Raw genomic sequence first — 126,974 nt, 5'->3', positions numbered from 1 at the left:
CTCGTAAACACAATCTTGGCAGTTGAGAGGCAGATTGGCGGCCTGATCTTGACTTGAGCTTGGTGGGAGAGGGATTAGTTGGGCTCTCAAGGAGTATGTTTTGAGTGGATAATAGGTCAAAGTTGACTATAGGCACAAAGTACAAAAATTTCTTCATAGTCTCCTCCTTTGGGCAGGGTTCTCCACCATCTCCATCTCTGCTGCGGTCTTCCTGATGTTTTTTTGTGTGCTTCACCCCCTCCCACAGCATCTCTTCAAGACCTTTCTTCACTCCTTCCTTACCTTCAACAAATGCTCTTTTATGCAGATTTTTTCATTGATTCAACTTCAGACCATTATTCTTAGTACGTATCTAAAATTTCATTCCCTTCGGCTGTATAGATCCTAAGAAAACGGCTTTAAAAGTTCGAACCCAAGTCTGACATTTGTGCCCGTATGAATTATGATATTATATTTCCACAAATGCTATTTTTTACCAATTTTTTCATTGATTCATCTTCAAATTGGTGCACAGCGATTCTGAAAACATTTTTCTTCTTGGTCTGTATGTTTTACAACAATATTTTCCTTGCAACGCGAATTGTATCTCTTCTACATCCATAAGCAAACACACTTCTGCACATCTGCCCTGAATATGGACCCTGCAACACTGTCCGAAACCTTGACTAAAGAAGGAGGGAGCACAACAAGGCATAATGACTTAAAAATTAATCACGATAAATAGAAATGTGTTCATAGAATACCCATTAGTACATACTCAATTTTTTTTTATTTTTTTTTTTTTTATTAATATCAATAGCAAAATTTGTACATTATGTAGGTTTAAAGTATAATATAAGTATATTTTTTGTATTTTTTTCACAGTCCTCCTCACTAGGGTTTCCTGTTCTGAGGCGGCCTGTAGTTTTTCTTAAATTTTTGTATTTAGTTTTGAATTGTCTTTACATTGTCTTCATAATGTTTGTAAGTTGATTGTTACTTTGATCTCTAAGCCATGTTTTGACTTTTGTTTTAAATATACTCATTTCGTTTATTTTTTTGGTTTCATTTGGTAGAGCATTGAACAATTTTATAGCATGGAATTTATTATTTCTCTGTCCAAAGGATGTGTTTAAACTGGGAGTAATCAGGATATTTTCGCTTTTTGCCCTGGTTGTGTATTTATGTTGGGCAGTGGAGTATTCGGATATGTTTTTTTTCAGTTTAAATAAAATATTTTTTGAATATAGTTTCTGTACATTGTAAACATTGAAGTTTTTGAATATTTCTTCTGTCGGAGTTCTAAGCGGAACTTTCAGTATAGTCTTTAATACTCCTTTTTGTGCTATATTGAGCCGCTCTGTGTGAGTGCTCAAGGCAGACCCCCATCCAGTTATTCCGTACTCTATTTGTGATTGACACAAAGCATAGTATACTTTTTTAATATCGTTTATATTGAGGATATTGCGAATGTTTCTAAAGAAGTATATGTACCTGGTTAGTTTTTTTGTAATTACATCTATATGTGAGTTCCAACGGAGATTATCATCAATTTCAATTCCAAGATATTTGATGCTTTTGGAGTGTGCTATAGTGGGACAGAGGCATGATAAGCCTTGATTTTTTTGATAAATTCCTTGGCATGAATGTAATTTGAGATTAAGGTCCTCTGACGGCTGCCCTCTGGCTGTTTTAGAAAATGTCAGATATTTTGTTTTATTGACATTAAGCGTCAGGGAGTTTCTTTTAAGCCAGTTTTGCATTGTTGTTTGTTTGTTTGTTTTGCATTGCATTGTTCGTTTCATAATTTTTCATAAAACTACGTTTGCACTGTTTAAAGATTGAAAAAGCTTTCTTTAACAATTGATTTGATTCACCTAACTCTAGAAGGTAGAGACCAAAGATATTATAATCCAAGTATATAATACACTTGTGTTCTATTATCTTTGGTAGACACGTAGTTTCGTGAACACCGAACTAAAAGCAAACCAACTTTTTTAATCCAATATTCGATGCTGCAAATTACTCAAGTAATCCCGTATAAGGAAACATTATACAGTATCAGAAAAGTAAACACGAAACATTTATGTAGCATCCTGTATCCAATTAAATATTTTCGTCAATTATTAATGATATGAATAAGGTACGTATAATAATGATGATAAGTTAACACATCTTTATAATTAAAAACACATTCATTATTTTATACAGGTACCTAGTTAAGCAAACAAATGATTTTTTTTTAAATATTTTTCTTCTTCTTTTTATAGGGTAAAAACAGTTTGACAGCCTCAAATAATGGTAAACCATTTTGTCCGTAAATAACTTGATTTTTCAGCGAATGTGTTTTAGTCGCATTTTGTCATAGAATCGTAGTCATACCATCGTTCTTAGTACTGATCTAAAATAAACAATTCATTCGTACCAATATAACCAGCGAAAACAAATTTTAAAATTTAACCAAAGTTCGCTTTTCCAAATGATAATTTTTGGCAAACGTTTTTTTTTTCAGATTTTTTCATCGATTCGTGTTCATAGTTCGGGGGCTTAGTATCACAGGAACCTATCTCGTACATACAGCCGTTTAAGAGATTCAGTTGGGCAAATGAGCATTCTAATCTTTATTAGCGTTTATCTTAAAACTATGTTTTTGTAGATAGGCCCCTGTGATCTTAAACCCCCGAGTTTACACCGTCATTCTCGGAAGTGATACAAATTTTCAATGCATTCATACCAATAGCTCCTGAGAAGACGCCATTTAAATTACAAATTGTTAAAATCCAACCATTTTTGACTGAGCGTAGCCTATTTTAAGTCCTATTTAACTCGACCATTTAGAGTTTCATCAATCTGTCAAATGTTACGTTCCGGTTCCGATTCAAGATGGTGGTATTGTTGAACACTACCTTTAATCCCGCCAGAGTTTGCATGATAGTGGTACCTACTCGAGCTGTCAAATCGGATTTATCAATATTATGCTACCTACCGGCCTGAAGAACGAGAAAAACGGATTGTCATTGAGATGGTGACATTATTTTTTTTACTATTTATATAATTCGTTATTTGAAAATAAAAAAAATACGTAAAATATATTTACGCTTTATAATTGAGTGGGTAAGTTTTAAGTACTTATTTACAAATATTATGATTTCAGAGGAAATTTTGCTTTTGATTTATTAGCAGAATTGAAACAGATAATACAAACTTAGGTAAAGTACATTTACTGTGTTATTGTAACCATGTTTGTTTATTATCTGGAACTTTGAGTGTTTGTTCAATAACTACCACCAAACGTAGTTATTGGCTTATGGCAGTATGTAGGTATATTTATTTTTCCATGGTATATGAGTCCCAACTGCTCCCAACCGACTTGGGGCAGTGAGACTCCCCTATTAGGGTATTTTGTGAGGCTGAAGGTAATGGGGAGGGAAGGGTGATGAAGAAGAGGAAGTTTAGGAAGTACCTGGCTATTCACATCTGGTCACCAAACACTGCTAAAGCCATTTCAAGCGAAGTTTCATTTCTGAATGGTGGTCATTCACCAGGGTGATACTGAGAGTAACTTCCACTCTTGGACGGGACGCAAATGTATTGTATATTATTTTTAATTATTTAATTGTGAAACACAAATTAATAGAATAAAATCATTTTGCAAACACGTCCACACCCATAGACATAAGGAACGCCAGATCCATAGATATTCAAATTAATAGACGAGCCAATCAGGGAAAGGGGAACAAACCAAATTGCGAGGAGTGCGGGAGGCGGCGTGACCGTCTCCCTTTCTGTGATTTGGCAACAAGTGAATCTGACAGTATACAGGCAACATATCACCAGTCGGTCCTCGAAAATAAAATCTGCTTACGAATTAATAGTCTTTTTTACAATAACGCGCAACTTGCTGTCAGCTTAAAACTTAACTACACATCCCAAATAGGGTAAATAAAAGTTCGGGATGTTTTCATAATATTATATTTTGTTACACTATTTTTATTTTTTTTATTTAATTAACTAAGAACATCAGTTAGTGCACAGCAGACAGAAGGTTAGTATTAAGAAAATTGTAAAGTATATATATATATATATATATATATATATATATATATATACACCAACTGCCCAACGACGGTGTTTAACAGTATGTTATTTCAAATGATCTGCATAAGGGTAAGTATGTAGTATATTTATTGTTTCTTTACATTGTATCTTTTTTTACCTTATAATTTTTAACCTCACTAGGACAAGCCTGTGTTGAGGTTAATAATTTTACAAAAGAAAAAATGGCACAAAGATTATGTATTGAGATAACAATATGTTTCAAGCTGTTAATAATTACCTCCCTAATTGAGAATAGACACTTTTACAAATGTGTTATAATTTACCGAACTCACATTATTTTAGCGTCGCTACGTCAGGCGATTCGTTCAAGAACGAACATTCAGATCCTGCACAGAAAAGTCTCACAAACCTATGCCTCACTACAGCGACTACTACTACTTTTTTGCGCATGATCTGGTTATTTTAATGTGCACTCTTCTGTGGTCAATGCGAGACTGATATCATACTTTATTTAAAGCATTCTGGAACCCTCCTGGTGCCAAAAAAAGGTCACGTGGTTTGCCTCCAGCTCGTCGAAAACATACCCAGACTCCATATTAGGGCATTAGTCTATTAATTTGGTTGTCTATGTTCAGACTCTTATGTTTTTCTTTTTTCCATTTCGATATGGTTGCCTTTTACCTAAGAAATATATCTTAAATTCGTTTCATTAAAAAATATGAACTTGCATTACTTTATCATGAAAAAATCCCAAGTTGCGACACACCACTAGTTCGTTAGTTGGATTGTATCTATGTGGTATTAATTTCAAGACACAGTAGGTGTTATTTAAATTTCTCAAATAATAAGATTGATGACTTTAGCAGTTGCAAGTTGCAATCTTGACAAGGATGGGTGATTTTGTGCAACCGAATTAAACCGTTTTTACTGCATAGTCTATCTCCATTCGAATCCGCTCGTTTATTCACTTGCATTATTTAAGATTTTTATCTTCTTAGACAGAGCGTAGCAATAATTGTGCGGACACTTAAAATTACCGAAATTTAAAATAAACAAAAAGTATTCTAGTGTTAATGACGTTTTAATAACAATCACTTTTTTGCAACAAAATAACACGTGCTAAAGTTTCACATAACTTTGTCTATGTTAAAATTTATTTATTTATTATTCTTTATTTTGGCATTCACCCATTAGGGGTGATCTTGGCCATATACAATTAACTATTTATTATTCATGTCATGACATGACATGACATGACATGACATGACATGACATGACATGACATGACGTAACGTAACATAACATAACATGACATGACATGACATGACATGACATAACATAACATAACATAACATAACATAACATAACATAACATAACATAACATAACATAACATAACATAACATAACATAACATAACATAACATAACATAACATAACATAACATAAACATAAACATAAACATAAACATAAACATAAACATAAACATAAACATAAACATAACATAAACATAACATAAACATAATTTAACATAAACATAACATAGGGTATAACATAAACATAACTTAACAAAAACAATACAGAGCTAATCATAAAAAAGTGGGTGTGTCAAGCCTACGCAAGACAGAAGTGAAACTTCTAGTATTCCTCTCTCTCTATTTTCATTTCATCATCTCTATTTTCTCTCTTAGGTTAGTTTGAAAATTAGAGGTTAAATAATTCAACGACGAAGCATGGATTTGCTTTTTCTAATATTTTCTTATAGATGAATGACGTTCGATTAATGTATAGTTCCAAAAATTTTCAATTTATTCACAAGTATACAATATTACATAAATAACAATATTACAATTAAAAATTACAAAGAAATTACAATGACAATTTACCAATCATGTGCCATTTTCATTGTCAATTTCATGAATATCATTTCCTAATGTCGTGATAATTGGGTTATGGTAACTAAAGTGCGAGATATATACATGAGCACTTAAATCCTTAATGAATCGTGCAAAAACTGCATCGATTGTTGTCCCGTGTCTAGTCGTGCTAGTGTTCCTATCATTAACAATATCCAAATTGAGGGTGTTTTTGAAAAAGTTCAATAACTCTACAGATTCTTCCCTCGCAAAATTAACATTAAAATCTCCCGAAATTGCTTTGATTGTAACGACATTCCTACATCATATTTCACTGTTAATATAATCTCGCCAATATATTAAACAATCCTATTCCAACAATACTACTATATTGTGAAATATTTATCAACTCTTATAGGTTATATTTACCTTATGTTAATGTCATCACTGTGTGAATCAGACTCTCCTCTTCTTTGGTGATTCTCAGGGGATATTTCCTCTTGTGCCACTGATGTGTTCATCACCTCTATCTCGTCACTACTCATTTTTAACACTGAAATTCTGTACCAAACCGTATGAACCACAATCAATTACGTATTTCACTCGTATTACACTCACGACGCAGTATACTAACCAAGCAGCTGATGCTTGGCGTGGCGCAGTTCGCTGGTGTCTGAGAGAGAGGAAAGAAGAGAAGAGAGAGAACGTTCGTGAGCGGCTCCCCCACCTCAACAAGCGCATATGGTGAGAGAGGGACAGTGAACGGTGAGCGGTGGTGGGGGTACCCGCATTTTCGTGTCGATCCTGACTCGGTTTTACTCCGTCCCCGAAAATCCATTACGCGCCTAAAGAAGTTTCACTTCAAAATAGCATACGCTTACGTCGAAATTAAAAAAACATGTCTACGGTATTCAAGAATTCTTTGAACGGCACCTTCAAATTGAAATGCACAGTAAAATTATTCGTACAACATTCCTAATAATAATGGCTAGTGGGTTTTTTGGCAAATTTTGTAACAAAACAATGACTCGCCAATTAAAACGAATGAATAAATGGCACATATCTTTACTGTTGTCATGCAGAGGGTTTGGTGACCGGGTATCTCGTCAAAATGACAATTCAACACACCTACAAAAAGTGATATAAAGTCATGAAAAGGGATGAAACATAAACTAGGTTACATAGGTAACTATTAAACCTAGTTTTGTTTACATTTTTTGTTACATAGGTAACTATTAAACCTAGTTTTTTTCCATCACTTTTAATGACTCTATATCACTTTTTAAAGGTGTGTTGAATTATCATTTTGATTGTAAAACTCTGAAAAACCACTATCAAACATTCGCATTTTTCAGCAATTATATTATTAGTCATATGACGTATTTGAAGATGTATTTGTTGGAAATTAGTTATTATGTAAATTGGATGACACAACTGACTTCTTAAGGTTAAACGCAACGCTCGTTGTATTCTACGTGTTCACAGATGGCGTTAATTAATTAATTTTGTTTAAATACGCTTTTGCAAGGTATTGCTTTACAATATTAAGACAAATCATTTGTTTGCGCCCTCATATACGTAATATTTATATGGACAAAACTATTTATTCATATTCATATTGCGTATATGAGGGCGCAAACAAATAATTTGTCTTAATACTGTAAAGCAATACCTTGCAAAAGCGTATTTAAACAAAATTAATTAATTAACGCCATCTGTGAACACGTAGAATACAACGAGCGTTGCGTTTAATCACCGGTGATTGGATAACTCATCAAAATGGCAATTCAACACACATTTAAAAAGTGATTTAAAGTCATGAAAAGTGATTAAACAAAAACTAGATTAAATAGGATACTTAGGACGGGTTGTTTCGGAGAATTTTCAGGTTCATTTTCATGTTATTGTATTAAAGTTCTGTTATTATATAAGTATAGGCTAGTTACTTAACAGAATTGAAATAAAAATAGAACTTTAATTTTTTTAACAGAACTTGAAAATTAACTTTTAAAGTTGAAGAATTGTTCAAATCTCTGAAACAACCCTTCCTTTGTATCACTTACTTAAAGTGTGTTGAATTGTCATTATTACAAACATCTAATTCATCTAATCTAATATATAAATTAAGACCCCGCATTCCGAATTTCTACCGACACGTAATACTGCGTATAAACAGGAGAAAACCCCAAAAAAGCCGAACCACGAATTACATGTATGTTGTTTCGATAATCTCTATTCCAGTGCCATGTTTAAAAGTATTAATTTAAAAATTAAAATTCGCAAAGTATGCTCCGAAAACACATCTGGTTCTGTTATCATGCTAATAAGTAAGGTAATCACAGAGTTTTTTGTAAATGCTAAATATATTTCGAGAGATTTTTCCTGTAATTAAATAAAACATGATATTCATTATTACTTTTTTATTTTTTTTACAAGAGACGATTTTTTTTATTTTTTTATTTATTTAATATTTTTATGTTTTTTACAATAAATATACAATTATACATATTATACAGTGTTATCAAGGTAAATAATAATAGCTTTTCCTCACCATAAAGAGACGAGGCTCTTGTGTTTGGTGAGTGAATCCTAGCTCAAATTATATGGAATCATGTAAGTAAGTAAATAATATATTTGCAAAACCAAAGGGATAAGTAAGAAATAGGCAAGATTTATCAATAATACAGTTTCAAGATTTGAAGGAAATAATAATAAGAGTAAGATATGGACTTTTATAGTATTTTAGGTAATTTTTTAATTTTATTTTAAATTCCTGAATATCTTCAATATTTTTTAGATATAATGGAAGGATGTTAAAATATGTTATACCTAGATAGAGATAGGTATTTTGTGTGTGCTTTGTATTAAGTTTTGGGATTTTGATAGTTTTTTGATATCTTGCTGATGAATTGAATTGTAAGTTATTTAACTGTATTTCTTTATAAATTTGTAGAATTGAATATTTTTTATATATATTGTCTATTGTGGGTACATTGAATATTGAAAAGAGAATCTCAGTAGAAAATTTGGATGGTTTTTTCAATATTACTTTAATTATCAATCTTTGAACTATTTTAAGTGGATTTAATATATTGTTATAAGTTCCTCCCGAAATATTAGTTTACAGGCAAAATGTCAAATCTTTTAATATGGAATATTTTCTCAAACTATGAATACCGTTAAAATGTGCGGAAGATTAAAGGTTTATTTTTCTGGTTATGATTATTGTATTGAAATCAATTAATTTTAATATTTTCATTCATAATAATCGATTAAAAAAAAATCTAAAACCTCACATTCCGAAACTAAGTAAAATATGATTTTGTAAGGCCATCTTTCATTGGTATGGTTCGATATTCAAAACCTAAAATAAGCTGGTTAGAAGGTTTCTATTCGCACTTCCGTGGTGGAATTAATCTGATTCGCAAATACCAATCGCTCTAAATCTTCATCAACCCAAAAAGTAAGCGTCCAAAAGTGTGTTACTTCACCGTTTATCTTGAGTGCATCCTGCTAAATATCCGGAAATGACTACACACATAAGTATTTTATTTTACCGTGATGTTGCAGCAAGAATAATCTAACGAGTAAGAATTTTTGAATGTCTTCACGGCTCGTGAACAGCAATTCTGCAGTCTCCTTACTGCTTTACTGGCGTTACATTTGATCAATATTATTAGTATAAATATTCCTATCAAGTGGTTTAGGGTATCAGTTGTTCCACACCATCCAGAGCTACATCAACTACCCGTTAAATATGGTGTCATTTAAGGTAAAGCGATATATATAACGTACAACATTTATCAACGCCTGCCAACTTCGGTTAAAACAAAGAGTTTGAAAATTCCGTAAGCGGTGATTAAAATCTCCTCTCTGGTTCATAAACATAAATATTGATTTGTGAATGAAAAAGCGAAGAAGTATATTTAATAATTTAAAACATTTATTTACAGGTTTGCTGGGCTTTGACAAGTCTCCTCGCATTATCGGCGGGGGCGAAAGTTAATAGCAAAGTTGAAAAGCGTGGACTTTCACATCTCGGTGATGGCGGATTTGGCGGTCAGAGCTATGGAGGGCACAGCTTTGGAGGGTCTGGAAGTGGTGGTTACGGAGGATCTGGCAGTGGTGGATTTGTAGGATCTGGCAGTGGTGGATTTGGAGGATCTGGCGGTGGTGGATTTGGAGGATCAGGCGCTGGAGGATTTGGAGGAGCAGGAGGTAACCAAGTAATCACTAATACCGTCCCCGTTCCCCAACCCTACCCAGTCACTGTAGAGAGACAAGTACCCGTAGCCGTCCGAGTTCCAGTTGACAGGCCCTACCCAGTTCATGTGTCAAAGCCCTACCCAGTGCGTGTGGAAAAACCCGTGCCATACAACGTAGATAGGCCAGTACCATACGCAGTCAAGGTCCCATACAGGGTGGAAGTCATCCAGAGGGTGGAGGTCCCAGTTGATAGGCCCTACCCCGTACCCGTGGACAGGCCCGTCCCAGTACAAGTACCCCAGCCCTACGTAGTAGAGAGACAAGTGCCAATTTACATTAACCAAGGCGGCAACTCAAACGGAATCGGTCAGGGTGGATTCTCCGGAGGAGTTGGAGGTTCTGATTCCGGATTTTCTGGACAGTCTGGACTCTCTGGATACGATTCCGGACTCTCTGGATACGGTTCTAACGGATTCTCTGGACAGTCAGAGCTCTCAGGCTACTCTTCTCACGGACAGTCTGGACTCTCTGGATACGATTCTCACGGACTCTCTGGATCTTCAGGACTCTCCGACTTCGCTTCTCACGGACTCTCTGGACAGTCAGGACTCTCTGGATATTCATCTCACGGACAGTCTGGAATCTCTGGATATTCTTCTCACGGACAGTCTGGAATCTCTGGATATTCTTCTCATGGAAGCTCTGGTCACTCCGGAAAAGCCGTGTCCTCTCAGAAGATCACCATTCATCATTAATAAAAAATCTGAATAACGGTCCGCTAAATAGGTACTCTCGAAATAACTTCCCATTGTTGTTTCTAGAAGTTTTCTAATTAAATATTTTTGTTATGGACGGGTGATCATTGTATAAAACAATACTATAATTCCTGTTAAAATATCTTGTTATATGCTCATTAAAAAATGCAAAACAAAAAATTCCATTGTTTCTGATTTTTTTAATAAGTATTAATTGGTACATAAATTTTAAAAATATTATCACCCTTACTGATTATTTTTGTAATTAGTCGTTTAATCGTGTTAATTCAATCAAGCAAATAAATTTAAATTCCGCTTGATGTAAATAGTGCGTGTATGGATCTCTTTACAATTTTACCGGCGTGTTTATTTATTTAAATATGCCGGTAAAATCTACTTAAAAATCGCGAAATAAATTGTACAAGCATTTTTTACAGAACCATTTTTCGCCATGAGTGACCACATCGGAAATATATTACTTTTGCGGACTTTTAAATTCAGAACAATGCCTTACATTTTTCGGTCAAATCCATGTCCAATCATAACCAATCCCAGTTGAGTCTGTCGAACAACAAACTTTTATTGTCTATGAACAGGATGCTTTTATGTCTATGCGCAATTTCGCTCTCACTCTAGGACTCTTGCCTCTGGTCACTCTGGTTCTCTTTGATTGTGGATGGAAGTTGCAGTCGTCATAACATAGTTCACTATTTAATGCTTTGGTTTCCATACAACGCGCTTTTCTGTACACCCGAGCTGCTATAAAATACTGTAAGCTTATTTATATATTATTTAATTTATTCTAAATCCGTTCGGTTAATTTCATTTAAAAATCTGAAAAATTGACACTGGTCAGCCCTTTTAAGTTTGCGGATGTGTCATTTTCTTGAATTAAAGCATTGCCCAGTGCCACATTCTAGTTCTTCCTCCACTAATGATTGTATTTAGTTGGGCACTGCTTATAGCCGTCGTTATTGCGCAATAGGATTGCCGGCGAAGCGCCGGGATTTGTGTGCAAACTTTTACCAGTAACCTTTGACATGTGTCACTGCCTACGTGTCATAAAATAAATGGTAAATACGTAAAAAAACGCTTTCGTTTTCTATCTGGCTCAAAATTAAGAGTTAAATTAAGTTTAACGGACAAAGGCTTTGCTAAAAATGGCAGCTGATCAACAACAAATCAAAAAAATAAACGTCAATAAAAAAATTGTGATGCATCCTAAACCTACGCTCTTGATATCGTTAAAAAATGAAGTTCCGTTGCTTGGTTTAAATTAAAAACCATTTTATCAGTTACGGATATGGTTTTAATACAAGCCTTCGTACAAATTTGAGAACTTTTCATTTATACAAACGTCTCAAATGTAAAGCTTATGAAAGGTCATTGATATTATGTCAACACTTTTTGCCAACAGACAATTTTCAAATTTGTTACGGAAAACAACAGGATTATTAAAATACAGGTTTATTAAGTTATTTTGAATCTGTAAGTATTTTTTATCATTGAAATGCTTTAATCTTGGCTGTGTTCAAATAAGCCCATACAGCTGTTATGATTTTTTATGTTGATCTTCTATTTATAACTTTTTAGCATACTGCACTGAGTATTTGCCAACCGCTAAAAAGTTTCCTTGTTGGATAATTCTGTGATAAACACAGTGGTTTATTTTTATTCTGTGATTGCGTTTTATGATTATTAACAATTCCTAATAGAGATTAACCTATTTGACACTAACCGCATTATATGATCGGCGAATTATCCATGATTGGACCTCTTGTTTGTCGTTATACTGTTAAAAAATCATTTCTCTGAGCATAACTAGCTTTTCTGAGGAAACTACTTAAGGTAGATTATTTGCTATTTTTATGAATATATAAACACATTATCTGGTAAGACAGTATAATTAACAGAAAACCGTTTTGCAAAAAACAAGGGTAAATATCCAGAAAATCAAGACACGGTTAATACACACTTTTAAAGGAAAAAAAACTATATTAGTTAGTTAACAATGAGAAGTAAGTATATCAGTTTCCGGAAATGGAAAATATTCCATTTTAATAGATATTTTGTTAAAAAAAAAACCATAATTTGACGTCTTTTCTTTATGCCATGTTTTGACCTAATGATAAATTGATTTTTAAGCTAGTTTTTTTAAATCTTTTTTAATTAGGTTAGCTTAGATTAAATACGAGAAGAAAAGCTGAGCTAAGCTTAAAACTTTCACATCAATACATCAATGGCCGCCAAGTAAAAAAATTTAACAAAATAACTTTTAAAATGTATTATTTTCCATTCCCGGTGACTGAAATAGTTGTTTATCATTGTTTTTATCTGTTTTTTTTTTACATTAGCTCCACACAGAAGGCCCTGAGAAAATAAAATCTCTCAGGGCCTATGTCATATTTGAGGATGTTGAAAAAGAGAAGGAAAAAAGATATGAGGTGTAGGAATGGGGGTCAATGTGTAAATCCATCCCACCCACTGCAGTGCAAGGCAATGGGTCGAGAGAGAGTCAGGCTGGAGAAGTCAAAAGGTCTCCCTCAACTAGTCTCCCGATACGACCCACCACACAGTGGGTAGGCAAATGCATCTGCCACCAAAACCTAGACAAAACTCACCCCATGAACTCGGGCACCCCTGCTAAGTCACCAAACGTAGTGAACCACTTGGGGTGACCAATGGCAAGAGTGTTGGTTATCCAATAAATGGTTCCCCGGGTGATACCCATACCCACCCGCCTCACAAATTGAAAAAGTTCATAAAAATGCTTACAGTAATTCTGGATATTTACCAAAGCATTTCTGACAAAATGGCATGAAAGGAAAGATAAATCTAACATCTTCATGTTTCTTAATAGCGAATTCGGGATCTTTTGCATTTAATATCAAATGTCTCTTAAAACATTGATTAAATATATATTTTTTTTTCAATTTTAAAAGAAAGACAAACATTCCCGGGTTACAAATAACCTGACAATATTTGAAAATCTCCTACTACCACCACAGTAAGCGGAAAGTGTTGCTTGTGTTGTGATGGAGGACTTAGCCAGCCGAGGAATTGAACACACTACGCCTGGGTGGGACCCAATGTTTTGTTATTATGTTTTATTATTTCTCAAATTATAAAATTTATCTATTACCCCTCTCTGTGAGTACTCCCGTGAGCCGAAATTTAGATCTGACACTTTTTAAATGAAATCATTATTATGCTACATATTAAAATTTGTTGTCATGTTGTGAATCGTTAAATGCGAGTATATCAAGAGATAAACAAAATAACAGTTTCCCGTTCCTATTTTTACTGGAAAGGGCAAAGGGAATACGAGAACAAGCCACGCGGTGCTGTTGTGAAAAATGCATTTTACTGGAAAGCGCTACCATTAAACATATTTAAGATAAACTCGATTTTGTACTATTTATCTCTATTACCGTTTAGCATTACTTAATGATTGACTGCTGGGCGAAGATGGATGATGGGCGATGTTACTATTAAAGGCAAAAGGAATATTAAGAGACGCGGTCTCTAGTGACCCTCCTCGGGTTGTATGTAATTTTTACCTTATGGTATGTAAAGGTTATTATATTTTTAACAATGGTAACCCTCAATTTAACACAATTTGAAATCTTTTCTTAGGCGATGGATCTGGGAACCTCCCTGCTCTGCCTTGGGCTGGTGATGGGCTCCGCGCTGCTGCTGTTCATCATCAGCACGCTGGGCACGCGTGGCCAGTCCTACGAGGAGGTGGTAGCTGAAAGCCGTCGTCTGGCCGCCCAGAGGGGCCTGCTGGACGAGGCGGCCCGTACCAAGAAGGCGCAGCAACAACTCACCAAGAAGAACAAGAAGGCCGGGAAGAAGGTGACAGACGTAGTAACCACATTTTGATTTGATTTATTCACCTCGGACAAAAAACTTTAACTCATATTTCATACCGCAACCCAACCCAACTTTTTGATACACTTTTAACATTCCGTCTTACCTTAATAAGAATTCATCATTTCATACCGCATCTATAACCTTTCGATACTCTTTCACTTATATCTCTCCCTCTTAAACCTTATCTGACAAAACCTTTATGAGAACTTCTCATTTTATACAAATCAGGAACTCGTCCACTTATAACTCTCCCCTTTATACTTCTGACAAAACCTTATTGAGAACTAATTTTTTTTTTCATTCATACATCTATCAGGAACTTATCCACTTATAATTCTCACGTTTATAATTTACCTGACAAAACCTCATTGATATCTTCTCATTTTATACAACATCTATCACAAACTTGTCCACCTATAATTCTGCGATTTATACTTTGTCTGACCTTATTCAGAACTTCTCATTTTATGCAGCATCTATCGGGAACTCTTCCACTTATAACTGTCCCGTTTATACTTTATCTGACAAAACATTAATACGAACTCAGCATTTCATACTGCATCTATCAGGAACTCAACTTTTCAAAACTCATCCACTTATAACTCTCCTTTTTACACATTATCCGATCAAAAGGAATAAGAACTCATCTTTTCAATACTCATGCACTTATAACTCTACAGTTTAGACCTTATCCGATTAAAACTTAATGAGAATGCAGAATTTCATAATACATCTTCCAGTAATTCTACTACACTAAATCTTTAAGCTGATTTTCTTATAAACTCACCCGTTTACACCTTTTCCGATCAAATCTTTGCTTTCTTCTTCTAGTACCCTCTCCTATCGGAAATCGCATTGGGTTGTGCAAAAACACTCAACTCCTCTTTTATCCATATATTCTTATGCTCTCAAGACTTCACCCATTTACATATCACGCCATAAACTACACACATATTTAGGGAGCCGTCCCATGGGTACGTATGTCCTCGTGTGATTCCTTAATCGACATAAACCTACGTAATCGATATAAAATTACAGTTCGCTAAAGTAAGGAAACGGTCTTCAGCGCAATCCAACGTGGAAATTTTCTATGCAGAGTCCTACAGCACAGTTTATTCCTTACTGCCCCGTGGGAAGGCGGGCATAAACTATCCAATCAACTTGCTCAAAAAAGTGTTGTAATATATTTTTTTATATGTTTTATTGCCCACTGTTTGTCCACGTAAATATAATTCTGACTCATACAAAATAAGTACATATTATAAGTTTAAAATAATATCCAGTGTTTGCTTGCTACAGTCATATTCTTGGAAGTTTGCATTTTTATGAATACAACTTATCTTGATTGTTTAGCTTTAGTAATAAAATAAGTTGTTAAATTTAAGTAATCATTTTTATCACACTTAATTCCCCTTTGTTTCTCATTCTGAACTCCCTCAAGTCCACTGTGACTGATGTAAAAAGATTTTTGTTTTGTCTAGACTTGTTTTTTAGAGACCTGCAAATTTTAATTCAATTGACTTTGATCGCATAATTGATTCCTTATGCTTACAAATTACATTAGATTTATTCAAAACTCTTTCTAGTTTTTTTTTTTACATCAAATTTTAAGAATTGTGGGTTTACGTCAAGAAAGTCATCAAAAAGTTGACTTTTTCTGATTTAATTGGAGACATGTTTGAATTCTCTTATCACTCCGCACAATGAAATTCTAAGAATAACGCTATGAAGACATTCGGCAATCAAAAATATGTAATGATAATATTATCAAATAGGTGTTAATATTTTATCAGACTCTTGAAATTTGTTTTTGTTTTTATAAATATTTTATATCAATGAACAGACAAACCTGATCACACAATGCATTAATTTATGTACATAGTATTTTTGCCACGAATTCTTGATAAGAAGATTGATTTGTTTCCAAGAAACACTTACTGAAACAGGCTTAATTAAGTCTGAGTTTTCTTTATCATTTGTTAAATAAACAATATGACGTCATACAATAGGCCAGGGATAATGAAAAAAGATAATTAAAAGCTTTGGAATGTAATTTTTTAGCAGAATCTAATAATCAGATTCTGATCAATCAGAAAGATGACTTCAGTAGTTGCTCTTGATTTAAGTAGATCTGGAGGTTGTAGGTTTGATTTTCATCGTCTCTAAATAGTAAAAAACAAAGTCACTATTCGCATCTGTCTGTGCGCTTACTTTTTCTAAACTACGCAACGGATTTTGATAGGGTTTTCACTATGATTCAGAGAGTTTTTTCCGGAAGGTTTATATTTATAATAAATGCATATTATATTTATAAAAAGTAGAGAAAAGTCGATGTTTATTAACCTGTGGTGTCCCAGGAAATTCCAAGCTCAACTTCCAAAGGCTCAAATTCCAAAATCAAATGTCAAGTGTCCACTTAAATTTTTTGTGTGTCGCATTTTATAAGTATATATATGATAACAATTCTTCCAGATTTCGGTAGTTTATACAACTGTTGTTACTAATAATATTATTTTGTACAAGAAACCTGTAAATAAATAATGCTAAAAATATAATTATTCATTATGACGTAAAAATTTTGGCATTTCTTACGAAGTTAATTTTCATCACTTTTCTTGGGTGAAATATTATAAAAATTACATCAAAATAATGTAGATAAATCTATCTTTCTGATGATACCTCAAATCTATTATTTCCACAATCAATTTATATCAAAAATAATGAAAGAAGACGCTTTGACACTAAAAACGCGGCAAATATTTCGTTGGCATTCCACAGAAAAATTCTTTGTAAAAAATCTGAAAAGCTAGAAGTCATTCCAGTATTTGCTGCGTAAAGAACGAGAATAGCCCAAGTGATTGTGACCTTGTTCTTCATACAAATTCCTTATACATAAGGGTCAAAATCGCACATAAATTTTTTTTTTTTTTAAATTCGTAGATAATGTGCCGCACTCACATATGCGGTCCCGGGATATGACGGGCTAATTAGGTTCTAAAAAAAATATTTTCAGGTCCTTACTTTGTTAACTAAACCTTATTATGAGATTCATCAAAATAATGTAGGTACTACGGAGTTATATATTTTAAAAAAGCCTCACAACCTCAAACTCAAATCATTTATAAGTCCCAGAGCAACGCCGAGTACATGTCAGCTAGTTGTATAATATAGTGCAACAGTTCGGGTTATATACATAATCCCAAAACTTGCAATCTGTTTTCAAGTTCTCCATCCATTTGTGAAGAATGAAATCTGGCATGCCAGCTTGAAAACCCAAAATGATTTGCTTAATTTAAGTGTAAATTGATCTTGTTTTCAATAGTGAACAATCTTGCACCTTTATGTTTGACCTAACCATTTTTAAGTTAACTACCCAACTAAATATTATTGTCAAATACATTTTATGTACATCCGTATGGTAATTCAAAAATATATTGAAGGTCGTTTGGCATTACGTTTTTAAAATATTGAGTAAAAATTGATCCTATATCAAACATGTTAACATTTTATTGTTTGCTGAGTTTTTCTGGTATTTTACTGAGATTGTCTGGTATTTTACTAATATTGTCAGGTATTGTTACAGAGTTTTTATAGTATTGTTACTGAGTTTGTCTGTATTGTTAATGAGTTTGTCTGGTATTTTACTAATATTGTCAGGTATTGTTACAGAGTTTGTATAGTATTGTTACTGAGTTTGTCTGGTATTGTTAATGAGTTTGTCTGGTATTTTACAAATATTGTCAGGTATTGTTACAGAGTTTGTATAGTATTGTTACTGAGTTTGTCTGGTATTGTTAATGAGTTTGTCTGGTATTTTACTAATATTGTCAGGTATTGTTACAGAGTTTGTATAGTATTGTTACTGAGTTTGTCTGGTATTGCTAATGAGTTTGTCTGGTATTTTACTAATATTGTCAGGTATTGTTACAGAGTTTGTATAGTATTGTTACTGAGTTTGTCTGGTATTGTCAATGAGTTTGTCTGGTATTGGTCAGTTTGTCTGGTATCGATTCTGACATTGCTAGGCAAAGTTACAGGGTTTGTCCATTACTGAGTTTATCGTTTACCGATGCTGAGTGTGTCTGGTATCATTCCAGGTGAAGGAAAAGCAGGCGAAGGAACAGCAGGCGGCCACCAGCAACAGTGAGCTGGACAGTGATGCTCCGGCGGAGAGCGGACCCGAAGAGGACACCCCGGCTCACAAGCATCACGGCCACGTGGAGTTTGTCGAGACAGCCGTGGTGGTGGAACCTGAGGCCCCCCCTCCAAAGCAGACCAAGGTAGGTCTTCAGCATGTTTTGGTATTTGTATCGCTGATTGTTGCATTTTGGTGATGGTTCCGTGATAAAACAGAACAGTGAAGAAAAGTGTGGAAAAAAAAAGTTCAACATATATATTTTGGGGTGGAGTGATTTATTTTTATTTCTAGAATTTACTATTCCCTAATGTTGTTTAATTATTGAACCTTTTCCATATGAGAAAAAACACCAAATTTTATTGATGATTACATCTTCGTGTGTTTTTTTTTCATGTTACTAAAGCTCCGCACGTAGTTCAATTTAAGTGACTTTTATTATTATTATGGTGGCACGTGTTTGATTATAGTTTCTCGCTCTTGCAAATCTTTTCTATAACACATCACCACTGGGTAGCTGGGTAAAACTTAACGAGTCACATGATATGCATTCTGTCTCATTCCAGCAGCATGTTTACAGAAGAGACCGACCGCGTATCACGAGATTCGTCATACGTCAATGGCGACGTGACGTAGAAAAATATATTTTTTTGTTTTTAGTTGAAAATATTATCATCAGACAGCAAAATGACATCAAAATTTTTGTTTTAAATATGCTCAGGAATCGCTCAGGTTAAAATCCTTTGGGTATATGCTGTTACACCCTGTATAACTAACCTAACCCATTATTTTATCATGTTCTGTTTTATCCGGTTACTCTCAATGATATCGTTAACATGATTGTTTTGTTCATAGATAATAGAAACAAGGGAGATGAACCATTATTAGTATGAAATCACAAACTCAGAAGTGTTGCCAACATCGTTCGCCTGTAATACTGCAAATCTTACAGCCATGCCCCGCCCTTGTTTCTACCTTTACACCAAACACAAGTTTCATTGTGCAGTTAGGTTGTAGCTCTGCGACACTCGGCACGCTTCCATGCCACATTTCTCTTTGTTTCTATTATCTTCGGTTTTGTTGCTGTCTGGGTTGTTATGCTATGTTAAGAGTGGTTGTCATTTTCATCAAACCACGCTGGGAATACGGCATATAAACAAAATGCATTTTTATATCATTCATTCATTTTTCCATTTTATTTTATGTAATACTGCACAAAAGTGAAACTGCGGCGTCTCTTTGGGGAAAGCTATCCAGTGAAGGTTGGAAAGATTCTGACTATTCAGATCTGGTCAATAATCATAGATAAATGCAATTCAAGCAATATTTAGATTCTGATTGTATTCCGTGGTCTCTCACCAGGGCCATGCAGCGAGTATCTTTCACTTTGATTTGAGTCGTGCCTTATTTATTGCAAGTTAAATGGATATTGCAAAGCTCCTTAGCCCATGATGGATATTACGTCACCGGCAGCTAATCTTGATGTAAATGTTTCTGACAGAAAAAGCTGTGCAAATTTCATGAGTTGCTGCTTTATTTTGAGATTGAAAGTTGATTACTGACTTGACTCATTGCTTTAAAGTACTCTCCTAATAAATGTGATTCATCAACGTTGACATTGCTGGAAAGTAAATTAATGATGAAAACATATGTAGCATAACAACCCATTGTGCCGACCCTAAATTCATACGTGTCTCATGTAACATCCTATATTACAACATCTAACAAAACTAGGCAAAAAGATATTTATTACATCTCTTATATAATCAATGGACTTTTAATCTAACAATCCCGCAAAGAGGTATTTTATGTCGTCCATCTTATCACTTTTTTACTACATGACCCACGGGAATATGTAATCTGAATCCATTAGTTAGCATTACATCTGGTCTGACCTCCGGAGATTACGTCACAATGTCTGTCTGCCGTCTAAAACTAGACCGGGTTAGAATTCCCAATATGTTTATGCATGCACATATATTTAGGGGAAACTAGTCTATTTACGTTCATACATTTGTATGCATTTAACCAAATTGGATTCCAGAACAGACATTCAAGGTTAGATCAGAAACAGAATGCCTTTGAGATTTTTCTTTGTCAAGTCGTTTTAAATATCATACCTTTTTTAATCAAATTACAAACTACGTTTAAAGAGAGCGTTTTTAAATGATGTTTCATAAAAACCACACTAAATTATCATGTTTTCACAAATAATTATTGACCTAATGTAAATTCGGTCATTTAATTCGTATTTTGGATGTATTGGAACTAACTAAGTGGTGGATTCAGTAAATTTTGGCACTTAGCACTTTGATGTGCTCTTTTAACCTTTGAATAAAACTGTCGCTTCATGGGATAGTTGACTCGTTCAAGTGTAGCATTGAAAAGGTTAACGCAAACCTTGGGTTGAAGTTGCACTTAATTTGAAAAGGTTAACGCAAACCTTGGGTTAAAGTTGCACTTAATATATGTATCTTGCAATAATTAGAAAGTGACCTTTAACATATATTATTATCTCATTTTATTGATATATATTAATCCCTACATTATTATCATAATCCTCTTAATGGATATCATTCAGCATGGTGCTTATTGGATTAACATTATTATTACATTATTCCATAAGCTACTTGGTATTATTCTGCTTGTACACATATGTTATTATTTGGATATAAATGTATTTACCTAATTAATATCCATTGCCTGTTTGCAAATTAGCATTGTGCAAGTTCCACACAAGTCTGCTAATTAAATGCATTCTTTCATTGTACAAAGTCCTCATATTGTTTGATGAAGTTATTGCTGGAAACAGATTACGCAACACTATTATTCCGCTTGTGTAATTTTTAAAATTCAGCAATAAATTATTAAAGCATATATTCATCAATTAAAAAATAAGCATGTCCATCACAGACCGATTGGAGTGATGATAGGCAGGATCATTCAATCGGGGCATGCAACCAACTGATGATGATCAAACTGTTGGTAATATAATCGTGACAGATTTGAGGCCGTTACGAGGTATATATTAGTGAGGCTCCACTAAATGAATAGTTGTACATAGTGTAGACAGGAAATAGACACCACAACAAAAGGAATATTTCCAGGCAAAGAAGCGGGGGAAAGAGGCCAAGATCAAGCCGATCCTTATGAACAGGGACGACCCCAGCTGCATCAGCGACGTGTCCACCCCACCATCGCCAACGCTGAAGGAGGCGGCCAACCATTTTGAGCAGATTCACCCTAAAGACGAGTTTGAGCTCTTTCACTTCAACGATAAAGTGAGTGGCATTAGGGCAACATACATTCTGTGAACTCATTCTTCATTTACCCCAACAATTGAACACAATTTGCATTGGATCAGGTGATAATGATGCCAATCCTGAAACTTTTTGCCCTAGAACATTGTGAATAGCAAAAGTTACCGTCACCATAGATGGTGCCTTAGGTGTTTCAATAGTCTTAGGTTTTTTTTATGTTTGCCTTTTTAATTTTAATATTCGAGTAGCGCATGAGGTTATTATTTTTCAACTTTAATTATGACGTTTATGTGCAAGCATATTGTCGGCCAGGGTCCAATCCTTGTACTATTAAAAATATTATATAAATACAGTATTTACCTATTAGAATTCAAATGTGTTTATTTAATTTTTTTTATGCGGCATGCTCAAGTATTACTCATCAGAAATTGTTGTAGTTTGCAAATTATGCATGTTAAGATTTACATTTTTTTGTTATAAAACATTTTCAAAAACAAACAATAATATATTATGTAATTCTTATGCACGCATATAGCAACCAATATTTTGATATTAGTCTGTATTTGTTTTATTTCATCACTAACATCCTGCTGATATTGAATGTACATATTTTATGTACATAATATAAGAATGCTGTACATTAATGAATTGCATGCACCATTGAATAGGGTGGATCGTAAAAAGAATGATATTATGTACTAAACAATCGCAAATAATTTTTTTAATGATAAACTAAGATTAATGTTTAAGAGACAAGTTTTTTTATGCATAGCACAAAGAATAACGTATTATTTTTAAGCAATAATTATTATGGTTCAATTCCTTTGAATTTTTAAATTTATATACGAAATATTTAATAATTATTGCTTAAAAATAATATGCAAATAAAATTGTTTGTACGTCATATTGCATTAGTTTCTTGTATAAAATTTGTTTGGTTGCTTTAAAATATGATTCCATAGATACAACTACAATCGTTTGATCATTTATCAATTAATTGAATTCCATTTGAAAGGGAAATTATGTACGGCGACGGAATAAAAAACAAACAAAACAATACTATTTAGTGGCCTTTATCCGGATTGTATTCTAATTTAGATCTTTGTTCTATCTATTTTAATTAACGCTAATATATTCATTTTCCTCACTATCAACAAAGGGTTATACATGCAATATTGTAGCATCGCTGGGAATGGATGCTAATGTGTACTTTTCTACTAATTGTTCTTTGGCTATAATTAAGTTATCTCGGACACATAGTATGATAATGTTTAGTCAAATATTTAATAAAGCATTAGCCTTTTCACCGCATATCCAATGAATGTACATACATTATATGTATACTAAATGTAGATAACAGGCGCGGCACTACTTTGAGAGATTTGTTTGAATATTTTCTTTTAAAAGTGACATGATAGCATATCTATCCATATAAATAATTATCTAAACGTTTGTTTGTTCAATATCTCAAATCTCCGAAATTTCTTCACTGATTGCTTTGAAATTTTAACACAATTCAAATCTGCGTGTATTTTTATTTACTTATATTATACAGGGGTGTATCGGTAAGTACCCGACAAACTTTAACCAGCTATTCCTCAGCACATTTGGAGTAAAAAATGTTATGGGCGCTTTGTTGTCCGGTAACATTTTTTTTCCATTAAAAACAAAAAAATAAATAAAAAATCCACACTCCGTCACTGTCATTTGCATTGTTTCTCGTGTTCAACAGCTGTTATTAGCAAGTGTGTCAAAAAGTGTCCTCGCTCTTTCGTACACACTAAATAATAATAGCTAAAAATGAGACGAATGGTGCCGTGCCATTTCGTTGTGATTGTAAAAGCGCGCCAACGTAGGTACGTACGTACATTATTCAACGAAACTCAAACAAAATATTGCCAGACGGGTTTTCAAACTTTGACAAAGGATAAAACATTGGTGACATGTGGCGAAAATATGAATAGTAAAATTTTTATTAAAAAAAAATGTTACCGGACAGCAAAGTGCCCATAACATTTTTTACTCCAAATGTGCTAAGGAATAGCTGGTTAAAGTTTGTCGGGTACGTGCCGATACACCCTGTATAGATGTCCCCTGTGACAGGTAAAAACATGCTTTGTTTTTAAAACAGCGCCATCTGTTGGACTTAAAAGCGACACTCGCTATTGTTTCTCTATCTGCATAGACAGACTGTGCCACATTAACGCATGTAAATAATAATTATTAATTTTGAAAGTTACTTTTAATCTTCTAAGACAGTGATGAGCAACCTGCTGCCAGTGAACCCTTTTCATGCAGCACACTCGGCTAAATAAAATCATATACATGCATGTTATCCTACTATCACGAGATTTAAACACATAATTAGAATTTATTTTTATACATTGCAAATTAATAACAACTGGTATTGCTCCACCTGTGTTAAAATATATAAAGGTTTCCTTAGGATGCCGCAATAGGGAATTCTCTTCATACCAAAAAATCACTTATTATTAATTATTCACATGTAGAAACACTTCAGACACAAGAATACATAGTTTTTATAATTTTCAAAAATCATTTATTAAAGTTATAATGACTTTAAAAACAGGCGCGAACGAAATATTTCAATGCAGCTAAAAACGCCCGGTGATTGATCAAGCGTTCAAGGGCGAACGATGACGTCACTGTTCACCGGCCCGAGTAGATCCTGCAAACCGATGGCGGCGGCGGCGGCAAAGGTGTGACGTAGCACTTGTGACGTAGCGGTCAAAATGGCGCATGACCGTTTTCAGAGCCGAAATAGCACGCAATTTTTAAAACAACTACAAAAAATTGAAAATGCATTTAAAAAAAAAGAAAAAAAAAGAGGCACATAATAAAATAATTATCTTAATTGAAATAAATTATTTACAAAATGCACGAGAATTCCCTATTGTAACGTTTAATAACTTAATGATGTATTTATACATTTAAAAAAAAGTACTATCCTTTGTAGTTTCCCTGGCATAGCTACTTATATACATAGAAATGTTTTCTCTCTCTTTAATGTTGTAAAAAAATATAAGTAATTGAAAAAAATATTTTTTCAGATTTATTATATTTTCCAGCTAAATAAGTGTTATTTTCAATATAAGTTAGTAAATAAATATTGATTGTGATTTTGAAAATGAATAATTATGATATTTGATGTGGAATTTTGCGACGCACTTTTTCACAGATAAAATAAACATTTTTGCAATTGATGAAACGACACTCTAGAATAATTTTAAGATACGTTATTTCCTTGCCAGGCAAATTAGTATGCTACAAGCATTTTTTATGTTTCAAAATATCATAAATTCAAGGCAAGTGCGGTGAGCTACTTGGAAATCCGCGGTGAGTGTCTTGGCACACTAAGGGTTAAATATTTTATGAGGTCTAAGTTTAACGTTTCAATAATGTAAAATGGCTATTCAATTTACAAATAGTGAATACTTGGTAATCTCTGTTGGCATAACGTAAAAACTTCCAGTTGTACTTATTGTTTTAGCATTTTAACAAGCCCAGATCACACTGTAAAATACAATATATTTTTTACAAGAGCAGATTAATTACATAATGTTTAAAAAAACCATAAAAATATATTGACTGCAATGTAAATCATTCTATCAAAGAAGATATGCAGCAAAAAATTTAATTGAACACACTAATTTTGGTTGTCGGTGCCTGCATGCGTGATAAGAAATATTCCTGGGTAATGTGTAAAATTGTTCACGTTCAACAAAATTTTCATTTTTATAATTATAACTGATGAGTATTTAATTATATCAGACTAGCAATCAAGTAGGTACCGAAATTATTTTATATTAATAATAATTCTGAATTTGAAATGTTTTTTTTTTCTTTTGTTTACATTTCTGGCAAATCTAAATCTTTGACAGATCTAAATCTTTGACATATCTCAATCTCAATAATGATTTTTAAAGTATACTAACGCTGTTGATTCAGATGGTAGTTTCCTGATTGTTTTTAATTATTTTTTTTAAAGGCAATGATCCTCGGGAAAATATTTTACAATACTTTCAGCTTCCCAAATCCTGTTATTTTCACAGGTTTGCGCTAGTATATTTTCTAATAACTTTTTGTGTATTTTTTTAGATTGTTATCAATATTATTTTACGTAATTATTCGGGATCGCTATCCACGCTTAATACAACATTTAAAAAAAAACATTTTGATTCACCATAATTACTATAAAACACAACTACATATCTGCATTTGGTAAATTTTTGATTTTAACATTCTAATTTTTAATTAAGTAAAATGAAAATTTGCTTTCGTTGTATGGGATGACAGCCATTTATAGTTTGTACTTAACCCCTCCGACTTTTCGCGAACTTGAAGCTAAGATGTCTTTACCGAAATGTCAATTTCACGAAAACGTTGTGTTATTACCGCCTCACAATCAAAGCTCTATAAATGAAACATTACTGAACGGAGCCGAATAGTAAAAACTGTTTTAGAAAGGTTACAAAATAGGCTTTCAAATTGTTGTATCATAAATAAATATTAACATTTGTAAATATTTAAATTTAGAATGGAAACATGAAAAAATTGTAAAAATGACTCACCTGTAATGTTTTATGTAAAAACGATACTAAAATCACGGATAATGTAAAAAAAAACACTTATTTCATCGTACAAATGTACAATAAACAATTCTGTCACTTCACTTTTTGACCATTTCATACAAAATATATTTTTAAAAAAATAATTAAACTCGGCACGTCAAACGGCTTTCTTGGCGTCGTTTTACGATTTGGCGGGTAAAATTTGCTTCCACTGAGTAGGTCTTTTTACGGGTTTCTATGGATAACTTTGAATAGAGATGTGAAGCTTCATTCAATACGAATATTCTACTTTTTGTTTTAGGGATGTCACTAGAAGAATAACGGAGTTATGACGATTTTTGTGGAAACACACGCGTTGACGTGTAAACACGCTTATTGTACTTGACTGCTATCGTTATTTTATCGTGTATATCTGCTTACGTTGCTGACCGGTTAAGCGTGGCCAGCGATCCCGAATATTTACCTTATTTTATTGTGTTAGTATTTTTATTAAAAATTATTTATCTTAATTACATATTATTACTAAGTATTATTTGGTGTTGGGATGCTTTGCTTGTAATGCTGTTGTCAAGTTGATTTGATAAAACTGGTTTAATTCAACAAAAGTGTAAACAGGTTTTCAATGAATAATTTTTTTGTTTGCTATTTATTGCAAAGTAACACATAATATATTATATAATAGTGTGAATTTCTAGACTTTATTAATTACCATTCGGTGTGTACTCAGCGTTGCTCTAAGACTTCTTTTTTCTATAAATATAATATGTATGTATTATATATATAAACCTTCCGGAAGAAATTCTCTTAATGATAGTGAAAATCCTATCAATATCCGTTGCATAGTTTAAAAGAACTAAGCGCACAAACACGCCAATAGCGACTTTGTTTCATACTATTTAGAGATTGATGTAAATGTTTGTATTGTGCCTACTTCTGGCTTAAACGACGGTTACACTATTGTTTATATCAATTCAATCATTTAATGTTAACTGGAGTTTGTCTATAATTTGTATTTAGTCACCCAGTATTTCTAGAAAAATACGTATTCAAAAATAGTATGTTACAATGTATTTGTTTAAAATTTGCCCTAAAATCATCATCAAAGTTACGTTTGAATTATAGTGATTTTAACATTGCCTTTAATGATTATAATTATGTATCAAAATTTACGTAGTCATTATTTTATTTACGTATTAATTTGATAAAATATAATTGTTTGCATAATAACTCAAAATAAATGCGTGTATCTTTTGAATGATTGCAGCAATCTACGTAAAATACAGATAGGGTTTATAGTTCACCCAAGATAATGGTTTACTAAAATTATTATTATTTTTTAACATATTAACCGGCCAAAATAGGAATACTGGACAACTTATTCTTAACAAAGCAATAAACTAATTTTAAAAATGGTTTTCCGAACAACTTTGTCTTAATAATTACGCATAATAAGGTTGGGATGTTTCAAACTCCATAAAGTTTAGTGACGATTAAATCAACGACTAGCCACGTTTAGAATTTTTTTGTTTTTACCCGCCCGCTGTTATACCTATTCTCGGCCCGTTTCAGCTTTTGATCAAATTGTGATCAGCCGTCAAGTGTAAATTATGCTTGTCAGTTAATCACAATTTTATCAAAAGCTGAAATGACTGAGAATCGTCGTTTAACGGGGGCGGTTCAAATAAAAACATTCTTAATTTTTCGATTTGATGGTCACCAAATGTGATAGAGTTTGAAACACCCCAACCTCCAACTTTGTAGGCTTTCTTAGTTTCCTGCAATTTTTTCTTGCTAATAATAAGTCATATTATGTACATAATAAGCTTTTAATATTGTTCTGGTGTCTGGCATGTAACTTGATTATAAAACAGATTTTGATTATTAAACAGATTTTGATTATTAGTATTAAAATTCTTAAGTAACAATGTGTGTAAAAGGAATGCTTTCTTTGCTGGAGTATTATTTTCCAATGCTAATGGTTTGTCTGGTGCTAATACAGGAGGGTGCCCACAAGGAGAAGAAGGAGTCCAAGTCCAAGCACGGAAAGGCCAAGTCTGCCGCCGTGAAGCAAGCACCAGAACCCGTTGAGGCCGCAAAGGTTGCGGAACCTGTGCCCGAACCAGAGCTTCCCAAAGATCAACGTAAAGGTACGGTTAAATGCAATTTTTTTTAATACAGTGAAAGGGCGCTTTTATAATTTCTACAGCAATGGCACAAAATTAAAATGTACACAATACTGCTGCAGTTATCGTATATCATACATCTCCCTCACACATACTAAATACATACAATAAAGTTGCCATTGGAATTATAAAAGAGCCCCTTCTTTCTTATAAAATTTTTCAAGGAACTGTAAAAAAAATTTATAAATCCTTTACATTTAAAAATATATTAACTCCGTACATAGGGCCCGGAGGGAAATAATTTTCCTGTGCTGAAGATGCTGTGTTGGGGTCTTTTTGAGGTGAGGATGGATTGAACCTGTTGTAGAATAGAGTCAACACAGAAATCAGCAAATCATTTCACAACCGAGCTGTTGAACACAAGTCGTAGAAGTGACTCATTCTAATGTCAACCGTGTTCTAATGCTGGGTGCATGTTTGGCATGTTTACCGACCTTGCACAGGTGCCGAAGAGATCCCACCGAGAACTAGTTCCTCGGAGCATCTTACATTGAAATACCTAGTGTATTTAATACATCTTTCATGGGTACCTGTATCCCATCACGTCATAAGTCATTTGACAGTGATTACAGTTCTTCATTGGTAGCATTGAAATCATATATCAATCAATAGGTACAAAATTTCGAATATGTGTGAAAACTCAATTTTTTGTCTCTAGAAGAAAGTGGCCAAAATTAACATTAAATCTCTTTGTAAAGGTCCCAACTATATGTACATAATTATCGAATCGTAATGCAAGTCTTCTTTTTATATTTATCTTCTTGCCTTTCGTTTGCATCGGTATTTCAACAAAAGGATAATATTTTATTTAGATGACATATTTTGTTATTTTAATAATTCCATTCCTAGAATGAGGGTTTTTATGGCTGTGAAACCAGTTTTGAATCTCTATCTCTGTTCCGCCCCACTCAACTCCTATATGCAAGCGAGCGAGAGATGTCGGGCGTATTTATAGAAAGCAGGTATGGGCAAATACAGATAGGCGGACCGTAATAAACATATTACAAGGTTAATTGAGCTGCATTTCAAATAATATTCGATTTTCATTTAGTACTTTTATAGCTTGGGTGTATGCTGAGTTACTACTTAGAATTTTTTATTAAAATATCTTAATTATTTTTGAATGATGTAAAACAAATTAAAGAAATTCGCGCGGGACCTTTATTTTCGCCCGGAGACAGCGTAGGGCCAGTGCAAAAATTACCCGCCAAAAATGTCTTGACTTGCTTGGTGATGAATGAATTCACATTGATGATGTCAGATTAAACTTTTGGACCATAATCCCATGGGAAAACAATGATAAAACTGCATTTCTGGAAACTCATGTACGTGATTAAATATTATAATATTCATTAGTTTCTTGTTTGTTAGATAAGTGTGCATTGTGCATCATATTGTTTGCCTTTGACTAAAATATTATATCTTGCTCCTTAGATAAATAAATTCAAGGTCAAGTAAAAATATCCAGGTTCATGTAAATGCGACAAATTATAAGGTGATATCAAATATTCATTTCTAAGATAAATATGTATTTTCTTAATAGATTTTAATCCATACTGCATTCGTTTTACTGAATTTTAATGTAAAAAAAAGTTATAAAAATATGTATAATTTATAAATAGACTAGCTGATGTGTCCTGGCGTTGCTGGGGGTTGTCCTTATAGGAGACATTTATACCATCATGGAATTTTATGTAGGCCTTTTTAAGATATACAGGGTTTTCCAATAAGAGGTGTTATTTTGAATAGCCCGCTATTTCGGTAGATGTTACTTTTGAAGTGTCATTTTTTGACATTTGACAAGTAGAAACTACGCCATTAATAAAAATGGAACGATACACGCCTAAACAACGCATTGAAATTATTAAAATTATTAAAATTCACTTGAGTGAATCAAATGCAAATCATCTTGAGTGATGAGGCCCATTTCCACCTCGGTGGCTTCGTCAACAAGCAAAATTGTCGCATCTGGGGCTCGGAAAACCCAAGAGTTATTGTTGAAAAGCCTCTCTATCCTCAATGTGTGACTGTTTGGTGCAGTTTATGGTCTTTCGAAAATGAGGCTGGAGCAACAGTTATCGTGAAAGGATTGCGCTATCGAGAGATGATTAATGATTTTTTATGGCCGGAATTGGATGGTATTGATCTGGACAGCGTTTACTTTCAACAAGACGGCGCTACGTGCCACACAAGCAACGAAACCATTGATCTTTTACGATTGAATATCAAAATAACACCTCTTATTGGAAAACCCTGTACAATTCCATGGTACATTATTTTGATGTCTCATTAGGTTTAGACAGCATTAGCACTGTAGCGGCCGTAAATATATTTTTACGACTTTATTATAAGACATGACTATTCTCTACTTTCTATAAATGTAATATGCATGTATTATATATATGTAAACCTTCCGAAAGAAATTCTCTAAATTATAGTGAATCCTGTGCGTAGTTTAGAAGAACTAAGCGCACAAACAGACAGATACGGATAGCGACATTATTTTTTACTATTTAGAGATTTATCAAAACAATTTAACATTGATTGAATTGAACTATGCTGACTCGCCTTTTGGCTAAAATGACTTAATTATGCAGTTTTGCAGAAACACAAATATTCTGTACCTATGTAGTAGAATTTTATTCATTATATACATAGTACACATGTATATGCAAACCGTTTTGACTTCTTATTTGCCACCACATCTTTGAGGATACTATTCAAAAATCATTTCTCTGAATATAACTATCTATTCTGGGGAAACTACTTATGGTAGATTACGTACTATTTTTATAAATATATGTGTAAACACATTATCTGGTAAGACCATTGACATAGATACAAAGACGCGTTATGTTCATACGAACGGAACGCATTAGAAAAGGATAGCCGTTCAAAGAATATGTGTTTACGGGTGAAACAGCTATATTATTATGAACCCCCGCCGTTTCTGTATATATCTCAACATCGGTGGGCGACGAGTATTTTTGTACCGATGTCCGCCAGATAAATTGCATGACATGCTCGCTCGTCAGTGGACGACTGTGAACAGAGCGAGCAGAGTAGTAGAATGCGACGTACTGTAACTAGGTTGTCCTTCATGCACTTATGCGTTTCTGCGTTTGCTGTCTCACTTTATTTAATTCGACATTACCATTTTCGGGCAGCAAAAGCCTTGAAATAATAAGTTATTTTTTAATACATACGAATGGAAAGAAACTCCATCAGATTTGGGTTTTGCTCGAGAATGAGTTGTGTACCTCTCAAAAGCACAAGAAGGCATTTTTTTCACAAAAAAGAGACTACATCGAGGAGTTTGTGGCAGCTGGTGTCCAGCTTTTCTGAACGAACGAACCAGATTTTACAGTACTGAAACATAATATTTTAAATATGTATCTAATGCCTATTTCATCTTTCCAGGAAAAGGCAAGCAGCAATCCCAGCAGGAGAAGACTCCAGAGAAGCTGGCGGAAGCCACCGTGACCCCCTCGGCAGCGCCCAGCCAGCCCTCCAACCTGACCACGGACAAGATCCTCAAGAAGACCTACCCCCTTGAGAGCGCTACGTCCTCCATCCCCCCACAGCCCTCAGCCCAGGAGCCCCTAACCAACGGTCCCTCCAAGGGCAAGAAGAAGAAGGGAGACCCCCTGTACCAGCTCAGTGAGTTCAAACTTTTGTACGACGTAAATAAAGCTGTGTAAATATGTACAAACAAAATGTTTCTTCCGACCACTCTACACTCTACGGAGACCAGGGTATCTATTCCCCAGTCTCGATCGCTCGCAATTTCCGCCGAAAGTACATACACTGGTAGAGTTTGTTATTCTTGAGTCTCACCGAAAGTACATACTACACGCCATACGTCAAAATTCATTTGACTCAAACAACGAGTGGGTCGAAGCAGTAGAGATCGGCAAAACTGTCAAAATCTCATTGCATCCTGCCTTATACAAAAAAAAAAGATCGTTTCCCGCGCGCTTTTCGAAGTTGGTATCGGATTCGTTTAGTTCTGCAAAGTTGTTTTAACCATTTTTCTGGCATTTCGATATGTATCCACCACCGCCATTCATTTCAGAAAAAGTGCGGTAGCAAATAAAAACGTTGACAGAACGACGCGGTAACGGTTTGTTTTTGACATTTCAAATTAACTCCATAGAAACCTCAAACACATCAAAAACATAGACAATATTCACAGGGTTGCCAACACAGTCATCTCTTCAACCGTGCGACACTCAAGAATGTATAAATATAAAACTTATGACAAAAGTCGTAGAGATTTTAGTTCGTAGATGGCGCATAGCGAGTAATTCATGGTAGAGACTCTGGAATAGATACCCAGATCGTCTACCAATTGAGAATTATTTCTATTATGGTTTATTCACCATTCAAATATCTTGACTTGAATATTGCCGGCCATTATTAGTAGATCTATGAAGCAAGTGGTATGTGATGTGTGCCTAGACAGAGTTGTGTTTCAGTCTATAATCCTCTCTGCCTTCCCTTGCAGTGAAACGGCATGATGGTTAGCTAGTTTTATTATACTATGTAGAGATAGCATTCGTCCATCATAACACATGGTCCATCATACTCTTTTTAAATACGTCTATTTGAATTTCACTTTTGTTTTCGGTAATGAATGAATGCAAATCTAGGATGCGGAATTTAACCCACTTCCCGACATCCAATTGAGCTGAAACTCGGCAGATAAACTCGTTGTCGACGACGATGTATTCTATCAACTTTTAGTGGTAATCACATATTCACACGAGTACATATATGCATTTCTCTGAAATCGGATGACACTACAGCAGTTAATATACGAAATAAATATCGGTCCTACCCGATGCTTCTGGCAAGGTTGGTAACGCGGTTGATTCCAGTCCGTGGGAAGGAAGGTTCAATCGTCAGTCAACCATTTTATTTTCTAAGTTTTAAGACATTTTAAAATAGAATGTGCTACATATAGTAAAAAACTTTTTATAGGTTAATTTTTTTTTTAGATTATCTCATCATTTTGATAGTACATTTTGATACTGTCTAATTTATTCAACAGAAAGGACTTCCCTAGTGTTGTATGGAATAGAGAGGTGTGGGCGACGAGTGCGGTGTGGCAAGCCGCCAACGAGCACTAGTGAACTACTAATAAACCACACCTTTCTGCACACGGCAAGAAAAATGCATCAATGAACCTCTTCGCTTGTAATCTGGCTGTAACATAATATGTTTATATTTTTATGGATTTTGTTTGTTTCCAGCCATGGGAGGTGACGGCCTGAATGTGAACATGCTGGTTCATGTGCTGACCACCTCTCCGCTGTCCCGCAGCGAGATTCAGATCCTCACCGACTGTCTGCTCAACAAGCAGAACGGTCCCCTGCCAGAACACTCCGAGTGGTCCGAGGTAACCAGCCATTATATAACCCACAGCCTGAATGTGATCTATGACTGTCTCTTTAATCAACATCCCAACTGCCTAGAATGGTCTAAAAGTGATCTTACATTGTCCTGTATTAAATCCCGATGGTCTTAAAGTGATCTAAATTTGTCTGTTTTCAAATTCTGATGGTCTAAAAGTGATCTTACATTGTCTTATCATATCCTGAAGGTCGTCACTGGTCATACATTACCCATTTTATTACCAAATCCTGAGGTTCTGATGGTGTCTCTTTTATCAATGTTTACAATCAAAACATTCTGATCTTTAATTCAATCCCGACAGTCTAAATGTGTCCTTATTACGAATCTGGAGGGTTCAAACACAATCATGCATCATTTTTCTGCTACAAATATATTAATTACATATTATTTTAAATGCGTAAATTGTGAAATTTATTTTGTGTACAACGGGATTCAAACATGCAACCTCTTGAATTCAAACCCCATGACGGTTTGAACGAGATCTTCAATTATTGTATCTTTTATCAAATACCTAAGATCTAAAGATTGTCACAGATATTAATTAAGGATGTGGAATAATGTAAGTTGCGTAATGTCACACATATTAATATGTCGTATATTATTATCACCTACCTTAACGAGAGCGATGAGGCAATTTATATCAGGATTCGTGATGAGGATAGCGTGGCTCTCAGCATATTTTTCAGGGCTTCTTTCGAGTCCGTTCGGGCACTAAACAAAGTTGACACTCACACCAACAATTTCAGCCATTTTCATCAATGTGATAGTCTCACGTCAACGGGGGGAATGACAAACTCGTTTGAAAAAACTCCTCTATTTACATTTTTTTTTTTTTTTTTTTTTTTTTTTCTTCTTTATTCATAAAAATATATTTGGATACAGGTTTTTTTACATGCTTTTCGACTAACACACTAGACACATGTCCGTATTACGTAGGAATAACACACTCCTTTAAAACTTCGAAATTCCTGGCAAAACCTGGCTTCACAAAAACTAAATTCACGTCCTCCGCCATCTTTGCTACCCCTCCCAACTCCACTCACCCCACTTCGCCGATCCAGTTGCAATTCCACAAAAAAAAACAAGTTGTATCCACTTTTTTTTTTAAAGTAACTACTTTTCAAGCTCTTTCATTTTCTCTTTTATCAATTCCAGGAATTCAATTGATGGATTGGAACTCTTTTACAAAATTCCAGAGAATATTGGCTCCTTACCTATTGAATGAATCCCCAATGCAATGCTGCTTGTTATATTTGAATTGAACATGTGTAGGGACCCAAGGACCCCATCGCCAAGCTGAAGAAGCAGCTGGCTGAGAAGGAAAAGGCCCTGACCGATGAGCAGGAGGCATCTCAGGCTATTCAAGGCAAACTGAAAGAACTCAGGTAACCTAACAAACTTAACTATTTATTTACTAACATTGGTTTGTGTAAAATCATGAAAACTTTTATTCCCTGTTCTTTGTTTCGTCACTTACCCTTGTAAAACGGAACCCATTCAAAATTTTAATCATAGCGTATATGAAGAAAGCGTCGCAGGCGAAAATTTTACTATTTACCCCAATGACAAACCAATAAATCGCTCATGTATTTCAAAAGAAAAAATTCGCAGTTAAAAATGCAGAAATATACACGACTTCATCAACTTTGTTGTGTAAAAAGACCACGTCTGCTATTTATCTAATTTCACTGTTATTGTTAGAATTTCACTGTTATTGCAATTATTAAATATATTTCTGGTGTTAAAAAAATAATTATAAAAATATACTGATTACAGTAAAAAACATCTGTATCATTCCAATTGTTTGATTTTTGACAAAATATTTGAAAATTCATAAAATAATCTTCGGAGATTGTTTTTCTCAAAACATGAGAAATGCAGATATGTATCTTTTGCACTTGTGCGAAATGCTGTTAATTCTTAAAGTTAAACACCAAAAAAATTTATAACATAAAAATATGGCTGAGGAAATCATAACAATGATGATTTAACGCTAACACAACCTACAGTTATCAAATGTGAAAATCTGGAAATCAACAAATATAGTCACCAAACATGAAGATGAGGAAATTAACAAATGTAGGAATGGGGGAAATCATGATGTAACACCAACACTATTTCCTTCAGTCCGCCTTGAAACAGTGAGCAGTACTGTGAATAAACTACTTGATTTGTATTTTTAAATAATCGTTAATAAAAATTACCATCAAACGTTGATCTCCAAAAAAAAAGTTGAATTATCCACATTATTTATAATAAAGTAGTGCAGTAAAGTAGTGCCTGTTGCCCAAAATCATATTAGACACCCTCCAAAGCGCTTTCAACTCTTGTTCACCCCACAAGTTACTTAAATGGCCTACTGGTAGGCCTATTTCCCTCAACTCATTTACCATTCATCTGCTATTACATTTTTTATGGCCCCACCTCTATTCTCTTTCCCCTTTTCAAAATAAAACTATTGACCACCTCTTTATTTTGTATAAAATTTCTACTCTTTAATCTCTAGCCTATAGCGGGTGTTTTTAGCGATTAGCGCAAAAATATATAGCGCTTCAGCTAAATCTTCACCAGAATGGGCAGACAAATTATTTAGACATTTTTGAAGGGTAAAGAAAATATCAATTAAATAAATTCCACTAAAAAAACATGTCTGTTTTGTAACTCTGTATATCATAACTAAAGCACGTGTATATTAGCGCCACTCTATCTTCACAAGTAACGAGTGCCGGGAATACATCCAATTGCTAAACAATTTTTGTGTTATCTCTCATTCAGGAAATGATTATTGTAATAACATCCTCGGGATTATCTCATAAGAGTAAAGGTCCAATGAATTTATAACACGTCATAAAAATATAATAGGTACTCATATTCCCAGTACAACTAACAAACAATCTTTGAAATTTAACACGATAAAATTGCCTAATTATTGCAAGAGTGTGTACATAAAAGAAACAACGGCTTATCTTTTTTTTGTTATATGTGTGTGTAGTTTGTAATGTCTTCAAGCGTTTAGATTAAATAGTCACGGGAAATAATAATAATTTTCTTTCCTCGCCTGTGAAGTGGAGCCGGCGTAAAGGGTATTTTTACCCGTCCCGCCGATAAGCACCAGTCGGCCGCGCGGGTAAAAATACCATTCCCGCTCATAGTGTGTTAAGTCAAACGTTAAAAATCAGTTCTAGTTTGCAATGTGTAATCACCACTCTGTTACATGTCTGTCATTATTTTTCTCAGGGCCTCACTGAATGCGGAACTTTCTCGCTCAAGCCGTATCGCGGCCGGAGCCGAGGAGACAGCGGCCAGCCAGCGTATCGAGTTGGCCGCCCTCCAGTCGCGCCTGCAGAGGTCCACCGAGGAGACCACTATCCTTAGGCAGCAACTCCTACAGGTAAGGACATCCATATGTGGCAATTTCTCATGAAACAGAGCAGTGACAAAACAAAACATGATAAAAAATAATAGATAATTTGATAATAATTGAAATTGTTTTTGTTCCTTGCACTTTTCTTAATCATTCTGTTTTGTCTCATTATGTAGCACTTTCGGTTAAATATTTGCAGCATGTAACTACATATCAAAACACACAACATAATATGTAATTTTGGGAGCTGAATATATTTGCATTCGACCTAGAATTTCCAGTTGGAAAATGTGGCCAGACTGGTAAAAGACCACCAATCAGAATCGAAACATTGCTGAGTGTGGCTTTAGTCGTGTTTACTGATCAGATCTGAATAGCCAGGTACATCCCAACCTCCCTCTTCCAGTCTCCTTCGTGAACCCACTCCCTAAAACCTCACAACATACTCTGATTGGTGATGCCATAGTCTTCAACTTATCTTTAAAAAATTATCTATTTTTTGTTAATGTCTGTTAATGGCTTTATGCATAAATAATGTATTTAAATTTAAAACGTCTTTATGGTGGTTTTTCAATAAGCAATATTTTATTAATTAATAATTTTTTAATTTTATTTTGTCTCCAGGTCCAAAACAAGCTCTCTGCGGAGGCCGAATTTACTGTTCAACGCTCTAAAATGGAAATGCAAATCATGGCACTATCAGAGGTAAATATAAATCTTATCAATATGTATAACATCATAATACAGTAGAACCTCGTTAATTCGAAATCCACCGGACATCAAAAATTAAATTTCGAATTAACGAATTCCCACGTAATTCGAAATTTTATGAAGAAAAAAAAAAAAAAAAAACGCCGAAAATCGATTTTCTCGGCCGCCTCTTCAAATCCAGGTGGAATTTTAGTTGTAAATTCGTCTTAATACCAATTATTTCTTTATTTTCGCGGCCGATTACCGTAGCGGCGGGCCCTTTAAATTCAGATATTCGCAATAAATTCGTAGAAATGCTATATATTTACGCGAAAATCGAGATTTCGCTGCCGATTTCGGTCGCGGCCTACCCTTTAAATTGAGATATTCGTAAAAATACGATATATTTCCGCGTAAATCTAGATTTCGCGGTAATTTTCCGTCGCGGCCGGCCCTTTATTTCAAATATCCGCATTTAAATTGGTAAAAATACGACATATTTCCGCGTAAAACGAGAATTCGCGGCCATATTCCATCGCGGCCGGCTCTTTAAATTCAGATATTCGAAATAAATTCGCAATAATACGATATATTTCCGTGTAAATCGAAAATGCGCGGCCGATTTCTGTCGCGGCCGACCCTTTAAATTCAGATATTTGATGTCAATTCGTAAAAATATGATATATTTCCGCGTAAATCCAATTTTATTGGCAGTTTTTCGTCGCGGCCGGCCTTTCAAGTTCAGATATTTGAAGTAAATTCGTAAAAATATGTCATATTTCGGCGTGAATCGAATTTTTTCGGCCGATTTCCGTCGTGCCGTATTTTTTAACTCGGATATTCGAAGTAAAGTTAGTAAAAATACGATATAATTCCGCGTAAATTGAAATTTCGCGTCCGATTTCCGTCGCGGCGGGTCCTTTAAAATTCAGATATTCGAAATAAATTCGTAAAAATACGATATATTTACGCGTAAATCGAGATTTCGCGGCCGATTTCCGTCGCAGCGGGCTATTTAAATTCAAATATTCGAAATAAATTCGTAAATATACGATACATTTACGCGTAAATCGAAATTTCGCGGCCGAGTTTCGTCGCAGCCGACCCTTTGAATTCAGATATTTGGTGTAAACTCGTAAAACTACGACATGTTTCCTCGTAAAACGTATTTTCTCGGCCCTTCAAACTCGGATATTCGAAATAAATTTGAAAAAGTATGACATTCCAGTGTAAATCGATTCAGATTTACAAGATAATAATACTAATTAGGAAGATGTATAACCACGTAAAAATACATTTTTCGGCGTTTTACCGCCACGGCTGACTTTTAGATTCAGATTTACGAAATATTATGATTTATTTTCGCAAAAATCAAATTTTTTCGAATTACACGAACAAATTTTCGTGCACGGATAAAAATAAATTTCGAATTACGAATTAACGAATTTCGAATTAAAAAAATTTTTGTATGAAAAAATTTTTCTGCGGAAATTTTTTTGGCGAAAATTTCGAATTACGCGTTTTTTCGAATTATCGGGGTTCGAATTAACGGGGTTCTGCTGTATAAAAACAAATTGATATTGTTCATGGTACAAATTCTTGATAATACGCCAAATTTTCTCTCGTCAACAGTTACTATTTTATTTTTTTTATTTTATTTTATTTTATTTTTTTTTATTTATATCTTGTTTTTTAATTTCATGGTGACTATTGTCTATTTCAGAATAAGGACGCTCTCCAAGGAGAGTTGGAAGAACTTCGTGCGGCTCATGCGGCCGTTGCCAATGATCTCCACGCCTCGCGAGATAAGTTCTTGGCTGCCCAGCATCACGCCTCTGAACTTGGCAGACAGCTCGAGGTTCGCATTTTACTTAAATATTTTTCTATTATGTTTCTACTTACATACCTACTTTATAAATATAGTATTAAAAGGGCACTATTTTAAAAAAAGGTAATGTAACTGTGGTAGGTAGGTACTTTAGATAGCTAATAATTTTCCTCAACATTTAAATGTGTTCCATTTTTAAAGCATGGCAAACCAACGGAGACTTTTTGACAAATGTATTATTTGGGGGGAAAACAAGCTTGAGTTAGTTTGAAGATTAGAAATTACAAGATTTGGAAATTTCGGGATAATAAACTAATGTTTCTGTTCACAGGACGCAAACAGACAGATGGCAGAGTTGGAAAACCAAAAGCTGAATGCCATCAACTCAGAACAGTTCGTCAAACAAGAGTTGATGCAAGCGAATGACAGATTGAAAGGTGAAACATTCAAATGCTACAAGAAATTATTAAATATTCATTAGGAGGATATGTGTAATTATGGTTCTAACTCGATTTTTTGTTTATAGGTCTAAATGATGTCCAAGCAGAATTGCAACATCTTTCATCTTTCAAAAGTCAATCCCAGCAACTCTCAATGCAACACGAACAGAAACAAGAAGAATTGGACAGACAAAACCAATACGTATGTAATTTTTTACGCTTGACAAAATAAAAATCACTTTGATATACCGAACAAAAAATAGCAATCTCACATTTTTCCTCTTCTAGTAATGCATTTATAATAAACTACTACATGGCAATACTCTCTGTTCATGATTATTTTGTTTCTTAGTTATCTGATGAACTCAAGAAAGTGAAATCTGAGCGAGACCATCTCAATGCCTGCGTCACGCAGCTCAAGGAGGAGCTGGTTGCAAAACCTACCCCCAATGGCATCGCTACTCCCGAAAAGGTATGGACTAATTCTCTCAGTGAACTAAAGGTTAATACTGACTTCATAAAGGTTAATCCAGTGATATCATAAACTGTTAACAGTAAAAATTAGGCCATAGGCCCATTGTGCGATCTCCCATGTTTTACTGTTTTCCTTTTACAATAGCTCAACCCCTTTAATGAAGTTCAATATCAATCCCCAAGATTTTCATTGGGGATTGACAATTTCTCCTGTTTCCACAACATATCTCTCCATGCATCTGAAACATCATCTAATTTTGGTAATTATTTACCTAACTGCCATACTTTTAGGCACAGATTGTGGAAATTACACTTCCTGTACCCGACTAAATATCGTGTGCACACAGACTGTAAAATAGGGGTTAGTTACACGCCGCAAACGACTTTGTAAAATGCAAATTAATTGACTTTTGTCCTGAAAAGGACGTTTCTGGTACATACACGACTTTTGTGCAAAATGCAAATAAGTGAAAGATCGCCTTTAAAGGCGGTTAAGTATGTTAGGGTCTTTGCAAGCCTCGTGGTTCCCACCGGTCAGTTAATTCAATCGATGAGGGAGAAGGGCCAATAAAATTATCAGAACTCAGCGGATATGTCAGAGGCGATGGCGACCCAATGGAGAAGGAGACTTAAAATTAAAAATAGCTGCTTTTTGTTAAAATTGCGACTCTACAACGGCACATAAAAAAAAGGTCGGCGGCCCGTTAATGGCTTCTCATTGGTCGGATTTCTATAGCCGTCGGAGCGTACGAGCCAGCTTCGGACTACCCACACTTTCTACCCACTGCCCGGGAGCCAATTGTTTATTTTTTACAAGTTATTATGAGGAATGTGTCAATCTTATAGCTAGGTACATAATGCAGGGTTCCGTGAATATGGACAATTTCAAATAGTTGATTAATGTCACATCCGCCGATTAACATTATACACAAAAACAATATTTATTCATTTCTTCAAATATAACACAGTAGCGTCAGATATAAACAAAAACAATATAAAATTTATTCTTAAACTATAACGCACAAGCGTCCGATATACTTCCTTTCAACAATTCCTACAAGAAACAACTTGTTATTTATGCATATTTAGATAGAAACAAAACTTTTGCAAATTTCACTCAATACTAAAAAGTCCAAAATGGCGGAGGTATCGTTTTGTAAGTAAAATTTTGAACTTCGATTGAATAAAAATATGCATGTTTTATGGCATAACGGATCATTATACCATCTCTCCCGACGTAAATAGATGTTTCTTGTAGTAATTAAGTTGAAATGAAGTAGAATTTCCATAATCTGTGCCTATTAAAAGTGCGGTAGTTAGGTAAATATCTACTCGCATTTAATCCACCAAAATTTTATGTGAAATTCACGCTACAGCCATTTCAAACTAGTGATTATTTATACCCATCGTTTATAGTATTTTAATGTGAGTTTGTTTGGCAGGACGATACTGAGATAGTCGCTAAGGCCGTCGCCGCAGCCTGCAGTGAACTGGAGGTCAAGCACTCCCAGCAGCTGGACAGTCTGCAGCGTCAGCTCGACCAGTACACAGACAAGAACAACGTAAGAGCTTCATATACAACACTCATTATGAGCTATATTTTACAGTTCCATGACAAAACAGAACATTGAAGAAAAGTTAAAAAAACCTAACCTAATTTAATTTCCTTACCTAATCTATTTTTAATCATGTTCTGTGCTGTTCGGTTACCATATACTAACCCATTTTGAATTTGTTTATTTAACGTACTACTCTATTTACCGTGAAACAATCATTTTCAAAACAAGGAACAACAAGCGAAAGAAGGTGCTCAGACGCACATGGATAGAAAACGTGTGATTTATTAGTAGTTCGGTAGCGTTTACCATACCGCACTCGTTTCCCACAGTGAACTTCATTCCGGATAATGCTAGGGAACGTTCATTTTGTTTTTGGTCAAACTTTAACAAAATTTGATGCGCATATTTTTTTGCTTTTATTTAAACAATTAGTTATTAATTTGATGCATCCTTCAATAGCTTCGTCCAGACAGCGCGACACTAGCGTATGAGGCAATTTGCAACAACATAACAAACAAATGATAGTGCAGTCAAAAATTGTGGCTGCATAATAATATATTCAGACCTTTTGATTAATGTTCAACTATTGCTTGATAATTGTTCGCACATCCAGATGCTTCTCACCGTCTGGATGAAGCTATTGGTGCTAATTTCAGTAATATATTTTATTCTGTTGATTTATTATTCAGCAAATTTGGCTGTGGGGTAAACATTGCAAGACACCTTTTTTGAAAATGATTTGTTCTCGGTGAACGGAATTAAAATATATTGTGAGTTTGGTAGATTTATTAGTTGTCACGTATTAGTTTTGCAGCTTTTGTTACAAGCTCTACCAAAGTTTTTGTCACAAATCATCATTAGTCATGCAAAAGTTATAAGATGAATATTTGCGAGATGAAACAGATATATATATAATTTTAAATTTATGCTTGTCAAAATTGCCCACATAACACTTAGTTGACATGATACATTATGTAAACTTTTTTTCATCACATTTTTCAGTCAATGTTTTAAATTTTTAGTAAAATTTTGTAATGCTGGATTTTCAGTTTTGATTTAGTACATATTTAAAAAATCCTGTTTTCTTATTCAAATACAATCTAGGGCAACCTTTAACATGAATTAATAATCTGCATATTATCTTCGAATGCACGAACCTTCAATTCTCCTTCGTTGAACCTTTAATAAAACACGTCAAATGCGCGACTAACATTTTACACGTCGCTTCCTCCTTCCTTTCATCAAAAATACCCTCCAAACAGCATCCCCAAAGATGATATAGGCCTGAGGAAAATTATTTCCCTCAAGGCTTGCTTTCTTGTGGAGTAAATCAATAAAAAAATACTTGTTTCGGTTTGTGCTGAATGATGAAGACCTTTTGAGTTGCCTTTAACTGACATGTTTTGTTTGTTTTGCACCCCTTTTTGTGTGCGTGTGTCACTGCGATTGACTTGAAACGCTACGCAGGAGCTCAGAACAAAGAACTGGAAAGTGATGGAAGCGTTCCAAGCCGCCGAAAAGAAATTGCAGAGCGTTGACAGTGCTCCCAAACCCGCGGATGTCAGTGCGGTTAGAGTAAGTGTTCCCATCGCACCACGCAAGTCGTCCCTCTGCTTATGCACCCCTGTCATCCTGTAATCCTCGCTTGAATGCAATGTGACCTTTCTATGAAATATACTTGCATTCATCATCATACAATATTTGTACAAAGATCGCAAACTTAGAACAGGGTTTACGGTGTGCCATGTTTTTGTTGGGGCTGCCTAAAACAGGTGCCCCGAGTTCCCACGGCGTCTGGGTGAGAATCCGAGGCATTTGTTCATTCGGTTACAACCGGTCATAATAATTATTAAAGCTAAGTTGTTTCACCGAACAATTCATCACATTTCGAAGTTAATATTAAAATTCTGTTATTATTCAAGTACTGTGAAACAACTGGCCCGTTATGGATAGTAATAACGGAACTTTCGTAGAACTTGAAAATCGACTTTTAAATTTGATTAATTATTCTGTGAAACAACTGAGCTTTAACAATTATTATGAACGGATAGTAGCTGGATGAACAAATGCCTAGGGTTCCCACTCAGGCACTGTGGGTTTAATTCTTCTGCTAGCCAAGTTCTCTAACATTGCACAAGCAATTTCTTCCCACTATAATGATTATAGGAGAAATTCAAATATCGTCAGGTTATTCGCAACTTGTCTTTCATGTCTTATTTACTTATTCATGTCTTTCTTTTTGTATATTTTAAATGTTGATTTCAGATAACTTTTTATTTTTAGTTTGAATCTATGTTTGGAATATTTATAGATACAGAATCCTATCGCACTAGTTGTTTGCATGATGATGTTCTTAGGAAGGGTTGTTGCACAGAATTTTAACAAATCACATTTCAAAGTTAAAATTCAATATCTGTAAAAGTTCTTTTATTATTTCAAAATGTAGTAGAATACTAACATAATTTTAATATTAACTGAGAAATTTGATGAATTGTTAAAATTCTGTGCAACAACCCGTCCTTAGTTGATTTTTTACATCAATTTTAATACATTCCTTGCTTCCTTATAATGTTCATTGCTCCTAAAGCACAAGGGCCATTTCTCCAATTTTGCGTTGTGTTTGCAGTTTTGTCATTTTTTATTCCAAGAGACAGGCAAAAATGCATGAAAATTCATTTTATGCTACAAGTGAAAACCAATTTATGCCCATTATTATTTTTCGGAATAACTTATTGAGTAAAAACCTCAAATTATAATATTTAAATATTGAAGACAATATTAGTGATTTTTAAACGCAAATCTGAAACAGAAAAATCAGAAAAGGAAACGGTCACATCTGGGAGTCCCAGATGTGACCGTTTCCTTTTCTGATTTTTCTGTTTCAGATTTGCGTTTAAAAATCACTAATATTGTCTTCAATATTTCAATTTATGCCCTTTTGCTTTCAAAATGTAATATTTCATTTAATTTTATATACCTGTTATTAATATTATGTGTGTATTAATAAAATAAAATGTTTGTTGTTTGTATTATCGCTTTGTGTTAGAAAGGACCCAGCTAGTTCCTATCTATAAATAGTCTAAAATAGGTCTACAATAAAAGATATAAATTTGTTTTAGAACACTTTAATTTTAATTGTACTCATTAACATTTTTAATATTCTCCTGACGAAGGAAGGGTGCTTCCGAAACCGGTAGAGTACAATTAAAATTAAAGTAGTCTAAAAAACATTTATATCTTTTATTGTAAATTATGACGAGCCACAAAGTAAATGCTTATTACAAATATGTAAAATAAGGTCTGTCTGTTTGTGCACTTATTTCTTCTAAACTACGCCATGGATTTGATAGGGTTTTGACTATCATTTAGAGAATTTCTTCCAGAAGGCATATAGGCATTATTATATTTATAGAAAGTAGAGAAAAGTCAATGTTTTGTATCAAGTAGTAAAAAAAATATTCTCGGCATTGGATTATACGCATTTTCGTATTTAAGCTATAGACTATGATGCCTGTGACCGTTAGTTATATGTATTGCCAATTCAATTATTGGATAAATCAATATTAAATTTAAAATTAATTAGCCAATACCTAGTTAAATTCGGAATATAACGGCCGTGGAAGCTGTAGTGTAGTCTCGTCAGATCACATAAGGTGAAGGGAACAAATGTCGTATCAACTATATCACCTGGGTTTTGGAAATGTTCTAACCTATACATATTATATAATATTTAAATTATGTTTGCAACCTACATAATTGCTAAAAAATCAATTATATTTTGTTAAATATTTTGGTAAATAATGGATCGGCAAGGCAAGCACCCTTCTGCATCTCTGGGTAAAGAGGCTTCATTTGAAAGTATTTTAGTGTTATTTTACCCAGCTATTTTTTATGCCAATGTATGCCCACTTCATCGGTCGTTTTAAAAGAACATTTAATTTTAGAGATAAATAGATGTATTGGATTTTTTTCATCACCATTTAAAATCAATGTTCTCTTCCAGGAGGCCGTGGAAGCCGCCACCCTCTCGGAGCAGCGTGCCAGCAAAGAAGTGCTCCAGAGGCTCTTCCCCTCTGTGACTGTGAAAGGCCCCTCGCACCCCGAGTGGCTGCAGCAGTTCAGTGAGCAGGCCTCGCGCTTGCTGAGCCAGGCACAGACTCCCGCCCCCGTGGTCACCATCGTTCAGGAGGACCCCGCCAAGAAGGAGCTCGAGGGGCAGGTCTCACAGCTGCAGGCGCTGGTCAGCAAATACAAGAGGGTTATTGACGATACGGTGCGTATGAACTTGATTAAACGATACCTGCGAGAAATAAAAAAAAGAATTTAGTATGTTAAACTTTAGAAAGCTGGCCTATTGTACGTAATCTATCTCATCACACGTCACCGATCACATATGCGAGATCTGTGTATGGGACCGATGGATCACATATGCAACATCTGTCTATGGGGATAGCCACCGATGGATCACATATGCAACATCCGTTTACGGGAACAGTCACTGCTGGATCACATATGCAACATCCATATTCAGAGGTAGCCACGGCACATGGATATTGCATATGCGATATCCGTATACAGAAATAGCCACCGATGGATAACATATACGACATCTGTCTATGGGGATAGCCACCGAAGGATCACGTATGCGACATCCGTGTACAGAGGTAGCCACTGAAGGATCACACGCCCTTGAGGTGATTTTTCACAAAAACAGCACTATATAAATCAGCCTAGTATTATTATTATATGCAACATTTCGATAGCTTATTAGATATATTCTGTTTTAAAATGCATGTAAAAGCCCGGCTGGGCAAAAAACCAAATAAAATAAAACATCAGGTTAAACTTTGCATTTATGAATAGACAACTACTTTCCCAAGACTTTAAATTGCAAAGTAAACATTTTCGTAATCACGTAAAGTATGCCTCTGTGATTAGAGTTTCCTTCAGACATTTCACCGTGCCCTCGTACACTGCACTTGACTAAACTTCTGCTTTGTTTCTACAGGAAGGAGTACTAAGTAGACTGCAAAACAATGTCACCCAAGAAGAGCAGAGGTGGGCCAAGCAATTATTGGAAAAGCAGCAAGAATTAGACAACCTTAAGAAAAATACCATCTCCAAAGTAAGTCCTCCCTCCTCCTTTCCCTAGATTTAAATTGTAGAGTATAAACCGTTTGGCGTGACATATAACAATCTTCTGGTATTTAATTATTTCAGTTGGAAGATAAAATAACCTATCTAGAAGCTGATTTAGAATATGAACGTGAGCTGAATATCAACTTGGAGCATTCTGGACCAGAAATCATTGTGTCAGATGAAACTGACGATTTAGAACGATTAAGAGAGGTAGTTTATGATGGCCTATGATCATTCGCTGTCATTCATGGCTTTTGCTATTTTTTCACCAACATTTTTACTGCACAATTAATTGACTAATTACCAATTGTGCTTCATTTATACACTTTATGGGAGTTGTGGGATTGCACAAACCTCCCCAAATTCTAGAATAAAGCGTTATTATTAATGTTTTATTGTTGTTGTTGAGATACAAGTCGCTCGACTTGTATCCTAACATGTGCCTGAGGTTTGGAAACATTCACTCGTGCACCGAACTGCCAACAAAATTAAACAACATTTTACTCACTGTAATCAATCCTACATAATATTTTTATTTACAACATTAGTCACAATCTTTGAAAACATGGCAACCACTATAATCCGCTGTTATTTTTACTAGTTGAAACCTCAAAATCAAGCTCTAAAATTTGCCAGTATTCTTATGTCAAATTCTTTAGTCCGCCGTGTGCCTAGACTCGAGCGCCAAGCTTTGTTCACCGCCGGGTTGGGTTATCTTACTTTTACACATTCACTTACACCGGTGTATAGCTTGCTAGAGCTGACCATTTTACCATATTATCAGTACATAAATATACTATACATAATATATTATATCTATATTGTGGTGGAAATTTTTTTATTCGTATATATGTATTTTAAGATTGAAATGTGTTAAATTTTGACTTGCAGATTATTTTGCAAGCTTTGAATTAATAAAATTGCATTAATGGCTCCTGTCAGCCTAGACCGTTTGCAGTGTTGTCCTATGCTTATTATTAATATTTCACTAATGTCGCTTTGGTTTTGTTTAAATCTAGTCGCAGATGAGAGATATAATATGTGGGCGTGGTCTATCTCACGATATCACGCCATACTCATACCATATTTGCCATACAACGGTTGTGACAGAGGGTTATTTTAATATTATATCTGTGACGACTGTATTAAATTGTATGGCGAGCGTAGCCTGCCGCTTCACTTATACACAGTGTCCGGAAACTCATAGTACAAGCGGGATCTTATGAAAAGACATTAAACAGCTGATATTAACCCCTCAGCGACCAATTTTTTTCAAATTTGAACTAAAAAATTCCAGCTTCGTACTCAAATCAAAAAACAGGTTGTACCACAAAATTGTCTCCAAGTGTGATGTAAATTCACCATTGTCCCGCTACTACGAGTTTATGGACGCACCGCGCATATTAATATTATATTTGTTGTTGTGTAACTGCCTTAACTCTGTTTTTAAAGCTTAAGCTGAATTGTTGTATTTTATTCATCATACGCTTGTGCATTTTTGCTGTATTATTTGATACATTTTTGTAAAGAGTTGTTATGATTTGTTTTCAGGATAATGCCTGCCTTACAGAATTGGACGGAAGATTACACGGCTCCAATTTGTCACTTAATGGTCCATCACAGGTACAATATTGTGTCTAGTTCTCGCACTAAATGATAATATTCGCCTTCGTTACATTTCTTGTTGTCGTCAGAATGCCAACTTTTTCTCCTAACTCAACTCTTCTTACACTAAATTTATTTAAATAAAAACCGTTTGAGCCACCTCAGATCCATTAGTCGTATTTCCCGGTATAGACTTTGAAACACCTACATTTTTATAGCTATTTTGATGAGCATACCTTGTCCCTTAGCCCAAGCATACCAATAAACGTTTTCTCGTCAATATCGGTTATTTGACAACACTCCCGAGCACGAGCGCAGATCGTCCACGAACAAACACCATTTCTTGTTGATTAAATCTGTTTAATTTAGTCGACATGAACTTTTTCGCTTGTTGGCGATCTGCAGTTGTGCCCTGGAACTTTTATAAATAAACGATATTTATCGATATGCTTGTTCTAGGGGAGTTATTTAAATTGTTTAGATATTACGATCATATTCACTTTTCTTTAATGTTTTTGAATCTACAATATCCGTTTTGTGCCAATTTAACTGTTCAATTAAGTTAACTTGCACATCATTTTTTATTGTCAAAGAACTTTGGTTTTATTGTTATGTCAGAAAAAATTACAGAAAGATGGGGTGAATTTATCCCCTATTTATTACTCCTGAAATGTTGTTTTTTTGGCACGGATCATTCGGCGCTCAGGGATAATTAAAAAAAATCATTACTGCTTTTGTATTTCCGACAGCTTTTTCTATATACCCAAGAACACTTTATAAAATAATTAATTTGTAACAGGGTGGCCAGACCATGATCGAGAATTATCAGGAAATAATATCAAGAAATGTTTAAATCCTTATCAGGAGATACAATTTCTTAAGACCAGAATGGTTTTTTCTCTAAAAACTTTTTCTTGTATACCTCATAATATTTTATTCCTGAAGTAATTTTTAACTTGCAACTTTAACTCTTTTTCGATTGCTCGAAAAAAAAATTTGGCCACCCTGAATAATAATTTTATGACAATATTTCACACAGAACATCTTAGGACGGGTTGTTCACAGAATTTAAACAATTCATCAATTTTAAAAGTTGCTTTTTAAGTTCTGTTATTGTGAACCAAATGGTTATTAATCATATAATAATAGAACCTTCACAGAACTTTAAAATCGACGTTGAAATTTGATGAATTGTTCAAATTTATCAACAACCCATCCTCTTACAAATTAATATCAATAACTATATTAATTAACTATCCAATTAATCTTTTAATTTTCCAAAATGTGTCTGTTCTAATTAATTTTTAAATCTGCTAATACATTTGTCATGTCCATTGCAACTGTCTTGTTATTAATCGTGGCGATTGTTTGACAGTTACCTTCTATACCACTTGAGCATAAACCAACCAAAAAGCGACGTTCGCTCGCAGGTAAAGACACTGACCTTCGCTTATTATCAATCAACGATTCAATCAATCTGGTGGTACATATTTGGGTCATCATCTAAAAGGAGTCATCTCGTTTAACAATTTCCCGTTTGAGAGCGCTTTCTGCCAGTGTCCTAACAACCATAGGCTTCATCATCTATTCGTTGTGTACATATTATTATTACTTGTCTTTGCCCATTCATTATTATTACTGTTTGTATCGTAAAATGTTGAAACTTAACAACTACTTGTACATTTTTACGCAGACGTATTGGTAAGATTTGCAGGTATTGCTGTGATCAAAACAATTAACGTTTTAGTGGGAAGTCATGTGAAGTTGAATATTTTTTAATGTGAATATTATTTTTGTCACTCTTATACAAAATGTTCTGTACAAACACATCTGTGAGTTGTTAAAATTATTGTGTATATTATTTTGAGTTATTCTGGAATTGGGTTGAGGGCGATGTATATTGCAATTGAAATTTTATATTTATTAAAAGCTAAGTTGTTTAATATGTTCGGTAATGTTTATGACATTTAAATATGGCTGGACGCATGGATTAATCAAGCACCATAATATGCGCATCGGTGGTATATAGGTATCAAGGGTGTTTAGTTTTCACTATCGAACCAAGCAATCGTAAAAATTATATTAATCACATCCTTGCTAGTAAGTCTGTTTCAGATAATCAAAAATATTTTGTAATAACTTATTTAAAAATATTAAATTACATAATAAATATTTCCTATCAATTTTTTTTTTACTTCTTATCTGAAACGTACTTTATAAAGTCTATGTATGTAATGTGGACGTTTTATTTAATAACTAGCTGTACTCCGTACGCATACGCGTTGCTGTAGCACAGTCTGTCTGTGTAGATAGAGAAACAATAGCGCATTTTTCATTTACATCCAACAAAAAAAAGCATGTTTTTATATGTCGCACATCTTATAATATAGGTATATAAACATACACGCGTATGCGAATGCAACGTTGTGTCAAAATTTAAAAGCAATCCGTGAAGAACTTTGGGAGATTTAAGATTTTGAACAAACATTTTTATTTATAGACGTTTCCCGGTTTGTTAATGCCTGTAAAATTTATCTTGCCAATTAGAGAAAACTCAGTCTTATGGACTCCCTTGGTAATTTATCTAATGAACATTTTGAGAATTACTGTTTTAATGCCTTTCAAATAATGTATGTATGTACTTATTCTAAGGGTAAACTGTCCTTTTTTACAACTTCATAATTTTTTTAATGCGGTCAATAATTTCATACTTTTTTCACAACATCACGCTTCGGACTGATAATTTAGTTAAAATGAATATGCAGGGCACTTTACATTTCGATTTATTGGACTACGAATTGAGATTTATAAACTGAACCATATGTAATGCCCTAATGCTTGTTGCAGGATGGTTTCGCAGAAAAATAACATTTAGACGGAGGAACTACACGGAAAAGCGAGCCGAGAACCAGGAAGAAAGACAGGCCCGAAAAAAGGAGAAAGGCCTCGGAAGAAAGACGTCCTTCTCTTCATTCTTACGTGCCGGTAGCAAAACATTATAGCAACGCCTTCAGTGATACACTCCCGCCGTGACGGGACGTTTCCATGAAATGCGCAGGCGTCACGGCGCACGGCACTCGTAACACGTGAGATAATTCTACTGTGACAAATCTGTAAAATGTATAATATAAGTTAAGGTCTCGCCTTTCAAGTTATTCTTGTGAAGGGAAGGAATTCAACCTCTATGGGCAACGGTAACCTTCGCTGCAATTAGTTTTGCTTTTCCTCACTCGTTAATGACCTCTCCGCATTCAGTACTTGAATCGTGCAATTTTATTAAATTATGATTATTGTCTTTTGCAGTTAACAATATTATTAAACTTTGTTTGGACCAATAAGTTTGTGTTTATATATATATGTTTGATATATCGATTGCCGTACATTAACACGCTTTAATCATCGGGAGCATTTCTGTTTCTTCTAATCTAATCATTTATCGTATAGTTAAACTTTTTTTTTTATTAAAATGTTTTCTGTTGTTTATAAATTTATATTTAAAAGTTTATATTTGGATTGCTACTGTAAGACTGAAAGTAAATGATTATCATGGACTCCTCTGTTCAGGAAAGTGAACAAGGAGTATAATTTTATAATGTAAAACGAAAGAAAGGAATGAGAAGAAAATTGACATTTTCGGCTCTACTTCTGTGGTATACACTTTTTGTCATCTGTTTTTATATTGCACTCTTTAGTTAAATGGCACACTGTATACTAGATGAACACAAAATTGACCGCCCATCGTAAAACAGATTTGATATTAATATTTGAGAACTTTCTCTGGAGAGCAGTCTACATAATAACATACTGACTTGCTGCTAAAAGTCACCAACTAACATTTTTTAAATTCCTTTGAAAAAGCTACATGTGTCTCCCGAGTTGGCATTGTACTAGCTCTCTCGGTGAGTTTGTGGCTTGGACTGTCTCCCGAGTTGGCATTGTACTAGCTCCCTCGGTGAGTTTGTGGCTTGGACTGTCTCCCGAGTTGGCATTGTACTAGCTCCCTCGGTGAGTTTGTGGCTTGGACTGTCTCCCGAGTTGGCATTGTACTAGCTCCCTCGGTGAGTTTGTGGCTTGGACTGTCTATGAACACTTTGGACTGTCTCCCGAGTTGGCATTGTACTAGCCCCCTCGGCAAGTTTGGGGCTTGGACCGTCTCCCAGGTGCTTTTTCACAGCCACCAATTATTTTAAATACAATAATGAATCGTAAATCACTGTGTAGTCGTCAGTATTGACTTTTGGCAGCAAGTCAGCGATTGATTTTGCATAATATAGTGTAGGAATTCTGGATAGAGTGCAATTTGTATGAATTGCATAATATTATTATTGTGTTTGACGCTTTCTTTTCCTGAGTTGTTGAAATACTTGTGGTGCTTAACAGCTAGAATATTATTGTTTTTAAGTTGAAAGTAAAGGTTTTCTCTGCATTGAAATGATTCATTTACATAAGTGATAGGCCGTAGCAATATATTTTAGCTTATAGGTTTTAATACTTTAGTTTAAATATATTTTTTTAATCCTAAATCATCCCATCTAATGAATGATGTAGTTAGATAGTAAAACAGAGGAACTAATAACCCCTGAGCAATGTAAACAAAAGCATTTCAATATTAGTTTTTAATTCATGATTATACTTATTGTCATTTAATTATAGTTACTTTTGCATCGTTTGTTTTCCTATGTTCGCTTATAATATTTACTCATAAATTAGGAAATATTTCCGCTTTGTAATTGAATATATTGTATTGTGTTAACAATCTCCTGATTTGACATGTTGTAACCATTCACGAGAAATATATTTTTTTAAGCAATTACATCACAATTTATTTTGAGAATTAGAACATACGGTGCGATGGCCTGTATACATTATATGAACACGAGGAACTTGTATCAATGTGGATTGTGGCGGATTACATGAGTTCGTATTATTTGTGAATTTAATTGAATTACTATAGAAACGTTTACAATAAATATATAATAAAAAGAAAATAAACCATTTTAATATAATAATTGAATTTTATTTGCACTTTTACAATAATTAAAAACATTTTTTATAGGGTAGGAAGCAATATCTTCATGTAACATGTAACATGGTATGAGAGTAAATATATTTTTTTAAGTCATACCTTGTGTTAGTTTGACACGGAAGAAGTGTCCTTAAGGTGAATGTATCGGTAAATAAACAACTATATTGAAAGTTGACCATTATTTAAGATAAAGGCTTTTCAAATTCGTATATGTACATATATCAATAGGTTCATACTTTTAACATCCTGGACAGAATTGGTGACTGATGTAGAAGTTCTTCAAATGGTCAATGGTGATATACAAAAAATAAATACCCAATTTCTTGGTCACAACATCAGGGGTGACAAATACCATGACTTGGTTGCTCAACTGATAATCTGGGGGAAGACGTGGTAGAGAAGGATAACACACCTCATGGCTTGGGAACTTGGGTGACTGATAAGAGAGAGGTTATTCTGGGCTGCGCTCTGCACTGTCTGCAGGGTGAAGTCAACCGAATTAACTCAGAACACCCGTAGTAGGGCACATCTCCCCTCACTTGTGCCGCATGTCACTTGATGTCTATTGGTTTTTGTTCCTTGGGTTTTGTCCCGATAAATTGGTGTACCGATTAAGAAGAATCGACCTTATGTACTTTGTCCTTATATTAAATACATCATCTTTATTTATCAAGAATCTAAAATGGCCGGATTCATCAATGTTATACTTTCTTTGTCAGGGAATTTGTCTCTGAGAATTAGCATCTTCTTATTCTCCGTTGTGTTCTCTATGACATCAAGATAGCCGAACCAATAGATGACCAGCCCCGGACCGAACCTATTCCAATAGCACAAGAGCTGGTCCTTGAGGTAACCCGAGTGAGTGGTGTCATCTCCAAACAGGGCTTTGCTCTCGATCCAGTTGATAACAAACCCATCCACAGCAATGGGTAAAATCAGCTTGAAGTCTGGTGTTTTGTCATAGCCCTTGTTGCGAAGGACGTTTTCGTCTATGAAATGAATGCCCATCGCTCTCAATTCAAGTTCCAGTTTTTGTTCATACTCAACGCCAATGCACCTGGAAAACATATTTAGCATAAAAAATGTGCTTCATCCTCACAACTCCACTCAGGAAGCTTTAAATTAATTTCTTCAGGTCTTGAAAGAGGAATTGGTTTAATCATAACTTGCTGAAGATATAGCCTAAATTTAATCAGTTAAAGCAGTAAAAACTCACAAATTATAAGTTCTGGCCTCAAGGAAATTAGCAAAGCTTTAACTCTTGGTGCGCTGCTGCAAAATTTTCGTAGTGCGCCATTTGATTCGATTTTCATCATAATGTTTTATAAAATGATGTTTTTGTAAATTATACCGTCTTACTCATAATAGATAATAAGTAGGGATAAGAACAGGCTAGTAGAAAAAGCTAACCATAATCACGCGCAAGCGTACTGCGTATATCAGCCGTAATACTGCAGTATTAGTTGCTGGCAGATTTTTAAACCGCCCGACCCCCAGGATTAGGGACGTATTACTATGGTATTAAGACGGAGATCGTGGACTTTGTTAACAATCTGGTTGATTTGACAAATATCGATCGGTCGCTCAAGGAAAATGTAAAAAAGCAGTAATCCCCATTCATTAACATATTCCAGAGAAATATTTTAAATCGATTTACCAAAGCAAACACGGAACGCTAATCGAATAGGCCAAATTACGAAGCAATTCAAAGCAGACCAGGTTAATGATATCGCAAATGTCATCTGAAGAATTGTGAAGATAGCAACTAAATGTAAAATGCAAAAATGTCCGTGTTTTAGAGGATTCGAACAAAGTGGTGACAGCCTAAAAAAATCTTGCGTGAATATTATTACATATGATTAAATATTTTAACCCGAGCAGTATACGGCCCTCTTCACCGTATAGCTATACCAGCGCTACAGCGGCGTATTAGGGATTCTTTATAAATAAGACTGAGCGTGCTTTTAAAAATTGTAAAAAAAAAAAAAAACTACCATTTGTAGTTTCCCCAGAGTAGCTAGTTATATTCAGAGAAATGATTTTTTTAAGCGATAAGGATATGCTGCCATTTAAGAGGTTAATATATAAAAGGCAAAGCACAGAATTCACAACCATACAGTTTACACGCAATAGCTTACTGGAGAGAAAATAATTTATTCTTTTATCTATATAAATATATTATTCAGTTGAGGGACTCACTGTTTAATTGTATTTCCAAAATGACCATATTCATTATCGTACAGGGAACACTGAAACAAAGACATTCATTATTGTACAGGGAACACTGAAACAAAGATGTATTCATTATCGTACAGGGAACACTGAAACAAAGACATTCATTATCGTACAGGGAACACTGAAACAAAGACATTCATTATCGTACAGGGAACACTGAAACAAAGACAAATTCGAATTGAGATAGAAACTAGAATCCTGAAAGACTACATATTATTTGATAAGAGCTGTAGTTTTAGAGAACTAATAAGCATTATTTATTGAGGAGATACCCGAGCATATTTGAAGTAAGAAATGTATATCGTATGTCATCCTACGATCTGATATTTTTTTTTCAAGTAAAAACAAATATATTTTTAGTTGGATTAAGTGACACGGTTTCGCTTTCATGACGGAGTGCAAATCATGTGACTGTATCTAACTACCCAATGGCGAGGGGTGATGGAAATTTTTGTTTATTTTTAATTGAATGAAAATATCACCGGACACCAAAATGACATGTATTTTTTCAACTCCAAATATACTCAGGAATCGCTGATTAAAATCCTTCCTGTACGTGCTGATACATCCTGATATATGTTCAGAAAATAGATTTTCAACCCTTTAGCGGCTGAGTGGAGGAAGGAGTCAGATCACCGCCCAGGCTTCCCGGGTTCAATCCCTTTGGTAGCTAAGTCTTCCATCCGTGATGGTCTTGCCACAAGTGTAAGTGGTGTCAAGATGATACATAATAACTTAAGCATCTATCATACCAAGTAATATGTAATAACTTTATGACAAGCATCAATCATATATTTATTTATTATTCATTAACGCTCTATCGGGCTTTTACAGAGGAAATTTACAATTTATGTATGTAAGTGTAACATAATACATGGATAATAGCATAAATATATACTGGATCTTCCAGAATGCGACTTTTACATATTGCTCAATAAAATTTAGCCTTCAGGCCCGTTCCCACAGTTCGTATTTTCAAAGTTAGCGTAGTTTCCCACATTTGCACATTCGACCCTACAATAAAACAATTCATTGGCCTGGTATTTTTATGAAAATATTATCTTGTTTGTGTATCATTTATGATTTAAGAATTCGTGACATTTTACTTCAAGCGGCGACGGCTTTCAAATAGAGCTGTTCGCTCTCCATTTTATGATCACCCTAGTTAAACCATTATGCCTAAAAATATTTGCCAATATCTTTCCCACCCCTGTCCCATATTAATAAAAACCCCAAATAAAGTTTTATCTCCCTTAAAATAATCCTTTTAAAATATTTGTATTGTTTAAGTCACGTCTGTATTATTTAGGATAGTTAAGTGCATTATCTTTTATGTTTAAGAATGTTGTTTGCCGACAAACGGGTAGAACAACTTTATTTTTGTAATATGTCCTTCAGAATTTAGTTTAAATACAGATACCTCCCAGAAAAAAGGCAGTAATGAAATAACCGGTAGGTACAGGCGTACCTAGGCAGGAGGCAGTATTGAAATAACTGGTAGGTACAGGCGTACCTAGGCAAGAGGCAGTATTGAAATAACTGGTAGGTACATGCGTACCTACGCAGTCAGTCGTGAGATAATTACTAGGTTTATGTAAACCTAGAGAAAACTGAAGAATAAAGGAAACTAGACCTTTATTTCTTTCAGTTTAAGTTTGAGCAGAGGAAAATAAGATACTCTGCAATTATATTGTGAATTAATAAATTTATATGTCAAGCAGAAGAAGTGTTTTCCTGCATTCCATCTGACGGCGTGTTCTCGTACCACGATAGCAGAAACATATACAAAAAAATAAAAATCAAAAGCTAATACTAAGATTAACATCAAATCCAAATAATAACACCTGATATTGTAAATAAAGCAGTTTCAAATATAAAGTAAGTATGTACATTGTACATTCGTATATGCATACAATTATTCATGTTTGTTGCAAACCAGTAAGAGGGAAAACGGAAAAATAATTTACTCGTAAGGTATATAAAAATTAAATATATATAATATACCGATATGTATTATAAATGAGTTGTTTGAAAAAAAGAACAAAAATAATGTCTGTTGTATCTGTAGGAAAAAAACTAATAAGTAATGGCAAAATACAAATCATACCAAGTAATACATAATAACTTTATGACACAAACATCTAACATACCAAGTTATACATAATAACTTTATGACAAGAGTATCTAGCATACCAAGTAAGTAAATAACGTACCAAGTAAACTTCATAGGCCAGCAGTGGATCCTGAATGAGTGTGGTGTCTTTGAACAATTGATTGACTGTTTTCTGCGAGTCATTTGTGCACAACTTCAGGACGGATCTGGCCAACATGGCGGGGTTCAAGTTGTATTGTGTGGATAGCCTGAAATAAAACCAACCAAGCTATGGTTAATGTTACAAGGGTTTTGGACATTAAAATTTTTCGTAAAGGCTCAGAAACCATTATTTCTTTGTGAATAATTTTTTTAGGTTGCAATTATTACTTTCATGGGATGACAGCCAAAATAATTTCTGTTGATGAGTTTTTCTTATTTTGGTATTTCAGACACCATACGAGTGGCTAGAAGAGACGTTATCACCATTTACTCTATGCAAATTAGGTAGGTACTATTTTGGCCGAACACACTGAAAATAAAATGAAGGTATTTAAGCATGTTTTATTACGAATATTTTTTAAATGGTTAGGCTATTATAGGTTAGGTTAGGATAGGATAGGTTGGGTTAGGTTAATATAGGTTTGGTTAGGTTAGGTTAGATTGGTTTTGGTTAATATATATGTTAGGTTAGGTTAGGTTTTTTGTAGAAAATTTTTTAAAAACACTGTTAAAAAATTTGCCCTAATACCCAATTTTATTTCCAGTGTTCCGCCAAAATAGTGCCTATCTAATATGCATATATATATATCTAAGTCAAAAGAAAATGTACTGCATCATCGTGTAAATATTTATTAAATAATTTTTTTTTTAAATTAAAATTAAATGGTACTAAAGTTTCTTCTAACCCGGCGTATCAGGAGGTTCCATGATATTTCATCAAAATGACAATTAAGCACACCTTTAAAAAGTGATACAGAGTCATTAACTTTATATCACTTTTTGTGTGTGTTGAACTGTCATTTTGATGAGATACCCGGTCACCGTATCGGGAATACCTACATATGAAATTATCGTCGACACTTTAGGACGACAGAAATTATTGGAAATGGTTGTCATCCTATACAATTTTCATTATACGTAATTAAAATTAGAACCTTAAAATTAGAAATTTCCCGAATGCAGATAGTCACCTTTTATAGTAACCTCAGTTAACTCAAAAGTATTCAAAAGGTTTTAATTTTTTTTCAAATCGTCTTAAGCTTTGCCAGCGATACCGAATATTTATTAAATGTTTAAATAGTATTAAACTCGCTGAGGGAACTGGTAGGACTACTAACGGGACACTGTCATCTCAAGAGACACATGCAGATATTGGGAGAGGAAAACACCAATAGATGCAGGAAATGTGAAGAGGATGAAGAGACTCCAATTCACATATGGTGCCAATGTCCTGCCCTGGTGGGAACTAGGCTCAGATACCTGGGGAGACATACAGTAGAACCAGAAGACATAGCCACATACCCAATGACAACCCTGGTGAACTTTATTAATGGGGATCTGGGGAGTTGTTAAAGGATTGAGGTAAAATGGGAGATGGCACAATGGGCCTACGGCCTAAGTGCTCACAGGAACTACTTGTAAACCGTCTCCACCCTTAAAAAAAAAAAATGAATAGTATTAAGCGTGTCCAGTGATCCCGAATATTTACCAAATGTTTAAATCTTATTAAGCGTGGCCAGCGATACAGAATATTTATCAAATGTTTAAATCGTATTAAGCGTGGCCAGAGATACAGAATATTTATCAAATGTTTAAATCGTATTAAGCGTGGCCAGAGATACAGAATATTTATCAAATGTTTAAATCGTATTAAGCGTGGCCAGAGATACAGAATATTTATCAAATGTTTAAATCGTATTAAGCGTGGCCAGCGATACAGAATATTTATCAAATGTTTAAATCGTATTAAGCGTGGCCAGCGATACAGAATATTTATCAAATGTTTAAATCGTATTAAGCGTGGCCAGTGATCCCAAATATTTACCAAATATTCAAATCGTATTAAGCGTGGCCAGCGATCCCAAATATTTACCAAATGTTTAAATCGTATTAAGCAAAATAAATAAATAATCGTAAATGAGGAGGTTCTACAATACTGAAACGCACAAATGGAATGATTTTTTTACCAGAACTAAATATTGCATGGAAAAGAAAAAGAAAATGTTGTTGGTAAATTTAAATTTATAAATTCATATCCAGATCTATTGTAGGTGTATCTATCATACATTGCAGCATGGTCTTATAACTAAACTTTACCTCAATAAAACGCCCGGGGCTTCTCCATTTTCTTGACTCCTTTTGTATTCACGATAATATTTGTCACTGCCGGATCTGGACTTCATATAAGTTTTCATTCGCCATACTAGTTGGGTTGAAAGAATACTGCCTATTGTAAACGGCGAAATACTGAAATAAACATAATAAATTAATTCTTATGAAAATAGGTTATAATAATTAGATCGACTACTTCAAACTTACTGTGAATACTTTTCTTCTAGAAAAGTTTTACAAAATCTGGTGAGCCCATTGTACTCCCGTATATCTGCAACTATGGCATTGTAAACAGATGAAGATAGAACAACCATTTCTAATACACAATTAATAAAACTAAACGAATATAATCTTTATAGTGCTCTTCAGAAACTTCCAAAAGTCACAATTTTAAGTTTGACAAGTTTACAAGCAAATTTGACGTGTGCGACCATAGAAAAAATTAAATGGAGATGAGGACGATTAAAAAAAGATGATTGTGGCTATTGTGGCTTTTAGTATCCAGCCACGCGTAAGATATAAATTTTTGTCACAAAAAATCATTATAATGGTAACCCAGAAGTACCTACCCGAAGTCAAATAGGCCAGAGGCCAACTGTGACGTACTGCAAAGGAAGTCTGACGGAAGCGAGCGGCGCGCGGCGGAGCGGTGATCGGAATCGGAATTACATTCTGAGATCATTGACCGGAGAGCGGAATATTTTCAGTTCCTTTCGTTTCCGTTCCAAAATTATGTACTTCATATAAATAATAATATTCTACTACGCAGTGTTGGAATTATAGTGAATATTCATTTCCATTGTTTAGTTTCTCGAATCGAATCTCCTTGAACGGAAATTCAATGTCGCAAAAACGTTCCGTGGGGTTCAGTGAATTCCGTTGTGGAAACACGGAAATATTTTTATGGAATAATTAATTTTTGCCATCATTAAGTTTATTCAATTTGACTTTGTAATAGTGCTGTAAAGATGAAATATGGAAGACGAACATTTAGTTTTTCTTGTAAAGCAATACAAGGAATTGTATGATACGAATAATAAGAACTACCACAATCACTTGAAGCGAGATAATATTTGGGAAGAGATTGGGGACAAACTTGGTGCAAAAGGTAATATTAGGGTGTAATATATCATATAAATAAATCGATTAATTTGTGGTTCATATTGTGTGAAGTAAAAAGTGAATAGTTCGAATGGGCTGTTTGAATTTTGCCACCAATACAAAGTAAACGTCATTTGAAATAAGTTTCAATAGATGGCACTACTGTGGTCAGTGGTCGACCACCTTAATAATTTATTTAAATAGAATATTATTATTAGCTAATTCTGTCAGATTGGGTTTTTGAAAAGTTTATAATAATAATATTTGGCTAATTTATATAGCGCCGTTTTCGTGAGAAATCACCTCAAGGGCGCTTATATGTTTTTAAATCAAGAAAACAATTTTATTTTTTGCTCTTTAAGAGTATTTTTTCATTAGTTGTACTGCAAGTTGCTAATAATATTTGTATAGCTAACGTATGATGAATAGAAATAATTACAATGATCTTTTGCAAGATTTTTTAAAATTTATACAGAAAAAAGCATGTGAATTTATTTTTCAACCAAGAATTCGGAAATATAGTTCTGAACCTACTTATAGTATTCTTCGTAATAAATTAGGTGTGCCCTGCCACGAGTTGCTGTGGCTCGATCTATCTGTGCAGATAGAGAAATATAGCGCGTGGTGCTTTTACGTCCAACAGATGGCGATGTTTTGCAAACAAACCTTTTTTTCACATGTCACAGGTGACATCTATATAATATAGGTATATAAAAACATGTAAATAAAATAAAATTGCGTATTCGAATGCAACGGTGTTTTTTAAAAATTTCAAAGCAATCGGCTTAGAACTTTCGGAGTTGTAAGATTTTTGACAAATTAACATTTACCTTTTTACTTATATAGATAGATAAAAGATATATTAAATCCGCTTTTAAGTCAAAATTACAGAATGAATTAAATTCCGTCCTAAACCGGAAAAAAATAATCAGGCAATTCGTTTATTGGACAAAACCTTCAATATTTACAAACAATTACAGTTTCGTTTTACTTTTTACAGGCGAAGATTGTCGTAAGAGATGGACCAACCTTAGAGACTGCCACCGTAAATCTATCAAGAAGAGAAAAATCAAAAGCGAAGAGGGCCCCGCAACTCTGAGACCATGGCGTCTTGATCAGCAGATGGAATTCATGAGGCCTTTCGTTCAAGGTCGTCAAAATAACTTATTAAAGACAATATCATCCAGTGCACAAGCCGTCGACATGGAGATAGAGAGGCTTGATCCTCTGGATGCAATTGAACAGAGAGATATACAATCTCCCTCATCGATCAGTTCCGGTGAAAGTTCAAAATGGTCTCGTCCTGTCAATAACTCTGTAGATATTCTACAAGACTATCTCCAATATAAACTAAATAAACCACCGCGCGGAGACCACCTTTCCAAATATTTTGAAGCGACCGAGGAAACCGTCAGGACGTTTCCTGTGCTTTTGCAAATAGAGGCCAAAAAGAAAATTTCTGATATTATGTACGATTTGGAGTTGAAAGCTTTAGACTTGCAAGGTTCTTCTGAAGAGTGTCATCAGGTTGATAACCTCAAATATAGCCCCCCAGAATCTCAGAGTCCAACTGGTCTGAACTGAATTTTAATCTAAGCATTATGTACTGAAAATCGAACCCACAACTCCCGATTCAATAGCAGAGACGTAGGCCATCATGCTAAGGAGACCATGATCGAACTGGTGTGGTAAAAGCACTAGCGCGCGCCTATCGTAATGATATAGGTAAACCTAACTGTAAGAATTAGACAACTAAACAGGAAGACAGGTGGGTATTGTGATGCATGGTGTTTTCTTCATTATTTTTTTAGATTTCCAAGGTAGTTATAAAACACCGAAGACTTATTTTGTGGTTGTATCATCAGTCATCAGTAATTTAACAGGAGTCTATTCAGCATGCTCGGCTGCCGAAAAAGTACACAACCTGATCGATTTACCCAGTTTCTGATACAAATTATGTAATCAAATTGATAAAATACTACCATTATCTTAAAAAAGTTTATTATTAAAAATCCATTAAATAAATACTTTTCGATTTTCTTTCTTATTCACTTTCGTAACACATAATATCCACATTGTTAAGCCATTAAATAATATCAGTCATGAAAAAGATAGTGTCATATTGTATTAAATCAACACTAACTTCGAATTAAAGTTTTAAAAAGCTTAAAACTAATTAAAATAACATTATTTATAGTTATTTGCAGAACAAAATCACATACAAATATACAAAACTGTAAATAACTTTATTTGTTCATCTCCATCATTCGATTTTTTTTTAATAAAAATTAATAGTTTTCTCATTCTTAGACATTTTTTTACATTTTCACTACCACCAATTACATTATATTTCCAGAAGATTCTAAACAACTCTAAAGTTTATTATGCAAGGTACAAAGCATTGTGTATTTTTAATTTGGCGGCCCTTGAGAAAGTAAAGTAAGTTCTTTAATAATAATATTATAAAATCATTCCCCGAAAAAAATAATTCATTCAATTTCACTTGCTGAATAACTTTATTGTTCTCCGTGGTCTAATACATTGCTAGAAAGGAGGTGATTTGTAATGAATATTATTATTAAGTGAAGTTAATTTCTTAATCAAAATAATCTATCAGAATTACTTTGGTTTGAATTATGATTTTACAAATTTGTTTTTTTTTCGAATATATTCCTTATAATATTATATTCGACAATACTATTGAAACGTGCTTTCTGACGACCTTTGGCATATATTTATACTTCCACAGGCATGTCATCCATCTTGTTCAAATCCTTGATACGCGACCACAAAGACTCAGCATCAACTCTGGTCTCAATGATGACTTCGTAGCAAATAATTTTTTCATTTTTTTCATTAAATATTTCCCAGTGCAGCCTGCCTCTTGCTTTCTGAAACAACAATGGTTTTAAAAAATAATGTTATAAGTCTTTGTTTTAGTTAATAGGTACAGAAGAGATCATAAGAAAAGGAGAAATCGCCTGGAAATTGTGGTGAAGTGTTAAATGTTTTAGGCCAGATGAGTGCGTCGAATTGTACGGAGGACGTGGAGATATTCATTTAACAATTACATTAATATAAATATGTAATACTTACGATTGCAATATTTAAAGGCAAGGCTACAAATGCAGAGTAAGACGCTTGAGTGGACGTTAGAACAGGACACCAAGTAGATTCACAGGGACCTATAAAAATAATGAAATGTTGAATTTATGTATGTTAAAAATATATTTTAAATCAAAAATAACACAAAACCCTCTTCGGTTTAGCGATAGGAAAGTTTAGCAGGTAGAAAAATTACAAAAATACTTAGTTGTAAGCACTGTTTTTTCCTACATTTTTTAAGTTTTTTTAAGAAGTGGTGGGGGTACAATTATTATGCCGAGTGCTCAAAATAGAACATAACGGCTTATAGATATGTTATAATATATATTTTTTTAAATGTAAGTGGTGAAGAGCATTTCTTGAATAAACTATGTATGGCCAATAATTTGAGCATGTCGTGAGGTATGTAAGACTTTAACGTTAAAACATAGTTTAATAAATAATTTAATAAATCTGTACCTAATATATATGCAAAATTAACAATACATAATATATACATACTTGGAGAAACCGGAGTGATTGTATTCACGTTGTTTAATTTCACATAGACAGTCTGTGATAGGTTGGTAGAATGAGTATCTGGAAAAATAAACATATGATGAATACATAATTAGACCTGTATAAAATAGATTTCTTTGGTACATAAAGGACTGCGATATTTCATGGAAAAAGTTTTAACACCCCTGATTAGTTTTTCGTTGCATCCGCTAGTTGGCGTCTGCGGAACAAGAGTTGTAATTTCTTGAGCCATTGACATTAAAAAATTGAAAGCGAATTTTGATGTGAATGGGCAAAACCAAACAGCATTATTTGACAGTAAAGGTTTGTGGATAGAGTTTAAAACCCTCGGCATCTGGGTTATCATCAACTAACGTTGTCTCTTATTAATTGATTTAATATCATTACAATATTTTCTCATAAAATAGATGCATTCATCAATATTAAATAGTTATCGATCTTAATGCGTTTGGTATCTTAGTCAATTGTGTTCATTATACGTGAACGTGATCAAGATGTCAATTTAGTGTTGACGATATTATTATCTGTAATCTCTATCTACACGTTCATTATGATAGCCACACTTCAAATAATGGTAAATATCCCGAGGCGCGTCTCATCCATCCAATCCAGTTTAATCCGCTCAAATTATTTAAATATATGTATCACAAGTTTTTTTCATTCTTTTTTTAATTAAGCCCAAACTAAGAACATACTTAACAAAATAAGATATTTATTGTAAACGAAAGAAAAAACTAATAAAAACCTACTTGTGAGAGTAAAGTGAACGCTAGGATGGGTTTTTTTACAGAATGTGAAAAATTCGTCAATTTAAAAAAGTTTAAATTCAAGTTCTGTGAAAGTTCTATTTAAGTTCTGTTACCATCCTATTACTGTGAAGCAACCGGCCCATAATAATAATAATATTTGGCTAATTTATGTAGCGCCGTTTTCGTGAAATATCTCCTCAGTGGCGATTTACAAATATGTTTATTAATGATGTCATAATAATAGAACTTGAAAATTATCATTAAAATTTGATGAATTGTTCACATTCTGGGAGATATTTACCCGTCCTTAAAGATTTTTTGTCAAAAATTCTTGCACTACATATTTTGCTTCTCCGTGGACTGATATTACACAAAGTGTTTTTTTAATAATTGATGAGGCGCGCTTCTGGATATTTACCCAAATAATTACTGTTTGTGTCATTAAATTATACGCATATTGTCACTGTAAAATGTACTAAATAATATACACACGAAAATCGTAAATATGACTTAAAACCAATTAATTAATTCAAAATTAGTCATTCCGTTTGATAAGAAGTTAAAACCATATTTTTATCGTTCAAAATATGTAGGTTTAGTAGTACTTTCAGAGAGAGGTCTTACTTCACACCATCGTTTTGGTATCTTCTGTCTTTTTCGTTTTAATACAAGACGTGTGAGGAGAAAAAGGAAGGTCTGGGACTAGACGTCAACAATTGATTCGATGTTTTGGTGTTTACATGTAAAGATAAAAATGACCAAATATTTCAGGCAATTTGTTTATTTGCGAAATTATTAATAGTTATGTACTAACCAAACACGCGAACTTTCTCATAGGTAGGCACTAAAGAGGACCTAAACATATCAAGAATTTGCCTATTTAGCTTTATGTTGAAAATTTTCTGGAAAAAACACCACAGAAGATACGATGGGATCTTTAAGAAATGGCTACTTACTAGCTAAGAACTTGGCAGTCACATTGGTGGAAGTTCCAGCGGTCATATAGCATGGCACGGTCCTGTCGCATCCCACAATGGTTACTTCATCCAACTCGTACAAAGATCCTTGAAAAATAAACAGAGAAATCTTAAATGCAAATTTTATGCTTAAATTATTTTCTGTTTCCTGTTTACAATTGTCCTTCGATATTAACTGTAGGGGATTCGCGAGAAGGAAAATTGCACTGTCTGAATATGTTATGAATACTCAGGAAGCGGAGTCCAGAGCCTCGCTTCTCAACGAAGTCATTACACGTGGTTCGAACCACTCGTTGTTGGAGTGGAATCACTTTTGACGTTTGGCGTATGACGTACTTTCGATGGCGATTGCGAGCGGTCTGGATTGGAGAATCGATACCCAAAACGTGCTGTCGACATTATGAATACCAAAAAAGTTTTCCTATCGTTTCGCTTGAGTAGAATACAAATAAAAAATAAATTACTCAATAAAAAATATAAATGTAAGTTACTAAAAAGATTTTTTTAATAGAAATGTATGAAACGTAAAGGAAACAATTAAAAAAATACATTATTATAACTAAGATTATCTGTGACAGTTTCACTTGATTAACTTTTTTGCTGTCTTATAAAATTATTTACAAAATAATTAAAAACCAGTTTTGTGCTTGAAATCGAACGTTTCTAGACTCCGTTTGTCAAGCGATCTTAATGTCTATTACTTATTATTATAAGGTATACCAAGAATATACACATTTTTGGCTTGTAGCTTTTCTTATAAAGTGATTGTTGTTGATACTCGTTGCTACTGCTGATTTCTATGTTGTTTTACTGCAAGCGTATAAATAAATAGAGTGATTAGACTATTTTAAACAGCAAAGTTTACTTAGCGACAGCAGTGTCTTTGTAATTTAGCAAGTGCGCGCTCAGTCTTGTGCTCTACTCGGCCTTGCATATTCTCTAACGACGCATAAAATCTTCGAATGGGAAAATAATGTATTATTTATAATAATCGGCAGTAATAAGTTATTTGCGAGTATGTGCAAACGATATGTTATTCCTTGGTTTTTACTTGTGTTTGTCGAGTAATTAAAACACTTCTCATCACACATGAAGGCATTTTCGCACCTTTTAAACAAGTTTACTTAGAGGTAACACACGACCTTACGCGACGCTTAACACTTTAGTTTAGTACTAAAACTACGACATCGAAATCACTACACTTTTTGTTTGCCACTTTGAGATTTCTTCAGCGCGTCTATATATATATTGTAACGTCTTTGTTTGAAGAATTCAAAATTACTTAATTATTACATACTTTAATGGATACAAATTCCTTCATATTTCTGAAATAATACTATAGTATGCCAGTGTCAAATTCGTCAAATATTCAAAAAGTTGAATTTTATCAATTCCCTGAGTAAAATATGGGTAACTACACCTACTTAACATTATTTTCACATTAAAATTAGAGATGTTTAATCATCTTGAGTGGCTGACAGGTATTTATGAAATTAACCTCATTAAACATTTGCAGGTAAAACACATAGGGTAAGTATTTTTTTTTTCAAATTAGAAGTTATGGAACTAAGATCCAATATGCATCGTAGATGGTCAAGTATTAATTGGAGAATACTATAATTTTTTTTGTATTGTAACGGGATTATTTTAATGGTGAACACAATCAAAAATAGCCTTACCATAATAAAAACACTTCATAACCGTTAAACGGTGTTATCGTTACACATTGTACAAAGACTAAAAAAAATATTTTTCGTATTATTACTAATAAAAAATATCTCTAACTGCACTGCGAAGAACTCGCAAAGTTGCATTTTGGCAGACCTATGTGCATGCGTTACTTTCATGCATGCGCCGTTTCCCCGCGAATGAGTTATGATTTGACGTTTGTGATTAAAATCCTATTATTTTTTTATCTCTTCAAATAAATCAATTATTTTTGTCACTTTTAATATATTATTAATGTCATCGGAAATGCGAGATTATTGTTTTTTAATTACCTTTTACTGAGTGAATTTATTAAAACTTTCATGACAGTGATGTTAAGTTGATGATGGTAAGTTTAATAACATAAATGCCTTAGGAATGTATAGAAAAATTATCAATGAGGTAAATACAATTTTATAAAATTCAACGTTTGTATTGTGATAAAATGAATCCAAAATGTGTGATATTTGGGAACTCTCTGGGAATTATTATAATAGTATGAATAAAATAAAAAATAAAGTGACAGTTATCTTGACTTTTTTTTAAATAAAAGGACTGTGTTTTCTGATTGTTTAATTCTCTGAAATTTTTCGACGTTTTGATTAAAAATGTTTGCGTTGAGCTTTTTCCATTCAACTTGTTTCATGTTTAAAATTAAAATATTGCAATTTTGAACAGTAACGTATATTTCAAATAAAAAAATCTAAAAGGTAATATTTGTTTTCATATTGGTATTCGTTTTTACGACATCTTAAAAAAACGTACATATATAACATTTAAAATACTTTAGAAAAAATCCGAAATTAGATGCGAAATTATTATTAATTAATTTTTCATAAAATATAACTTCAGATGTCCGTTAAGAGTACTAAAATATTAACTTCAGATATCCGTTAAAATTACTAAAAAATATTAACTTCATATGTCCGTTAAGAGTACAAAAATATTAACTCCAGATGTCCCTTAAGAGTACTAAAATATTAACTTCAGATGTCCGTTAAGAGTTACTCGATATCCGGGCACATATATTCCTAAGAGCAATACTAACTGTCTTGAAAACGTATTTTTAACAATAATATGTTGCACGTGTAATAGATTATGCTCAGACATTGATTTGTGTATCACGAACCTCACTAAATTCACAACATTCTTAAAAAATTACATTTGATCGAATATGTCAGAGAACTTATTAAATTATATATATAAAAATAAGTTTGAACATCACAATTGAATAACAGCAGTTTTAATTGAATAACATCACTTTCTCTCATTTTCATTATTGATACCCATCCATGTTTAAATTTATTCCTAGAAAATATTTTTAAAAAAATCACCTGTTGTATCTTTGAGTAGATGCAATATCTTATTATTAATCTTTCCGATTTTATGTCCGGGTTAAATCTTCCCCATAGGAAAAACTAAACCCTTCCACACACTTTTCCACAAATGATCATCTAGTCAATCAACATTATGCAAGTGCATTATATAAGCAAAATAAATACAAGAACAACACGTGAACTCACCAGAGATCAAATGGGAAAATAATTCACCGACTCCAGATATTTTCATATCAGAGGGTACGGCTCGGTAAAACTCCTAACAGGGCCTATAAATCCTACTGATCCCTCAGCATAAATATTTAAAAAATCTTTCTTTAAAAATAATTTAATTTTAATTAATTTAGGAAAATGTATTTAAAATTACTGATTTTTGTATTTTTATATATAAATTTTTTGATAGATCTAATACGCCTAAATTTTTAATGAGAGAGCTAGGTATAATGCCAGTAGCCGAAATAACGAATGGTAATATTTTTTTAGTCTGAGAATGCCAAATTCTTTTTTCTCATTTCCTAAATCTGTGTATTTTCTTATTTTTTCATTAACAGATTTTTGAATATTACATGAATTAGGAATAAATAATTTATTATTATTTTTTTTTTTTTAACTTCCGATTTAGTTGTCCGGGTTAAATCTTCCCCAAAGGAAAAACTTAACCCTTCCACTCACTTTTCCACAAATGATCATCTAGTCAATCAAAATTATGTAAGTGCATTATATAAGCAAAATAAATACAAAACAATACAAGAACAACACGTCAACTCACCAGAGATCAAATGGGAAAATAATTCACCGACTCCAGATATTTTCATATCAGAGGGTTCGGCTCGGTAGAACTTCTAACAGGGCCTATAAATCCTACTGATCCCTCAACATAAATATTTAAAAAATCTTTTGTTATCCTACATGTATTCAAAATGACCGACTTTTGCATCTTTATATATAATTTTTTTGATAGATCTAATACGCCTATATTTTTAATTAGAGAGCTAGGTATAATGCCAGTAGCCGAAATAACGAATGGTAATATTTTTATAGTCTGAGAATGCCAAATTCTTTTTATTTCATTTCCTAAATCTGTGTATTTTCTTATTTTTTCACTAACAGATTTTTGAATATTACAGGAATTTGGAATAGCGACATCAATGATATAAGTTATTTTTTTAATTTTGTCATGTAAAACTATATCGGGTCTATTATGACTAATCGCTCGGTCTGTTAGTATAGTTTTATCATAATATATTTTATAAAATTCGTTTTCTAAAAATGAATTTGGTTCGTATTCATAATATGGTACTACATTACGGCAGTCAATCAAGTTATGTTTAATTACCAAATTATATTTTATTATTATTATTATTCTTATTCTTATTGTTATGTATTTTTAATTTTTTAAATTTTGTCTCAATTTTTAATGTCGTTATTGGTTAATTTTTATTGGTTGTTTTAGTATTGTAAAATTTAATATGAATGTATAAAAATTGTTTATAAAAAATGCCATGTTTTGCAAAGATAGTATATAGATATTCGTATAACTGATCCATCATTGATTATTTGATAAAATTAATTATCTTCAACTCTAACTATAACTCTGATTTCATTTTGGCGCCTAAGAAATGTGATTTTCGGGTTATCTTTGAGATTGGAAATTCGTGATCTGTAATAATTGATAATGTTTTATTTTTTCAATAAATTTACCTACTTTCCTTGGAAAGAAAGAAACTCAATGTCATTGATAAAATGATAACAGATAAATAAACTAATTTAAAATACAGCATGTGTAATTATGACACAATAATATTTTAATATACTTGCTCAGATCCGTGAAAAATAACGGAATGGTCGTGGAAGCGTTATTGCGTACTATCCCGTCATTATTGTGACGTGAGTAGCAGTGCGCGGGACCGGATTCGGTAGTTTTGCAGTCGTTCGGCGTTAGAGCGTTAGGAGCGTTGGAAGTCGAATTGGACTAATTCAATGTAAAAGAGTGCTGGGCTATCTTCCTCTTCTTCTTCTCCTTCCTTTCCTTAAAAAAACCCTCCACAAAGCATTCCTAAATATGACATAGGCCCTGTGGGAAATTATTTTCCTCGAGGCCTCCTGTGTGGAGCTAATGTAAAATTTTCCAAAAAAACACTTCCAGTTTTGAAAATGAAACTGTTTAAAAGCAAAAAAAATGAGTTCATTGAACCGGAGTTACAGACAGAAGTACAGCTGGAATTAGTATTTTTAATAATTATGGAACGAAGGAAACAAATAAGAAACACTGATTTTATTAAAATGCTACTTTAAGATAATTTTTATTAAAAATGATATTCCTATTTACGCATAATTTTATGAAAATAGCTACGGTATCCATAAATTAGGATAAATTAATGTAAACGCGCAGATACGTGTTTCTTGACGGTGATGGTTACCTATTTAATATTACTTTTATACTTAAGTAAGTAAACACAGTATTTTGTATTACGTAGCACACTATGCAAATCCTTTTATAATGTTGATATAGAAAAACAATTCCATAATTCTCTCATTGAGAGTTTATTATTATTCTCCAGGGACAAGTAACACGTGCCCCTTTATACACAGTGTCCGGAAACTAGTGGTACGTGCGGGAAACTGGTGAATCTGCATCACACAGAGAACCCAAAAATAATAAAAAAATAAAGTTTTTGTACTACAATTCACTACAATAAGGATTGATTGTACCTTTTTTCCCAGGGACTGAAGTCAACCGCGCTAACAATCTCTGTAAATTAATTTATGTAATGTGTGTGTACGTGATTTGGTGGCATTGATATAATGCATTATCATCGACAATGAGTGTATCTGCTGAATTTAAGCTCGATCGAATATCAGGAAGTGGGTTAATTTCCGCTTCCAAGATTTTCATTCATTCATTACCGAAAACAAAAGTGAAATTCCAAAATATGTATTGAATTTTTTTTTATCTGAGCTCTTGTTTATTTTCATTATTTCGGCATCTAAAGGGTTACAATGAAATAGATGAAATATTAGGTCTATCCACCGGCGCATTTTGAAATACAATTAACAGCACTGATAGTGACAAAACAAATCCGCAATTTATTCGAAAACTAAAGATAAAATTAAAAAATTTATCAGTAGGTACCACAAAATCAATTTCGAATGTGATGTAGATTTGCCAGTTTCCCGCTTGTGGGTATCACTAGTTTCTAGACACCATGTAAGTTTGTCATGATAAGTGATTGAGTGATGAAGAGGTATCAGATTTTTCTTTAGTAATGTTGAGAGAATTATGTGTTGTTTCTTTCAAATGTTTCTGGTTTTCACCCTTCAAGAGTGTAAGCAAAATTTGTAGGCTATCATTTCGAATTATTGAGAGCAGGAAGGTGAATATTTATATATTAATTTTGTTTAAATTGACAAATTTTTAAATAATATGGAAGATTGGAGTCAAATTCAAACTTATAAAAGATGAGATGTTGAATGGAGGGGAGGCAATTTTAGATAAGGATAGAAGAGAGGATATTTGTTTAGTGAGGGACAACCAAAAAATATTTGATCTAAAGTTCCCACTTCTAGACCACAGAATGTACAATGTGAGGAGTCAAAAATGTGAATTTTAAAAAGGCGAGAAGGAACGGAACAAGTCCAATCCTCATTCGAATAAGTGAGGAAATTTCCATTTATGGAGAAATGGGGGAATTGATGAAATCACGGTTTTGATGCGAAGAAAAAAAAATTCGAAGAAAATCAGAAATACTACAAAATTATGAGAAAAAGTTAACAAACTTATAATTATTAATTATTTATTACACCGAAATTTAAACAACCAAAATGCAAAGCCGTAATCTTCGTATTGAATTGCATTGTATTATTGGCCAACTAGAACAAATAAATATATACATTGGACCAATTTAAAAAAAACAACTTATGTAAATATTTTGTATAAAATTTAAAAAATAAATACTGTGTACCAACTACCAACCAAAGTAAGAATCAGAATGTACTATAAAAAAATTAAAATGTGAGAATTACATTAACCTTAAATTTGTAAACGTGGTCTATATTATTCATTGTAAGTAGAGATGTGCCGATTATGACTTTCGCCGACTAGCCGACTAGCCGATTAGTCGGTTGTAATAAGACCGACTAGTCGGCCGACTAGTCGGCTAAGCCGACTACGGTTTCGGGGATAGTTCTAGGTACCCTGAAATGTCGCGCATGGCCAAAGTGTACCTCTGCTGTCCCGCAAGTTCTGTTTACAGTGAGAAGCTGTTCTCAGACGCCGGAAACATATATGAAACAAAAAGAAATCGATTGCTACCAGAAAGGGCAGAAGCTTTAGTCTTCTTACATCATAATTTATCCTTAATTAAAAAATATAAGTAAGTTATATAAAATATAAGGAGATTATGATATTTTTGGTTGTCACAATTGTGACTTTGATTTGATTAGATTATGTAGGTATGGTTATAAGTAATATGTTTTTTTCATTTTTTTTTGTTTTTATCAAACAGTTCATGTTTAGAATTTTTGGATATATACATATATTACTGTGCATCTTGTACATACAATCTTGCTTTAATACATATAACTGAGTTTGTTAATTTAAAAAATCTACTTTTTATTTTAATAATAAGAAATACTTATAAATGTTCATTGAAGATACGAAGATATTATGTTGTTTTTTATGTTAATTAGGATAGGTACTAATTTTGTTCAATAAATGTCATAATTATGTTTTCTTTACAAACAAGTAATTTTAAAAACTGATTACCAAAGGAAAGATTGCTTTACATTTTTTAATGTATAAGACTGATTATAAAAAATAAAAAAAATATAATCAAGGTTTTTATTTCATGTAGTTCCCCCGCATTCATATTATTGAGAAATACATACAACGTAAGAAGCCGGATAGTCGGCGCTCTTTGCCGATTAGTCGCCGACTAATCGACGACTACAATAGTGGCCGGATAGTCGGCTTTACCGACTAGTCGCTGACTAGTCGGAACATCTCTAATTGTAAGTTTACTTCGGGCATACGGACACGCCCATGAGACAATTCTTCAATTTATATCTTCAGTGACTGACTTATTTCGCACAAGGACATCCTGCCGGAATCATTTATTTATTAGATGGAAATAAGTCGTATCATTAAATACGATAACTCCTTTAACTTAAAAAAAACATAAACGTGTTATTGTAGACATTAATTAATCATTATGTTAAGAATCAAGTCATCCAAACTATGTTGAAAAAATTAACATGAAATTAACTCACTTTTGGTTCTGTTTATTATAATCAATTGATCAACTATTTCAGCTTATGGGATAATATAAAAATGAACGCAATTAAAACTAATTTGCAGTTATTTGCATTGTTATCAATGACGTATTATTCCCATATTAATCTTATATTAAAATCATCGAATCACGATTCAATTAGTATTTTAATGACGACATCTTTATTTCTTTTGCGTAGACTTAATATAAAAAGATAGGAAATACCGCGGCAAGCGAACCTGCAAACTACCTTGTATTTATCTCGTGGGATAAAATCAACACTTATTTGGCTAATTATGGGTGTGTTCTATCGCTATCGGGAAAATAACAAAATTGCGCCATTATTTCAATGATTCATACCAGTCAAATCAGAACCTTGTGTACAATGTTTAAAATCGATCAATTAATATCTTAATGCCAGATTCAATATTTGATTGATTGATTAAAAATTATTGATGCATAATGGTTTTTGGAGATAATGCTTGCATTTTGGCAATACGATTTTTTTGGTCCTAGTTAAAATATTGTATCTCGATTCCCTAATAACGTAGAGTTGGGTATTTTTTTGGATGCTGAACGAAAAGTAGTTTCAATACCACATTTCAAGAGCTGGATGCAATAAAAACTTAAATAAGTCTAAGCTATTTTTGATCTCTTCGCTTTTTTGGTATCTTAGACGGACGAATCTACATGTAAAATGTCCGTCTAAAACTTACAGAATACAAAAGTCGATGGGAGCAAAAACAGCTTGTACATTTTTAAGTTGTTATTGCATCAATCTGCACAATTTAATTTGCTCGAAACACACTTAACACACACACACGGGGAAACATTATGATTGTATACAATATATAATGTTTCTACCCGTGTACATACTTCGTAACAAACATTACTCGCTTCAAATAAAATTAGTATTAAATAAGGTGTTCTATTTGTTATGATATCAAGTAGAGTTTTTCACCTTTGTATAAAAAACCAAATCACGGGGAAGAGTTAAAAAATGTATTCACTTGTAAAATAACTAGTGTTCAATATTTTACGTGTAGCTTCGTCCGTCTAAAACTTACAGATATCGAAAAAGCGATGGGAATAAAAACAGCTTGTGCACATTTAAGTTGTTATTGCATCAAGCTACACAATTTAACATCCTCGAAACGTACATCGGGGCTCAAAACATTATGATTGTATACAATGTATACTGTTTCTCCCCGTGTACTTCGCTACAAAAATTATATAAAATTTGTATTAAATAAGCTGTTCTATTTGCTATGAGCTATGATATCATGTAGAGTTTTTTCCTCTTTGTATAAAATACGATACACATTGTTATACGTTAAAACTCCACTCATTCGATATAATACGATACCCAATTTAGATAAACGAACTCCATTTGAATTATAAATCTTCAAAATACTTAGAATATTTTGCGAATCTAAATCGGTGCACAACTTATTTTTTGTAAACATCATTGTTTCGATTAATCCTCAGATTTAAATATCGATTGTTTGTGGCCCGTTAATCCCACGTTATGCGCATAAGTTTTTAATATGCACGTCAAATAGGGCATTTTTAGCTCAGCGTGCTTAGTATTTTATGTAGGTACTGTTGGGGACGGAAAAGGCGGTCGCACCGCGGAATGCAATAGGAATGGAAACTTCGGATATGCCGACTTACCTTTTTTCTATTCTTCCGCGTTTTCTATCCTTTGCGCTGGTTCATACACAACACACTAATTTTCACCAAAATGCGCGAGCTCACGATGGCTTTTAATGTTTCGACACGGTCGAAAAGGGGGGCTCCGTAATCAGACACCGCTCATGTGTTGACAGGACGATTTTTTTCAACTGAACTGGTTACACTAAGTCGGTATAGGAAAGGTAGGAATTGGGTCGGTGGGCAACAATAATATTCATAAAGGAAATCAAAAGGAAAGGTGTAGGTAATACGATGCTAGGTACCAACAGGGTACCTTGTAAAAATCGAGGGTTTTGCGTGGTCAAGCAAAAGGTATCAGGAAGAAGAGAACGGTAGGTGACCATCACAGTGGTGGGTTGGTCGGCGGTGTATAAATACTGTAAGATGATGTGTTTGGGAGGACTTTCAGAAAATTACTTGATTTTCAAAAGTGTTCTCTTAGGATATTTTCACTAGCATTAAAAATTTGGTTTAAAAAAATCTCGGATAAAAGCATTGATGATGCTATATCATATTATCTAAGAGCTTATCATTCATACATTAAAGTCAATAATTATTTTTTTTGATGTTTGTGAATTATTACGTTCTGAGTGTAGGCATAACTTGTCTAGCGGTGTTGAGTTCATAGGTCAAGATTAAAGATCACTAAGACGACATCATGTTTTTATGAAGTGCTATTAGCTATTATGAATACACAATATTAATAAAACGCTGTCATAAACACTTTTTTATTGTTATTCTTCTATTGATCACTACTACAAGGTCATTTAGAAAATTTATTGCGGAGTGAGGTCATGAAAAAATATTATTCTTCTTTTAAAAAACCTTCTTGCGAATTTTTTTCTAAAAATTAATGCTCAGTCGTGATTTTTTATACTTAAGTATTTCTTAATATGTATTCGTTCACGAGGTTTCTGCCATAAACTATAAGGCTTCTAAATACGTACCTATTGTTTAAAGTTACGTTGCATATGGGTATTGCTTGTCAGTCCAAATGATGCCTGATTCAAGATAAGAGATAAGATCCCCGATTCCTTTAACCAACAACATTTTTACAAAAATTTTTAACTTAAATGAAGTTGACATTTGTAATTTTTTTTAAACCATTGTTATCTTGGAAACAAAAAAACGGTACGAAATTTGAAGGAAATAAATATGTACGAACTAATGTGAACACTTATTATATCGGGGCGCCAATTGATTTATCCCGAGTAGTTCCTTCCTACAATGATTATCATAATTTATTCGCCACTTCAATTATATATTGTATAGGTATATTCATGCAAAAAATTACATGGCCGATAATAATGGTTAAGACATAGAATAAAGAATTACACAATTGCCTTTTCAGCGTGTTTCCTGATCCAAATATTTGCCTAATCGAGGCTTAAATTTCCAACGAACTTACGAAATTCAAATAGAATGGAGATCTATGATGTCGAGCGAGTAAAATGGAGCGCTGGGCTATTGGGCTAAATGAAACATTTGTTTTAATTTAAATTTGTATGGAAGGCGCTCCTGGTTTTCTTCTTTATTCTATGACTTGAAACTATTCATCCTATAAATTATTACCAACGCTGAGGCCAATAATTTTGAATATAAGTTTTTATGTTGTATTACGGGAGGACACAGAAATAATATAAAGTGGCCAATAATCATTACTCAAAGTTACCCGGGGCTTTGTAATGTTATTCTTAATTCTTTTATTTGAAGTAGAAGTATGAAAATTTCAAAAACCTACTTAAATTTTTACTGCCAAATCCGAGTCCTTGTCTCATCAAATACCCAAAAAAATCATAAGCCATAATAACTGCATCCACACAAAAATAATATTATAATACCTCATTAAACACTACTTTGCATACAAATCATTTTAAAAGTTTGTCATACAAGAGAAGGCTGCCAGGCAATTTTCCCTCACCCTGGATATGGCTTTGACGCTAAGGCAAAGCATCCATACGAAATCCCACTAATGTTCTGTCCAAGGATTTTTAGGTCCATGATTATAATAGTATGAAACGGATTTGATATGTACCGGTAAAACCCATTATTTTTAATTTCTTACGTACATTCATAAATTGTTTGTTAATTAAACAAAAACTGATGTCAGATATTACTTTACAAAAGGTTTACGTTCTGAGATTTTCTTATTTTTTGCACCTACAAACAAAAAAAATAATTCAAATCTTTTTTTAACAAAATCTATCTACTATTATTAATTTAGATATTTTCAATTTGCATTGATATTTCAGGCGACTAAATATTGCTTATATTTGTTATCCTTTGTGCTATGCACAAAACCTTGTCTTATAAACATTTGTTTATCATTAAAAAAAATAATAATATTTGACAAGTCAAAATATTTCACCAACAAATGTAGATATAATATGACTCGACGCCATCTAGTGGGAAAATTAGCACTAACAAAGCCTTTCATATAAAAATAAAGTTGGTTGTTTACAGGTGAAACAATATAATAAGCAGTCATTGTTGATTGAAGTACTAGTACATATTGAATTATTTGGCGTGTTGGAAATAAAGCGACATAGCTCAGTGGTCCAGAGCACCTGCCCGGACATCAGAAGGTACGGGTTCAATTCCCGTTGGCGGCATTTAATTTTTACTCGGGGATCAACTTATCGGGTTGCACACTGCACACAAAACTAGGTATTAAAAAAAATGTCAGCTAAATTTCATAATCATCACAACAGAAATTAAAATTCTACTTCAAAGTAAAATCGAAGAATTATATTCTTTCGACCCAACACATCCAATACAAATAATTATATTCTTTCGACCCAACACATCCAATACAAATAATTATATTCTTTCGAACCAACACATCCAATACAAATAATTATATTCTTTCGAACCAACACATCCAATATAAATTACAAACAAAACTCTTATTATTAAAATAAATGTTTAATAAAATACGTACCACAGTCTTCGAAAATAACTCTAGCATCGATTAAGGCAACTGTCCACGCCAGAAGAAAAATCAAGAGTTTCGCCATTATTAAGAATTCACAACTGTTAATATAAAACTTTTATAATATATTAATTACTTTCTAAGTTGGAAAAAATTGTTAAGAATGATTTATCAGTTATTTTGACAATTTAATTCGCTTCACAAATCTGTGCACTTTCGCTGAGAACCAGTAGTCTTATGCTGCAATAAAACGTGCTTTATAGACTACTATAAATTTTACATCGGCAAGATAAGAATTTATCTAAATGATTAGATTTATCTCAAAATTGATTACCGGATTATCATAACATATTACGCAGAAAATTATTGTAAAAGGAAAATCTCAACTGCCGCGAAAAACCTGAAAAATTACCCAAATGTTTATCTGCGAATCATCAGCATTATTATTAGGTTTAATTATTTATTTATATTATCTTCTTCTTCAATGATTTTATTTATTATTGTTGCATATTATTGATGGGAAGTTAATCTCCGGTTAAATTCGGTTAAAACATTTTTTTATTAATGACTAGCTGACGTTTACCCGGCGTTGCTCCGGGTTATGGATGGCTTGGAGTAAAATTTTTGAAGATGAGAATTTTAGTGTACCTGAAAACTGGATTTATTTTTAATTTAAGGTGGAGATAATATTATTCTAAAGAATTAAACAGTTTACTTTATTAAAGTTTTTGTTTCACTTGATCGTGGCACGTTTTCCTTGGGCGTGTCTGACTTCCATCATTCTCTACTGTTTACCACATTGGTACTACTAAAGATATTATTAACCTACATTATATCGACTTTTATTAACCTACATTATATCGATTTTTATTAACCCACATTATAGTGACTTTTATTAACCTACATTATATCGACTTTTATTAAACTACATTTTATTGACTTTTATTAACGTACATTATATCGACTTTTATTAACCTACATTATATAAACATTTATTAAACTACATTATATCGACTTTTATAACTTCTTTTATATCGACTTTTATTAACCTACATTATATTGACTTTTATTAACGTACATTATATCGACTTTTATTAACCTACATTATATAAACATTTATTAAACTACATCATATCGACTTTTATAACTTCTTTTATATCTACTTCTATTATCCTAACTTTTATATCGACTTTTATTAACCTACATTATATCGACTTTTATTAACTTACATTATATCGACTTTTATTAACCTACATTATATCGACATTTATTAACTTACATTATATCGACTTTTATAACTTCTTTTATATCGACTTCTTTTATTAGTCTACATTATATCGACTTTTATCTTTTATTGACATACATTATATCGACTTTTATTAACCTACATTATATAAACATTTATTAACCTACATTATATCGACTTTTATAACTTCTATTATATCGACTTCTATTAACCTAACTTTTATATCGACTTTTATTAACCTACATTATATCGAATTTTATTAACTTACATTATATCTACTTTTATTAACCTACATTATATCGACATTTATTAACTTACATTATATCGACTTTTATTAACCTACATTATATCTACTTTTTTTAGTCTACATTATATCGACTTTTATTGACATACATTATATCAACTTTTATTCGACTCCGTATCTCATTCCAGTGCAGATATGATGCGTTAAGTCTTCCTTGGGCGTCCCAGACTTTTTCTATCATTCACTCCTGTACACCACATTGTTACTACAGGGTTTTCTGTACAAATAATCCAATCATTATTATTACTAAGCACTCCTAGCAATAATAATAAAAAACTTAGATTTTTTTTCACATGCATCAAACACTTTGTGAGTATACATAATTATAATAATTAGAATGAAATAACTTTGTTTTTAACACCACTTTATTGTATATATTTTAAATATATAAACCAACCGGGTGGTTGAACACTTGAGGTGCTTAAATAGTGTATATTTTTCAGAATTCGCAACACACCTAATAGATAATGATCAATGATCACTCTTATAATAACTCTTCGGGTATAGATGTGCTGCACAGAAATGGGATAGGTTTACGTTTAAGCAATCTAGAAGGTTTGGAAATAAACATATCCCTAAAAATAAAATTTAAAACAATTTACTCCATAAACAATTAGACTTGACAAATAGCCCAATTTTAAACATATTCCCTTCCCCTCAACCTACTTTCAGTTATTATCAGTGCCATGACAATTCGGCGCCCGAAGCGGACTCTGAACATCAACATTAAAAACGACATAGAAAACTAATAAAACAGAAATGAATAACCTTAGTCCGCCTCAGCACAGGTCACCCTAGTGAGGAGGACTAAGAAATACAATTTAATATACAGCTGTTTAATATCATATTTTGTATGTACAATGTTTAAATAAAAAAACATAGTATATTTGTATGTAATAATTAATTAGTCATTTGTAAACTTAAATGTACAAATTACTAAAATAAAAACAATAAATAAATAAATAAATAATCGCTATAATAAAAAAGAAATACAGGGTTTTCCAATAAGAGGTGTTATTTTGAATAGCCCGCTATTTCGGTAGATGTTACTTTGAAGCTCTCATTTTTGACATTTGACAAGTAAAAACTACGCCATTAATAAAAATGGAACGATTCACGCTTTAACAACGCATTGAAATTATTAAAATTCATTTGAGTGAATCAAATGCAAATCATCTTGAGTGATGAGGCCCATTTCCACCTCGGTGGCTTCGTCAACAAGCAAAATTGTCGCATCTGGGGATCCTAAAACGCAAGAGTTATTGTTGAAAAGCCTCTCTTTCCTCAACGTGTGATTTTTTGGTGCGGTTTATGGTCTGGCGGAGTCATTGGACCTTACCTTTTCAAAAATGAGGCTGGAGCAACAGTTACGGTGAATGGATCGGTATCGAGAGATGATTAATGTTTTTTTATGGCCGGAATTGGATGGTATTGATTTGGACAACGTTTACTTTCAACGAGACGGCGCTACGTGCCACACAAGCAACGAAACCATTGATCTTTTACGATTGAATATCAAAATAACACCTCTTATTGGAAAATCCTGTATATAAAAAATAACTAGCCATGATAAAACTTAGTAATTACCTTAGTGTATATTGTTACTCTAAACTATTGAAACTTATTAATTACCTGACCGGATAGTTATTTATATGATCGCCTTGCGTGTTGTAGTCTGTTTATTGGCAGCACTGGATTCTAGTACCGTTTCCTAGGTAAAAATCTACCGAAATTTGTGAAAATCAACCGGAACACTACCGAAAATTTTCACTGTAAAAATTTTGACCTACCGATTTTTGTCTCTAATCTATCGATATTTTTCACCGAAATCTACCGATTTACTTTTTCGCAGTATGGCGTCACATGAGAAAAATTTCAGGAATGCATTGGAATGGGACGCCCGCTGGCACATGTCAAATTTACCGAGTTTTTTGCATTTGTTTTATTAATGTATCCTGTCGATGAATTAGGATTTTAAATATTCTCCCCTCTGATGATTATTGGTCTGAACAGGTTTGTCAGGGATGACGTCCCGGGTCCTGAATATTGGACTGTCTTATAATATTTTTCAAAAAAATTCCTAAGTATTGTCTTGACCCATCCACCGATAATTGTTCTAGAAGCTTCTTTTGTTGGACCTGATGTGGATAAAAACAGGGTATTCATATTGAGTGCCACTCACTTGTCTTCTGAGAGAACACAAAGCTGCTTAAGCTAAAATACAGGATCTCTGGATTGATTTGATGCGTGGTTTAATCTCCATCCTGATTGTTAATATTTTGCAAAAACTGTTTCTAAACCAAATGTAGGCCATAAAATAATATGATCATATATAACCTCAAAAGTGTCAGATCATGTACTCTTCGTCCTGAGGCTAACAGGAGTGTGACTCCACACCTTTAAGTGCTTCAAGTAATGTTATAGTTTTCGTATTGTTAGTCAGGAGCCAATAACATATCTCTGTCAGGTCCCATATATATCTCGTTGCATTTAATTCAAGCTGTTTACTATACCCTTCATAATTTGCTTCACTAAGAAGGTTACTTAGAATTTTTTCATTATTTGAGTTGCCTAAAGTTGAAATAGCTCATTTTTGCAAAGCTATAGTTCTAGGAGCTAAATTTAGCGACATTTTGAAATGCGCAAGGAACTTTTCCAACTGAGCTCCCATTAGATCTCTGTAATTAACATGGTTGGAAAAAAACGATTTGCGCCATCTAATCCACGCTGCTTTATAAGAAGCTAATGTTGAAGTTCGCCAGCTGATCCTTAAAATCTCTCATTCTCTATCAGACCAACCTTGCAAAGCATAATCTCAGCCCCAATTTTCCACACTTTCAGCTCCAGTTGAAGTATTTGCGGTGGGTGAGAGCTTGTGGTGGAATCTATCAAGATAAGAGGAAGTCCGAGGGAATCTGCGTCAGTCTCTTTTGCTTCAAAACCCGCTTTTACCAAACACTGCTGCAGTTGCTCCCTGTACTGTAATTTTCCAATAATGGCATGTTGAACAGATGCAGAATCATATGGCTACTACTCAAAATTCACCTCAATCTCCACCCGGATCGGCATGGTGGTCCTGAATGACCTGCATAATTAATCCAATTTTTTTTTTAATTGCTCAAGGCGCTCTAACACCTAAAGTCTGTCTCGAGGAGGTGCAGGCATTAAGGATACTTTAAGATAAATGGTGGGGCCAGGCGGTTGAAAAATACGAGAATTTTGCCACATATTCTCTGAGGCTGCATTCGCTGCTAATTCTGCTTGGAGAGTTCAAGGAAGAAAAAGTGTCGGAGTTTGTTGAACGCCGGCGATGTCTTCGTCTTTTTAGTTTATTTTCACACTTTGCGGATTTACAGGAGGATCATTCAGAACACATGTGCCTTCGTTTATTTTTCAATCTTTTTCACGATTTCGGACGCGGACACGGGAATCTCAACCCCTTCGAGAGACACAACATTATCTGAGATTGCATAAAAATCTTTTGGAGAAGAAACAGAATTTTGGTTTCAGTCGTGATATTGTAACTAAAGAACCGTTATCACACACAGTCCTCAGCATTTCCCGTCCTGATCCAGTCCTCTTCCACAAAGTCTATTAATATTTTCCTTTACTTGTTCTGCCTCTGGACTTATCATAAAGTAAATAAATACACCATTTCTTAATTGTTTATGTATTTTTATTAACAAAAGAACAAAATAAAATCTTTCATACAGCGTAACCTAATTCCTATGTAGCTTAAACTATTTCTAAAATCAGGTTATCAAAAATATGTTTACTTTCTTTACAAGGTTCATGCGTAATTATTTTTTATTCTTATTTAGGCTAGAAGTACCTTTATATGAATGTTTTTATCTCTCCCATGAAAGGTGACATACATTTCACTACTAAAGTTTGTACAAATACATATTGGTTTGAAATGAGTGATTTAAGAAATAATCTTTTTTGATTTTACATATTTAATACAACACTTTTTTCCGAAATCTTCTCCCGTGGATAATAAAAAACTAAGCGAGATATGACATGGAAGCGTGCAGACTCGCCGAGCTACGATCAAATTGCACGGACTACCAAAACGGCTGAGGCAATTAAAATTGTGCGTTTGGTGTGTATGTTTTACCTACTTTGCAGTAGAATGGGTGAAATCTCATCGTCCCACGAGTCGGTAAGCAATCTACATAAACCAAAATGCTAAGTTAAGTTCAAAATAATGTTCGCTATATAGTAAGGTCCGCAGCGTAGTTCAATGTGAAAGTTTTCTGCACAGGGTCTTGCAGCAATTATGTCGATTGCTTACCGACCCGTGTGACGACGTGCAAAGATGTTGGCGATTATCTTGTGCGGGCGGTTTTGTACTAATAATGATGGTTCCGGCTCCTTGTTTAGGCTCTCCCACATGCACGCTTCAGAGCGCGCGTCTCGAGCAGAAAAGCAAGGACAACAAGTTAACGTACAGGTAAATACTTTTAAAGATACCATTTCTTGTCTAGTGGTATACGGATTAATACAAAAATAATTTTGTTTTTGTTTGGAAGTTAAGGATTAAACAGAAAAATACATTCAAACGTGTCCTCTTTAAAATAATTTGTCTATAACGGTTTGGAGCTCATTCAACTTTTCTGCGAGGCTTGGAGCGCCGCTCCAGACGCGCGCTCTGAAGCGTACGTATGGGAGAATCTATTATCTATGACCTCTCCAAGTTATTGTATTCTAGCAGGAACTTCGAAGCAGATGATGTCCTTTCCTTTCTCGGAGAGGGACCAGTGAACCTCAACGGAGACACGCGGGTAGAACTCGAGAATGGGGAAGGAGTTCTTGTAGAGATAGTTGGTACCGGCCTTCAGGGGGCAGGGTGCCTTGGTGGTGCCATCCTCGGCGTAGATCTTGTCACAAGCGGAGAGGCCATCTACGCCCACGAAGGGAAGGGGAAGCCCCAAGACCTCCGCGTAAACGTTGGTCTGCAGGTTTTTGATGTCGGTTTCTAGAAAGAAAGAAAAAAATACATAAGTTTTATTATGATTTCATCACCCTCAACCAGGGTGTTTCTTAAAACATTGTACACAGCGGCAGCTTGCCATCTGGACATTGACCATTCATTATTTATTAAAAATTATTTTTTTTCAAAATCAATTGATAACAATAAATTTATAAAGCGTACAACACAACTCAAAAATGATTAAATGTAATAATTTCGGTTGTTGGTAGGTACATGAGTAAGTTGTCAACAAATGTGAAATTTTCATGCGCAGTCCGTAAAATTATCCAAGATCAATGAACATTAAATTTTCAAAATTGGAACTATTTATTGGACCTACTTATCATATCAGACAAGCCATAAAGTAGGATCCAAAAATTATTTTATGAATTTATTTTTTGTTTGTTTTATTGTTAGATTATTATGAATATAACGTAACTTGTGTGTTTTAGTTTCATTTGATAGATGTCTCTTCTTTTGAAAGGCAATGTTCCTGAGGCTAATATTATTTTTATAAAAACTTTCAGCTTCACGATTCCCACAATTCTAATATCCCGTGAGTTATATATAATTAACCTCATTTCTTAATTTATATGTTATTGTACATTTGATACAGAAAAAATATTAGTAACATATTAGGCCAAATAATATAATGTGATATTGGACATGAACACTAAGACGTGTAATAAATATGTGACAAGTACAACGCACGTCGAGAATAAGATGCAATACAGGCGTGAATATGGCCCAGTCAACATTAGTTTCTAACTAGAAAAAACTAATCAAGCCATTAATTTTTGTTTTTTTTGGGAACTTTTCATGACTTGTGGAAAGAGACACGTGTGGTACCAGTATTCAAATCAGGTGACTAACCTCTAGTAAAAAAATTAGAGACCAATTAGCTTACTATCATGTTTTGCCAAGGTTTTTGAATCTCTGAAATAAAATTAAAAAATCACACTGAACCCTTTCTCTGCGCCAGGCAATATGGGTTTGTTTCTTACAGATGTATCAATTCAAATCTTTTGGAATTTTGTAATTATGTGTACAATTCTTTTAATGAAAGATTACAAGTAGATGCAATTTATACCAAATTCCGAGCTTTTGATAAAGTTAACAACTCCATCTTACTAAAAAAGCTTGATCAAATAGTAATACACGAAGACCTGTTTCGCTGGGTGAAATCATAACATCCTCTATATTTGTAACTTCTGGTGTACCACAAGGGTCAAATATTGCCCCCCTGCTATTTCTAATATTCGTAAATGACCTTGGTTCAAAATTAAACTGTGATTATTCTTTTTTGCCAGAGAGAGTCGTTCGAATTTATGAAAGATTTTTTCATAATAACACGTAAAATAGATTTATGTGCCTTCGATTTTGCGCTGACAGGAGCCAGTGGAAAAGCGATATCCCTAATTTGGGCTGCGTTGTGAAGCGCAAAGCAGGAAGGGAAGCAAATGGAAAACAGGGAGGATAAAAGAGCCCGAGAGTTCAGATCTAGTCCCAACTGCTCCTAACTGTCTGGAGCCAGTAAGACTATGGCATCCCGAATTGGGGTATGTTGTGAGGCTGCAGGTATTGGGGAAGGAGATGGGGAAAGTTACCAAACGCGACTTAAGCCATATCAAGCAACGTTTCAATTCTGAATGGTGAGCAGTTGAGATCCTTTTGTGGTATTCACATAAAAAAGTCAGCTTGTTTTGTCAGAGAGCAACTTGACGGACGTAAATAATTCTCTTGGCGAGCTTAAAAAGGAACTGAAAATTCAGGCCAGAATATTAATTATATAAGTACCTACTCCTATGTAGAAAAAATGAAGGATAACCGCTAACATGTTTTTTACCACGTTAGTTTTGCAAATCGCGGATGATCTACAATATACACAATATTATGTACTAGCTGACGTGTACCCAGCGTTGCTCGGGGTCACGAATGGTTTGGAGTCAAGTTTTGAGATTGTGAATTCTTCACGGAGAAATCTTACTGAAATGAAATACTGTTCATTTATTAAAAATCTAATAAAATTCTCCGTTCAAACTCTATGTTCCTAATAAAATATTATTCAAAAGAAAAAAGTTTTATGCGTACGGCGGAACACGTGTTCATACAAATACTGATATACTTATATTGTAGCATTCCGTTGTGATATCTATTGGGAAAAGAACACGTGTTTTCGATATATTCTGAATATTTTATCAAGAACTTAGCACGCTGTCACTATTTTAACTGGATAATTTTTCTCCGTGTACTATACCTGTAAACTGGGTGAATTTTTAAGGTGGAAATAATAATATTGCAAATAATTAAAATGTTGACTTTTTATGTATCTGTTTCACTTGACCGTGCCATGTCTTCCTCGGGCGTCCCCAACTTCTAATACTATTCATACCACTGTCTAAACTCTCCTAGCACTAATAAGAACAAACTTTGAAATTTTCAGAGACATCGGTCCAGTAGTTTTCGAGTCTATAAGGCACACACATATGGACATTGCCTTTTATTTATATAAATTTTTGGAAAGCTTTTCAGGCGAAGTCTGATAAAAATATTAATTACAGGCAAATAGAATAAAATTGCGCAACAAGAGAACAGAGAACACGTGTGGTGCAAGTCACGTTACTAATAATCACTGATGTAATTCTTTGAAATTGATAGGTATTACTTTTTTTCTAAATAATGGTTGTAATAATGGACCATTTGTTTATATTAATCCTTTGTGTAATATCCTTTCAAGGGCGTTAAACAATAAAAAAAGTCAACACCATATAGCGAATAAAATCTACTTATCATTCATTTCAATTATATTCCAATGAAACAAGACTTAACCTGTTTCTTACGCAATAAAATAACATTATTTGTCTAAGAATATAATTTTATTTGTCTGATCTTTAGTGTGATATCCTTGTTATATCAGGGTGTATCAATTGAGAAGTCCAGCTCCTTTTTAAATATATTTTAACTGGACACTTTACACAATGTTATTAACTGCTTATATACAATACACTCGTCCTGTCACTCGTAACCACGAAATAGCGATCATAAATATACCATAGCAATGAAGAACAACGCCGTCCTTGCCACCGTCGCGCTCACACAAGCAAACATGCACACACACACGGAGAAAACTTATTAATTTATAAAAAATGTGGTTAAATGTTTCGTTTTCCTGTTAAAAACGGGACTAGAGACCTATAATGAATTGACAAATTTCATAACAAACTATCAGTAAAGCACGAATATGTTATGAGGAAGTCGTAACACGTGTAAAATAATAATATTTTCGCATCTCGTCCATTATAAGATAAGGCCGCCTGCGTTCAGATATATTCTGAATGACTAATGTTTTATTAGAAAAGACTCATGCAGTCACATTTATAACAGTATCCTAATAAAAAACCTCTATGTTTTTTCGTATATAGAAGACACTTAGAAAGTTATTTTAATGTATTGTGTTTCATATTTTAATGTATTGTGTGTCATATTTTAATGTATTGTGTTTCATATTTTAATGTATTGTGTGTCATATTTTAATGTATTGTGTTTCATATTTTAATGTATTGTGTGTCATATTTTAATGTATTGTGTTTCATATTTTAATGTATTGTGTGTCATATTTTAATGTATTGTGTGTCATATTTTAATGTATTGTGTGTCATATTTTAATTTATTGTGTGTCATATTTTAATGTATTGTGTGTCATATTTTAATGTATTGTGTGTTATATTTTAATGTATTGTGTGTCATATTTTGTCAATAAGGTTCTCAGATTTCTTGGGGTCGTCCAGTCGTCCATTTTGTCAGCATAATCATAGTCTTCTCTCCTCCATTCGTCTTGGAACCTTTGTAAAAAAATGACAATGTGAATGATATCGACGATTCTAAAAATTGTTTTGTCGGAAAAATGACATTACAGCGAACTGATGAAGCGCACAAACTGGAAAACTAGTAGTATTAATAACTTGTGTAAATGTTCTATTCAAGTTCTTTTGTCAGTTTAATTTTGTGAAACAACTGGACAATAATGATATAACAACAGAACTTTAATAGAGCCTTCACAGAATTTGAAAATCAACTTTTAAATTTGATGAATTGTTCAAATTCTGCGAAATAACCCGTCCTTCATTTCACACGGAGGAAAATGAGTGATGCTGATTTATTGAAAATCTCTTCAAATTATTATCCATACTGTTAAAAACGGGTCTGTAAACTGCTTCCTGATAAGGTATTTGAAAATCATAATAACACATGTTCATCCACCTGCGCTTGTCTTAATATATCAGGAGGAAATGCAAAAACGATAGGGCTTGTATGAACACGTGTTCGGATATCATTTTACGTTTTTCGTTAATGTCTACAATCCCGTTTTTAGGAATACGAATAATTTGAAAATATTTTTAATAAATTAGGAATATTTTTTATCACGAAGTTTTCTCCGTCAAAAGCGGTGATTTTAAATCATTTATTTATTTATTTATTTATTTACGGACAAATAGTCCATTAACAACATATTAATTACACGAATAAGTTTTATAAACAGAGATGACAGTGAAAGGAGAGCATATATAAATGTGGAGCGAAGACAATAACAATGACAATAATAATATAAAAGTAAGAATGGGAGATAATAATAAGTCAAAGCATGAAGATGGTTCAAAGGGCATTAGAAATTAGACATTGCGTATCGACTGTCGAAAGTTATTTAGGCATATACCACAAAATTCAATGCTTTGACTTGACAGTGAGTTGACAAGTCTCGACATTCTGGACAAAGGAGAATGGTATCCATAATTGGTAGAATGTTGATTGACGAACAGCAATTCATTATTTCGGAGTTTACGGGAAGGGATGTTGAATTGGATAAGTTGCAACAAAGCAGGTGAGTCTGTAATACCATTGATAATCTTAAATATGCAAATCAAATCAGTATCCCTTCTACGTTTCTCCAAAGAAGAAATGTTTAAAGTTTGTTCAACTTCATCATATGAGTACTCTCCTCTTTCAAGACCCAACCTCCAAGCGATTCCTCGTAGGAAGCGATGTTGTACGGATTCTATGTGACAGATGTGGACAGCATAGAAAGGAGACCAAATAACACTAGCGTATTCAAGGTGAGGGCGAACTAACGAGCAGTAAAGAGTTTTAAGGGTACTTATATGTTTAAAGTCAGAGGTTATTCTATGAACGAAGCCAAGTAGTTTAAGTGATTCATCATCAGTCGTTTTAGAGTTATGTATTCGTACAAAACAAGCCAGGCCAACCAACCAAAGTTCATGTCGTAAAAATCTCGAAAATATTTCATTATTTGACATATTTATAAAGTTACTAAAAAACTAGAACCTTAAAAAACTTACTAGAAACTAATACATCGTCATGTCGATAGGTACTTGAAATTAATTTCTTAATAAACAATGTGCAATATTTACAAAATACTTATAACCTTTGATGAAATTGTGAAAACTATCATAGATCCGTTAAACAGAAGCAGCAGTTCACGAGTTGTTTGAAACAATTTATACCTACACATTATATATTACAAGTGGGAAACTACCATATCTACGACATATTTGGAGTCGATTTTGAGGTATGACTTTTTGGATTTGAACTTTCGTTTTATTTATTTAATATTAACAGTTAATATAAATATACCAAAGACATGTAAAAATTACAAGCTTCTTAAATACAAAAAAATGTTATTAAAAGAAAATTAGTGTTGATTGAAAAATATGATGGTATAGTCCTCTTGTACCTACCTTCCGTGCTATTAAATAGATCCGCCGTTTCTATTACTAACTTCATTTTAGGTACAAGCTAGTGTTTGTTACATTTACTTCACACTTTATATTTAACCTTTACACTTTATACTTAACTTTATATTTAAGCAATACACTTTATACCGTATATTATACTTTAAACTTTATGCTGTATACTTTATACCGTGTACTCTTAACTATATTTTTATATTTATGTTAATGGCACAAGTCGTGTCGTTCGTATTTAAATAAATAAATCAATAAATTTTAACAGATTTTGGAACGCGTAGCTCTCATAGGTAAAAATAATTGAATAAATCTGGGCTATACCATTTACAATTTTGAACATAAATATTAAGTCCGATATAATTCGAGTTTTCGAGTAAATCGTATACAAATTTGGTATTTTTTGACAAATGTCTTTTAAAATGCGTCGAAGCGTAGACAAAGTGACGTAAAAGAAGTGCTCGAGCCGCTATTGTTATTGTTCCTCTTATCCTACTTGTATACCATCAAGGAAAATCTTTTCCAACAGAAAAATGATGACCATCATTGCAAACAAAGAACAGAACTACAAAGTTTTTACTACACGTGAGTACTAACAATATTGTTTCGACACGAGTACTAACAATATTGTTAGAACTCGTGTCGTTTCGTGAATGTGAAAGAATGGTGAAAGATAACAAAAATCACCAGTGATCTTACGCATTGTACGTGAATCAAATGAAATTGGCAGTAACCAGCATTAAATATACCTTCCTTTTATATATTTGCATTTTAATTATGGGGTCGAGGTCTCTTACAAAATAAACATCACTAATTTGCAATAAACAAAATCAAACATGACATTGAAATTTAGTCATTTATTAAAATTTATTGTGAGATAATTCACACGTCGTTGTTTTTCTAAAATTAAACTCAAGGTTTTTATGTTATTTTAATGTGTTTATTTTTTTGATGATGAGTTATTTTTTATCAATTGTGAAATAATATTTTCCTTGGACGAAAGCTGACATGAGTGACAAAATGATGAATGCTGGATTTTCTTAAGGCCGTCTGTTACAACGCTTGCTAGAGTAAAAGTAATTGCTAAAGTTAAATTTCATCAAAATGCGTTTTTCAATCAATTTAACTTGAGTTTAGCCTTTACTTTCCGAAAACTGATAGTTACTTGCAAATTTTGATACACTTGACAGTTCTGTTGGCGGAAAGGTACGGAATTACGCTCTTCAACATTACTTACGATTATTAGTCATAATGAATATTACAGAATATGATGACAGTGACGATGAATTTCTTATATTTCCTATATTGGGTTATTGTTGATATCATCTGTCGAAAGATCTTTTGTCACTTGGTGATGGTAGGAGTAGGAGAGGAAAAAAGCATAAATAAATAAAGTGATTTTTCTAACCTTCTAAAGAATGGGAAAATTAAAAAGCATGTTGCAATATAACTCTATTCGATGCAGTACCAGACCTTAAACTTTTGCTTGTTGGTTTCCGAATCTATTCAATTCGAATTCTTATTGAATAGAATAAATATCACTGACCACTAACATCCTAGTATCTACCTTCTTTGCAACCAGTTCAACTTCGAAATTTCTTTCGAAGAAAAATTGCTAGCCTTGTTCCCGTAATAATAAAATGTAATTATAATATCATAATTTTTAATAAGGTCATGTAGATAAACAAGTAGAACATATTTCTTCTTGATATATTTGAGAATATTTTTTTAAATCGTAGAACTTTGGCACGATACGAAAGTAAAAACCGCGGGATACAGTAAAGTTGTCTGTCATCATAGATCAGGGATCAAATCGTCGGTGTGGCAGCACCAAAAAATAATAGGGCATGTTTTTCACATAATTTTGAGGAATATTCTATTTTTTAGACTGGCCACACTATTACATTAGCAAAGCCATGCTTGAAACAGCGCGTGGACCTATTTAACATCCCTGTTACTTTAAATGACACATAGAATATAATTTTGTTCCATGATATTTCATGAAAATGAAAATTCAACATAACTTTAAAAAGTGATATAGAGTCATTAAAAGTTAAACAAAAACTAGGTTTAATAGTTACCTATGTAACCTTCATGACTTCACTTTTCATGACTTTATATCACTTTGTATAGGTGTGTTGAATTGTCATTTATTTTGATGACATACCCAGTTACCAAAAAGATTATAGATAACAGCAGATGTAAGGATAACTATATTATAAATAACCTTGTAAACTTACCTAACCTAACTAACCGATAAAATTATACAAAAACGGTCATAAAATAGGTTTATTACAGGTAAATTAAAATCGTAAAATACCTCTCTTATCTTAAATATCAGTACCTAATCAACTTATGCTTCTGACTTAAATATCACTTAATTCGTAATAAATTCAAGTAATTGAGTTAATTGCATAAAAATGCTACATTTTAAGTGGTTAATCGTAATGGTACTAAAAACAAATCATTAGTTTTATGGAATTGCAGTAAAATACTTAAATATCTTCCTATAAAATCTACTCCAAAAATAGAATGTGTTTATCAATTATTTATATAATTTTCAAGATAAGATTAGGAAACGATTTTAAATATGACCTCACTTAATTGTCTCAAAATAATCAAGACCTTCCTACAAAAATGCTCAGTTTTTTTTAATGTCAAACCGCACTCCTGTTACCAACCGTATAGAGCCAGTGAGACTATGGTATCCCCTATTTAGGTATGTTGTGATGCTGAAGATAGTGGGGAGGAGAATGAGATGGGCAAGGAGAAGGTAGGCAAGTACCGGGCTATACCGGCCAAAGTCATTTCAAGCAAGTTTTAATTATGAATGGTGGCTTAACACAAAAACGGCGCTATACAAGTCATCCAAGTATTATTATTAAATGCGATACTGAGAGCATATTCCACTCTCATACAAATAAATTCCAAGATGGCCATCGACATTGTATAGGGTTTTCCAATAAGAGGTGTTATTTTGATATTCAATCGTAAAATATCAATGGTTTCGTTGCTTGTGTGGCACGTAGCGCCATCTTGTTGAAAGCAAACGTTGTCAAAATCAATACCATCCAATTTCGGCCATAAAATAAATTATCTCTCGATAGCGCAATCCATTCACCGTTACTGTTGCTCCAGCCTCATTTTCGAAAAGGTAAGGTCCAATGAAACAGTCACACGTTGAGGATAGAGAGGCTTTTCAACAATAACTCTTGGGTTTTCGGAGCCCCAGATGCGACAATTTTGCTTGTTGACGAAGCCACCGAGATGGAAATGGGCCTCATCATTCAAGATGATTTGCATTTGATTCACTCAAGTGAATTTTAATAATTTTAATGCGTTGTTGAAGCGTGTATCGTTCCATTTTTATTAATGAAATAGTTTCTACTTGTCAAATGTCAAAAAATAACAGCGTCAAAAGTTACATCTACCGAAATAGCGGGTTATTCAAAAGAACACCTCTTATTGGAAAACCCTTCATTTAAATAAAATTTTTACACTATGGATTTTATTTATTTATTTTTATTGTTTATAAATTCATTTTCTTTAGTTATCTATCCCTAAAAACAATCGTATCATCCTTTGAAGTGTGATCAGAAAACTGATGTCGCCAATTTACTAAGTCATTAAACCTCTTAGGAATGTGGTATAAAATTGTTTGATATTTTGAACAGTGTGATAAATTTCATCAGTTTAAGAGACCACCAGACATGCCTGCCACGAACTTTCATCTCTGATAAATAATTTGCTATGAATATTCTGAATAATAATTATCATTTTCCAAATAACATCAATTCGAAATGAAATCCAATAAATTTAATCAAATTGTCGGCGCTGTCAGCCTCAAGGCATTTTTTTAGGAAGGTTTCGTTGAAATTGTCATTAGTAATCAATCATAAAAACATTGACACCAAACTACCAACATGCATCAACATCGAGTTAATTGATCATTGATTTATTTATGTGGCTATTGAATCTATTGTAAGAACTGGCGAGTTTAGGTAGGTAAACACAATTAAATAAATAAATATGCATTAGATTACACCATCTAACAAGACACCTGCGAGCCTCGTTTATTCATATTATCAAACGAGCTTTTAATAACATTGTTATAAAAGCAGACAACAACATGGAATCGCGCTGCTAGTCGACATAAAAATAATTCACTACAATTATAAAATCAATACAATGAAATTTTAAAATTCATCCTTTCCAAAACCATTTGCGCTTTCACAGCCATAAGAAACGCGTCCTTTAGACTTCGTACTTTCCCACAAGACTATAAAATCAAAGTCGTTATTCTCATCCCCAAACCTGGCAAAGACCCCCTTCTGGTCCAAAACCACAAACCAATCAGCCTCCTTCCATGTGCAGGAAAAATAATAAAAGAACTCACTGCAAAATTCACAATAAAAAATAGTGTGGAAAATTGCCCGGTAAATGTGTAGGATTTATAACCAAGTTGTTTCAGAGAATTTGAACAAATCATCAAATTTAAAAGTTGATTTTCAAGTTCTGTGATGGTTCTATTCAAGTTCTGTTATTATTTCAGTTTTGTGAAATAACTGGCCAACTTGAAAATCGACTTCAAAATTTGATGAATTGTTCAAATTTTTTTTTGAATTTCTTCGAAACAACCCATCCCTAGTGAACACAAAAAACAAATACAATGGACTCCATGTTTACACGGATTCGAAATAACACGGTGCTACATTTCTCGTATGTACGTGTTACTAATCAGTATGTACTATGCGTAGAGAGGTATGGGGAAAGCGGGGTGAAGGAGGCCCACTAATATTGTAATAATAAACATGGAAATCATTTTATAATAAATGATTCCAACGAGCTCTACAATTTAAAAGTGTTTTTGCCGCTTGTATGGCTGGTTTCCAAGGGTCGTATAAGGAACTCACAAAAATACTAAAAAAACATAGATCAAACAGAATTTTTGTTTAAATCTATAAAATCCGAAAAATTGAATATAAATAGCGATGATGCATGTCGTACCAAATGTGGGTAAACGGTTTCATATTATATTATTTGACAGTGATAGTGAATAATCATTTTTTTAAATAAAATTAAAATACAGTAAAAAATAATTGTATTTTATTTTTTGAAATTCTGAATTTATTTTTTACAAGGAAATCTATCCACCATTATTTTTATTTTTTAAGTGTTTTTTTTTTACACTGTTTAATTTATACACGGTATTGCGTGGAACGGTGACCGGATAACTCATCAAAATGTTAATTCATCACATCTTTAAAAAGTTACATAAAGTCATGGAAAGTGATGAAACAAAAACTTTATTAACAGGGTTAAGTAGGTTAGGTTAAAAAAAAATTTCATCGTTTCTAATGACTTTATATCACTTTTTAAAAGTGTGTTGAATTGTCACAGTGTTGAGTTATCATGGAACCGCGTGGAACGTATCCACCGTGTAAAAAAAAGCCCAGTGTAATACAAAACAAAGCTAGCAGAGTCTGGGTACCTATCTATAAGCATAAAAAGCATTGAAGACGTTTCACAGTCTTATGCTGCGTATACATTTGTGAGCGGAAACGCAACCCGAACCTCGAATGTGGGAAAGGAACGAAGCAACCGTAAGCGGCGTTTGGCACCATTTGCTGTTGTTATTTTCCTTTCCCATAATTCGAGGCTCGGCTCGCGTTTTGGCTCGCAAATATATTCGCGCCGTTAGAAATGTTTCTAGTATAAAAGTTTTATTTATTAATACATAATTTTGATAATATCTAACATTGACGCCGGAAAGGCAAAATGACGTAAGCGACAATTTAGTCAAAATGAGTTAATCATACAGTTTTGATCGGACAAAAATTCTCATCAAAACTCTATGATTAACTCATTTTTTACTAAATTGTCGCTTACGTCTTTTTGCATTTCCGGCGTCGATATGACAATGCTATTTTTTTTACGGACTTTGAAGTGCTGCTTCATTAAAAAAACGGTGTTACACGAATTATTTTAACAACGAGTCGATTTATAAGTTGCTTGTATTTTTGTGATTAGCAAGGCAGTTTTTTTTCCAATAATTAAAACTAATTAAAAATAGTAAACGCTATTTTTATATGTCATCGTTTTATTTTGCCGTATAAGTAAATGTACGTCTACAATTTTTCGGTTTGCGACAATATGGTTTAAGAAATAATGATGGTGTATGGATTTAAAGTAAAAATTTACCACAATTTTATTTTGAGCGAGTTTAGGAATTGAAGGTTTGCAGAATAAGCCCATTCGGGCACAAGGAATTCGCTTAAGGATTTTAAACCCGTCTCCCAAATTAATAACGAAATACATAGTATCAGTTAAAACAAAACACAATCAAGATAATATTGTCCATATCCAATTACGTATTAGATCGGAGATTCCGCCTCGTCAATAAGCCTTTTAATAAACCCAAAATTGATTATGTGAAACTCCAGAAAAAAGCAGAGTGACATCACACGTTAATGTAAACAGTAGATAATATCTAGTAGATACCAGTATCAAAATATATTGTAGCAAACTACAATCTAGAATCTTCCTGCAGATCACGGTGATTTGAAAGAGATTGTATCGGATGAGATTGGCTGATATAGGTTTTGGATAGTGGAAGTAGAGATTCAAGATACGATGCGCATTGTATGATTGTACCAGTGCGTGGACACTTGTACACACAACTGTACATTGTACACTGTATGACTATACCTGTACGTATTCAAATGTAACTACTGCCAACTGATCCTAACGATCCAACTTTACACTGTACGACTGTAACTGTACATGTACAAATGTATGTACTCGTATATATATATCGCCTGTCTGGAATCCCAAATACACTTAATATGTCAATAATATAGAGCGCATACAAAATAAATTCATTAAGTACCTAGGTTATAAATACAACAATAATTATATCTGCACTCTCCAATCCCTGAAATCCAGGCGAACGGTAGCTGACATGACATTTCTCCATAAAATAATACACAACGAAATAGACTGCTCAGAACTTCTATCCCAAATAAATTTTAACACCCCATCTAAAAGAACTCGACACAAACAACCTTTTTTACACAACTAGTAATAATAAAAACGCTGCAGCCAATTCCCCTATTTCTCGCATCCTTCAAACATTCAACTCAATTCAAACAAGCACAAATACCGATATATTTTTTGATTCTCTCCCTCTATTTAAGAAAAACTTTTTTAGCACACTGAATTCGCCCACATAACACATACAACCACACACAGACACACATGCACACGTACACACACACACACAAACACTCACACACACCTCTCTCCTTCCCCAGCACACTAATTTAACTTAACTTAAAAATGTAACTTAACCGTAAAATGTATAATATACCTCATATGCATATATGTCAGCGACATGTCATTGGTACCAATTATTGTACTAACTTTTATAATTTTGTAACTATTGTCATCTATGTAATTATGTACTGTTTGTTTCTGCAATAAACAAAAAATATAATATAAAAAAATATAATATAATATATCTAATTGATCCTGACGACCCAACTCCGACTGATATGTTTTTATGTGAATACCGCTCAAGAGTCTCAACTGCTTTCAACCATCTGGTGGTGCTAGAAAGGATATTTTCATCCCCAATCGGGGTATTGTATTGTGATGCTGAAGGTAGCGGGGAGAGGAAAGAGATTAATTTGAGGAAGATGGGAAAGTACCTGTCGATGATTTTAAACAACGCTTCAATTCTGAATAGTGGTTTTAGGTACACCAGAGCGATACTAAAAGTATCTTCCACTCTGGAACATGCAGAAGATACCCTACATATTAATTTATTGAATCAATTGTAAAACAACTCAAATAAGGTAACAGGTAACAGGCTCCAGCTTGTGTGAGATGTCCACATCACTTAAAAGCTAGCATCATACGAGCGTTTTACTCTCATGCGGTATTTGGGCGTGGCCTATTCCCTGTGCTACGGGGGGGAGGGAGAGCGAGCACGGAATATAATTGATTTTTACGGGATCTGTCACCTTGGAAGCCTACAGCCGCATGACCACGGGAGCTGCCGTGGTCACGCAAGAGAGGAGGTAACACCTTTTCACATATCGCTCGGCTAGCAGATCTCAGCTTGTCATCTAGGCCACGCCTACACGTATAATATATTATCTGTCTCGTATGAAATTACATGGCAAACGATATGGTGGTGTAGACCCGAACTATATCCGCAGTATTCGTTTCGAGCTTCAGCATAGGAATTCATACAATCATTACGCCGTTTCACGAAAGGGGTAGGCAGAGATAATAGATCGCCATCCCACTATGATGTAATAAGACACAACCACACTATAGGTATTGTAATTTTATGCATTAAGTATCCGGGGGTTTAGGATCACAAGGGGCCCAAAAAAACATAGTTATGATAAAGATTGGAATGTTCATATGCCTAACTCTCTTAAACGGCTGTTTTTACGAGATGAATAAAAATGATTATAATATGGCATTACCGAAACCATGCTTAATCAACATGCTATTCAAACTACTTTTGTAGAAAGGCCCCTTGTGATCTATTATAACCGAGTTTTACTATATAACTGAGTTTTACTAAATAACTGAGTTTCATTATATAACTGAGTTTTATTATATAACTGAGTTTTATAATATAAGTGAGTTTTATTATATATGTGAGTTTTATTATATATGTGAGTTTTATTATATAAGTGAGTTTGATTACACAAGTTAGTTTTATTATATAACTGAGTTTTATTATATAACTGAGTTTTATTATATAACTGAGTTTTATTATGTAACTGAGTTTTATTATGTAACTGAGTTTTATTATATAACTGAATTTTAAAACCCTAGTGTAAACAAATAAATAAATAAATTGAAGCTCAAAAAAACTCTGCCTCATTCACATTCACATAAGATTTTCTCACACATACTCCTGTTATTTTGACATACATACATTTGTTTTAGATACGAAATCAAGGACGGAAAATAAGTGACTAGCTCGCTTCATTTTATCTTAATTGTATGTTATATAAAAAATAAAAATGTGTTTCTTACTTGGAGTAAATTTGATGTCTACTGTGATTTCGGTCTTCTTGCGAAGTTTGCATGGTGGCTTCTTGCAGTTGCCAACTTTAATTCTTTCCTGAAGGTTGTCATAGTTTCGACCTGAAAACAAAATATTTCGTCTATTAAACATGATTTGTGATAATAATACTATTCATTATTCATAATGTTATAAACAGTAAGCAGTTTAAAAACGAAAATTAGCAGAGGGAGGTATTAATATATGTATTTGCCAATACATTTAGCTAAATGAAAATACCCTCCATTTCTTAGGCGAAGATAAAGCTAAATCACTATTTTTATTAATCTTTATAAAGAATTCGTATACATTATGAATACCATAATACATTTAGATAAATTGAAGGTTTTCCTATCGTTTCGCTAGAGTAGAATACAATTTAAAAAAAAATACTCAATAAAAAATATAAATGTCAACTACTAAAAATGATTTTTTGTCAATAGAAATGTATGAACGCGTATAGGAAACAACTTTTAAAAGTATAGATAGAGTATTATAGCTAAGATTATCTGTGACAGTTTCAATTGACTAACTTTTTTGCTTTCTTACAAAATTATTTACAAAATAAATAAAAACCAGTTTTGTGCTTGAAATCGAACGTTTCTAGACTCCGTTTGTCAAGTGACTTTAATGCCTATTACATACAATATAAGGTATACCATGAATATACACATTTTTGGCTTGTAGTTTCCTCTTAAGAAATATGTAGGGATGTTTAAATGTTTAAAAGACAATAATATGTACATACAGTCAATGGCGGTTATAGACTCTTTGTGAGCTTGCATGGTAAGAATTGAAAAATACGACATTTTGGGGTAGCTTAAAATATTTTATTTTTTAAAACTTGAAACTTTGAAAAAAAAAATAATCTACAACATATTGATAATATCGTATTTTTCAATCTTAGCACTCTAGTTCACTGAAAAGTGAGTCGTGGACATTATTTACTATAATATCTTTACAATAAAGGAGAAAATCTGTTTGTTGGAACAGAAAAATCTCTCGAACGGCGAAAATATTTTTTTATCCGTCTGGAACTCGCCAAAACGTGTTCATTGTGAATTATGTACTTTAAATAGTAATTAATTTAAGACAAGAAGCCGCATATTTCGTCTAGTAATAAAACGCGAAACATCACGGGATTCAAAATTAAAAAGAGAAAATAATAAGTAAGGATACACTCATTCCACGTACGCAACGTATGCATTACTACGTTCCCATGCCGACATGCACATTTGTCCTACCCACAAAACGTAAATTTGAATCGTAGTAATGCGAAATTCAACCTATTTTTCCTCATAAATTATTTCGTAACTACTTACAAAATTTATTATCTATATTTATCATCAGCTACCATTTTTACAACAGTAAACGTCAAACAAACAAGAGTGGGGAGCTTAGGCTGCGTTGCGTGTGAGAAGTAATGTTTGTAGAAAATGTATAGATCGTCCAGATAGTATAAAGCGTTGCGTACATTGCGTACGTGGGCCCGGTGAGTCCTTACTTTTATGAATGTTTGAATATTAGAATGTTACGAATCACATCACATCCGAAATAATATTGTTTCACGATTCTTCAATTAGAACCACACACCTTTTTAAATGAAGACCGCTTAGTGGCTGAGTTGACAAATAATGCGTCGGGTTCCCACTCAGGTTCAAATTTATCCACTAGCTAAGTACTCCATCATTTCAAAATCAACTTTTTTTTACTTATGATGATCGTAATAGGAGTTTTTGTTATATTTTTAGATTATTTGTAACTCTTTTCTACTTATGAAGATTGTAATAGGAGTTTTTGTTATATTTTTAGATTATTTGTAGCTTTTTTCTACTTATGAAGATTATAATAGGAGTTTTTGTTATATTTTTAGATTATTTGTAACTTTTTTCTACTTATGAAGATTGTAATAGGAGTTTTTGTTATATTCTTAGATTATTGGTAACTTTTTTCTACTTATGAAGATTATAATAGGAGTTTTTGTTATATTTTTAGATTATTTGTAACTTTTTTCTACTTATGAAGATTGTGATAGGAGTTTTTGTTATATTTTTACATTATTTGTAACTTTTTTCTACTTATGAAGATTGTAATAGGAGTTTTTGTTATATTTTTAGATTATTTGTAACTCGGGAAAGTTGATCTATCTTTAAAAAAAAAATCAAATGACACAAAATTATCATTGATTTGTATGTACACAAGTAGATATTAGGTAGGAAGGAAAAAAATTCAAGGTAAATAGCACTTTGTGGCATTGAATATGCAAACATGGAAATCCTTTTGGTTTAGAAGTTAGAAGCAAAACCGATGAACGCGCAGAATACTAAATGAGCGTAGCCATTATTAAAATGGTTAACATTGCTGCCTTCTTACGTGACATGCAAAGACTATAAATTAAGGAATTATAAAAATTATATTACGTCTTTCTATAAAAAGACTTACGAGATTATTTTTTAGATTTAGATAAACACGGAAGCGAAGTGTTCACCATACACGACACCTTGAGTAAATACTCACAGTAATCTCCAACTGGCATAAAAGAAGAATATCAGAACCACAGGTTATCCGGGGGTAAAGTGCACAAACTTCGATAGTCGATTCTACATGATTTGCCAATTTTGCCTTTGCGGACATATGCATTAAGGTTCAAAAAATTTAAACAGGTTATCCAGGGTAAAGTGCACAAACTTCGTTAGTAAGTGAGTTAGTTAGTTATGTGCATATATCTTTATGATATATACTTCTACATGATGGTAGAAGTATATTTCATAAAGATAATCCCTAAAAAAACCTAAAATGACTGACACTGACCAAATATTTACATGTTTGACGTACTAGATTTAAGACAAATATCCATAAAAACACTATTAAGTACAATTTTGACCAAAAAACTAAATTTCTACAAAACCAAAGTAACATTAATAGACCAGTTAGACGAGCGCACAGATAAAACATAAAAACTCCATCGATAAGCACAAGCTTTGGACAAAGATACCACAAATACCTCTTACTCTTGAACAAACATTATTTCACAAACAAAATTAAGACAAATTAAGAGTTAATGAACAAAAAAGAATATATTACAAAATGAATTTATCTTAAAAGAATAAAAAATATACATGCCTAGTACACAATATACACAACAGGACCCTTTTACTTTTACTTTTATTTGTGGTATTTAAAAAAAAATAATAAATAAATACATATTGCTTAGTTTTATAACTGCCTAAAATATTTCATATTTATTTCTTTGCTTTATTTTATTTCATTTAAATTCGTTTAAATTTAAATAATTTCAACACAATCCATTTTATTTATATACATAATTTGTCAGATAATATTGTAAACCTAGTGAAGTTCACATTACCAAATAATCTTCTATATAAATAAAAATGTAAATGTTCGTTTGTTCAAAATCTTAAATGTGTGAAAGATCTTCACTGATTGCTTTGAAATATTGACACAACTTTGCATTCGAATACGCGTGTGTTTTTATATACCTATATGAAACAGAGATGTCACCGGTCACAGATAAAAAACATGATTGTAAAACACACTGACCCACAGCAACGCGTGGCGGGGTACAGCTAGTATTTTATAAAAATAACAATTAAACACAAAAAACATTATAATAATGCCAATGCAATGATCAACGTTAAACATTAAAATGATTGAGTAATCATTTTAATAATTTACATTGATACATTCTGTGATCAGGTAGTGTGTAGGTTTGGATGTACAGTTTACAGACACGACAAGTAATTGTAAACTTAGCGTGCAATCTTGGAGTAAAGTTATTAGTCAATGCGCAATAAATCTAACGCAAAGTATAAATTGCGTTTTAATTGATAATGCGTACAATATTATTAATTCACAAATGGACGACATTGTGGTACCTACCCATAGCAGAATCACAAAATGGTTTTGATAAACCATAAATGTTAAGATTGTATTGCATAAATTTATTTTAACCGTTGTACTAATTAGATTCTTATACGCCTGTTCAACGTTGGTATGGTAAAGCAGGCCTTGGCCCGGCCTGGTTGACGGCCGTTTTAACAATTCAAAAGCCTTAGAAATTAGTCAAGCTTTTCGATCTTCCGTTTTACGTGCCGCATTATATTTATAGGTAAGGGGTTAACCTTTATTTTAAATGTTATATTACCACTTATAGTCTTTGGTCAACATTATTTAGTGCCATTTAGTAAAATCATCTCAGTGCTGTTTTAGTCACTGCATGTTACAGCCTTTTTCCTTCAAAGCCAGTTTCTGACCTCGGAATAAATTACAGGTCATTTCAAGAATGTTGACCCAGTGCGTTGAATGCCCTAACTGGGTCGATGCCCTGTCCCCAAATGTTGTAATTTTTGAGTTGTATTAATTTTAGAATTGGAATTCCCTTTGAATCAATAGATTATGATTTGTATTACATTCATTGAAATTGTTGAAGATAAGTGACTGAAGCAAAAAATTGCAAATTATCAGTTAGATATCCCTGATACATTTGTTGACATACTGTCATGTTCCCACCATAAGATCAAGGTTCCCTAGAATGTTTTATTGTGATAATTATATTACGGTTTCAGGCTATTATTCCATTATAAATATATTACACACCATTGGTAATTCTTGTGCTATGTTAGCTGATGTTTTAATATGCCTCTATTGAAGTATAAGGCTGTACTAATTCAACATTTTAGCAGTGCATATTTTAACTAGGTCACTGAACAACCGGTTTTTGTTTTGGTTTTTGTTTTTTCTTCATTTCTTTCATTAACTTTGTACTACAATGCATATTATTTTCTCTTTTGTCTCGTTTATTAATATAATCTTATATTTATTCTTTTCTTTCTTCATTTCTTTCATTTACCTTGTACTATAATGCATATTCTTTTCTCTTCTTTACTAATATAATCTTATATTTATTATTTTCTTTCTTCTTTCCATATTCAACTTCAAGTTGAACTCTTTTTAAAGTGTAATTTATTTTCTTTATTGATATTCAGTTGTTTAGTGTCCTATAGGGGGCACGATTGATCGGAATTAGTAGGCTTAGAATTGCTTTTAATTCAGCCTCACAATATTCTCCAACGGGGGTGCTTAACCTTTCCTCATCTGTGGTGTGTATTTATATACTACTATTTATATACTAAACATTGCTTTTAATAACTTTAATAACTCTATAAATATAATAAATTCTGGGTTCAGATTTTAGGTATTCCCCCGTTATACATTTTTGCACTGAATTAAAAAATAACTTTTTACATAGTCTTAAAATTTAATTAAAAATCAGAGATTTTTGTTTAAAATCGGGAACAAATTCACCAATACAATCAACCGTGTGACACTGTTACGCGAAGAGTGTGCGAGGAAATGACACGCTATTGATGTCCCGCTTTAGTTCGCTATGCGGGAACATGAGAAATCCACACGTCCGCAGTTGTGTTTTGATTTAGACCATCGATACCTACGACCGAATAGCTGTGTGTGTGTGCCAGCCGCCGAGCCGCCAGTCAGTCGGTCGCGGACCGTCGTTAGATGTGGACCCCTCGCACGTTTTTTTAGCATCTGCCGATGGTTTTTTCATGTTTTCAGCAATTAAATTACAATTATTATCACTTTTGATATAAAATATAATAAACATAAGCGATTAGCTATGAATATTTATATTTTTCCGATATTAAATCGCTTATGTTGATATGTGTATTGACTACACAGCACCGGAACGCGTGGATTTTTTTAGCACAGTAAGGGAAAGGTTAAGCACTGGCTCCGAGCAGCGGAACTCTTATAATTTTTACGTCCCTTATAGACTCAAAACTACTGAACCGATTTCGCTGAAAATTTCAATGTTTGTTCTTATTAGTGTCAAGAGTGTTTAGAAAGTGGTTTGAATGGAATGAGAAGTAGACCGAGGAAGACTTAAAGCATTATCTCTGCATAGGAATAAGATACGGAGTCGAATTAAATACTATAATTAGGGTTTTTAACAATAACAATCTGGACATATAACATGATACTACTTGAAGAGAATGGTAGACAAAGTCGGGGACGCCCGAGAAAGATATGAATCAAATAATTATTTGTTGTAAAATGAGGCGTAGGTGATGAAGGAAGAACGAGGTGGAAGGAGAACGTATGACTTGGAAGTGAATAAAACGTGTACTAACTACAATACAATAATATTATTACCATATTAAAAATGCATTCAGTTCTCAGGTACTTTAGAATTCACAGCCTAAAAATTTTACCCCAAACCATTTATAAGTCCACGAACAACGCTGGGTACGTCATAGAGTTATTTATAAACTCACCTTTGATTTTTCAAAAAAGAATAAGAACATGTAATAATAAGTGGGTATTCGGTTAAATTTTTCAGGAATGTGACTCATTTCAATTGACGAACTTCATTTAATTAGCCATATCCAAAATGATAATCACACAATCAACATTAGATAAAATCACATCATTTTTACGTCAATCGCTATTTTCACAATATTACACATATCTGACCAGTTAGGGCTTGTCTTGCTTGTAACTTAATGGCACGAATACATTTGCGAGCCGAAACGCGAGCTGAGCCTCGAATTATGTGAAAGAAACGAAGTAATGAAAAATGGCGCCAAACGCCGCTTGCGGTTTTTTTTTTTTTTTACTTTATTTATTTTCATTTCTTTACATATATTATACATAACAATAGACAGTAAATAATAACATAATATATATATTACCAAATTGTATACACAAGAAATGAAAACCCACTAAGGCACTGCCTGAGTGTGGGTAATATAAAACCATTACTATATTTCAAGTACCTAAGTATAATATATATAAGTAGAAAAAGTTTTTTTTTGTTTGTTTATAGTTATTATAAAAGTAAAGAGAAAACATTATGTACAATAGTTTATAATGTTTCAGCAAGTGAGTTGTAGAAAGGATCAATAAATTTATATAAAAAGCGTTTCAATATCTGCGTCATTCAGCCATAATTTTACCTCCTTAACATATTCTATTGTTTTATTTATCATTTGAGTTTGTAGTGGTAGAAGGTTAAATGTACGAGGACCAATGAAACTGCTATGTGTCTGCATTAATTTAGTATTTGTTTGGGGGGTGTAAAATATATTATTTGTTCTTTTGCTCATTCTGTTTTCATTTATTTGGAAATTATTTTTGTTTTTAAATAAATATTTCACAGTTTGTAATATAAATAATTTACGAATGTTAAATAATTTAGATTCTTTGTATAATAGGTCAGTCGAGAATGTTTTATTTTTGTTATATATGACTTTAATTATGTGTTTTTGAATTATTTGTAGGGGCTTAATAAATGTATCAGGTGCACCACCCCATCCTATTATGCCATAAGTGATTGCAGATTGCACTAGGGAGAAGTAGATCATTTTCACTTTTTCAGCGTTTAAAATTTCCTTGAGTCTATAAAATATGTAGGTAAGATATCTTAGTTTAGAAGTGGTTTGAATAATATGTGATTTCCAATTAAGAATAATATCTATTGATACTCCTAAATATTTTATATTTTTGACATTAGCGAGTTCGTTGCACAGGAAGCACATTTCTTGATTGCAAGTTGTATTATGGATTCTAATTTTAAGGTTGTCTTATGGTTTGTTTTTTATGTTTTTATAAAAAGGTAAGTAATATGTTTTGCTGTAATTTAAGACAAGTTTGTTGTATTTTTACCTTTTAGAAACAAGTGAAATACATACAGTTGCTTTCGGTTACGTTTGCTTCGTTCCTTTCCCATAATTCGAAGTTCTGCTCGCGTTCCGGCTCGCAAATGAATAGAAAGCATTACGTAGTATAATATGCAGATATGCACCTACATAAAAACCACAAAGACGTCACTTCTTTAATCTGTCACTAATTTATTTGTCTTATTATATTTCCAACACAAATAGATCAAGCTTGTAAATATTCATAATATTAGGGCTGTGCCATCCACCATAAATTTAAGTGTTGCATAGTTCTGCTTTTTATATCGAAAAAACGGCCCGGAACGTAAACATAAAAATAAAAGAACACCTGAGGTGTTTAAATAATAATGCTTTTTCAGAATTCGCGAATCATCTACTAGAAACTAACCATTCATTTGATAAAACCTCTGGGACTACAATATTACATAAAAATGGAATTGGAATTAGGTTAAACAATTTAGAAGCCCTCGAAATTAAAAAAAGCCGTCAATAATAAATCAAAGATAATCAACAATCAAATCAATTTAACTAGTAGTCCAATATTTAATTTATTCCGTTAACCTCTGATAAAACTGTTTCCTCAATTCCCCCTCCCTTCTTCCCATCCTGTAATCAGTATACATCCTTTCTCGTTCTAGCACTAATAAGGTATCTGCTCTTTTATTTCTATTTCTTTCACTCGTGTATTTTATTTCTATCTCTTTCACTCATTGTTTTATTTTCTTCTATATATATGTGTCTGTATGAAAATAACTTTAGTTGATATAATAAGCCCTGATGAAGCTTGAGCTAAGCGAAACCTGGTTGGCTGTTAATATTAATTCAAAATAAAAGTGGTGTTTTACAAACTGTATTTTTCATTAAATATAAAATGTCACATCACAAAGTGTTTGCTTCCTTCGATAAAAAAATAAAACAAGTTTTAATGTTTAATTCAGGGGGGATTTTGTTGTTCAGTTTATTCGTAAGAGAAAAGCGGTCCTCTAAACGAGGAAACTTTGTTTGCCGTAATATCAAAGTCAATTCACTAACAACAGCAGGAGTTGGAAAAATGGTTGGTTAGGAATTTAATTCTTGCCCACACGTCTTGCTTCACCCACATTGTTGTTGTTTATTGTTTCTTTACATTGTATCTTTTTTTAAGTTGTGACGAGCTTGTGTTGGGGTTTCAACAATCCATGCATGCTATTTTGTTATTCATCAACTTCTACTTGATTCACTTGATCGTCCTATAATATATTTCTGGAACCCCCAAACTTCTAACACTCAATTTAACAATAACTTTATGTTCTACGTGCCTTAACCATATAAGTGTTATTTTCGTAATCGTGTTCACTGTTCATTGCGTTTAGGTAACTGACCTTGCCAAAATTTGGGAGCTCCAAGTTCATAATTTGATCATGCAAATGTTATGATTCAAGTTTGGTGTCAGAACAAGCTGATGATGTAAGCATAATGAGTAAGATCAAGAAAGGGACGCTTAGATGGTTTGGGCATGTAGAGCGAATGAACGAAGAAAAGGCGTGTAAGGAGAATATACGATGCAAATGTGAATGGTAGCAGAAGTCGGGGACGCCCGAGGAAGACATGGCACGACCAAGTGAATCAGACACTTGAGTCGGGCCATGTCAAGAGTCAGAATAATAGAAGATTATGTATGAGACGATGTATGAATTTGAATGAGGCAAGGAGTGTGTGCCAAGACCGAGTTGTTTGACGGACCGTCCTCTCTGCCTACCCCTGCGGGGAAACGATATGATGAGTTAGTTGATTAACGGTGCGTATATTTTCATCATAGAGTTCATTAAGTTCAGCACAGCCCTGCGTGTTATCTCGTTTACTTGGTATTCAGACGCAATTACAATTAAAATTATTTCTGGTTTTCCATAATGTGTCTTAGAAATGTGGTAGTACCTGGAAAAAACAGAATTTATTGCTACTCATTTAGTAGTGGTATTGCTTTATCATCTGATGGTGGGCTTCCATGCAATCATGATGACCCTTTATCACACGGGTCGGTAAGCGCTCGACATAAACCGAGTGCTTTAAGACCCTGCGCAGAAAACGGTGTTCCTTGTAGTGAGGTAACGGTTTGCAGCGCAGTTCAGTGTGGAACATTTCTGCGCAGTCTCTTGCAGCATTTGGTTTATGTCGATTGCTTAACGACCCGTGGGGAGACGGGCTAATAGTTCAAAACCAAAATTTTCTCTGAAACCATAAGATTTGTAATAGACACTTGAATAAATACCTATTTAATTGTAAACCATATATACCAGGCGTATCCAGAAAGTAAGTGTACTTAATTTTTGTAGGTTACAATTTTTTTTATTGAAACAAAAAAATTACGTGGTTACCGTAGTACAAATGTAAGCTATTTTTAGACATAGTCGCCATTCCTCTCAATGCAGGTGGTGAAGCGGGGTATCAATTTTTGATGCCTTCCTCGAAGAAGTTTCCCGCCAACCCCTTCGTCCACTTCTCCACCTCCTCCTTTACCTCCTCATCGGTTGAAAACCTTTTTCCACCCATGTACAGCTTCAGGGAGGTGAAAAGATAATAATCTGAAGGATCTAGGTCAGGGGAATGCGCGGGGTGGTTCAGGACATCCCATTTAAACGAGGCAAGCAGTTTCTTCGTGGCGTTGGCCGAGTGTGGTCTGGCATTGTCGTGCAGCAGGCTGACTCCCTTTGTCAGCATGCCTCTCCTCTTGTTTTGAATCGCCTTCCGCAATTTTTTTAGGGTCTTACAGTATCTTGCAGAGTTGATGGTCTCCCCTTGAGGCAGATATTCATTCAAAATTATGCCTTGACTGTCCCAAAACACGGATGCCATGATTCTCTTCGCTGAAATTGTGGTTTTGAACTTTTTGGCGGGGGGTGAAGAGGTGAGAACCATTTTTAAACTCGCGATACCACTTGTACACACTCGTACGATTTATAGTTGTATCACCATATGCAGTTTTCACCTCATTACAAACCTCAAACGGAGGTTTTCCCTTCCAAACGTGATAAAGGATGATATGTATATCGCACTTGGCGGGAGATTGGATTGAAATTTTTCACGAAACGTGTTGTCGCGTCGACAATTCTGAACGTACTGACCTTTAACCTGTCTCGTTGCTGAGGGGAAGAGTCAGGCTACACGTAAGTGTAGCCAACATGTCGAAAATAAAATTCATTTGGTCGTGAGAGCCTCAGTACACTTACTTTCTGGATACGCCTCGTATTTTACGTAACGTGTTTTTCATATGACCAATTATACAGTTTGTCTCAAGAAATATTGATTATTCCTATTCGACATCTCGAATTCCACGTGGGATAAAAGAGCAGAATTCAACGAGGATCTTAAACATACAATCTTACAGACAGATGAAATGCCAAATTGTCAAGTTGAAACACGAACTCAGTCAATAATTAAGATTCTTTCCTTGCGTAGGCAAAAATGAAGAAGAGTAAGTAAGCATACCTACGAATATATATATTTATTACAGTGTATTTTCATTTTGTTACAGAAGGACTAAGGCAGAATTATAATCCGTTATGAACCGACTGCATAGTTCAAAAAATAAGTACCACGAATATTGATTAAGTCTATCAACTTATAAAAATAATATTATTAAAATTGTCGGTTCTCGATATTTGTTACTACACTCTGTAATTATCTTTATGTTTTATTTTCTGTCCTGATTTTTACCATATGTATAACTTACCTAATAAAAATTAAACGCCCAAATTTGGCGTGTATAAATAATTCTATTTAAATAAATGGTAATGTATGTATGTGTGTGTCCCATAAATGTAGGTACTCAAAAACTACTAGACCGATTACGCTAAAAAAATTTCATAATTTTTTCTTATTAGTGCCATATGTTTATAGAGTGGAATGAATGCTTAAAGTGGTCGGGGACCCCCGAGGAAGACTTAACGGATTATCTCTGCAACTGGAATGAAATACCTAGACGAATGAATGTAGTTTTTTAATGGTAACAATATGATATACGGTAGTGAATGGTAGAAAAATGGACATGGCACTATCAAATCAAACAAATACTTATGTGGGGTAAAAGGAGGCGTACGTGATGAACGCAGAAAGAGGTGTAAGGAGAAATCATGACGTGAAGTGAATGACAGAAGAAGTCGAAGATGTCCAAGGAACTGGAACGATACTTAAAACAAATACTTAAAAAAGTTAACTTGTCAATTCTTTTCAATAATATTATTTCCAAAATGCACCCAATTTTCAAGTACACCAGAAATCATAACCTCAAAACTTCACTCCATAACTTGTAAATAAATAAAAATGGAAAAGAATGAAATAAGGTTCTTCGTGGTTAGGACCATTTGAAATAAAAACGTTGTGCTAGTGATTTGGATTTTGATTTTTTGGTAAACTGATTTACCAACTATCCTTTTCTCCTTCCACTCTTTCCTCCTTTCCAATTACAATAGGAAAGTGTCACAGTAAGAAATTCCAGTCAAATTAAAATATATTTTTTATTGAAAGTTCACCCTAACTCAACCTACCATTTTTTTGTACAAACGTCGATTCATAGTTATAATAATTTTCAAGGTTTGCATTTTTCAAAGCCCGCCAAAACGATCGAAATCGAAATCGTACATCCATTTTATCGGTTAACAGTAAGGTCAATCCCTCTCGGGTCTCTGAGAAATTAAAAAAAAATCGCAATTTAGCAAGATATCAAGCATGAATTCTTTTGAAATATTTTATATACCACAGTGGTAAACTATTTGCGAGTCAACGTAGCACAAGTTTACACAAAATTGTCCGAATCCTAATCCACGCGGCTCTCCGACCCGTTTGGTAGCGGTGTCTGAACTCGTCGACCAATCACAGGGCGTTATGTCTCTTTTGATTTTTAACGTTTTTAAATGACGATTTATTGATTCAACGTATAATTTAAAACTACTATTATCAAGACTAGAGAGACACGTTTTTATTTACCAAAGAAGCGAACCTACAAAGGAGACATATAAATTAATGTATCCCACAACTTGCAATGAATGCTTAGGTACTTAATAGGTTGCATTTAATTATTTTTTCCCTTCATCTGAGATCCTGCAGATAATTATATATAATTACTCTTAACGGAGCCGGTCTCCGTGAATAATAAACTCGGCGACCTAGATTCATGGAATCTGCTATTTATTTATATTAATATTTATGCTTTTTTTTTCAATCTTGCTAGTATCCAGATTTCCATTCAAGTGTCAAGGATATAAAAAAATGTGTTTTTAGATTATCAATGCCGTATTATGTAATTTATTTGTGTCGTGACTAAAAATAATGTCTTGATAACCTAGAAAACAGCAAAAAATCCTTTAAACTTTAAACTCTGAGGTTTATCTCTTTATCTCAAAATAATATAAAATCAAAATATTTGCTATTCATGTCCGTCTGTTTGCGCGCTTAGTTCTTCTAAACTGTGCAACAGATTTTGATAAAATTTTCACTATCATTTTAAAAATTTCTTGCGAAAGGTTTATATATATAAAACATGCTTATTATATTTACATAAAGTAGAGAAAATCGATGTTTTTTAATCAAGTCGTAAAAATTTCTTTCTGGCGCTTACATTGCTTACGCTGACTAAACCTTATGAGATACATCAAAGTAATGTATTACGAAATTGTATATCTTAAAAAGGCCTACAGAAAAGTTAATGGCGGTATATGACTATCTCATAAGGATAATCCCCAGCAACGCCGGGTAAATGCCAGCTAGTAAATAGTATAAAACCAATTCGCTATCCGCGTCTGTCTGTCTGTGCTCTTAGTTCTTATAAATTTGATGGGGTTTTTATTGTCATTTAGAGAATTTCTTCCAAAGGCTTACGTATAAAATACATGCAGATAATATTTAAAGAAAGAAGAGAAAAGTCGATGTTAAAACGATTTTTACGAAAACCGTAAAAAAATATTTCGATTACATTGCTAACGCTGGCTAAACCTTATGAGTACATAAAAAATAATGTACTAAGGAATTGTATATCTTAAAAAGGCTTACAGAAAAGTCCACGATGGTATATGTCTATGTCCTAACGATAACCCCCAGCAACGACTGGTACATATCAGCTAGTTTGGTTGTATTGTGACAATTTATTGGGGTAGGCAATTTCGTTGTAGATTTTACTCATAAACAAAGGTGTCAATTTTTTGAGAAATAGGTAGTGAAGGGCGTAATCGAAATATTTGTTAAATCAACGATAGTTAAAATAATCGAAACATTTCTCTACTTAAAATAATGATGTAAAATGCGCTCGGTATATTGTAGTCTGGAATCAAATTGATACATCTGAAGTCTATTGAGTTAGAAAGAAAATATTGATTTGATCCAAACCTAACCTAGAAGAAATCACTCTTAAAAAAATTCAGTCTTATTCATGTAAAATCATAAATTCAATAATTGACAACCCTGAACTATTTTCGATATCTTTCGATATACCTCGCAAGCCACCAACATCGAGACATTATCTACCGTATTATTGCGACAACTCCAACACGGAATCACAATTGTAGTATTCCTGTTCGCCTTATTCAGAACTTCGAGAATATTGAATATAATCCATAAGAATGCTTTTGACGTATTTAACGTATGAATCACTAAATGCAAACAAATTTTAATAGAATTAATTTCGGCGAGCATAACAAAAAATCTAGTTGTACAAACTGCCTAGCACTACTTTTACTAATTATGTCAGATATGTCAAAATAAAGCACGTTGTGTGAAGTTTATCACGCGGGATATTATTGTAAATATCCTAAAAACATTTAAGGCGATGCCATACGTAGTAATGCAAAATCACGTGTTTTTGGTTTGAAAATTTGGTCGCCTAGAAATGTTTCAGATGCTTTAATTAAATACTTCGAGTAGAATACATCTTGGCCTTTAAAAAATCAAGCATTTTTTAGATAAGTCTTTTTATAAGCCCAGAAAAAAATAATCTATAAAGCCTATGAAAACTGCTTTAAAGTTCAAAATCTCCTACTTACGAACCCATTTTATTGTATAATGTGGAAAATGAAGTTATTTATAAAATGATCGGAAAAAAATTAAATATTTATGCCTGAACATCCACAAAATAATATAAAAGGCACTTTTTGGCCAAGTTTTTTTCTTGCAATAATCAAAACAGGCGGATGGTGTTAAGCGGGAATTTAAACCTTATCGCCATCTATGTAAGGGTTGTTATTGATAGCGGCTCAATTTAAAATATTACAGGACTTAGTGCATCGCCTTAACCTTGTTATCAAAAAATGCATTGTTAAAATTGACTTGTTATACAATTTAATACATTATTTTATAAAAATGCTTCCCACTTGACGAAATGTTCGAGTAACGCTTGTCAATCTTCGTCCCGTAGTGGCTGATGGTAAGATCAATGTTTTACCGATCGATATGTTCACACAATTGGCATCATTTTCGAATAATGGGGGTTCCCAGCATTGGGCACCTATCCGGTTAGTGGTGACTGAATGTTTTTTTGTTTACTTGTTTCACTTCTGACCGGTTTAAAGATGTCCGTAGCCAGGCGAAACCGGCGCAGCGCATAAACAAGTATAAAATAACATGTCGTGTTTACTAACTGATTAATTATTTCACAGGTTATTTGAATGTTACGTACGTGTGATACGTTATTACAACATAATAACGTATGACATTTGTCGACATGAGTAAAATTTATGTAATAACTTTTAATGTTTTATGAACAAAAATTACAGTGTTACGTAACATCTATAATAATTATCATATTTAAATTTGTGTGTGTGATATGTATGTGTTTATGTATGCGGCATAATATTGACAATTTAATAATAAAGAAGGTACAACAAACGCTTACCTTTGTATACGACTTATGACGACCTACTTTCTATTACAAACTCTCTTCGCCTTTCCTGGTATTTCGTTACGAATTTAACACTTTCTGCATTGTCCAGGGGCGGATTCGGGGGCCAACTTGCAAAACATAATAGTGTCCCAAAAAGGCAAAAAAGTCCATAAAACAATTCCGCTGGCGCATCCTGAACACATCTCACCCGATGAACCCGGGAAACCCTGCTAAACACTTGGAGTGACTTATGGCAAAGGTGTTGGTTACCCAATAAATAGGGTTTTCCAATAAGAGGTGTTATTTAGATTTTCAAAGAAAAATGCCATTTTTTTTTATATAAATGATCAAATGTTTATTTCATTATAAAGAGGAAGGTATGCCGTTAATAGAGAAAAATACCATCAGTCAAATGACCACCACGACCACGCCTACAGGACCATATCCTTTTAATGAAATTTTCCATAATCAAATCGCAAAGTGGCTGCCTTATGTCCTCGATAGCCTCACGAATTCCATCTTTGAGGTCTTGAATCGACGCTAGGCTGTTGGCGTAGACCTTCTCTTTCACGTGGTCCCAAAGAAAGAAGTCGCAAGGTGTTAAATCACAAGATCTCGGTGGCCAATTGTGATTACCTCTTCGAGAGATAACACGGTCCGGAAACTTTTCCCGTAAAAGATCAATGGTTTCGTTGCTTGTGTGGCACGTAGCGCCGTCTTGTTGAAAGTAAACATTGTCCAAATCAATACCATCCAATTCCGGCCATAAAAATCATTAATTCCTTAATTAATATTCAAAATAACACCTCTTATTGGAAAACCCTATATTTACCGGGCGGCGGTACCCAAACCCGTCTGCCAAATTGTGAAATAATTCCAAATTGTGAAATAATTCCAAATTGTGAAATAATTCCAAATTGTGAAATAATTCCAAATTGTGAAATAATCCCAAATTGTGAAATAATTCCAAATTGTGAAATAATCCCAAATTGTGAAATAATTCCAAATTGTGAAATAATTCCAAATTGTGAAATAATTCCAAATTGTGAAATAATTCCAAATTGTGAAATAATCCCAAATTGTGAAATAATTCCAAATTGTGAAATAATTCCAAATTGTGAAATAATTCCAAATTGTGAAATAATTCCAAAGTGTGCAATATCGTTACCCTCGGAATAAAACTGTAGATTTTTATAAAATATCTGACAAACGCCGCAGGAATAGTGACCGTCCGCCGGCAACATACATTCTTATTTACATAAACGGAAATAAACACATTGTTAAATGACCACAGTGTGTAACACACAACCAAAACAATAGGTTTATTGCCAATAAATTTTCCCCCGTTCTTGCTGTCGCAGGCGTCGTGATTCCCAAAAATAATCCTTGGATTTAAAAAAAAATGGTTAGCATGTGCCTCTTTGCTCACCTGCGCAGATAAGCATGACAATCTAAACCGAAAAATACAAAAAACATGTCTTATTGCTTTTCACAATAATTAAAGTTACGGGTTAGTCATCTGCTATAAAAATTATCCTGTTAAAAAAGTGGTACCATGCCAAATTCCTGATGAAATATTTGTCATTCAGAATATATCGAGAACATGTGTTATTTGATTAATAAAAATCATGACGGAATGCGACAATATCAGTATTTGTATGAACACGTGTTCCGTGATAAAACACTAGATTTAAAACTTATACTTTGTTAGGAACTCTCTCAATTCATTCGTTAAAGGCCTGCAGCCCCGTTTTTAAAACGAATAATTAAGCTAGATTTTTAATAAATGAATATGAAGTATTTTATATCAGTAAGTTTTCTCCGTATGGATAGCGATATTTCAAAAACTGTTTTTTTTACATGTCGGAATGTATTACGCATGCATAAAACTACTTCCACCGTCTAAAACTACAGATATTTTGCGAGGTAAGTTCTAAGAAATCTAATAGTTGTTTAGCGCACAGTGAGTAAAAGGTACTAGTTCTGTAAATAAAAAGGTCACAGTTTTTTTAACTTAGCAGCGATACTATTAAAAAACGGCGGAACTTACAGAAAATGGTTTTATTTTGTATTTTATTCGATACATCACGCCGTTTTATGCATCAAGTACTGAATATGACATTAGAAAGATGATAGCCCCCAGCAGCGATACAATGATGAAGGCGATTTCTGAAATTTTCGACCGCATTTTTGCACATTTCGACGAGTAAGAAGGTAAGAAGCCGATGTTTAAAAACATTTTCCTTTATGTAGCCCTACAGGAAGAAAGTCCACTGGTTGGCGGCCATTTTCAAGAATCAGTTTTTCCAAGAAAGGTTTTGTCCGGACCAAATCATGGTAACGACTGAAAACGACACGACCCCTCAGACATAAAGGGACTACTCCCAGGTTCCTACCCTCAACGCACGAGAATGACCTGCCCTTCAAAACTACACTGTCTGTTTTGCTGCACCATGTATTATACAGGAATGTTTTTCCGTAGAATTTCGTGAGACGATTTGTAAAAAAATGCACTAATTTCAAAAACATTTTTTTTTTTAAATTTGTTTGGAATCAAACTACCCATCAATCCGTCCCTGAAATTATCTGAGAATCAGTCTGAATGACTGTTGCAATTCTTTGAATTGAATAAACATTAAATAAAAACACGTTTTGCTGCAACCATAGAGATATAAGTAGAGGTTACACTGTGTACGAATGTCTTATCGAAACTTGTTCCACTATTAGAACGCGATGGGCGGTGCGCGTAGATCGGATTCTATGGTTTTAGTTAGAGCATTGGGAGAGTTGGAGGTCAGTTGGAGGTCAAAAAGCGGAACAAATTTTTTCGCTTCATGTCTCATCTAAATATAATAAATCAATGATTGCAACCTGTTTGGTCAGTTAAAAAAGTCATTCCCAAGCAATTATTTGCTATTGCCTACCTTTTGTTTAAGATAATCTGTTTTTACCAGTCTGCAATTAAGAGACTTTAATATTTTTTGTCAGCTATATTTTATTCAGACTGTCTGAAAAATAATGTTTGGCCTTCGATGAAACAGCAAATTAAAAAAATTATACTATATAATCAAATTTATTATTATTATGGCATGTACATAAAAAAAGGTAACAACTCTGTAAGTGCTACCATATTGGCTTTTAACGCAATCATTCAATGGAAAACACACTTATGGTGTTACTCTGCTTACAATAGAAGTTGTAAACAGAAATTTACTATACGCATTACATATTAAATTGCTGTATAGTTGCGAACCAAATCACTGAAGAGTAATAAATTTTTTAAATTTTTTTCTCAATATTTTTTTTTTTTGATTACCCTAGATTCTGAAACCAAATATTATTAACAAGTTTTTAAAACGCATAAAAATTTGCATTTAACAGCTAAACAATAAAAAAATTACCACCACTAAACCACAAGCACAGCTTAAAAACTAACGTCTTGCAAACCTTAAGAAAGAAGAAAAAATGACGTTCTAATGGTTCCTTCATATCTCAGGACTTTGACGATTCAACACACTTTTTAAAAGTGATATAAAAGTCATGAAAAAACTGTTCTATATATCTATACTGTAATAACTTATTTAACCTTTTTTAATCTCTTTTTATGACTTTACATAACTTTTTTCCACTTCCCTGAGTTACCCGGTTATCGTTTGAAGTACGCCAAGTATAAATTGCCTTGTATAAATGGTTACCAAACAGAACCCGATAAAGTGATAAGTTAAGTTTATTTTTGGGTGTAAACTGATTTCAGATTCTGTACCTATATTTTTTCGTTAGTGAAGAAAAAATAAATTCTTTTGGAATTCTTATATCACCATTATAATTTAATTATAGTTCCGAAATAATAATTTTATTTCGAAAAATGCCCGTGTCAAAATTTCTGCCTAATTCGTAACACATTCAATTTATCACATAAATTCGATGGGATGTGTCAATTTCCTGTTAAATTTCCTCATGCGTGACACACAGAAGGTCATTTCTGGTATAATAGTATTATTGTATTAACCGTGTCTGCGTAATAATTTTAACAACAAACAAAAACCTTTAAGCAGATTTCTTGGGTTTCTTGTCTACCTTGCATTGAGCATTTTGCGGAACAAACACAGTTTTGACTGAGTCGAATTTTTTTGTTGTTTTACAAGTAATAAATATTACAGGCGTGTTTAGTTTATTGTTTGTTTACAAGGGGAGGCATATTAAAAATATATTAAGGAGAAACTTTTTTTTTGTATTAGGCAATTCACCCTAAAAAGGAGAAACTTAATGCTAAATCACCATTTTTATTAATCTTTGTAACGAATTGGTATACATTATGAATATCATAATACATTTAGATAAAGTGAAGGTTTTCCCAGCGTTTTGCTTGAGTAGAATACAAATAAAAAAATAAATTAATCAATAAAAAATATAAAAGTAAACTACGAAATTTTTTTTTTCACCACAAATGTATGAACGCGTTAAGGAAAAAACTTTAAAAAAATACAGTATTATAGCTAAGATTATCAGTGACAGTTTCACTTGATTAACTTTTTTGCATTCTTATAAAATTATTTACAAAATAAACAAATACCAGATTTGTGCTTGAAATCGAACGTTTCTAAACTCCGTTTGTCAAGCGATTTTAATGATGATAAATAAAAATTAAAGGTAGGTTACAGATTATATATAATAAATAAAAAGTAAGGGTAGGTTACAGATTATATATAATAAATAAAAAGTAAGGGTAGGTTGCAGATTATATATAATAAATAAAAAGTAAAGGTCTGTTACAGATTATATATAATAAGTAAAAAGTAAGGAAAGGTTACAGATTATATATAATTATTAAAACTAACCAAACAAATTGTTCGAAACTTGCGATTTAAATTTTAGTATGGAATAAATGAAAATATCAAGTGATGCTAAATAGTTCATTATTTGGCAGTAAACCTTTTTAAATTCTGTTTTACGTTTTTGATAATTACACAAATACAGGTAATACGCATTAGATAAACATGCATATACTTCTAAATACTTGAAAATAATATTTACAACTACTCTCAATAAAAATACACAGTGAAAAGTCACTGATTTAAAAAATTGCTAATTTATTTGAAATCTGGTCAAATTATTCGTATTCCTGTTAAACACGGGACTGCAGGCCTTTAACGATTGAATTGACAGATTTCATAACAAACTACCGGTAAAGCACGAATGTGTTATAAGGATGTCCTAACACGTGTTAAATTCTATATTTTCGCATTATTAATTATACTTATCAAGATCAGCTCAGCTGCATGAACACGTGTTCCTATATGTTCTGAATGCATTAATATTTTACCAGGAAATGGCATCACGTTTTTAACAGAATTTTAATAAATCAGCACTCATTTTTCTATGTGTATGAACATAGGATACGACACTCAAAATAAAATAAAAGATTACGGTCGCAACTGGAACTCGAACCCAGAACCTGTAGATAGACAGACTGATGGAATCTAAGCGCAAACCAAATACTAAGTTTGGTGATCGCGCTTTCGGAATATCTGGACCAAAGTCTTAGAATAAACTTCCTGCGGAACTAGGATCCATAACAATTCCAAGAGAATTCAGGTCTAAACTAAAAACTTACCTTTTTATGCTGTCATACCCTTAAAATATACCATTCCTGAGAGAAAGTCCAATTATATCGAATTTTCCAATTATGTCCTAAATCCTAAATCTAAATTTCACTAATAAACAATTTGTAATTAGGTGTTAATCTTAAGTGATATACCAGGTAAGTATGGTACTGTATATTATCTCCATGTATAGTTAATAATGACATAGATAATTGTAGAAATTTATTATATATTTGTATAGCGCCCTTGAGGTGATTTTTCATAAAAAAAAAGGCGCTATACAAATCATCAAAATATTATTATTACTATTATGGAGGCCAACACCAATCGAGCTATATTTTTATTATTATTTTGTTTCTCTATATTTTTTTATAAGCTGCCAACTTGGAATAAAAGAAATAAAATAAAAGTAAAGTTATTAAAACTTCGATAAGTTCATTCTAATAACACAATATTCACACATTTCTATAAGTTTAAAGAAGCAAAAAAATCTAACCTTTCATTTTATTAACCGCAAATTAATTAAATTAATTCTTATTTGATTACTTATCAGAACCATGTTGTTGATTTCTCATCGAATGAGCAAAAATATCTGTAATAAAAAAATGGAATTGTAAGACGCGTTCCTCATTTAACAGATTTTTTCTGATTTATAATATTGTAGAAGTTTGAGATGGTTTGAATAGAAAGAATTATTGCTTCACAAGAATAAAATTCATTTAGCCTCGACCCAACTAATGTATTGCAAATATATTGTTGATATATACATAATGTACACTGTATAAACACGTTTATTCTAGGTGAATTGCTAAATATGTAAACGTCATAAAAAATATTAGCGTTTTCAATGCCAACAAGAACTAATCGCATAATATCAAGAACAGTGTTATAATTATTATTATAATAATGTGGTCATGAGTTAACCTTTACAAAACCAACGATGAGTTATAGTTTTACTACCAACTCGAACATTTCAATGTATATAATTAATACACCACTTCAAGATAATAATAATGTTATATTATATATATTTATGATGTATAAAAGTTACATGTAAATTATAAAACAACAAAAAAACAATAACTTCGTGTGTGTTAACTAGTTTCGAACGTAACTGGCGACGTGTTAAAACTTGAATAGATTTTCATGTCAGATATCATTTCTAAGAAAAATATTAATTCATACCTTTAAACCGGTATATATGTAATTACATTGTTTTATTGTCAGGTACAATAAATAGAGGTAAAAACGACGCAAAGATAGAGAGGTTGGGTTCTTTATCGTACAAAAAAGTGGTGCACCCACAGACATAGGAATTAATAGACGAGAAGATAATGGCGAGGGGTAAAATCAACTGTTGAAGAACGAAGGGAGTGAAGCTGACTGTGATTCGTCAATAAATCAATCTGACAGTAAATAGGCATCTCGCATTATAATATCACCATTTACTTCTTAAAAGTAAAATCTGCTTTTGAATGAATAGACATTTTTACATGGGAGCGCAAATTACTCGCCACGTTATGAACAAATTTGCGAAGTCCAAATTCGGCAAAAAAATTCGGTTCTATTTTCAGAGTCGAATATTTCGTTTAAGTATTTAGTTAAGACACTTTTATAAATGTTCATAATTTACTTCCCAGCAACCAACCAGCTTTGTGTTTCGCGTCCAGACGTTTCTCGATGTGATAGTATATTATGTTTCTACAACTGATCCATATTATACGATGTGAATATGCTTAAAATAAAGTAAAATAATGCTTATATATGGAATGTAATACGACAATTGGGTTTATTCTCTTTTTCACATCTATTTTTACAAGTTTTCATAGCACAAGTCAACATTTTGTCGTGTTATTTCGTAAAATGAACCGATGATGCCTCGACCATAGTTCGCACAAGAATGATGACGTCACGTTTTCAAATTTCACTTGAGGCCATACGCGAGCACAGCCGGCTCCAATGGAACCGGTATGGGGAGTGGGGATAATACGCTTTTAATCACTTAGGGCAGGTCTACTAATATTCATATGTCTATGGGTGCACCTATACCTTTTTTTTCGCTGGAAAATTAAAAGTTTGAACGACAAGTTAGTTGTTACTAACCAGTTTCTTCTGAGTATCAACGTCATTATTAAATATAGCCATTTTAATTTCGATTTATTTTCGTAATTGAATAAATGCAAGTCTTGGATGCGGAAATTAACCCACAAATTATCCCATCCAAGCTGAAACTCAGTAGTAGATATTTTTGTACAAAATTCTAAATGATGCATTTGATCGTCCACAATATTACTTGCTTTGAAACCTTTCGGATTCCAGTATGTAATACTAGAAGTTGGAATTTATTTCAATGCAGAAATTCTGGTACTAACTACTATATGTATTCCTCGTTGCCCAGAATAATAATGGAGGGAAATAATTATACCGAGTCAGTAAACACCTTCAACTTATCGCTTAATAAATTCAAAAGATTGTTACTGAGGCAGTTTAGATATGAATAATATAAAGTGTATATTTTTAATCTGTAAAAGCCCCTAAAAATGGCATTAACAAATAAATAAAAACGTAAATAAACAGCTCTACCTTTTCTAGTGTTTTCAACATTCAGCCATAAGTTCGGAGCAGTTAGCGAAATGTATGCAATGTGCCAATATTTGTTTTTGTTTATTTTCATTTGTTTACATGCTAAAGAACCCGGTGTGGCCCGGGATTTTTACACAAAACAGTGAATTTCCTATTCTTTTTAAGGTCAAGTAAGCAAAATTTCTTCAGTCTCGGAATAAAACTGTACATTTGTATAGACATCAAATCCCCCCGGTGTCTGCCACAGAAATTCTTCTTTAAATGAATACAGTATGATATTTGATTCATTATTTGCTCTGATTTTTCACAAAATCGACATATTGCAGTATTTTTTTTTAATAACAAAATGAATATGAACAATAATATGAATATATAACCTCATGAAACTTGTTTTCGTATTGATGTCAGACGGTAACACAACAGTGAAGCCCTTTTGAATGCAATCATAATAAAAACAAAAGGATGAAACTGGTACATACCATTGCACTGTGAAACCTGAGTTGCAGTTGACTGACTGCACATGCAGACGAGGCATAAAACCACAAACGCGATCACGGACACCAGATGCATTTTGGTTAATTTACTGAACACCTTTTTAATAAATTGTAAGAAGAAACAACAGAGTTTCTACAGCGTTTCTCGGAGCTGTTGGGAGGCACAATGTCTACACGGTACTGGTCAATACGTCAATAGCCACTCAATATATAACAGATTTTCCCACCATACTCGTTTGTAATTGTGCGGCTTGGTGGAATAACAACCAAGTCCCAAAATACCAGTAAACTTGGAATGTTTTTTTTACAATATTTTTTTAATGGACACTTTGCAAACCTAGTTGAACCATCTCTAAGGCTGCCTAGTAGCCAATTTCGGATACATGCATGTGTGCGCGCGAGTGTTTGCATGAGTGCCACCAAAATTTTATAGAATGCATTATCATCGACAACGAGTCTATCATAGAATACAGAATATGGTAGTTAGTCCCAAGAATTTCTTCACTGTAATAAGACCCGACTAGTATAACGTAGTGAAATCCGTCTGCCTACAAAGCAATCAATACTCTGTGAATAACCATATAGATCTGTAATAAAACTGATTTACTCAGAATCGACGTTTTTTTTATTTATTCTTAAATAAAAGTAGTATTACAAATAAAGTACATTGTCCTCCACGCTAGGAGTTTGCCTGTGTTGTGGAGGAGTTCACCTGTGTTGTTGTTATATATAAAATATTATAAATTATGTAAAACAGCACGTATCCGGAGTATCATTATTTAAAAACGTAAGTGTCGTTATGCTGTCTGATGATATTTTTTTCAATTGAAAAAACACAAAAAAAAAATCTATCATACTTCGCGATG

General features: G+C 33.3%; 6 protein-coding genes across 15 annotated transcripts; 3 read left to right on the top strand and 3 right to left on the bottom strand.

The window, feature by feature from the left end:
• The first annotated feature begins 9,553 nt into the window (after nucleotides 1-9,553).
• On the top strand, nucleotides 9,554-11,004 carry LOC149416707 (uncharacterized). Its single transcript, XM_089640899.1, has 2 exons — nucleotides 9,554-9,664; nucleotides 9,846-11,004. Exons 1-2 carry the CDS (start codon nucleotides 9,650-9,652, stop codon nucleotides 10,851-10,853), a joined length of 1,023 nt encoding a protein of 340 aa, XP_089497025.1. The 5' UTR covers nucleotides 9,554-9,649; the 3' UTR covers nucleotides 10,854-11,004.
• A 488-nt stretch (nucleotides 11,005-11,492) lies between these two features.
• Nucleotides 11,493-54,227, top strand: LOC149416706 (uncharacterized). 8 transcript variants are annotated; one of them, XM_089640891.1, is made up of 22 exons: nucleotides 11,493-11,624; nucleotides 14,490-14,711; nucleotides 18,827-19,009; nucleotides 21,972-22,145; nucleotides 28,716-28,863; nucleotides 32,320-32,559; nucleotides 34,155-34,300; nucleotides 35,590-35,702; nucleotides 37,555-37,708; nucleotides 38,306-38,386; nucleotides 40,095-40,229; nucleotides 40,531-40,636; nucleotides 40,726-40,841; nucleotides 40,992-41,111; nucleotides 42,556-42,675; nucleotides 44,140-44,247; nucleotides 46,676-46,945; nucleotides 47,681-47,797; nucleotides 47,893-48,021; nucleotides 49,363-49,434; nucleotides 50,792-50,846; nucleotides 52,264-54,227. In XM_089640891.1, the coding sequence occupies exons 2-22, from the start codon at nucleotides 14,493-14,495 to the stop codon at nucleotides 52,416-52,418; spliced, it is 2,961 nt and encodes a 986-aa protein (XP_089497017.1). In that variant the 5' UTR covers nucleotides 11,493-11,624; nucleotides 14,490-14,492; the 3' UTR covers nucleotides 52,419-54,227. The 8 variants fall into 8 exon arrangements, with proteins under 8 accessions (XP_089497017.1, XP_089497016.1, XP_089497015.1 ...); XM_089640890.1 differs by having other exon boundaries at nucleotides 14,490-14,720; XM_089640889.1 differs by having other exon boundaries at nucleotides 14,490-14,723.
• A 184-nt stretch (nucleotides 54,228-54,411) lies between these two features.
• Nucleotides 54,412-61,517, bottom strand: LOC149416705 (CDAN1-interacting nuclease 1). The gene is made up of 5 exons (XM_089640898.1): nucleotides 61,311-61,517; nucleotides 61,089-61,238; nucleotides 58,891-59,038; nucleotides 56,642-56,691; nucleotides 54,412-55,499 (listed from the first exon to the last, which is right to left on the bottom strand). The coding sequence occupies exons 1-5, from the start codon at nucleotides 61,415-61,417 to the stop codon at nucleotides 55,112-55,114; spliced, it is 843 nt and encodes a 280-aa protein (XP_089497024.1). The 5' UTR covers nucleotides 61,418-61,517; the 3' UTR covers nucleotides 54,412-55,111.
• Nucleotides 61,518-61,751: 234 nt separating this feature from the next.
• Nucleotides 61,752-64,848, top strand: LOC149416704 (uncharacterized). Its single transcript, XM_089640616.1, has 2 exons — nucleotides 61,752-62,211; nucleotides 63,205-64,848. Exons 1-2 carry the CDS (start codon nucleotides 62,079-62,081, stop codon nucleotides 63,786-63,788), a joined length of 717 nt encoding a protein of 238 aa, XP_089496742.1. The 5' UTR covers nucleotides 61,752-62,078; the 3' UTR covers nucleotides 63,789-64,848.
• On the bottom strand, nucleotides 64,322-80,719 carry LOC149416703 (uncharacterized). 3 transcript variants are annotated; one of them, XM_089640619.1, is made up of 5 exons: nucleotides 77,543-77,596; nucleotides 67,534-67,641; nucleotides 65,811-65,888; nucleotides 65,301-65,389; nucleotides 64,322-65,095 (listed from the first exon to the last, which is right to left on the bottom strand). In XM_089640619.1, the coding sequence occupies exons 2-5, from the start codon at nucleotides 67,577-67,579 to the stop codon at nucleotides 64,940-64,942; spliced, it is 369 nt and encodes a 122-aa protein (XP_089496745.1). In that variant the 5' UTR covers nucleotides 67,580-67,641; nucleotides 77,543-77,596; the 3' UTR covers nucleotides 64,322-64,939. The 3 variants fall into 3 exon arrangements, with proteins under 3 accessions (XP_089496745.1, XP_089496744.1, XP_089496743.1); XM_089640618.1 differs by lacking the exon at nucleotides 77,543-77,596 and adding an exon at nucleotides 68,606-68,724; XM_089640617.1 differs by lacking the exon at nucleotides 77,543-77,596 and adding an exon at nucleotides 80,505-80,719 and having other exon boundaries at nucleotides 64,357-65,095.
• Nucleotides 80,720-86,024: 5,305 nt separating this feature from the next.
• On the bottom strand, nucleotides 86,025-126,283 carry Npc2b (Niemann-Pick type C-2b). The gene is made up of 3 exons (XM_089640615.1): nucleotides 126,094-126,283; nucleotides 101,837-101,947; nucleotides 86,025-87,023 (listed from the first exon to the last, which is right to left on the bottom strand). Exons 1-3 carry the CDS (start codon nucleotides 126,182-126,184, stop codon nucleotides 86,743-86,745), a joined length of 483 nt encoding a protein of 160 aa, XP_089496741.1. The 5' UTR covers nucleotides 126,185-126,283; the 3' UTR covers nucleotides 86,025-86,742.
• Between the last annotated feature and the right edge of the window lie 691 nt (nucleotides 126,284-126,974).

Source organism: Hesperophylax consimilis, chromosome 16 (genome assembly GCF_061612785.1).
Source record: "Hesperophylax consimilis isolate HC1 chromosome 16, BYU_Hcon_1.0, whole genome shotgun sequence".
NCBI classification, from domain to species: Eukaryota; Metazoa; Arthropoda; class Insecta; order Trichoptera; family Limnephilidae; genus Hesperophylax; species Hesperophylax consimilis.
Note: the sequence above shows the minus strand (reverse complement) of the source record. Positions and strands in the feature narration are given on the sequence as shown.

Excerpts from the sequence above, each read along its gene's own strand:
- LOC149416706 (XM_089640889.1), top strand. The coding sequence starts at position 14,493 with ATGGATCTGGGAACCTCCCTGCTCTGCCTTGGGCTGGTGATGGGCTCC. Across the intron at positions 37,709-38,305 it reads TTAGGCAGCAACTCCTACAG|GTCCAAAACAAGCTCTCTGC; the intron begins GTAAGGACATCC and ends TTTTGTCTCCAG. Across the intron at positions 46,946-47,680 it reads AGAGGGTTATTGACGATACG|GAAGGAGTACTAAGTAGACT; the intron begins GTGCGTATGAAC and ends TTGTTTCTACAG.
- LOC149416705 (XM_089640898.1), bottom strand. The coding sequence starts at position 61,417 with ATGGTTGTTCTATCTTCATCTGTTTACAATGCCATAGTTGCAGATATA. Across the intron at positions 61,239-61,310 it reads CTAGAAGAAAAGTATTCACA|TATTTCGCCGTTTACAATAG; the intron begins GTAAGTTTGAAG and ends TGTTTATTTCAG. Across the intron at positions 55,500-56,641 it reads TTTGGAAATACAATTAAACA|GTGCATTGGCGTTGAGTATG; the intron begins GTGAGTCCCTCA and ends TATGTTTTCCAG.
- LOC149416704 (XM_089640616.1), top strand. The coding sequence starts at position 62,079 with ATGGAAGACGAACATTTAGTTTTTCTTGTAAAGCAATACAAGGAATTG. Across the intron at positions 62,212-63,204 it reads GGACAAACTTGGTGCAAAAG|GCGAAGATTGTCGTAAGAGA; the intron begins GTAATATTAGGG and ends TACTTTTTACAG.
- LOC149416703 (XM_089640617.1), bottom strand. The coding sequence starts at position 80,580 with ATGGCGAAACTCTTGATTTTTCTTCTGGCGTGGACAGTTGCCTTAATC. Across the intron at positions 67,642-80,504 it reads AGTTATTTTCGAAGACTGTG|GATCTTTGTACGAGTTGGAT; the intron begins GTACGTATTTTA and ends TTATTTTTCAAG. Across the intron at positions 65,390-65,810 it reads AATCACTCCGGTTTCTCCAA|GTCCCTGTGAATCTACTTGG; the intron begins GTATGTATATAT and ends TTATTTTTATAG.
- Npc2b (XM_089640615.1), bottom strand. The coding sequence starts at position 126,184 with ATGCATCTGGTGTCCGTGATCGCGTTTGTGGTTTTATGCCTCGTCTGC. Across the intron at positions 101,948-126,093 it reads TCAGGTTTCACAGTGCAATG|GTCGAAACTATGACAACCTT; the intron begins GTATGTACCAGT and ends TTTTGTTTTCAG. Across the intron at positions 87,024-101,836 it reads AGACATCAAATTTACTCCAA|AAACCGACATCAAAAACCTG; the intron begins GTAAGAAACACA and ends CTTTCTTTCTAG.